The sequence below is a fragment of the Bombyx mandarina genome, chromosome 15, assembly GCF_030267445.1.
Source record: "Bombyx mandarina strain Sakado chromosome 15, ASM3026744v2".
Taxonomy (NCBI): domain Eukaryota; kingdom Metazoa; phylum Arthropoda; class Insecta; order Lepidoptera; family Bombycidae; genus Bombyx; species Bombyx mandarina.
Genome location: NC_143221.1, coordinates 15,448,607 through 15,556,693, shown reverse-complemented (window position 1 = coordinate 15,556,693; position 108,087 = coordinate 15,448,607). Strand labels below are relative to the sequence as shown.

Sequence of the window (108,087 nt, the reverse complement as noted above, 5' to 3'; positions counted from 1 at the left end):
AGTAAATTTTGAGGAATAATTGAAATAAGGTCAAAAGATTGGCACTTTGTTTAACTATTAGGTCAAATACAGTCTAGTTCATGCAGTAGTTGCCGTGTAAAGAGGTGACAATTTGGAAAAGCTGGATATATACCTAGCTATAGCTGGAAGATAGGCAGGAATGGCGCAGGATAATACAGGAGAAAGTTATTAGAGGAGGCCACGAATCTCAGTATTGAGGATTATCGACTCAAGGAGAAGTAAAGATAGGCAGAATTAATCTGATGCCAAAATAATCACAATCTAATACACATTTCGGAAAAAATATTTAACCATACCTCACTCACAACCGTAGCGTAGGGTATATCGTTAAACAAGAACTCCCATCCATCAGAACAGGGTTTCTTCGGAGACCCGGGATCCGGTGGAGTCAGATTCACCAACACAGTAGTCCAGTTGACGTCGTACATTAGACATCTATCCCAATTGCGACCTTGCGCTGCGCCAGGGATGGATAGGTTCCTCCTATAATAAATTTTGGCTTGGCATTCTCACAGGTGAGTGGATGGTTTTATTCATAGCCTATGCTATTATCTTTGTATTTAATTTTCACAGTGGATCATATATTCTTCAACTGCATCCTTAACAATAAGTGTAATCTCCTATATACTTTATTATAAAACATAATCCCCCTCTCCATCAACATGAACTTCCTATTAACTTTCCTCACTAAAAAGGTAGGTCGCTTGGATCTTTCATAGACGCTAATAATATAATATTGTAGTTCCTACTAACTGTTCAATGCAAAAATTGTAAAACTAAATAGGTAACTTTCTTTTCAGTTCATTCCTGTAAATGTAATGTAAATGTCTTAGCATCATTATGTTGATACCTCCACTACCCGACGTTGGCAAAGTTGTACTTAAATCTAAGTAACTAAGTGTTTTTGGACACCTAAATGTGAATCGTTTGTTCGACACTTTCTTTTAGTCAAGACATTGCTAATCAAAAAAGTTTTGTGGTACTAAACAACACATTATGGTTTGGCCAAAGGATCCGCCATGATGATTTATGTGGTAACTTAATCAACCAGACGAATGTTCTTGTAAGCTCTACCTTAGTTCCTGATCTAAGTGCCCCAGCTCCGGAACCCTACACCAGTGCTCCTGTGGAGTGGCTGCCACGAACATCTGCACTGAGTAGACAAACATGAAGATCGCGCCGAAGTATAACAGTATCACGAAGAGAACCCTCTGGTAAAGACCCATCTCTCCAACATGCGTGATGATACGACACAGGATGTCTTCTTGAGGCTTCTCCCCATTGTTGAGGGCTATTGTCTCCTAAAAATGTGCGTTTTTATTGTATTAAATAAGTGAATCGTAGACGCAGACATCACTAAGGGAATGTCGCCACCCATCTCGAGACTATGTCTATGTTTTGGGCGACGTCGACTGCTTTCCATTCTTTCCGCAGGATCAGGAATGTACTTACCGGCGGCCACGATGAGGGGGTTCTCGTGTCGTGCCGCTTTATCGAAGTGGTCCCGTCCAACCAGTGCTAGCCGTTCGTTGGAACGTATAATGCTTAGCGTATTTTATGGTAGTTAATAAATTCTACTAACTACTACTTACAGTACTTCTTTATACGAAGATATTGCAACAAAAAAAGTTTATTTTATTTTTGTGTTTGTTTTGAGTAAATGATAGTCGAAAAACAGTAAAAGTACACTAAAAATACATTCAAGATACACTTGATCGGTGATCTTATCGCTAGAAACTATCAATTCCGCGCAGCATGTAAGTTCTACTGCAGATACGACAAGTCCAACTGGGTATCCCCGAGATGAAGCGACGACCTAGTGAAAATCGCTGGGTCACGTTGGATACAGGTGGAAATCGATTGGAGAGAGAGGCTTATGTTCAACAGATGACAGCTATAGGCTCAGATGATGATGATGATGATAAAAGCGTGTTCTTTGGTTAGTTTTGTTCATGTTCAAAAAATTCATCGCGAGAAACTCGGATTGTTTTATAATACAAATAACAAATAATTATTTGAATATTAAAAAAAAAGAAGAAATACTATGAAATATTAACAAACCTCCTTGGACTCGGACACCTTAATCGACATAATGCTGTTTTTATCACTACGAAAAACAAAAAAACAAGGGCCCCACTTTTGAACCAGCTAATCGAATTCCATTACAAGAGAGCGCAAGCCTTAACGTGGTTTTTTAAAATCACTATTACAAGTTACATTTATCTATATGTCTACCTATTTACGGTCGATATTCAGTGATATATGATAAAACTATGATAAAACGAAGTATACTAGATGAGCCTGCCATTTCGCCCTGCTTGAATTTGGATTGTTTGGCCAAAAAGCCGGAATATCATCACTATTGACCTCTCTCTACCTTTCTCTTGTTTTTAATAAGACATTTGTTGATTTGGCGATTAGAATAAGAATAAGATTGTTTATTACATTGGGGGTCGAAAGGCTTATTATATTAGCATCAAAATTTGAGTTAACTTATTAGCCCAGTCAAAAAAGCATTTCAACTTGCTTAAATTACGAGACAACTGAAAATTGGTTGAGGTCTTCATTTCATTATTACAAATGAGAGTCGAGAACATTAAAAAACTGGCACTAAACACAAAGACGTTTTCGAGATAAGCTCGGAAACATTATTATAGAGACAGGCACTGCTTTTGCATGCTCGTCACATTTTTTTTACCTACCTATGCTAAGAGACTATTTCAGCTACTCCTTGACGTGTAGGTGAGCTCACAGGGCTCTAATCGGGAGTGTTGCTAACACTGGCCCTAGGAAGAGCAGTGCTTCGCAGAATCTACCGACGGGTCGGAAACGCGACCCACTGAGTAGATCTGGCGAGAAACTCAGCAGGCTGTGTCTATGGGTTTGTAGCGTGCAACACTCGGTCGCATTCGGGCGTCATCGGATGCGATCGGAGTTCCCGAACGCGCAGGTGTCCCGTGACGTCATACTGCGAGATTCGCGCGCGTCGATTTAAATTGTAAAACGTATTATAATTTTAGTTTTAATTTGTGTCTTGTAGTGCCTATCGACTTGTTTACTCTTTTTACTTTATAATTGAACATTGTACACATATTATTTTATTGTTATATTGTTGTATTATGTTATATTATTATATTGTTGAATTGGTGTGTTTGACTTTTATGTGTTCGGAGCATAATATCCCGAGAATAACAAACCACAGGTTAATTCACTCGTGGAGCCCTTCGTCGCAAGCGACGGGTTCGCCGAGGACGGTGACCGGTGCTTGTGGTACTTAAAAGCACCGTTAATGAATGGGAAGGTTCCGTAATGACGTGTTTAGGGCGACGTCGACAAGGTGGTCATTTATGGCGGCTACGTCGCAGCACAAATGGGCCGAAAATGACAGGCCAAAAGTACATCAACTACAAGTATGTTAGTCTCTTAACTTTTTGATAATAAAATTAATCTTCAATAAACAAATACACTTCTGTTACATTTTTATAAAAGCGTATAGATTATGGGCAGATAGATTTATAGGAAATCACTTTGATTACGATTAATACGATAGTGACTAGCCTATTCAAACGAGGCCAGAGGATCTTAAATTACAATAATCTGTACGACATAATATCCTACATCACCTGATAATTTTTGATACTTTATCAGAAGAAACGGGTGTTATAACTTATTTATTTATAATATTCAAATATATCTAATTCTATGTACGTGTGTTTCTCACCGAGCTCCTCCTATGTAGGTATGTCTACACTGATGCTTATAAATTTTGTGTATTTTTTTTATTCTCTACCTATTCGCTGGTAGCTTATGAGGCGATTCCGGCTACGCCCAGATGGGTAGGTGAGCTCACGGGCTCAACCTGAAAGAATTTGCTAACACTCCTTTAATCCCATTCTCACGGATCGCTTGGAACCTCTGATTCTGCGGAGGGAATTCAGTTCCCTCTCTATTTTGTACCGTATGTTCCATGGAGAGTGCTCTGAGGAGTTGTTCGAAATGATACCGTCATCTCGTTTTTACCGCCCGCCACCGGAGTAGAGTTCATCCATCCATACTACCTGGAGCCACTGCAGTCATCCACAGCGCATTTCCAAAGGTATTTTTTGCCATCCGGCTAGTTAATGAGCTCCCCTCTATGGTGTTTCCCGAGCGCTATGACATGTCCTTCTTCAAACGAGGCTTGTGGAGAGTATTAGTGGGAGGCAGCGGCTTGGCTCTGCCCCTGCCATTGCTGAAGTTCATGGGCGACGGTAACCACTCACGGTTTCGGTTAGCTTAGCTAACCACGTAACACCACAAGTCAGCATCAACAATCAGTATACGTACTATTACCTAAAATTTATTTGCATTTCGAAGTAATAGATCGTACGAGTTTTTCATTAAAACAATATTCATAATTATAAAATTATCATTTATTAAAAACATTTGTACAATACTTTTAGTATTACTTGAACAATGTTCAGGTTGTCTTATTCAATATAACCTAAAAATATTGATATGCTAAACATGTATTTGTAAAATTAAAAACCTTACAACGTAGTCTTGTATTTTTATTGTTCTCACTATTTTATTCTCGACGTTTATATAATATAAGACCGTCACCACGAAAGTTTTATAATAAGACTAAGCAGTAAAATTAATTTTAAATATATCTTTTAGCATTCAAAAATTAAGGAAACAGAAAATTACCTTAACTCGATTACTTACCAAGATAATCTTGGATGTCCATATAACAGATCGATACATACACATACGTACTTCACAAAATCTCAGTCCTTAAGGCATGCGTACATAAAATATAATTTAAAAGGAATTAAATTCATAATCTTATTTTGATTAATCACGACCCTGTCGATACCTATGAGACAGTTATTTTAAAAGCTTTACGTGCCTATCACCTTTCTTACCGTTTCACTCCTGCCACTGGAATGAACTACGTCTGCGCTAATCATCACATTTCATGGTCCCGATACTATCTGTCTTGACATAGGTTTCTTCAGAAGAGATTTGGAAAGAGTACTTAGAGTTATACAGCGGATTAGCTGGGCCACTAACTTTGAGGATGATAAGCGAAGGCACGAGTATATATCTAATTAAAAAGTATAAATATATATGTACCTACATGTACATATGTATCTAGTGGGCCGTAAGCTTGTATGTCTTCGCAAAACAATAAAATAAATTTGCAAATAATTTACATGGAAAACCAATCGACACATAGCCATATGAATAGCCATATATTATATGATAGTATTTTACAATCAAATGTTTGTGTTAAGAAAACAACCGATTTCCATACCCAAAATAGGCCATTCGCACATACAACCATTTCTTGCTCATAAGGTTTAACAAACTGACGGCCCGTCTAGTGTGAAGTGGTCACCGAAGCCCATAGACATCGGCAACGTAAATGGCGCCACCCACCATCAGACACAAGTTCTAAGTCTCCGTTTTTAAATACAACGGCTGCCCAACCTGTCAAATTGAAACGCATCACTGCTTCACGGCAGAGATAGGCAAGGTGGTGGTACCTACCGATGCGCTCTTACAAAACCTCCTGCCACCAGTAAAAGCTTCATGAAAGTTCTTCCGTATAAAGTAATAACATTAGACCACACTGATTTATTACCTTTATCTCTCTTATCATAGATATTTGAGTGCGTAGCCGGTTGGACCGCATTCGTTATGATAATTATTCGTCATTAATTTAACTTAATCAGTATATTTTATCTTGGTATTTTTTAACGTTGTACATTAATCGTAGGCTCCACTAGATTTTTCTATAAAATATAAGAGAGATAATCTATAAAGAATTATGAGGATAAGAATTTAAGCACATAGTTCTTTATATATATACCTTCCCAAGTACGTTGACCTTTTTAGTGCTGAGCTCATTTTCATATATTTTGGAGAAAGTTCTATAGGATTTATTGAAAAAAGTATTCTATCAAAAACTTTATCTAATTGAAAAAAAAAAAAAATACTAAAATCATAGCTAAATTCACAGAAAAATTTAGTTTTAATGGTTATTTATAAATGTCCGTAAAAATCGATACCTAGTGCCTATAATCAAACTGCGCAATAGTCTGTATTACGACGCTCCGCGCTTTATACGCATTAATAGAGATAACAAATTGCGCAAACCGTCTATAGATTGACTATAGACGGTTTGCGCAATGTGTTAAGAAACCAGTACAATACTTTATCGCCACTTATAAAGTAAACAACACACATTATTTTAAGATTGTATATTTTACTTGAAAGTAGTTTATATCAGGTATGCTTCACTGTTTCTGTTTTTAGAAATATAAAATCTCAACTGTAAATACTAGTAGTAATGTAGTATAGTTTTATTTATCTGTAGATCAAGTAATGAGCTCGCGGTCCTTCTGATGTTAAACTTTTACCAGAGCCCATAGATACCTATCAGCGCAAAAGTCGTCCTTTACGCACCGTTAAATTTTACGATTTTCATTTTTAACGTAGGCACTTCATTAATCCACCATCGTGAAAGAGCTAAAAGGTCAGATATTGAAACCTAACCAGAATGGTAAACGAAAAAACAAAAACAATGACAAATAATATTAGTAATTCCGGTCACTTTAATTAATAACCGACTGAAAATATGCTCACTGATGTATTTGCAGTATGTTGCTACTTTTGCAGTAGTGAGCAGTGTATTCAGAAACTTGGATCCCAGACTTTTAGATTTGTAATTACCGAGTGTGTAATATTAAGTCATAAAAACGTAACAATATCTACCTATTAGGTATTTATTTAAAAAAAACCAAGAAAATTCACTCCGTGGGGACAATTGCACGATTCAGACAAATCGAGCAGCGCCATCTATTGGGGGGAAATCCAAAACTGATAATGTAGATGTGTTTAAGATAATATAGACAGAAATAACTTCACACTGGACGAAACCCTGTCACGCCACAATTCATTTTAATTTATTAGCGCACTATTTATAGCCTATGAGTTTCTCTTTTAAAACATCTTGTTTTAGACACGATGACAATAAGAAAAGAACAATAATGGCTTAATAAAAAAGTATCCTAAATACCTTAAAATTACAATTCCAACAAATTAATTGACGTTATTATTAATACAATTTTATTAATAATGGAAGGCGTGCTTAAAGCTATTGAAGGTTTTCTTTTAAAGATTCAAAGGCAGCGCGCGGAACAATTACCCTCACTCACATCTACGAGATATCTTTATTACTTGATACATAAAAAACGAACATAGAATTCTTATTTTAACGTACAATTTTATTTAATCAAGGACATGAACCATTTTTGCTTTTGTGTGAGTGTGTACTAAAGTAAATTGAATTTTTACTAAAATTATACGGAAGAAGTTAATCTACGCCATCAGTGTGCTTCGCAAGTTCTGTGCAACTTCTCTTCGTTTGCCGCTAGGGGCGCTGTTCCAACTCCATACAATTTCGAGTTAACTTTACGCGACTGAGAAGTTAAAAAACTCACCTTAAGCACACAGTTCTGATGGTATTAACAAAGCCAACACCTTTGAAATACTTTACGTATGATAGATTTGATTTTAGTAAGCATTCGAATTAATAGCTCATAACTCCGGGAGCAATGACCTGACAATAATGCTTTCGAATCTGAAAGGCTCGATGACGGATGTGACAATGTTACTCCGACCTTTATATATTATGTCTCAAACTGGCGACGGCATTCGAGTTAAGTCACGCGCGGTCCCCGGTAATCACTTACCGTCCGGCGACCAGTGACCTAGTCTACCCACTTACGCTAATAAATACAAAAATACAAATTAACAATAAAATACCCGTTATTAAGTTGTATTTGTATTTTTTCTATCAGATGTCATTGACCCACACCCACACAAACGCAAAGTTCTAACTTAGAGTTCGAACATTTTCCCTATAACTGCATAACAAGCTTGCAATTACGTAAAAGTAAATGCACTACAATGATTGTTTATCTATTTTTATTATTAATACGCAATACGTTGAGTAAAAACCTTAATGATCACCTCGGATCATTTGCGTCCGCAAACACGCCCCCTCGGAAGTTCCTTTCCTTCGGGAACTGGAAGGAGTTTCTATACTAAAGGATGAGTTTTTTCCTTTTCGTTTTTCCATTGAGCTGTTTCGGAGCTTTCCGACTTTGGTTTCCTGTGATTCAAAATAGATAAACAGCTATATAGTTAATGCGAACGAATTAATTACAGTTTGATGTTTGAAAGAAGCACTACGTAATGAATGGGGATCCAATAAAAAACAAAAGTCGAATTTGCGCACAGATCGTGTAAAAACGTATCCTTAAGATGATGGAGTTGTTTTTTTAAATATGCAGTCGTGGTAAATTCGACGCCAAGCTAGAATATTTTTATCTGCTACGGGAACCGGAAAGACCCACGTGTCTTATGTCTCATGTACACACATACTTTTAACCCTAAATATCATCATCACCTTGGCTAGATGATATGTGTCTAATATAACTAATAGACTACAGTGCAATACAATGTGTTTGCCCACTGAGTTTCTCGCCGGATCTTGTCGATTCCGATCTGGTAGTAGATTCTGCGAAGAACTGCTCTTGCTGGGGATAGTATTAGCAAATTCTCTCAGGTTGAGCCCGTGAGCTCACCCACCCATCTGGGCTTAGTTGGAATTAGCTCTTAGGCTACCAGCGAAGAGGTAGGTTAGTAAAAAAAAGAATGAGTTTTGGAGCTTTTTTTTTGTATTGCTTTGATGGGTGGACGAGCTCACAGCCCCCCATGTGTAAAGCGATACTGGAGTCGATAGATATCTACAACGTAAACGCGCCACCCACCTTGAGATATAAGTTCTAAAGTCTCACTATAGTTACAACGGCTGCCCCACCCTTCAAACTGAAACGCATTACTGCTTCACGGCAGAAATAGGCAGGGCGGTGGTACCTACCCGCGCGGACTCACAAGATATGCAGATCGTGACGTGTAATGTCATCAACATCACCATCATCTCGGTTCGTGGACAAGAAGAATAATGTTAATGTTACAATAAGTTCATACCAGCATAACGAATAATCTCTGACGAGCCTCTCGCCGTCCGCCATGGTCTGCGGCATGGATCTGCCCATGGTCTCCGGCAGCACGACGCCGACACCGCTGCCGGCCAGAGCTATCACGCTCAGGATAACTAGCGGCAGCAGGGTCCAGACACGTTCCTATCGCAAACACAAATACTATTGATGGCTTGTGAGACCCACTCGGTGCTGTTTTTTTTTGCCTTTTTATTGCTTAGATTGGTGGACGAGCTCACAGTCCACCTGGTGTTAAGTGGTTACTGGAGCCCATAGATATCTACAACGTAAATGCGCCACCCATCTTGAGACATAAGTTTTAAGGTCTCAAGTATAGTTACAACGGCTGCCCTACCCTTCAAACCGAAACGCATTACTGCTTCACGGCAGAGGCGATGGTAGCTACCCGTGCGGACTCACAAGAGGTCCTACCATCAGTACGATAAATTTTCATAATTAATAATAAATTAAATGTTTCTGCAGCAAAGCGGGAGCGGGTCGCTAGTGTTTATATATGTGCAGAGTCAAACTCACCGAATAGACAATAAAAGGTGAAAGCACTATAGCGACGTAGCCGCTCATGTGCAGAACTGAGGACCCTGACGCCCTGACGCCCGTGGGCAGCAGTTCCGTGACCCACTGGACCGCAGCGTTGTACGACATGTTGATGAAGAACCGCGCCATTACCGCCAATGCAGCTTGGGCGATGCCTAAAAGAAAATAGAAAAAAAACACTAACTATTACACATTAATTACAGGATTTTTTTCTGGGGAGGTAGACGAGCAGATGGTTCGATACTGTTCGGGCAAGACCGCGCCACGGATCTCTTTTTTTAGCTAGGCTGGTAGCCTTGAGAGGCCATTTCAGCGTAACCCTAACAAGTAGGTGAGCTCACGGGGCTCAATCCTGACGATGTTGCTAAGACCAACCCTTTTTTAAGGGATTTTATGACCTGGTAACTAAGACCTTTAGGTCAGGTCTTATTTTAATTTATATTCTTATTTTTATGAAAAATGGTAATATGAAGTGAAATGAAATGAAGTTGATCAATATGAAACATGGCATGGCACGAAATGAAATGAGATGAGATGATATGAGATGAAATATAATCTCAGTAAAATGGTGGTCATTTACTGGACTTGGTGACTTTTTCAGTGGACTTTTTGGAAGATTCCGAGAAGCTAGCTCAGCGGTTTTGTTTCATTTTCCCACATTTGTGCACTTTCACAGATTTCACATATATTAAACAGTTAATAAGCCACCGTTATTACACATTTAAACCTGAAGAAACACTAAATAGACAAAATAAATAAAATCGCACAACTTCGCTCCTCGCGTTCCCGCCAAAAAGTCCGACTAACCCTAACAAGAGCAGTGTTTCGCAGAATCTACAACCAGACCGGATACGCGACCCACAGAGAAGATCCGGCGAATAACTCAGTGGGCTGTGTCTGAGGGTAAAACCACGGGTCACCTCTAGTATTAATTGCAAAGAAAAGAACACAAGATGAAAATGTAAAACTAGCTACAAATATTTCTAGCAAAATCAACACCAATCCAAATCCTTTTTCATCTTTTTTTTTATTGCTTAGAAGGGTAGACGATGTCACAGCCCACCTGGTGTTAAGTGGTTACTGGAGCCCATAGACATCTACAACGTAAAGGCGCCACCCACCTCGAGATATAAGTTCTAAGGTCTCAGTATAGTTACAACGGCTACCCTACCCTTCAAACCGAAACGCATTACTGTTTCACGGTAGAAATAGGCGGGGTGGTGGTACCTACGCGTGCGGACTTACAAGTGGTCCTACCACCAGTACATTTTTCATCTTATTGTCGTGTAGCATCTTACCTTTGGGAACAAAAATCGCGATCAGTATCAAGAGCCCGGATATTCCCATAGGACCGCACGTCAGAACTCTACGTCCCCATCTGAAAATTTAAAACAAACAATTTATCATGTTGTGGTAAGTAACAAAAATGAGTCAAGCTTCAATAGCTGATTATGTCTTGATACATTATGGATAATGAGACGAACACAAACAATTTCCCTCATCGTAAACCAGTATGATACGGCTAAAATGGACATAAGACAGAACTAACAATTTAGTTTTATTTTATTTTATTGCCCTTGTAGGCAGATAGGCCCACCTGATGGTGAGTGGTTACCGTCGCCCATGGACTTCAGCAATGCCAGGGGCAGGGCCAAGCCGCTGCCGCTGTCTTATTTTAAATCGAGCTCACGCCTCACATGGTGTTGCGTGGTAAACTGTAGACATATTAAAATGTCGTCACCCAGCTTGAGACATGTCACTTAACACTTGACACCTGCTCAGAGAAACAGCTCACCTGTCAAGTAGAAGTGCTACAAACGTAACTGAAGGGATCTCCGTAGCCGACGTAAATGTGAATGTTATGAAGAAGTCCAGGCCGAATGCGTCGGACAGCCGCACCAGACCATCGAATATCACCGCACACACCATGTAGACGACTACCATCAGAATCATGGTGATGCGGAGCGGGCCGTTCTTGAATAATATTATCAGGGACTCTCTCTCTTGCTTGGTTTGACGCGCCGATACCTAAGAAAAAGGCCGCTTCGTCAATACTTTCTGTTTTGAAGTTGAGGGCATAAAAAGGTGCACAGCTTTTAAGAGTAAAATAAAATATTTATTTAGCGTAGGGTCAGTTCTTCAACCTCCCCTCCCACCACTTAGTTAATTCTAAACACCAGTGTAGGTATAGTAGAATGTACCCCAATAATGTTGCAGTGAAATATCACTAGACAAGCAAACAAACAAGACTAAACTGCACATTTCTTTGACTCTGAAGTCAATTTTTTTACTCTTCAAATTGGAACGCATTACTGCTTTGCAGGGAAAATAAACAGAATTGTAATATCTACCCGTGTTGTATTCACAACCCATTGTTAATATCGAGGATTTTCTTGTAAGTCGTAAGGTTTTGTTTTTTAACCGTTAAAGTCATGATCACGGGCAAGTACGTATTTCCTTAGAAAAGTTATGACGTGATGTCTGTGCACTCCACTACGTAGCTCCAGGTGGTCCGGGAGCTCGTTGACCCATCAGAACAATAACAACCACTGTGTGTATGTACAAAATTCATAACAGAACTCACAACAAAATCGTCCATGACATCGTCAGGTATCTTAGTGCCGTTGACACGTTCGAATGTCTTTAGTATCTCAACAGCTTTGTTCACTCGGCCCCTTGTTAGTAGCCATCTGAAAAGTAACAAGATTGTTGCCTAACTTTGATTTATAATTACAGTTTAGTATCGTCCTGATTGTTTCTGCTATGATCCAGTCCTTGAAGATTGGTGGTTGTGACTTCAATCATACGTATTAATTTCCGCTGGTGGTAAGACCTCTTGTGAGTCCGCACGGGTAGGTACCACCACCCCGCCTATTTATGCCGTGAAGCAGTAATGCGTTTTTCGGTTTGAAGGGTGGGGCAGCTGTTGTAACTATACTGAAATCTTAGAACTTATGTCTCAAGTTTGGTGGCGCATTTACAGTGTAGATGTCTAAGGGCTCCAGTAACCACTTAACACTAGGTGGGCTGTAAGCTCGTCCACCCATCTAAGCAATAAAAAAAGGCTGCGTAATTCACATTAAAACTATTTTAAAGTATTCACCTCGCACTCTCGGGGACGACGAAAGGCACGAAGAGGACTATCAGCATTGGCAGCGACGTCAGCCAGAGCAGCTTCCTCCAGTCACCCATCCATAGAGCCAGCCAGGGTAACGTCAGGCAACCAGTTCCGAAGTACAAGGCTATCGACATATTCGCCACCCAAGTACGATGCCGGGGACCGACGTATTCTAGTACTGGAGTTTGAGGTTTATGTAAAGGTGCGTCCTCCGTCAAAAGATAATTTGGGCACAAGTATATTATTATAGCTCCTTAAGAAAACAAGTTGTTACATTAGCAAAATTCATTGTTTGAAAAAATATATATAATAGTCTTCGGTCTGGAATGTTCGTTAATGAATTCTCGAAGCGAGTTTGCAGCCTAAGATAAATTTGATTATTGGGATTTTCTAAAACAAGTCTAAGAGATTGTAGAAGACATTTGTGTACAAAATAATCATTTTTAATCAAGTAATTGAAATCAAATGATAATGAAACGTAACACGTGTGTTGATGGAAAATTGGGCTAATTAAGTTTTGAGAGGACCTTAAAATCATTAATGGTGTTGATATAAAATTATTCGTCATATACATATAGACGTTATTATTCAAATTAGTGTTTTTTCTCTTTTCACTTTGTTCACGACCGTATATCTTTTATAAAAGATAGTCAACACGTGGACATCATAGAAATAATTATACAATGTATTATACTCATATTGCTTACATATGACGCGCCCATTTAAATTAAATAATCTAATTTCAATAGAACAATTTCCTATTTGGTGTAACATTTTTAGTATTTGACTGAGAGTTTAAGACATAAATTACACTTCGCACAAATGGACCTTTTGCTTATTATATAAAGTTTTAGACTGTTGTAGTTTTTTTGTTTATTTACCTAAAATATATATCATCATGAATGCGTTGTCGAAGGACATTCCGACTAAAAATCTGCACGCTATGAAGTCCCACAATCCACTTGTGAATATCGTTGCTATACCTCCAATGCTGCCGACTAGATTCGAACCTAAAATATAAAAAGTAAAATATTTTCAATATATCTACACCCACTTAAATCTGGCGACTGATTTTTTTAGTATCTCGGCTGATAATTACAATAACGATTACAAATTACAAAATTACAATTACAAAACGAACGCTACACGAACGATACACGAATTACAAAAACTATTAATTATGAATGACAAAGAGCATCAGCCCAGATTATTCTAGAATACACCGGTCATAGTAAGTTTTAAGTTACCTATCAGTGCTGGAACTCTTCCGAAGTTGTCGGCGATCCATCCAAACAAAAGACCCCCGACAAATGAACCAGCAAAAAATATGGCTTGAGCTGTAGGTGCATATCCGGACTTCTCACACACCCATCCTCTCTGGTGAATAAACAAGAATCAAAATATGAGGCAAAGAGAAAACCTTGTCCCCCTCTTTCGGTCAACCGATTTCCTTTTTCTGTTCAGCATCTAGTTTATTATTACTATTAACGAGTTTTGGTGTTGTCAGCATATTATTCAATGGTCAGTTTTCTTTCGTTAAGTCAATGACAAAAGTTAAGAGAAATTCTATTATGTAAAATTAATCTAAATTTTGAGTGATTATTATCGAACTTCGATCATTATATATTTATTTTACATAATATATTTACACCGTCGAATTAGACTTTGAATTGAGGAACATTGACAATAATTTTAGTCAAATTGTGACCCGTACATAAGTTTATTAAGACCCGAATTATGTGATGAGCTCACGGGACAGCATGATGTCCAAGTCTTTGAGACAATGTCGTTCTATAAGCAAACAAAATCGAAATCAAATACCTACTTCGCTAACTACAGTATGATAAGGTATATCAGTCAGCTCAAAATCCCACCCGTTCTCGCAGGGCACCGTCGGTGTCCCAGGGTCAGGTGGCGTGAGGGTCTCCAGTACTCTGGTCCAATTCGTCTTGTACGTGCTGCATCGGTCCCAGTCACCGGTGACCGCGCCCGGAGCCGACAGATTACGTCTGTAATTGGCCACTACCCTTAAAGTCGTATTGTCCAAAGTATCCCTTATTCTTTTCGAAAAAAATAAATTCGAATTGAGGATTTATTGGGTGTGCATTTTTGTCATTCTGTCAGAGCAGCTACATAATAACTAAAGTAAAATTTAGGTAACTAAATAATATTTATTAGATTTTGAGAAATGAGAATATTTAGAATAGTAATTTAGATATGATAATATTTATTATTTATTAGAATATTATTAGAACTTCAGGAAGGAACCTTCGTCAAAAGCACTCGTGAAATATTCATGAGATGCAGTCGAACGTAAGGTATAGCGATTATATTAGTAGGCACATGCTTGCTTGGAGTTTCAATGAAAGATCGAATCCGGAACGAGGTGATCCGACAGAGGACCAAAGTTATAGACATAGGACAGCGAATTAGTAAGCTGAAGTGGCAACGGGCTGGCCATATTAGCCGGACAACCGATAACCGTCGGGGTAAACGCGTTCTTGAGTGGAGACCGCGAATTGGCAACCGCAGTGCAGGACACCCTCAGGCTCGGTGGAGTAATGATCTGTGCAGCGTGGCCGTTAGGAGCTGAGAGAAGCCGAGGATCGTGCTCAGTGATGAGCAATTGGAGAGGCCTATGTCCACCAGTGGACTGCTAAAGGCTAATGATGATTAGTAGGCACGCACATCGCGGTAGAAATAGACAGGGCCTAATAATACTCCTCTCACTAGCCCTTCTAGGTGAATCTACAAAAATTGATGTCTGCCGTGTTTTGAACCCGGAAATATTCGAATCACTGAATCACTGAACACGAATCCAGCGGGCGTCTCATCGTTTAAGGCACGAACGCACCATTGATTCGTGCGAGTTTAAAACCAAATTTCCTATCATATTGTGTAAGATTCTTGATCAGAAGTGTTTGTCGCTGGTTCTCGACTATTACTGATTAGATAGACAGATATAAAGATCGTTGGCGATTAGATTGTCTAGCCGACTATTTCGCAATAAAATCGTCACGGAAACGGCTGCGTTCTTTCCCACATCGTGTTCCTTTAATCGTTTTTCACAGTCTTTTCACAAATAAACGAATCGGGTTTTTGCGCATCTAAATTACCACTAGTCTTCTATCTATCTTCTAGTATATGTGACCACATTCAAACTTCAAAAACGACTATGTTGGGAAAATGACTGATAGCGCAAATCCTGTCATCTTTAGACGTGAGGCTGAAATCTCAATAGCATTGTATACGGATTTGCCCCCTTTTTTTTTAAGGGCGCTATTTCGGCTTCTTCGGACGGATATGCGAGCATGGAGCGGGTTGCGTCTATGGGTTAAGTTGTTCGGGACCGATACTTGGAATGCCTAAAAGTACCGAGAGTCGATCGAGAGGATCCGAAATGACATGCTTAGAGCAACGATGGCTATGCACATCTGGTTTGGGCATGTAGTTAGAGGCGGCCATGAAAAGAAGGTTGATTTGTCGTTTATACCTAAACGATTTATTACGTTGCGACTAAAATGGGGCTTACTTGTGCGGGCTCACTCACGAAAAGGGCTACAAAGGTTCCGTCTTTTTGTATTATTGATGAGTTTAATTTCATTACAGGCATTTCATTACATGTTGTTGACTGATTTGTTAGTGCAGTAGTTATGGCCTGACTATACTGTCCGAAAATCGCGGTTTCGATACTCACATCGGGCATACATTCGTGTGTTGAACAAGTTTTCTTATGCTTTGCCTGGGTTTTAAATATCCAAATGTGTATTATATCAAGTTAAACATATATAAGTATGTAAATCAGTCTTTGATTCCCATGGTACGGGGGAACTTAGTTTGGAGATGATCGTGTTTCATTTGTCCCAAATTCCGGACTATCTTCACTTATTCGTAGTAGAGCGTATTGTTAGTCGAACCTATCTATTTCTGCCACGAAGCAGTCATGCGTTTCGGATTGAAGGGTGGGACAGTCATTCTTCTTCTTCTTCTCGCCCTTATCCCATTATGTGGGGCTGGCGTAGCATGTAGTCTTTTTCTATTCAGGCCTATCATACGTCACCTTTGCACTCACACCCTTCTCACCCATACCCTCTTCCACACAAGCTATCCAATAACGTCCAAGTTTTTTTGGACGCCCTCTCCTCAAATTAAGGACGGGGCAGCCATTGCAGAACACAATTGAAACTTCTTCGCACGTTTAGAGTTGTGTGGGGGCATTCAATATGTGATGTCTATAAGATCCTGTAATCACGCAATAGTAAGACCAAACGAGCCGTGTGCTCATTCGTCTACGAAATAAAATAAATAAAGCATTCGATTAGTGAGAGAGTTTGCTAAAAATGAGGGTTCAATTCGTTCGTCTATAACCGAAGACATACCTCAACTCCATATCCAAGTGCTGGAGCTCGGGAACGCTGCACCAGTGCCTCTGGGGGGTCGCAGCTATGAACATCTGGACGAAGTAGATATACGCGAAAAATAGTCCAAACGGCATCATCGCCAAGAACAGCAGTTTCTGGTAGCGACCCATGTCGCCGACGTGTGACAGAATGTTCTCCAGAGCGTCGGCGTCGCCATTTTGATTCTTGTTTAGCTGTTCCTTCGCGTCCTGAAAAAGTATGATGGTTAGTATTTTCTTAAGAGATCGAGACACGAAAACTGTCAAGTATTCAAATCTTCGTAATTGATCACCTGTTTATGCTAATCCAATAACATTACACATAGACGATGTCGTCAAAATAGAACAAAGGTAAAATCGATTAAGGAAAAATATAATTTTTCACGGCGGGAATGGAACCCTGGAGTCTCCGCTCACTAGTCTTGCTGGCGACCTAGTGAGTTATATGACCGGTTGCAAATTACTCATTGATAATTTTATAATACGCACGAAACATTCCTAGCTCGTTTTTATCGAAAGTTTTTGACTTTGTACAATTACTTCGTATCAAAAGCGAATTATCGTATAATATCAAAATTGTATTTTCAAATTTTTCGCAAGTTTCATACGATTTTAGCGTAGAAGACACAAATTACAAGACGTTTTAAACTCGCCTTTAATTTTTTTATTTTGTAAAGCTTAGCTCAGCCACGCTGTGCTGTTAGGTGTTTTCAAATATCACGACTTCCATATTTTAATCGGATTTTATTCTCAAATTTCATGTGTGTTTTTGCGCAGAACTCTAATTTAATTTGCCAAAATAAAATTATCAAGCTACTCTTTCTAATGTCAAAGTTCCGACAAAATGGGTACCTACAGCCATCACAGAGATCAGTGAGAATAGACAAACAAAAAATTGCGGTTAATACTCTTTTTTTTATATTTTATTATTCATTATTTATGACCAATTGTTTATAGACACGGCATTAAATATTATCCGATTTAAAGAACTGTATCGATTTATTACAATATACAACATTTCAGACACCAAACACAACATCACAAATGTGGTGTTAACTTGAGTAACTGAGCCTAACCGAGGACACTGTATTTAATTTGGCAATTATGATCACTATTCTAATTAGTAATGATGGTTATGTAAATCGTTAACTCAAATAAATTACGTGTAAACGACACTAACCAAATTTTGTTTATTTTGTGTAGAATAAAATTTAATACAGTTATAGAGGTACAGTTTTTCATTATATTTAGTTATAAATCCATATACATATGTGTATCTACAAAATCTAAGGTAAAAAAATTATCTAAACCAGTACTGGCACCGGTAATTAAAATCGAATTTAGATCGATGGGCAAACACGAATTTACTGAATTAAGAAAAAATACTTGTTTTAGCGTTGTAACTCACTTCTTTTTGTTATTGCCCTTGTAGGCAGCCGAGCATACGACCCACCTGATGGTGAGTGGTTACCGTCGCCCATGGACTTCAGCAATGCCAGGGGCAGAGCCAAACCGCTACCTACCGCTTAGTACTCTCCACGAGCCTCGTTTGAAGAAGGACATTTTATAGCGCTCGGAAAACACCGTGGAGGGGAGCTCATTCCATATCCGGATGGTACGTGGCAAAAAAGACCTCTGCAAAACGCACTGTGGATGACCGCTATGGCTCCAGGTAGTATGGATGAACTCTACTCCGGTGGCGGGCGGTGCGATGGTAAATACGAGATGCCGGTATCATCTCGAACAATTCCTCAGAGCACTCCCCATGGAACATACGGTACAAAATACAGAGGTAACCGAAGTCCCTCCGCAGACCCAGAGGTTCCAAGCGATCCGTGAGAATGGGATTATCGACAATCCGAATATTAACAATATATGAAGAGATCTTGTCCAATTCAGACTTCTGCCGAGTCCTGCTTGGATTGCCGATACAAGTCCTACTCCTCTCCATATTCTTTAATACGGCTAGAAGTCAAACAGTCAGGTCAATCGTAAAATTATAAGTTAAACTTAACATGTGTCAGCCCTGTTTGAATGAATAGTAAAGACCCCACGCTTACGTTCGTTATCAAATTAATTGCTTTGAAAAATAGTTTAGTTCTTTTTTACATTGATAATGTAATCACTAGTGTGATACGTCAGGTCTATAGCAAATGTTGCAAGTAATATATTTTATTCAATGAACCGATATTATTAATAAACAATATGACTTTGAAAAATGTTTTTTTTTACATTGATAACGTAATCACTAGTGTGATACGTCAGGTCTACTATAGCACATGTTTTAAATAATATGTTTTATTCAATGAAACCAAGTTATTAAATAAAATTATGAATAGAATGATTTTTTTTATTTAATAAATAAACTAATATTTCTATAAACGGAAGATCTTTTGTATTAGTCATTGTACTTAAAAAAATGTGGGTATCATTTTTTTTATAGCACAAAACGAGTTGAAGACCACAGATCCGTTGAGGAATCCGGTAAGATCTCAGAGACTCCAAAGCGTAAATTCCAAAGCGAGATCTCACACGAAACCCTCGTCTCAATGCTATTTATAATATTACGTCACTCACATTCTTCAAGGAAACACAGGTTCGTCAGTTACTGGACTCTGGTACCTATCCGTGCGGGCTCCAATACGCTTTATTTGTAAACTGAAATTATGCAGCTTTAAACATCAAACATTATAGTTGTTGTTAGGCCGAAAAAGTCCACATCGAGGGTTGAAAGGCTATAATATGATTTGAGCGACATTTTTTACAAAAGTCATATAAGCACAAATCATTTTCTCAGTCCACGCTCATTTATCACAACACAACACTATGGGATTCCGTAACCCGAGCTAAGAGCTCGTTCAAGCCAAGTGGACTGTTCTCCTAAACTCTTTTACGTCAATAAAATATCAGCACTAATATATTTTATTATTACACTAGCTGACCCGGCAGACTTCGTAGTGCCTCAATCGATAAATAAAACACCTAAACTTTTGTATAAAATAAACTTAAAACAAACAAACATTTTCATATTTATTTAAAACCTAATATTTATTTAAAACTTTTAAAACCTTCTCTGGACGTTCGCAAATCATTCAAGACCAAAATTAGCCAAATCGGTCCAGCCAGAGTCTATCGTGGACTTGACGTTCGCGAGCTCGTCCGTCGCACAGCGCATCCTGGGCTGGGGCGTGGTGGTGGGGGCGGAATCGTTGTCGGATCACCGGTATATCCGGTTCGATCTTTCCGCTCCCGCGCCGACGCCGGCCGCAGGCGCTCGCGGGGTTAACCCCCCGCGGAGTGCGTCCCGATCATTCCCTAGGTGGGCATTGAAGCTCCTGAAGAAGGAGCTCCTGGTGGAGGCCTCTATAGTGGCGGCGTGGACGCCCATGCGTCCACACCCTTTTGACGTGGAGGCTGAGGCCGAATGGTTCCGCGGCGCGATGCACCGCATATGCGATGCCTCGATGCCCCGGGTCGGCCCTCGGCGTTGTGGACGGCGGCAGTCGCCCTGGTGGTCGCCCGAAAGGGCGAGCCGCCGGTGCGCTAGACACCGCCGTCGCCGCCACTTGCGGCGCGACGGCCCCGTCGCGTTCGCGGAGGAGGAGACCCGGCTGCACGGCGAATATCGTGCTGCGAAGGACGCCCTGCGGCTGGCCATCAGGCGGGCCAAGGAGCAGAACATGGAGAGACTCTTGGAGGCGCTCGAAGCGGATCCATGGGGGAGCCCGTATAGGCTGGTGCGCGGCAAACTGCGCCCGTGGGCCCCCCCTTTGACTGAGCGACTTCAGCCTCAACAGCTGCGGGACATCGTTTCGGCGTTGTTCCCGCAGGAGCGGGAGGGTTTTGTTCCCCCTGCTATGGGTGAGCCGTCGGACGCCATCGACGGCGAAGCCCCTGCTGAGGTGCCCCGTATCACTGGGGCAGAGCTCCGTGTGGCCGTTGTCAGGTTGACTGCAAAGGACACGGCCCTCGGCCCGGACGGAGTCCATGGCCGGGTGCTGGCCTTGGCCCTCGATGCCCTGGGGGACCGGCTCCTGGAGCTATTTAATGGTTGCCTGGAGTCGGGACGGTTTCCGTTGCTCTGGCGGACGGGCAGACTTGTGTTGTTGAGAAAGGAGGGGCGCCCGGTGGATACAGCCGCCGGGTATCGTCCTATCGTACTGCTGGACGAGGCGGGAAAATTGCTGGAGCGTATTCTGGCTGCCCGCATCGTTCAGCACCTGGTCGGGGTTGGACCTGACCTGTCGGCGGAGCAGTTCGGCTTCCGGGAGGGCCGTTCGACCGTGGATGCGATACTTCGCGTGCGGGCCCTCTCGGACGAGGCTGTCTCACGGGGTGGGGTGGCGCTGGCGGTGTCTCTTGACATCGCCAACGCATTTAACACCCTGCCCTGGTCTGTGATAGGGGGGGCACTGGAGAGGCATGGAGTGCCCCTCTACCTCCGCCGGCTAGTTGGCTCCTATTTGGAGGCCAGGTCGGTCGAATGTACCGGGTACGGTGGGACCCTTCACCGTTTTCCGGTCGTGCGTGGTGTTCCACAGGGGTCGGTTCTCGGACCCCTCTTGTGGAACATCGGGTACGACTGGGTGCTGAGGGGTGCCCTCCTCCCGGGCCTCCGTGTTATTTGTTACGCGGACGACACTTTGGTCGTGGCCCGGGGGGATGATTATAGAGAGTCTGCCCGTCTCGCCACAGCGGGAGTGGCCCTCGTCGTCGGGAGGATAAAGAGACTGGGCCTCGACGTGGCGCTCAGTAAATCCGAGGCCTTGTGGTTTCACGGGCCGCGGAGAGCGCCACCTGTCGACGCCCACATCGTGGTTGGGGGCGTCCGGATAGGGGTCGGGGTGCAGTTAAGGTACCTCGGCCTCGTGTTGGACGGCCGGTGGGCTTTTCGTGCTCACTTTGCGGAGCTGGTCCCCCGGTTAATGAGGACGGCCGGTTCTTTGAACCGACTGCTCCCAAATATCGGGGGGCCGGATCAGGTTGTACGCCGCCTCTACGCTGGGGTGGTGCGATCGATGGCCCTGTACGGTGCGCCTGTATGGACTGAGCCGCGCAATCGGGCTACTATGGCTCGGTTCCTGCGCCGGCCGCAGCGCACCGTTGCTATCAGGGTCATCCGTGGATATCGCACCGTCTCATTCGAGGCGGCGTGTGTGTTGGCGGGGACGCCGCCATGGGAGTTGGAGGCGGAGTCGCTCGCTGCCGACTATCGGTGGCGCAGTGAGCTTCGTGCTCTGGGCGTGGCGCGTCCCTCCAAAAGTGAGCTGCGGGCGCGGAAGGCCCATTCTCGGCGGTCCGTGCTCGAATCGTGGTCGAGGCGGTTGGCCAACCCCACGTGGGGTCTACGGACCGTCGAGGCGGTTTACCCAGTGTTTTATGACTGGGTGAATCGTGGCCGAGGACGCCTCACCTTCCGTCTGGTGCAGGTGCTGACTGGGCACGGATGCTTCGGAAAGTACCTGCACCGGATAGGAGCTGAGCCGACGACGAGGTGCCACCATTGTGGACACGACCTGGACACGGCGGAGCATACGCTCGCTGTCTGCCCCGCATGGGAGGTGCAGCGCCGTGTCCTTGTCGCAAAGATAGGACCAGACTTGTCGCTGCCTGGCGTCGTGGCGTCGATGCTTGGCGGCGACGAGTCTTGGAAGGCTATGCTCGACTTCTGCGAGTACACCATCTCGCAGAAGGAGGCGGCGGGGCGAGTGAGGCAAAGCTCTCCTCACTACGCAGAAACCCGACGCCGCCGAGCAGGGGGTCGGGACCGGGGTCCCGTCCGTAACCCGGCCCCCTGAGGGCTTCGGGCTCCACCCGCTTTGTGCGGGGAGCAACCTAGGCGTGGGGCGGCGTGGTAGGTCGCGTTCCCCCGACCGCTCCGGGGGAAGGTGTAGCGCGGCGCTATCAATCGGGCTCTTGGCCCGTCGACCGAGGGAACCGGCGGTCGTGTTGCTGGCGGCCGCCGGTCCGGCGTCTGGGGGACGGCGGGATGGATGTAATGTGCACTGCGTAAACCCTGTCCCGCCGTCTCAATAGCTCCGACTGGGTTCCCACCCGGTCCGGGGTAGGGCGCCGGCTGTGAGCGGCAGGAGTTTTTAGTGAGGTTCGACTCCCACATACCCCACCTGCTGTGCGGGTGGGGATCCGGCGATTTTCTCCTGTGGAAAAAAAAAAAAAAAAAAAATAATCGGTCCAGCCGTTCTCGAGTTTTAGCGAGACTAACGAACAGCAATTCATTTTATATATATAGACTAGCGACCCGCCCTCGCTTCGCTTCGGAAACATTAAAACACACATGAAACCAAAAAAATAAATAAAAAATAAAATAAAAAAAAAGTAGCCTATGTTCATCAGGGACAATGTCGGCTTCTAATGGAAAAAGAATTTTTCAAATCGGTCCAGTAGTTTCGCTACTGGACCGATTTGCTACTGTTAAAGCTACAAAAATCGCAAGCAATAATCGCAAAAATCTTTACTTAAAGTAAAAAGTTTATTAGAAGATTTCTAATTTTGCCTACGGTCACGTCGTTCGAGTGCACAGCTAAATTTATAGTACGTCTATAGATTATCTTCTTTCATAAAGATGACATGGAATTGTGTGACATTTTCATGTCCATTAAATTCTGTTCACACGGAAACGATAATTCTTAATCGTGAGACGATTGTCGCCGGTCTGGAAGGACGACTATCGCGAATGCTTTCCTGATCTAGCTTTTTCTATTCTTTCACCAATCCTATTATCGAGATAGTAAATTCCTTTCACGCAAATAGTCTTTTGGCGTTTGTCCGGCGAGAACCAGAAAATTAACGGGTGCCGAAACATCATTCCTTAATTTAAAGGCGACATCGCATGCGAAATGCCTCTCTGCCCATTTATATTCTGAGATTTATCTGTGATGACCCTAATATATACTATGTTTTATTATTATCGATGAACCACGCCTAATTCTCAACAACCCAGATTGGCAAAGGTTAAACAAAATATATTATTTTCGAGGCTTCGGATAAATACTTGGCACCTAGCTAATATAGATCATAGTTTAAATGATACTTTGGAATAACAGAAATTAAATAGTCATATTATAACCTAAAAAAATCGGAACCTGCTTTTCGATTAGCCTCATTCTGTTGTTATTAAGCTATTGTTAGATATTTTTGTGAAAATGCTACTGATACCGCATTGAAAAGGATATATGATGTTATAAACCAAGCTATTAGATAGAGCAAAAGGTAAAGTTTACTTGGAATAATTTAGGAATGACATTTTCTAAAATGTTGATAGAAAAAACAAAGTTTGAACAAAGCGAGTTACAACGGGTGTGATACCTAAAATACATACATTAAATAATTTGTAAAAAAAACCTCCGATGACTATCAAACCATACTTTCAAAGCTTATCTTTAGGGTATTCAACTAACAATAATCAAACATCAAATGTATATGTCTATGTGTGTATGTGTGTATATATATATGTTTCAATTGATTGATACACCGCGTGTAATTCGTTTCCAAATGATTATTTTCCACCTGATGGTTGTTTGGAAGAGATCGCTCTTAGGGATAAGACCGCCAATTGTACTTTTTTTTGTATTTAACTAGCGATCTGCCCTCGCTTCGCTTCGGAAATTGTAATTTATTATTGATTTCTCCACTATTTAATGGATGTTATTATACATACAAACCTTCCTTTACAATCACTCTATCCTTTAAAAAAACCGAGTCAAAATCTGTTGCGTAGTTTTAAAGATTTAATAGGGACAGACAGATATAGGGACAGAGAAAGCGACTTTGTTTTAAACTATGTAGTGATGTTTCGCATTGTTTTTTTATGTACAATAAAGAATACTTTCTCTCTCTCTCTACTTTTTAAATATTTGTACTGGTCACTTTTAAAAATCAAATTTGACTTTGGCAAAGAAAAGGATAATATTATGATATATAAACTCATTTCTTTGACCACGACCTTCATAATTAGGCATATCAATATTTCGATTACGTTATTACACAATTACACATTTTACAATAAGACAACCACTCGGGAGCTATCTTTGATATTTTGAAAACATTATCGTCAATTACGATGGTTGTATCTCAGTTATTCAATTAAGCAGACAATAATATAAATTAAAACAAAACCAACCTCATTTAAAATATCCATGCTGGCCATTTTGAAAAAGTAAACTTATTTCACTTTTAAAAAACGAATAATCCAACTGACTATTGATTTGGTTCGCGCCTTTTCTGCGTTTCACAGTAAACTGATTTAACATGAGGTTCGAACGAACTTATATTTAGTTTGTACAAGATACGGTTATCTCGAATTGAGTTTGTACCGCCAAACGTAACATGAACCGACTTGAGTGACACAAGTACAATAAATGCAGGCCTGATGAAAATGGGCTGTTTAAAAATGGTCAGTCGGGTCATTTCTACGGAATCTAATGCTAGTGGCCAAAGTCGTGCGTGACTTACAATCAAGAGAACCCGGGTTTAAATTCGGAGATTATGTTTACATTTTAATGCAGTCCTAAAATTGTGTACGTAAAGTGTTTTCACTGTTTTTAACATGATTATTATATTTATTGTACCTTTATTAGTATGTAATCGAATGCTTAACATCCGAATCCCTTGCAATTATGCGTGTGTATTAAAGATTGATGACTATACAATATCTTTATCGTTTTGGTCTGAAATCCAAACCCATTTAATTACCCAGTTAATTAAGAGGCTCTGTGCAGTCCAACGTTGTTTTTTAGATGCCGCCATTGCTTGGGGACAAGAAAGGGCAATAAAAATGAAAAAAATGATAAAAAAATAGTAAATGGTTTTATTATTATATGTATTTCCTTACAGTCTGAACAGTGCAAGTATGAATAACGCCGTCATCGCGTGGAAGGTGTGATGGTGATACAGACTTACTTCCGCTTTTTAGCTAATTAAATGTAGTATATGAATATTTTCGAAGATGAGTGGAGATGAGTTGTTATAATGTACACTGCTAGTTAAATTTTATTAAAAAAAAACTATTGTTTCCTTGTATGTTTCTTAATGCGATCTTAAACGATTTGTCTGATTGTAAATTAAAAAAATAAGGAGAAAATCTTGTATTATTTATCGCTCCAATGTCGATTGCGGGCGATGACACGTATATGACTGCACAGGTGTTTCTATTTATCAAATCGCAATCTTTATCATTTCCAGATGGATCGCGTCACTGAGGGCTAACATCGACTATTCAACAAGGAGAACTATATTACCATAGAATAACTCGTGAACTAGGAACACGCTGTACCACCAGCAATCGATCTTGGGCAAGCTGTAGCTAGGTGCGTACGATATAAGCCCGCAAGAGTCCGCCACATCCTGCCAATTTCTACTACAAAACACCGATTCGTTCGAAGCTATCTACAGTACAATGCAATAACTATAATTAAAACTATTTTATCAAATACAGTATTCAAATGTCGCCGAATTAAACTTTAGTCATAAAGTACTCGTATAGAAAACCGAGAATCAATATAATGACAATAAAAAAACGTCAAAATTAAACTGTAAAAGTGATTTTATTTATGTAATATATTAAAGTATCCTTCTCTATATGTCTCAGTCTTTATATGTGTATGGGCTACAGGTATGGATGAGCAATTTTTTTTTTTAAGTTTTTTTTTTTTTTTTTAACATTTCAAAATCTCAACGTCATGAGCTTTGCCTCCTTATTACGGTCTGCTGGAAGGGATTTGGTTTTGATATAAACAGTAATACCATTGTATAACTTTTAGCTATTGTATAATGATTCTCAATGTGTGCCAAAATTTATTGAATGGTTGTGGCGGATTATAGGTGTCAGTCTATGCCTACAGTCACTGGCATACTGGCGTACTGTGTATTAATATAGTCTATGGCAGAGAGAAAGAAAGCCCGCCAAAACGAAAAGACGTAAAAAGTCAATTCTTAATTTAATTATAATAAAAATGTAGATGAATAAATTGTTAATTGCATAATGATTGGGTTGTTTAGCCAAGCCTCGGCATGTACGTTGTACGTCGACATACCCAAATAATTATTGTGACAAGGTATTGTAATTCACGTTACCATATTCTGATGATATTTATGTTAAAGTTTCGAGGGTTCCGGTTGAGGCGTCCTATCGACTTAGTTATAGTAATTGTCATTCTAATAAATGAAGCCACTCATGTGTTATTTATAAAATAAAGTATTTATTTAACCAAATATAAATCCCTTAAGCCCGTTCTATTGCGTTTTTTAACAAGACAACAAGGTACACCATAGAAAATCATAATTCGTCACCCAACAGAAAACGAATGTCAAATTAACGAGTTAATTAAGTTTTTGTTTTTAAAAGCTTATTGTTTGGAAACGAATCGACGGAAACGGTTACACGTGAGCGACTGAACTATGAAGCGTGCTAAGGAAACTTCTAGAACAACTTATATTTAGATACAGCTCATATGAGTTTCTAAGATATTTTGCATTCTAAGGCATTTGTTTTCACAAACAACTCCACAGCCTCCGCTACGAAGTAGCAACATTGTGTGATATTTTTTTTATTACTTAAATCGGTGGACGAGCTCACTGCCCACCTGATGTTAAGTGGTTACCGGAGCCCATAGACATCTACGAGGTAAATGCGTCACCCACCTTGAGATATAAGTTCTAAGGTCTCAGTACAGTTACAACGGCTGCCCCACCCTTCAAACCGAAACGCATTACTGTTTCACGGCAGAAATAGGCAGGGTGGTGGTACCTACCCGCTCAGACTCACAAGAGGTCCTACCACCAGTAATTACAAGAGGTCCTACGACCAGTAAAAATTGAAGCAAAATTAATAAATTTCTGGGTGAGGTGGACTGACGCGACACATGTAAATGCAAACATCTCGGGTATTTCTGTTGCGAAGCAGTCATTTGTCCTGTGAATACCGAGACAGCAGTTTTACAGGACAATTGAAGCTATGACTTACAAAACGCTTAAATAGCGACCCGTAATAATTCATTTGTTTTTACTGGAAATTCTAGTTAGGACAATGGGCTATAGCAATAATATTATTGGATGATTTGCGCCCATAATCGGGCATCTTTAAGTTAGTGAAAATTACCTTGAAAGAATCATTTATAGATATCAAGTTAGTTAGGATAGATAAGTCAAGTTAATGGAAGCGTATTAAAAAGAGGCAGTGCAAAAGAATGTGTGTAGAATCAGGTAAATGAAATAAAATTGCATGTTTGAATTGTTTTTTTTTTAATTAGTGAGCCCACATCTCAACTACAGTGTGCTTAGTGCAAGTTTTTTGAACTTGTCGATAGCGTAAAAGTTAACTCAATTTTGTATGGAGTTCGAACGTTTACCTACGTTTGACGTTAGGGGCCCTGTTGCAACTCCATACAAATTTGAGTTAAATTTTACGCTAACGAGAACGTTAAAAAACTTGCACTAAGCACACTGATGTCATTTAGATACCAGAACACATAGATGTTATAAACATGAATGCTGCCAAACATTTTAGCATGTTAGCTCGTCCCGATTCTTTTGTGTTATGGTTGGAGTGAAAGTTCAGGAAATGTGAGTGTGTGTGTGGGTGTTGTCTAATGTAATAGAGCCTAACTAGATCTATGGGACATCCTTTCAAACTATGTCTAAGTAATCTTCCTTTCGTTGCTTTCCTTGCATTTCACAAGATAGGTTTGTTTTCACAGCGTCTGCGTAACATTACGAAACATAATTTTACTTTTGCTACAAATAAAAATAAAAAAGTGTGTACGTAGTCGTCCGTGATCAGTGCAAACTATAAAGTATTCGAAAGATTGGAAATAACAATTAGATAATGACAATAAAAAGGCGATATTTAACCGTAAAACTAATTTTATTAAATGTAGTTAGTCTACGATTCGCGAAAACCGATGAATGTACTACGTATTAAGTATATTGTTAGGCTTAAAAATTAACTTCGTTCATCGCGAACACGGAACTCTTTTGGGCGTGCTTCCTACCACACACCGACTTCTATAATTTACGCATGTGGCCTTAACACGTTGACTGCGAGACCATTTTTGAGGGACTTGCAGCCAGTGCGTATGAGGTCTTGTCAAGGCAAGATTGGACTTCATTACAGTGCGTATACGTATATGCGTACTATAGTTACTGATGGTAGGACCTCTTGTGAGTCCGCGCGGGTAGGTACCTTCACCCTGCCTATTTCTGCCGTGAAGCAGTAATGCGTTTTGAAGGGTGGGGAAGCCGTTGTAACTATACTTGAGACCTTAGAACTTACATCTCAAGGTGGGTGGCGCGTTTACGTTGTAGATGTCTATGGGCTCCAGTAACCACTTAACACCAGGTGGGCTGTGAGCTCGTCCACCCATCTAAGTAATAAAAAAAAAAAAACGATGACTGCGGGACCATTTTTGAGGGACTTACAGCCAGTGCGTATGTGGTCTTTTCAAGGCAAGATTGGACTTCATTACAGTGCGTATGAGACCTGTTAGGCCTCACATAGAACCATTTTTAAATATACCCATACCCATAGAAATGTGTTTTTTTTATTGCTTAGATGGGTGGAAGAACTCACAGCCCACCTGATGTTAAGTGGTTACTGAAGCTCATGGACATCTACAACGTAAATGTGCCACCCACCTTGATATACAAGTTCTAAGATCTCAGTATAGTTACAATGGCTGCCCCACCCTTCTCACCGAAACGCATGTGTACATTTCGCCTCCCGCATTGAGCAAAAGGATACGGTTTTGATTGCCTCACCAGACAGTCGCGCATGGGGCTTTTTAGCTCGCATAACGCAGTCAATGTGTTAAAGCCGCCGACACGAACTCATCAATAACATCAGACTATGCTAATTTGTTTGTAAACGATTCTGCTTGAGAACCGTAACCGCCATTGTCGACAGCCGTGTTGTTCCTCTATTCGATTTTGAAAAGTACTCGTTTGGATTTTAAACTCGTTGAAGCGAGAGCACTTGCGACTTATAGTTAGTTACTTTGCGAGACTTATGATAAAATGGAAGAATTGTTTTTCGTAATCGTTTTGAAATCTAAAGAGATCTGCCAAGCACATAGGTTTGTCTTTGCACTAATATTATAGTTTTTAATGCGTAGACAAGTGAACGATCTCACATCCTACCTGGTATTAAGTAGTTACCGGAGTTTATAGGCATCACAACGTAGATAAATGCCATAACAAGAAGTGCTTTTTTTTCCTTCCTAAGCTGATAGCCTTGAGAGGCTATTTCGGTGTAACCTTAACTAGTAGGTGAGCTTACGGAGCTCAAACCTGACGACGTTGCTAACACGAACCCTAGCAAGAGCCGTGCATCGCAGAATCTACCACCGGATCGGAAACGCGACCCACTGAGAAGATCCGTCGAGAAACTCAGTGGGCTGTGTCTGTGGGTTAATTTACTCGCCGAGCCCTTCGTCGCAAGCGACGGGTTCGACGAGAACGATGACCGGTGTTTGAGGTACCTAGAAGCACCGTTAGTGGATCGGGAGGATCCGAAATGACGTGTTTTGGGTGACATCGACTGCTTTCCGTTCTGTCCACAGGATCATGCGGTCTCCGTATCGATTGTTGAGTAATTTGTAAATACCTACGCATATTACAGTTTTTGCGGGTTTGATTTTTATTACACCAGTTAGTCCTTCATCGTACCAATCATTCGTTTACATAATTCTAGGGGTGAAAGGCTATTTGATTTAAGTTACATTTCGCTTAATACGGGACATTTATTTTTGTAATTAAAGGTCCGTTTTATTTGGTGTTAGCATCAAAAATTCGATAATTTAAAAACTTTTAGAATGGAGTAAACTTAATTGGTTTTTTTGTTACGATATTTTTTCCAAATTATAAACTTTAAATGGCTCTACTGTGATGTTGTAAAAATGTCGCTTAAACCATACAGCGTTTCATCTTCCGATTTCATTTAAAAAAAAAACAGTACCTGGCGTCTGCGGGTTTCAAACACCGGCGCAGTCGCATTACAAATAAACCAGCCGTCTTATCTCTTAAGCCATTACTTCAAATCGTATTCAGTAAAGCATAATTTAGTATTTTCTTCGGGTTTCGCGTGTTATAATTACTAAATGTTTGGTTTGTTTGGTTTTTGTTGTTTAGGCTGTTTGCATGAGTGCACCAGACTCACCACAAACCGGGAGGAGTGGCGATTGCTCGTGAGGCGCATAACATCTGCCCACAGCAATGATACTCAATGACGACCGCAACCGCTCTGACAAGAGTGATACGACAAAGGAAAGAATTTGTTCACATTTTTTTTATTTTTTTTATTGCTTAGATGGATGGACGAGCTCACAGCCCACCTGATTTTAAGTGGTTACTGGAACCCATAGGACATCTACAACGTAAATGCGCCACCCACCTCGAGATATAAGTTCTAAGGTCTCACTATAGTTACAACGGCTGCCCCGCCCTTCAAACCGAAACGCATTACTGCTTCACGGCGGAAATAGGCGGGGCGGTGGTACCTACCCGTGCGGACTCCCAAGAGGTCCTACCACCAGTGATTACGCAAATTATAATTTTGCGGGTTTGATTTTTGCTTTAGTTGACATTTGCTTTAGGCATTTCTTTATTAACTGAAGCAGTCAAGGTGACGACCGGATTTGAAGCTATCGAACTTCAAAGACACTATGACATGAATACGACTGAATACCTCGAATTAATCATACAAATTATTCTTTGGTCTTTGTATCCTTGATACGACATTACATTAGTGCAATGACTGTCCTACTCTCCAAAGTTACGATCGATCGACTTGTTGTTCTATTGTTCGAATCTCAATCGGAGTTTCTTTGGTAAAGATAAAGGTAATTCAAGATGTGTTCTATTATTATCTCTTGTACTCGTTGCTTTTTGGCTTCCATATCATAGGGAAAAAAAATTGAGACTTTTAATTAAGGTAAGGTAAGGCTTGAGCAGGAAAATAAGTAAAATACTATTACTACTGCGGTTAGAAGTAGTAACAGAAAGGTAAGGATGACGTCTTTTATCTCTGATTAACAACCAAACAGACGAATATCTTCAAAATAATTTAACCGAATATGTACTATGAGGATTACGTAAAGTATTTTTTATGACATAAATTATGAAATCGTAAACAGTAATAACTATGGAATATTTCGACTGAATTTTATTACAGCCATTACATTACCTACGTACGACTATTTCAAATTTTAATCTTGAATTCAAAATACAATGTTCTTAACTATAAGCGTCTTTATAGCGTCTTGAACTTGCGATCCAGATGTTTTGTTTTCGCCGAAACCAGAACAACATGGTCTGGTTAGAATTTGAATACTTTACAAAAATCGGCTAACGTAATCAAACAAAAACAAGTTTATCTACTTCCGTGTCGAACGCATGAATGAAGATCCTAGCAATAGATATCTAGATCCATGAACTGGTCATTGACCGATCAGTCGTCCCAGTAATCATGGGAAGGACATTCTAGAATCGGCTACCGTCGTCTCAAAGTCATAATTCAAACGCATATTATTATTGTGTTTACTATTTGCATAATCGTATTGTATCTTCAAATCACTTGTAGCGTGGCCTTGATCCCTGTGATACGTGAATAGAACTTCACTGAAGTTGATACAGGGTCGGATTTGGTCTTAGGTTATGCGGGGGACAGTAATTTAGGAGCACAATAAATAGTTTCCTGACACGACCAAAGATATAGAATTCCCAATCACGACCACGACCGCGAGAGTAGGATAGTTCGAAGTCGTCGTGGCCTAACGGATAAGATGTCCGGTGCATTCGGGTTGAGCGATGCACCGGTGTTCGAATCTCAGGCGGGTATCAATTTTTCTAATGAAATACGTACTTGATAAATGTCCACGATTGATTTCCACGGTGATGGAATAACATCGTGTAATAAAAATCAAATCCGCAAAATTATAATTTGCGTAATTACTGGTGGTAGGACCTCTTATGAGTCCGCGCGGGTGGGTACCACCACCCTACCTATTTCTGCCGTGAAGCAGTAATGCGTTTCGATTTGAAGGGTGGGGCAGCCATTGTAACTATACTTGAGACCTTAGAACTTATATCTCAAGGTGGGTGGCGCATTTATGTTGTGGATGTCTATGGGCTCCACTAACCACTTAACACCAGGTGGGCTCTGAGCTCGTCCACCCATCTAAGCAATAAAAAAAAAAGGATAGCTAACGAATTGACTGAAAGACCTCGCTTCAATGTGATATTAAAATGGCTTGCGGAAACGATACAGCTAAGACGCCAAGTAATCCTTGCATTAACCCTCTATCCGGCTATTAGCAGTCCGAAACTGATAGCTAATTTACTATAATTCATACAGAGAGCATGCGTGACTGACTTTGAGAGTCTTGTCCTCAAGAATTTTCCTCCACGACCAGCAATCCGAAATGGAAACTTCGAGAAATCGGTTCTTAAATAACTACCTTTGATTTGATTTAATTTAATTTATTACAATGAACATACTTAGTATTTCGCTAACTCGAAAATTAAGTATAGCATTTGAGGTTTCAAAGGATATAATTAAATGTAGAATTTTAATGAGATAGAAAATGTATTTTTATTAGAATTTCTTACAATTATTATGGTCTCCAATATACAATGTTACATTGTATTTTGCTAAAGCACGCATTTTGTTGTGAGACGTATTTTTAATTTGGTACCTGTGCACCTTCTTATCTACCTACGCTGGGGTATCCATGGGGGTAACAGAACGGGTTATGTCGCACTTCCGCGCATCCAGAGAAGAAGACGAAGAATTGTATGATATTGTATGATATTTACAAAGAACCTAATATCATATCATATTAAAATTGAACGCCTAATACGAGCAAGACATTTAGTTAGAATGGGAGGAGGCCAGAATACCGAAACAATTACTAAAGTACTACTAGACAACTACTAAAATAGAGGGAGAAAGGCATAAATAGAGGAGTCTGGAGACATACATACTGAAGATATACTGGAACAAGCTAAGACCCACCCCAGCCAGTAAGGCCTAAGATGATTATCCTGCAAGGTTAATTGATCCAGTGGAAAGAAATACAATACACAACGTGCTGAATATATTTTATTGAAGTGCTGTATCCAGTCATAATTATAATAGACGCAGGGCAGCTAATCAGCTTAGTAAAGCCACAAGATACTTTTAGTTTAAAATTATAAGGTAAATAATAAATATTGGACGGCAAGCAGTGTACCTAGAGATACATTTTAATATTTAATTTGAAGAGATTGATTATTTAGATTTTAAACTTTAATAAACTACATAATTAAAGTACCTTAAACCTAAATCTTTTATTATAAATAGACTACAAAAAAATTATTTGAATATCGCAGCGGCCATGTTATTTTTCAGCAGCAATCGTTTTGTTAGAGAAATACATTTACGTCATAAACCTATAAACATGCTTAGCTCTAGTTCCAAGGTAATTTATAATGACAAACATAATATATGTACACTCGACTAACTCGAGTGTAATGAAAACAGAATGTGAAGAGTCATGTTAACGCACTGCACAAGTATCACGAAGCTGACTATAATTTAATACCTTTTTCGTTAAATCAGCATAACAGGTTTATTAGAAGAAAATTTAAACCTGATAAAAATTAGCTTGACGCGTTTAAAGCAAGCGGTATTTTGTTAGTTGCTAAGTCGTCGTGGCCTAAAGGATAAGACGTTCGGTGCATTCGGATCTAGCGATGCAACGGTGTTCGAATCCCGCAGGCGGGTACCAATTTTCCTAATGAAATACGTACTTAACAAATGTTCACGATTGACTTTCTCGGTGACGGAATAACATTGCGTAATAAAAATCAAACCCGCAAAATTATAATTTGCGTAATTGCTGGTGGCAGGACCTCTAGTGCGTCCGCACGGGTAGGTGCCACCGCCCTGCCTATTTCTGCCGTCAAGCAGTAATGCGTTTCGGTTTGAAGGGTGGGGCAGCCGTTATGACTATACTGAAACCATAGAACTTATATCTCAAGGTGGACATAAATTAGTTATAGATAAGCAACTCAAGCACTCAACCAAACTGTTTACGGGCGTCGGCCACTAGATAGCTTCGCTTCGATTAGTTTCTCATTGCTCCTGTAGAGGACAGTAACATATTACGTATATTTTATTTTTAATCAAGGATATTGTAAGTTTTCGGTAACCACACATTGATAAAATTTAATCAATTTATCTACTCGTATATGTAACAAATAAAGACTTGTATGATTTATTAATTATTTTTTTCTGTGTTTAGTTATACCATATTTAAATGCCTTAACTTTAAAAACATATAAGTTTAGGGGCAACCGCTACAGGATGTCGCTAGTTTCCATACAGAAAAAATATTTGTCTTAAAGTATCGCAGTTTCAGGGCTCTGTTATAAACTACCGGAACTTTTCAGTTTATTCACATACATACCACCTTATAAACTGTATTTTTAATTTTATCATATCACACATTTAGATCGTCGGTCTACCGAGCAATTTTGTCCGCTCAGTAATTGATCTTCCCTTTGTAAATCCGAAAATGCTTAATATAACTACTTATAATATGACTTTATTCGATGACCTGTTGAATTAACAGAAATTACCTAATACGACCTCTATTAGCTTAGCTTATTAGAATTATCAGTAGCGTATGATTTTCAATTAAACTTCTTATCAATAATTAGACCTTAATATTTACATTCATCAACGTAATTAAGCCTTAAACGGCTAACGGCCACAATTTAGTTTATATTAATGTATACGAGTAGTATAGCAAGAATATCAGTGTCAATGTTACAATGCAATGGACCAACGTCTATGTATAAAAGTTTTATGTTTGTATGTATATATAAACTATGAAACAGCTAAAGCGCTTTCGATAATCTCAGGAAAACTTCAAATAGGCCTAATCAATGATGAGTTTGGATAAAGATCGAATTAAAGACAGCGAAATGGGCCGGGTTTAACTAGTAAAATTAGTTTGCTAGTTAAGTTAGGTACGTTACTGTTAGATAGTAGCTCAGGTTTCGCGAGTAGTAAATACAATCAAATTACACTTACGGCTATAAATTGACAGCACCACAAAATTATTTCTGTAAATTGGCAGCAAGATATAATTATCATTTCATACTAGCTGACCCGGCAGATTTCGTAATGCCTCAATCAATAAATAAAAGACCTAAGCTTTTGCATAAAATAAACTTAAAACAAACAAAAGGAATCCGTCCGACGGGGGGGGGGACATCAAAGGAAAAACAAATTAATTATTTTTATTTAATTCCGAGCATTTTCATATTTATCTACCTTTTAAACCTTCTCTGGACTTCCACAAATAATTCAAGATCAAAATTAGCCAAATCGGTCCTGCCGTTCTCGAGTTTTAGCGAGACTAAATAACGGCAATTCATTTTTATATATATAAATAAATAAATAGATTCACAGTCTCAAGATCGCGTCGGATGTAAATGGGTTTTTATGGTCGTTGGCGGCTGAGCATTTGGCATCACATTATAGCCCATTTTTATGATTACAATAAATATTACTATAAATACAAAATGCACGGAAATATTTTAAAAAGATTATTCAATGATCATATCACGATGAAACATTTTTATCGTAGAGCGTGGGTAATTTAATTATTAATTTTAACAAGTACACGAAAAATTAACATATTTAGCGTATTTATGAAATAAATGGTGATTTGCATATAAATTGCAAACGTAATATACATACAATAGATAATAAAATGTTATATGTATGTACGTATTAATGTAGACTAGGAGAAGGCATAATCAAACAGATATCAAACACGATAGTCAGACTAAATAAATTCCATAAATTTCGAAATCTCGAATTTCCAAAAAAGAGATCAAAGTAAATTATTTTTTCACGTATGTAGGCAACAAAATATAAAAACAAAAAAAAAAAAAGGAAAAATATCTTCAAGAGATCTAACCCCGGCACCTGTGGAGCAACGTTCACACAGGCACCCAATTAATCAACTGATTATTACAATTTTTTAAATAAAATTAATACAAAAGTAAAGATAAAGATAAAAAAGCCTTTTTAACAACCTTAATTCATATTTAGGTACATACTATTAATGCAATTTTTCTAAACATTTGACATCGGCAAAGATTGTTTTACTTTCGCATAAGCCTCCCCCAAATCCTGCCATAAGTCCCATAATACGTGCAAGAGGAAATACAAAAGTACCTAACCTTAAATCCCGCAATCAACTAAAGGGGAACATGGGTAACTTTCGCCTTTTTTTTTTTCTTTTTTTTATCTACTAATAATAATCTAAATCTGTGTGAAAGGTGAATAAATGATTTTATTATTCTTTTTTATTAAAAATCAATAATCTTATTAATTTATAACGTTTAATAATGATAAATCGAATTGTAACTACATTTTTGAACAGTTGAGCAATATTTTTATGTATCATTCTCAGCTCTGAACAATGAAAGATTCACTATAAACTACGCGCTATGTATAGTTCTAGAGCCGGTTTATCTTGGAAATAAGCGATACCTTACAAAAGATCCAAGGCGCCGCGCTATTAATATTCACAACGAGACATCGAATAAATTGCAGCAAGCGTAAAAACTTGGTTAAAAATAAGCAATACGGTTGTGTTATTTTCATCGATTTTTACGAATCGTATAACTATAGGTATAGTAACCGGCAAACTTCTTGAGCAAATGACCTTGACTGCGCAGAACCGAATTTTAGATCACTTTGGTGGTGAGGGTGAGGCGCGACGGCAGGGGAAATCGTATCGAGCGCGTTATTGGTAGATCAGTCGAGCCTTGCGTCCCGCACCGCGCCCTAGTTCCGCTTGCTCCCAAAAGTACGCTTGCGTATAGTGAAAAGTCTATCGTTATTAATAGTTAAGTTATTTGTTATAATTGCTTGTTGACTTTGTTGCCATTGCTATTTGTCGAGTGTTTGTTGATTTTTTATAAAAAATACACTATGCAGTGACAAACTGGTGTAGTATTCAAAAGAAAGGGTAGAAAAATTGTGTACGACGTATATTGCTTCATTATAAAACAGGGAAAGAATGATATGGAAAAAGTAAAACAGACTTCGGAAGCAACAAAAACATCAGTGAGTACTGTTAGGTGCAATATTAACGAAGCTAAAGGCTCTGGCTTGCTCGCCGTGTTTCGTACTCCGGGTAAGAAAAGATCAGGGAAGAAGAAAGTTACCGGAATTGATAGTTTCATTCAATCTGTAATAAAAATATGTATTCATAACAAGCAGCGAAACTCCGTACCGTAGAAAGGCTTCGAAAAATTTAAAGAAGATATAAATTTTAATGGCTCGAAATGAAGTTACGACGAATTATGAAAGAGCTAGGCTTCAGATGAAAAAAAAACAGAAAATAATCGGAAGCTGGTAATTGAAAAAAGTTACATTCAATTACTACGAATCGAATATCTTCAAAAAATAATTAATTATAGACAAAAAAGAAGACCGAACCGACCGAGTTATAAACTACACCGATGAGCACTATGTCGACTCATCACGATGATAGCTACTCTGGTGATGAAAACAGTGACGATGATGATGGTCAAGATTATGATAACGAAAAAAAAATTACAAATACCAGCTTCGCTTCAACTGAACCAAGACCTGGCAACAGCTCTAGTTTTTACTTAATAGAAGGAATATCTATTTTACCCCAAGATTCAATTATTAAAATTATTAACCTATATTTTTTGTTGATGTTCTAATAAATATATAAATAAATACATATGTTGATTTTAATAATTTAATTGCATTATAACGCAGAGTAAATAATGTTTTTGCACGTGAGTGTACCATGCGCAAACTTACCCCCACTACGTCGACAAATGCTCAAGAAGTTTGCCGGCTATTATACTAGCTGTCCGTCCGACCGCTTCGCTGGGCATTTAAAATTAACATTATTATTTGTCACCCCCACAAAGATTCTCATAATTAACGCCCCCGCAACTGGTGTAGGGAGTCCAACACTTATATAAATATTAATTAGCCTATCCATTAAGTACATGTATTTTCTACATGGATACCAAGTTTCAAGTCAATCGGATGCATGGTTCAGTAGTTATAACGGGACATCCGTAAAAACCACTGTAGATTAATATATTAGTATAGATTAGTATAGATGACTTTTTGGCGGGAATGCGAGGAGTGAAATTGTGTGATTTGTTTTAATTTATCTATTTAGTGTTTCTTCAGATTTAAATGTGTAATAACGGTGGTTTATTAACTGTTTAATATCTGTGAAAGTGCACAAATGTGGGAAAATGAAACAAAGCCGCTGGATGTAACTTCTCGGGATCCTCCAAAAAGTCCACTAAAAAAACCTCAGCAAATGATCACCTTTGATGTTACTGAGATTATATATTATGTCATCCCATATCACCTCATCCCATTAAATTTAATTTAATTTCATCTCAGTTGATTATGGTCTCAAATTAATCATCTTCATTTCATTTCATTTCACTTCATATTATCATTTTTCATAAAAATAGGAATATCAATTAAAATAAGACGTCATGACCTTAAAGGTCTTAGTTACCAGGTCATAAAACCCCTTAAAAAATATAACATAATTAAAACTAATTTTACGGTTTAAGCACGCCCGTGTTACTACTGTCTTTATACCTAATATTACACATTTCTGACGTTCGGAACACTGCAGTTTTCTTGGTCACTGGTGACTGAGCTGTTTTGTATTGACATTTGAATATTGTGCCGACTACCGTCCATATTTCTGTGAAGAAAATATTTTAGTTTTGTTATTCCTGTCGGAGGTAAACGGATCGACAGCCCACCGAACGATACTCACCGCTGCTCACGCGTTAATTATACCAACGCCACAGCACAACTAACCTCTAGTACTTTAACCCTTTCACTACCGTGTAGGTCACCGGTGCCCTACGCGGCGCACTGAAGTAATTATAAAGAGTTTTGTCACTAAGCGCTTGGTTTGTCTAACGTTGCCTTCCTTTGTTTGTTAATGTATGTTTTAATCTTTTAGGCCTCTTAGAAATAGATTCGTTCTCTATATCTTTAGATTCGTCATACCCAGAGTATACTAGATTTTCCGGCGCTTTAGTAATAGAAATCGACATAATTAATTATCCCAGTAGCAGTCAAAGTACTAAAATTCGTATAAATAATAAATATGTGTTTTAGACTATCAATAAGGTGGGAGTGAAGTAAAGAGAGCGTTAAATATGAATGAGGATTAGGATATAGAGGAAGAGGTAGACCTAAGAAGTAATGGATGGATAGCGTGAAAGACGATATGGGTAAGAGGGGAGTGAGCGAAGAAATGGTATATGATAGAGGAGTATGGAAAGAGAAAACATGTAGCGCAGACCCCAGGTGACTGGGAGAAGGGCAGGAGGATAATGAGGCTGAGATGAGGTTCTAGTGTGAAACTGGATATATCGTTGGCGTGTCGCTCATCATTGCCAAAAACAAAAAAAGATCTAATAAAACATCCGATAAAACTACACGACTGTGCCTAGAGTCTTTCTTACCAGTTACATATAGGTATAATGATATTGGGTGCTTCAAAATCAATAAACAATAAAAGGCTTAATTGGGTTTTCTGTTCGGTATATGTATAATAATAAACAACACTTAAAGCCTTTAATCTAATAAAATTAAGTAGTGGCCCCGCAGTAGTCGAAATTCGACTATAATTAATTGAAATTAAAAGTTTAAACATTATTATGGTTATATTTTCAAGCACTATTATACTTCTATAATAATACAGATTTCGCCAAAACTACACTATAAATAAATAATATTAAAGACAAACAATATTAATCTATTCTCAATTTGACCACAGACTAAAGAATAACAAAAGTTTCACAATTGACAATACACTAAGAGCATATTTATACGTATGTGTTGTCTCAAATATATGGTAGTGTGTGTAATGTTTTCTTTATTGATTTAATGTATTCTTAATGCACAATTTAAAAAAAAAATTAGAGTTCTGCACTTCTTCTCTATGTTCTCTATAAGTGTGAGAAATTTCATACTACTCCGTCCGCGCAATCTTCGTAAAAAGGGGTACAAAGTTTTTGCTTCACGTATTAATATATAGATATTTAAACCAACTGAACTTTCTTTTTACTGAATGTCAACTTCACTTAATGAAATTTAAGAAAATATCTTTTTAGGAAACTATGAAGTTACTAACTACTACATAGGTCTATGATTTTCGGCCTCATTAGGTTTTTACGTATATTCACGTTTCATTTTGTGTACGCACTGAAATACTGTTATATTGTTTTCCTGCGAGTTACAGTGCTGAGTAAGAACGAGATAGATATATGTTTATGTGTGTGCCTTCAAAATGGATGCTATTTATTTAAGCAATTGTACGTATAGAACTATATGTCGCCTTCCTACTTTAAAGGTCTATGAGATTTTTAGACAATGAGGTTTTTCTTTACACATACTTTTGACAATGATAAATAATGTAAAAAACCTTCAAACGATAAACACATATAAATCTTCAGTTAAAATCAGTCGTTGTACGATTTACATCCATTACGTGATAAACACAAAAAAAATTATAGTTGAAAACATATTTCCGAAATCCACTTACAAAAGATTATGCTAATTACGATCCGCTAATATTGACGGTTTATTTGTTAAAGCCACGATTGAAAAATAGCAGTGATCACAATGATATTTTATATGTAAAAAGAAGCAGATATGTTTCAAGCGCACGTCAAGTGAAGACTCGAAAACAGGCCAATTGGGACGTTTCGTCTTTAGTCGCGTCTAAACAAATGCAATAATAATATTACAAGTTAAATCGTTCCAATTATAGCTATCTTTTTTACTCACGCGCTTATCCCATCTTTTGTACTTTTCATTAATGCTACTTGTCAACATGTGTCAACATATAGGTATGGCGCGATCAGATTTGAAGAGTCAGTTACTATGAAGATAAGATATCTGTTGTATAAAAAATCATTAAGTGATCATTATAGTTCCATTGGTTGAAAATATATTTTGCAATCTAAGCTATGGTGATTGGGTTGATTATTGCTTTCTGGATCAGTGGAAGTACGCGGTATACTACTATACTTCAATAGATATATAGAGAAAATCTTCATCCACTTCATTCTACCTTAGTCTCAGAATGGGATTTAAGTTGTAATATCTTTAAGCTCTAGTAATTATTATAAAAACAAGTCGACGGTCGGCTTATTCACCTAACTGATGCAGTAAATAAAAAAGACGAGAAACAAGCAAAATTCGATACAAAGATTTTATGATTAAAAATGAATACCTTGTTGTGAATACGGAAACATAAAAAAATATATCCGTAAAAACATTTAAATTCTTTGAAAACGTAATTAACCGAAGATATATTAAGCATAACGGATATACGGCGCATTTTTTGTAAGAAGCGATGCCATGATGCCGGCGGTCAAATCATACACGAAGATCATCCTTTAGGAAAATACGTTAACTAACTTGGATCTTATTTTTTTCCTACCTATGCTGATAGCCTTGAGAGGTTATTTCAGCTTCACCCTAACGTGTAGGTGAGCTCACGGGGCTCAAACCGGAGTGTTGCTAACACCGGCCCTAGCAAGAGCAGTGCTTCGCAGAATCTACCACCGGATCGGAAACGCGACCCACTGAGAAGATCCGCCGAGAAACTCAGTGGGCTGAAACTCGGATCACGAACGACTTCAAAATATCAAGGAACTAGCGACCCGCCCTCGCTTCGCTTCGGAAACATTAAAACACACATGAAACCAAAAAAAAAAAAAAAGTATCCTATGTTCATCAGGGACAATGTCGGCTTCTAATGGAAAAAGAATTTTTCAAATCGGTCCAGTAGTTTCGGAGCCTATTAGAAACAAACAAACAAACAAATCTTTCCTCTTTATAATATTATTAGTATTAGTATTAGTATATTAGTATTAGTATAGATAACGTCAAGCATAGATTTATACACTCAATATTTGACGACTTAGGATTAGACGTCAAGTTAAAAATAATCAAACCTTATTGGAAGGTATTGGGAGCTGTGAGAGAACTTGTCTATTTCGACCGGGAATATTTTTTTATTGCCCTTGCAGGCAGACGATCATACGGCCCACCTGATGGTGAGTGATTACCGTCGCTCATGTACCTCAGAAATGCCAGGGACAGAGCCAAGACGCTGCCAACGGATAAGTACTTAACTCTTCATAAGCCTCGTTTGAAGAAGAACATGTTATGGCGCTCACATACTAGAGGGGAGCTCAAGCAGGCATTCCTTCCGGGAAGAAGGGATAATTTGTTGCGCAATAAACTTATGAGATAAACATTATGTCGCATGGCGACAATCACGTCGTGATTTTTATGGGCCCCGGCGAGCAGGTAACCGAGTAAAAAGTCATGTAAGCTCGTTGATACAGCCCTTAATATCAACAATAGTTTAGTTAAATGTTATGACGGTACGCAAAGTACAAAATATATAACCTAATATCATCGAAGATGGAAGCACCCCCCCAAACTGTGCACAGATTTTGGAATAATCATGTGTGAAAGGTTACTAATATATTTAGCTACATTTTAATTGTGCATGAATTTGGAAAAAGTAATGTATGACCGTTTACTTATATTTAGCTAAATTCGAATCAAATCAAATCAAATCAAAAAAAAATTTATTCAACATAAATGAAAGTACATACTTGTTGAACGTCAAAAGAACTACCGCCAATTCACAAGAACTAGCCTCCGTCCTGAGAAGAATTGGCAAGAAACTCAGCGGGCATGTTTTTTTTTTTTAAATATTAGATATTTTTTTTAATATTAGATTTTTTTAAATATTCATTTTTACATGAGTATAATAACATAACAATTATTACAATATTGAAATGCCCGGAGCGGGCAACTCATTCCCACTTTGTGCAATCTTCTAGGCAATCAAAGGCAGTACCCGATCTCCGGTTGTCGAGTCCCACATACCCCCGGGGCTCTAACCTCATAGGATGTTCGGACCACAGCCCGAAGAAAAAGTACCCACCGTTGAAATTACGTTATTTCAATATACATTAAAAATCAGAAAGAATGAAACTCGTCTTTTCTCGGGATATGAGTTGCTTATGTCATTCTCTGGTTCAAAAGCCACCAATCGATTTGTAGGTCCACTCACAAACCGGAAAATACACTTTAACATTATGATAGCAGATACACCCGACATTTCCCGGGTCATGCTATTTACCAGGGTAAAAGGGTCCTAAAAAGGATGTATGTGCTCATTTGGAACATAGACTATTTTGTCCATTTCAACTAAATCTTGTCATTTTTGGAAGATTGAGCTACGATGAACATACAATTTTTCACATTTATGAAATTAGGATAGCTAAGATTTATTGGAATACATATAGAATTATGCTTTTGTAATTTTACACGGCTTTAGAGTATGGTAAGCGCTAATAATTAGATTTGTATCGCTTTTGAAATGTCAAGGACATGTCGTTGCCGTGGTAACGCGATAACACGATTAAAAATCTTGATGCAAACAGAGGTATTATTATTATGAACCAATACACTCGGCCTATAAGTTCGCCATACATGTGAAGTATACATATATGATGTGCAATCATTGGTTAAAAGTAATGGCATGGTACAAAAAAGTATGCGCTTTTATGGTAATTGTGTCAAACACATCCAATATTTCAATAAATTACTTTACATGTGAAATGAAAAGCAATCATTGGTTGAAAGGAATGACATGGTACAAAAAAGTATGCGCTTATATGGTAATTGTGTCAAACACATCCAATATTTCAATAAATTACTTTACATGTGAAATGAAATGCAATCATTGGTTGAAAGGAATGACATGGTACAAAAAAGTATGCGCTTTTATGGTAATTGTGTCAAATACATCAAATATTTAAATAAATAACTTTACATGTGAAGTATACACATATGAAATGCAATCATTGGTTGAAAGGAATGGCGTGGTACGAAAACTTATGCGCTTTTATAGGAATCGTCTTAAACACATCATAAATTTCAATACATTGCTTTTGAATTGAGCGAATGAACATCCACAGGTTAGAGCCCCGTGAGCTCACCTACTCGCCCGGTGAATATAGTATGACCCCTCGAGGTCACTAGAACAGGAAGGAAAAAAAGCGAATTAACGCTGCGTTGACGCCATCAGTAACAACTATGTGGGGTATGGTTATAATATGGGGGTTATTAACACCTGGCACACCCGTATCTTATTACTGCATTCATCAACGTTAAATCCACTAACATCAGGAACATCGCCCACACAATTTTCTATTTTGTTAAGCTTAAGATTTTATTTTTAGGCTAGACAGCAGACGACCAGACATAACATGAATAAAGCCGCCCACATAATTTCCAGCAAAATGTAAATATCGTTGCTTGACCTAACAGCATAATATGTTACATCAACGCACAACTGACAATTTTATTCCATACTAGCGACCCGCCCTCGCTTCGCTTCGGAAACTGTAATTTACTATTTATTTCTCTCCACTATTTAATGGATGTTATTATACATATAAACCTTCTTCTATATCTATACTAATATTATAAAGAGGAAAGATTTGTTTGTTTGTTTGTTTCGAATAGGCTCCGAAACAACTGGACCGATTTGAAAAATTCTTTTTCCATTAGAAGCCGACATTGTCCCTGATGAACATAGGCTACTTTTTTTTATTTTATTTTTTTGTTTCATGTGTATTTTAATGTTGGGCGGGTCGCTAGTCTTCAATAACTCTATCTATTTAAAAAAAAACGCATCAAAATCCGTTGCGTAGTTTAAAGATTTAAGCATACATGTCGCTGTATATATATAGGGATATAGGGACAGAGAAAGCGTCTTTGTTTTATACTATGTAGTGATGATGTGGGTATTTGACGTCTTTAAGTTATTCTTCGGATGCAGTCTGCTTTTGTGGCCGGTGAATATCAACCACGTCTAGCTTAGACCACAACAAAACAACAAAAGTATTGAGAGATTCATGATGACAGAGCATTTCAATTCGTTCCTGGATAACTCTTGCGATGAGTAAAAATTCTAAAAGTAAAATATGAACGATACTAATTGCCGCTTTCTCGATCTGCTGACGATGTCTTAATTGTATTGCATGATGGCCATTCCGCCCTTGGAATCGGATTGTAAGCTTTCTGCGGGATAAAAATAAGCTGGCTGGTGATGTCTACTCATGCGTGCTCGTGAAAGAACATTGAATTAAGATTTAAAATTGGTTTCATGTCCTAATAGACCTCAGAGATGACATCAGCCCTAACATTTAGCTTTTTTCTTTTTTTTTTTTATAGCTTAGGTGGGTGGACGAGTTCACAGCCCACCTGGCGTTAAGTGGTTACTGGAGCCCATAGACATCTACAACGTAAATGCGCCACCCACCTTGAGGTATAAGTTCTAAGGTCTCAGTATATGTAGTACAACGACTGCCCCATCCTTCAAACCGAAACGCATTACTGCTTCACGGCAGAAATAGACAGGGTGGTGGTACCTACCCGTGCGGACTCACAAGAGGTCCTACCACCAGTAATTACGCAAATTATAATTTTGCGGGTTTCATTTTTATTACACGATGTTATTCCTTCACCGTGGAAGTCAATCGTGAACAATTGTTAAGTACGTATTTCATTAGAAAAATTGGTACCCGCCTGCGGGATTCGAACACCGTTGCATCGCTATACACGAATGCACCAGACGTCTTATCCTTTAGGCCACGACGACTTCTATTCTAGGCTTCAGAGATCGCATCAATCCTAACACTTAGCTACGCATATTAGTGTTTTTAATACGCACATATGTACTAAAATTGTATTATTTATGAAACGAAACAGTTTTTTCGTTCGATTACTAGGATCTGCGATTCAAATTTTTTTGCGCACACAAACACTGGGTAAATCTTATTCAGTTTTTTTAAGACCACGAGCATTAAGTATTCATTACTGATAATTTAGCGTCAATTAAATACAAAACATGAGGAAATACCCGCGTTAGCAAAGCACAGAGGTGAGTTTCTATGAGATTTCGAGAAGATGAGTTTCAAAGAATGAGGTCGTCAATACCTACAAGGAAAATGATCGATAGAGGTTTTCGGATATCCGGTATTGTGTACGTTTTTTTTTTGTTTCTTTGAATAAGTAATTTGATTTGAAAAGCAAAGGATTTTCTTTTTTAAAAATAACTTTACGGACGTCTGGTGTAGTGGTAAGTGACATGGTCACTACACAAGGGGGTCGCGGGTTCGAATCCCGCCAAGGGAAGATATTTGTATGGTAAATATAAATGTCTTTTCCAGGGTTATGGATGTTTATTAAAAAAATATATGTATATGTATAATAAAAAATCTTACATTTATTTCCGTTATCTGGTACCTGTAACACAAGTTCTTTACGAACTTATCACGGGACCAGTTAACGTGGCGTGATTGTTAGTAAATATTTATTTATTATTTATTTATTTAAAGCAATCTCGACTGTATTGTCGAACTGTTTTATGTGTAAACGGAACGTTTCAACCTCGTAGTAAGTGGACAGTGGCTGGTTGTGCTCTTAGTATTGCCAAGCTATCCATGAGCGACGGTGACATCTCACCATCAGGTGGGCCGTATGCTCATCTTAAGCGGACAAGCGTAATAATAAATAAGAGAAATAAACTTAATTTCCACCAATCAATGTCCGATTAACTTCAAAATATGCTTACGCATCAAGTACCATTGTCAATACAATATTTTTATTACTCTAAGCCTAACATCTCAGCGAGATCAGATATATTTTTAATTGTATTATAATTCTAGTTCGGCTTGCTATCAGTCTTATTTGTCAAATATCTGTGATGTCCTACGATTAAAATAAATTATTTAAATCAATTACTTAAATAAATAAATAAATTACCGGAAAAAGATAAAAGGATAAAACGTATGCATCATCCTTGTCGTTAACGCTGTCTATACTAAATTACTAATAGTTAACCGTGAGCGCTCATGAGCACACGTCTACAATTAAAAACTTATTGTTACGTGCACTACTTTTAGCCCGTGACTTTATTCACTGGTCAGTATCAAGACAAAGATAAGTAGCAATAAAACAAAACATGTTACTAGTAATCTCCTTCTACCCAGTGCAAAAATTATGCTGGGTTATTCAAATAGAAGACCGCCGATGAAGTATTTTATAAAGTTTTTTTTAAGGCAGAGCAGCATACGACCCCCCTAATGCCGAGTGGCTACTGGATAGACATTATCAATGTCAGGGACACAGTCAAGCCACCGCCTATTAAAGCTTGGACTGACTAAATAGTAGTTGGTAGCACAGAATCTTGACTTGTTTTCGACCACTTAAGATCAAGTTAAACGATTTTTTTTTTTTTTTTTATTGCTTAGTTGGATGGACGAGCTCACAGCCCACCTGGTGTTAAGTGGTTACTGGAGCCCATAGACATCTACAACGTAAATGCGCCACCCACCTCGAGATATAAGTTCTAAGGTCTCAGTACAGTAGTCTCAGTATAGTTACAACGGCTGCCCCACCCTTCGAACCGAAACGCATTACTGCTTCACGGCGGAAATAGGCGGGGTGGTGGTACCTACCCGTGCGGACTCCCAAGAGGTCCTACCACCAGTGAGACGAATGCCCGTCTGACGCCAACGCCAAACAAACAATACAGCATGGAATTAATATTGTTTTTGAACAATTTTTTTTATCAACTACTTAAAAGATAAATGTGCTTATCAATTTACGATTACGAAAATTGATAAAAAATAAACTATGAATACAACCTATGGATACATTTCCTTATCAGTGATGAGAATGACCTGAAATAAATTCCAGTTCAAAAAGATACTATCATAATTTTAACATTTTTTTATCTGTTTGAACGTTTTTGTAAGCTGATGAAACAAATTTGCTTTATGTAAACAGCTGTGTGGTTGTATCTTTGGCAATATCGGTGCTATACTGAACTCCAGGAATTTTCTTCTTCAATCAAGGTTAGCTGGTCGGTAGGCGACGGCTTAGCTGTGTTCCTGATTATTTCATTTTCTTTTTTTTCCTATTCTAGTGACCTCGAGGGGTCATGCTAGATTCACTGAGCGAGGAGTTTCTGATATTGCTACGTCCATAAGTGACTATGACGATCTACCAATTAGGCAAGCCGTATTCTCGTTGGCCAAAGCCAGCTAAAGCCAAAAGAAACATGTGACGGAAATCAAATATGACAACGTTGAGCTACCCCGAAGTCTGTTTTCGACGACAATAAATTAAATTGTGATAACTACAATTGACTGTGACAACTTTAAAGTTAATACTTTGAATACACATGCGTGGCGCACTCAAATAACAGCTGTGGCTTTAAATTGCGACTATGGTATTATTTTTCCCACCATAAGTTTGTTTTTTCTTTCGCATATGTTTTAACACTTGCAAATACATTCGGCTTATTATGAACATGTACATATGGATCATTTAATGAAGTAATGTATGGACATTAATGGAAGTAATGTATGGAAACGGCCCTCTGGTGTAGTGGTAAGTGACATGGTCACTACACAAGGGGGTCGCGGGTTCAAATCCCGCCAAGGAAAGATATTTGTATGATAAATATAAATGTCTTCCAGGGTTATGGATGTATATTAAATATATGTATGTGTATAATAAAAATCTTACATTTACATATTTCCGTTATCTGGTACCTGTAACACAAGTTCTTTACGAACTTATCACGGGACCTGTTAACGTGGCGTGATTGTTAGTAAAAATTTATTATTATTATTATTATTTAAAATTTATTTATGTTTCCAGGTCGTTAGAAAACCGCTACTGCAGCTGAAATGGCCACAAACTAAATACTAATTTTATATTTCGTGAACCGCATTGTAAAGCGTACAAAATTTGAAAAGGCACTCAACCTCAATAGGCGCTCCCGCCACGAAAGCTATGATAGGGTTTCCAAAAGTATTGTCATCATACTTCTTCAAAATTAAAACTGCTTTTACGTTTCGAAAAGTTACATAATGACCGTAAAAACCGCGAAGTTAAACCGTAAAAGTAGCTTTAATGAGGTCAATGACTCGCGGAAACTAAACAAATCTTCTTCTTCATGTTCAAAATCATACTTTTTTTTAGGTGACACAGATTAATCACTGCAAATATCGCTGAAACAAGCCATTAAATTTTGCTTACGCCTTAAACTAAAAACAAACCAGAACAAGCGCCAACTTACCATTCCGATTTGCACGCGCGCAAACACTTTTATTTAATTCAGTTATAGATTGAATTTTTTTTAATTCACCAAAACATATATTGTGTTAACGATTAAAATAACACATAAACGGTAAAAAAATTATTTATCGAACTGTGTATTATTTATTTTAAGAAAGCGTTAAATACCTTTCGCGATTCGCAATTTATTTAAAACCGGTTCGTGCGCGCGTCTGCTTGATGCGTTACCAACCTGCAGACATACGCTGCGTGTACTGGCGGCCAGCGACGAGACCGAAGCACGAACAAAATATACATGAATGACTCTGCAGTATAATTGTTGTAACACATCAAAATACACCTTATGAAAAACAGATTAAAGTCTAAGTTTATACCAACGACTACTATCACATGGCTGGCAGCTTTTGTTTTCCCAAACACCAAAGTCGGGAAACGGAGAGCGCAGTGCGGTAGTATCGGCGCTTGTTAGACCAATAAGATTGAAGTTCGAAGTACTCATTTTCATTTTGTTCACGAACATAAATAATACAATGTCAGGGGCACGTGAAAATTTTACTAATCGCTTATTTTGAATTATTTTAGGATCAAGATAGATTATGATAATCGAGGATTATTACAACCAAGTACGTTTTGAAATGTATTACTTTAACACTTGTATATGAGCTCACGACCCGACTGGGGTTAAGTGGTTACCTGAGCCCATGGACATCAACACGGTAATACCGCGGCCTATCTTGAAACATGAGCTCTAAGTCTCAGTTTTATAGTACAACGCATTACTGTTTCACGGCAGAAATAGGCCCGGTATAACGGTAATAACACCAATATAATAACGCATAGCATAATAATAGTAATGCAAATTATAATATCTGCTAGTTTCAATATTACTATGCGATGTTATTTTTCACCGTAATTCGTGAATGTACTCTATTTGATTAGAAAAAAAATTGGTACTTTCCTCCGGGATTCGAACACGGACACAATCATCTTGCTCAATACGAATGCACCGGGCGTCGTATCCTTTAGGCCACGACGACTTAATTCTTATGCGCACTATCCTGTGACCCATCTGTTCATAGGTCGCTTAAAAGTACAAAATCGTCACTGCAGTTAATAATCCCAATTAAGGCTTCTTTGAAAATGATAGTATATTATGTGAAAAAGGAATATAATGAAAATACTGAACTGGAATATGATACGATAAAGGAATATAATGCAATGTTCTCTGGAAATGCACGAGGAACATTTTGATTAGAGATAATTACAGTGAATTAAGGTCACGTCCGCTGTGACGATGGGTTACAATGGTAAAACGATTATAACGAAAACGCCTAACACTTATTTCTTAAACTGTCCCACTGGGCGACGTAATGCTAGTGAAAACTTTTTTTTTGCCCTTGTAGGCAGACGAGCATACGGCCCACCTGATGGCGAGTGGTTACCGTCGCCCATGGACTTCAGCAATGCCAGGGGCAGAGCCAAACCGCTGCCTACTGTTTAATACTCTCCACAAGCCTCGTTTGAAGAAGGACATGTCATAGCGCTCGGGAAACACCGTGGAGGGGAGCTCATTCCATAGCCGGATGGTACGTGGCAAAAAATACCTCTGGAAACGCACTGTGGATGACCGCAGCGGCTCCAGGTAGTACGGATGAACTCTACTCCGGTGGCGGGCGGTGCGATGGTAAAAACGAGATGCCGGTATCATCTCGAACAATCCCTCAGAGTACTCCCCATTTCAGAGGGAACGATTTCCCTGAATCGCGAATGTCATTTTCGCCATCAAACGCTGAGAGTTTTAGGTGAACGCAGACGCTTATCTTGAAATTACAGATTTACTGCCGCGTGCAATCATAAAGAACATCAAAATCAATGAAAATATAATAACATATTGTATTAGCTTCGACGCGATTCTAGTTGATTTATATTAGGTAAGTGTGCAATCAAGGAATTAAAAGTACTTTATTTATATATAGTATATGATAACTAGCCGTACTCGCTCGCTACGCTGGGCTTTTAAAATTAACATTATTATTTAATGTCATTATTATTAGGGAGTCCAACACTCATATAAAGATTAGCCTATCCATTAAGTATTTTCTACATGGATACTAAGTTTCAAGTCAATCGGATGCATGGCTCAGTAGTTATAACGGAACATCCGTAAAAACCATTTTATATTTATATATTAGTATAGATGTGCACGTTGGATTGAATATCAAACAAGCGCAAGCACGAATCATCGATACATTATTTCATGCTTAAATAATATTTTCGATCTTTTTTCCTACCTATTCGCTGGTAGCTTGTGAGGCTATTTCAGCTAGATCCGGACAGGTAGGTAAGCTCGCAGCTCAACCTGAGAGAATTTGCTAACATTAGCCATAGCAAGAGCGGTGCTTCGCAGAATCGCTTTAACGGTAGGCAGCGGCTTGGCTCTGCCCCTGGCATTGCTGAAGTCCATGGGCGACGGTAGTCACTCACCATCAGGTGGGCCGTATGCTCGTCTGCCTACAGGGGCAATAAAAAAAAAACTACCACCGGATCGGAATCGCGACCCACTGAGAAGATCCAGCGAGAAACGCAATGAGCAAAATTTCGTGTCTACATGTATAATCAAAGTCGGATTGTTTGAAAGCGAGTCGCGTATGGAAACAAAATTTCGGAGCTGAGTACAAACACTTTCACAGATTGAATCGTTTCCCTTTTTCGTTAGTATGAGGTAACAATTCAATATCGCATTTATTGGTGTCAATTACCTTTCATAATCGACTTTAATTTTCACGTGGCCTACGGCCAATAAGGAATAAGACAGAGAATAATCGATCGTATTAAAACGGAGTTAAGTATTCAACTTAAATAGTAATACAAAGATATGTAAATACCAATACGAACGTAGCAAATAGGTTAAAAGGACAATGAACTTTTCTACATCAGCAGTCGTTTTTGGAACAAGATACCGAAGCGATCTCATTGATCTAGCATCAGCTGATTAAGTAATTATAAACCGGTATTATATGGTTGTTTTTTTTTTCTTCAATCGAGCCTTGTAAAGAGTGTTAGACAGTAGGCAGCGGCTTGGCTCTGCCCCTGGCATTGCTGACGTCCATGAGCGACGGTAACCACTCACTATCAGGTGGGCCGTATGCTCGTCTGCCTATAGGGCAATAAAAAAAAAACAAAAAAAAGCAACCTTTACGAATAAGTATGTTTTTTTAACAAGTAATCCTACGGTAAGCTTGATGGTGGGTGGACGCTAACCACGCTTATCGACATTCTAGAAGAACAGTCTCGCCCATGAAGGGTACAGAAGACTCTTCTCCAGCCTCGTTTGAAAAAAACATGTCATAACTCGGGAAATCTTTCACTCCATAAAATTTGCGTAATTACTGGTGGTTGGGCGTCTTGTGAGCCCCGTGCGAGTGGTATCTACCACCGCCCTACCTATTTGGGCTGTGAAATACTAATGTATATCGGTTTCGAGGGTGGGGCAGCTGTTGTGCTATAAAATTGAGAATTAGAACTCATCTCTCACGGTGGGTTGCGGTATTGCGTTCTTTATTTGAGGGGGAGGGTGATGGATAATAATATGTGTTCGGGCACTAAACGCTTCACTTTTCCCCCTTTGCCTCTTCATGAGTTCTGTCTCATGTGAGGTTCGAAGGTGGGTTGTTGAGCGACAGGAGGGTTTTAGTCGGTTCGACACCGATATGCGCCGCCCGCCATCTCTAATGGAGGGCGGAAGTTCGGCGATTTCCTCCTGACCAGAAAAAAAAATCGGTTGTCTGTAAAGTCGGTTTACTGACGATAGTTGAACGTGCCAACGTCATAAGAAAATACTTTCATTTTTTTTAAATTAATTTTAGTTTTGAAATCGTTGTGGCCTAAAGGGTAAATAAGACGCCCGGTGTATTCATATCGAGCGATGCAACTGTGCAAGTACTATTATTTTTCTAATGAAATAGGAACTAAGCAAATGTTTACCAATGAAGTCATACGGTTAAAGAATACCATCGTGTTACAGTACATACAAGTACATAATACAAGTTCCGAGGATATTACATAAATTATAATAAATTCTGCTGTCGTGTAGACTTAGTTGCTAGGCATATCCGATGACGTGGTCGATTGTATTATAATATGTAAAGTATTTGACTAAATAGCGCATATGTGTAAAACTAATCTAATTATTCCTTGAAATAGATAATAGTACCTCAAATATAATTAAATGAATTTATTTTAATAATAATTTTAAATAACTATTCAATTGATTCGGTTGGCGCCACCCATCTAGTGATGTTGTCGATCGCACCACCAGCACCATTCCGTTGTGGTGGGACGATCAGGCAATATATTCGAGCGCATCGGGGTAGCATTCATTCCCTCGCCCACCTGTCCTGGTGAAACTGGAAAGGCCTCCGGGCCACCGGTAGTCCTTCAATCATAAAAAAAGGGTGCGTGTACTTATGTACGCGCGTAAGAAGTTATACTTTATTTTTATTAAATTTATTTCTTTTTTTTTATTTAAATTTTAATCAATTTGAAAAAGTCGATTAACCAACATCCTCAACATCCTCCCTAAAGAAGTTTAACTTCAAAAAAAAGCATTCATTCTCGGCAGAGGGTTGAAAGTGTAAACACGATCACTGTAAATTACTCCGTAAGTGAAAAGTGGTGGCAATGAATACAAGTTAGGGTAAAGTGACGTATTATTTAATTCCTACCTAAGCTCTTTAATCGTATAATAAAAATGAAACTCGCAAATATGGTAATTTGCCTAATTACTGGTGGTAAGGCGTCTTGAGTCCGCTCGGGTAGGTACCACCACCCTGCCTATTTCTGGCGTGAAACAGTAATGCGTTTCAGTTAGAAGGGTGGGCCTGCCGTTATACTGTAAAAACTGAAAAAGAGACCTTAGTACTCATGTCTTAAGGTGAGTGGCGGCATTTACGTTGTTGATGACTATGAGCTCTAGTAACCACTTAACACCAAGCCGTGAGTGAGCTTGTCCAAGCCATATTAAAAAAAAAGTTTCAATTTGAAATACCATATTATAAAATTTAAACTAGGACAAATTACGGTCCATTAGTTCAAGCTTTCGTTTTATTGTTTACACAATTCGTGTTATTTATACAATACCAATAATATACATTTTCGAAAAGTTGCCGAGCGAGTCGGTATCCTACTTAATAACACGCTTTCATTAGCTCAACCTGTATTATTATCATTAACTTCGCAATGTCCGATTCACGAGACGCATTATAAACCGAAGGCAATTACAATAATTTCGTTACTTTGGCTTAAAATTCTGAAATTTACTTAAAAAAAAATATTGGAGAAAAATAAATCGTGTAGATATCGCTTGGTATTAAATTATTTACTCATCATTTACGATAATATTGTTAGCGTTTACTGTATTAACTTGTTTTTTTCTCTATCTATCGGCCAGTAAGTAGCCTTGAGGGGCTTTGCCGACTTTTGACTGGCGTTGAGCTCACAGGGTCTGAGAGAATTTACTAACATCTACTTACAAGGGCTGTGCTTCGCTGAATCTACCACCGGATCGGAATCTCGGGTCGGGACAAGATCCGGCAGAAACTCAGAGGATTTGTAGAGATTCATATTTAAAACAGTTTATACTGCATTAGAATATATTTTTTTGTTGCTTATGTACGTCGACGAGCTTACGGTCCACCTGGTGCTAAGCGGTTACCGGAACCCATAGACATCTACAACGTAAATGCCGCCACCTGCCTTGAGATATAAGTTCTAAGGTCTCAGTATAGTTACAACGGCTACCCCACCCTTCAAACTGAAACGCATTACTGCTTCACGGCAGAAATAGGCAGGGTGGTGGTACCTACCCGTGCGGACTCACAAGAAGTCCTACCGCACGTTCAACTGCTGTAATCTCTCTGGCCTCGTGAAGATAATGGAGACATTTCCATAAGCAATTACGAGCATGTCACGAACGAAATAACAAACTGTATTATTTATGAACCATCTGAATCGTAAATTACTTTTATTTCACCATTGAATAAAATTTTATCGTAATTTGAAGAAGCTATTTGTATTAACTTTGTGTTTTATTTTTATTGTGGGTGATAGAACCTTCTTGGTGCTGTGCTACTGGAGAATTTCTTGGTGCCGTATTACTTAAGGAATTCTTCGCGGCAACGGCAGATGTGATGGTGGTACCAGCTGGACTTATACTCTGATATCGTGACTCGACATGAATAAACTGGGGGTCTTATTCTTTAAGACAAACGACTTCAGAACTTAGAACTAGAAGCTATCCATCTAGACATATCTATGTCTATTCTTATTCGTAAACGAATTTTACAACCCAGCTCTAGGCCTATTTGATGTTAAGCGGCGACCGGTGTTCTTCGTGGAGTGTGCTATTTTAAAACGAATTAAATTTAAATTTATTTCAGTACATATATATGTAAATATAATCATTGAGGTACGTGTACATTGGTGACAGGACGTCTTGTGAGCCCGCACGAGTAGGTACTACCACCCTGCCTATTTCTGTCGTGAAGCATTAATGCGTATAGGTTTGAATGGTTGGGGGAGCCATTGTAACTATACTGAGACCTTAGAACTCGTATCTCAAGGTGGGTGGCGGCATCTGCGTTGTGAATGTCTATGGGCTCCGGTAACCACCTAACACGAGGTGGGCTGGGAGATCGTCCATCCATCTATGCAACAAAAAAAAATTTAAAAAAATCATAGAACGATTGAAATCTCATTAAAATTACCATTTAAATTTTATAAATTATTACAAATAAAAAATATATGTGACTAAAAATAACTCTAAACACAAAGACAAAAATAAAAATAAATTTTCGTCAATATCGTAGCCTAAAGTTCGGTTTGGATCCGAAGTACTGTAAAACTAAGACTTAGGATTCATATCTAAAGGTAGATAGCGGCATTACGTTGTCGATGTCCATGGGCTCTAGTAACCACTTAATAGCAGGTGGGCCGTGAGCTCGTTCACCCATCTGAGAAATAATTAAAATATAAAAAAGTTTTATCTAAGTTTCATCTAAGTTAAGTTTAAGAAATAACGGAATGACAATAGAAAACGCGAGCTTAAGCCGCAAAAGCAGTTTTAATTAAAATACAAATATCAATTTGAGCCCTCGTTCACAACCTGTTATCCTAACTGATGTTACCGGTTTAGTCAGAGATAGTTTTCTGAAGGAAAACCCATTAACTAGTCAACCTCGCCTTGTATATGTATGTAAGCTTGAGGGTAGATATTATCTTGTTGAACACCAAGTAAAACGAAGTCACTTTTTGATTCCTGATTTAATCAACAATATGTTATCTTAACAATTCACTTTAACACTTGTCCAACTTTAACCAGTACGTACAACAGTCACTGAATCACACAACGTAACAAGGATATAGTAAGTGCACCAGGCAAACGCAGTCCAACGAATGTTCATTTCAAGGCACGTTCCGCCTTTTTATACTAGCCGGCGCAGCTGGCTTATGAGTCACTTCTGTTGCAGCTGTTGTTTACGAGTGGAACGACACGGCCGGCGCACCTGGCTTGTGTGAGTCACTCCTATTGCACGTGCTATATAACATAAATATCGTTAACGCCGTCACGGCCATACTGACGTGCGCTCGTCCTCGTGCGCGCATTCTTATGGTATGTCTGTGAACAACAAACGTGTTCGTTCATCCTGACATTAACGGATGCAACTTAAAACGTGGTCTATGATATTAACAATCTAGTACGGTTCGGTTCGCATAATTCTTCAGAAAATCCTATTCTGGCTATAAATAACCTTCAGACTGCTTACATACCTGGGCCAGTTTATTTAAAACTCTTCAGGTATGTAAGTATGTCCCTTTTAACTTAGACCGGAATTGTTATCCCTTCAGTTTTTCGAACTGGACCGGATAATGCTAGACCGAATCGCAATCCCTGTAGCTAATTGTTGTGGCTAATCTGGATGAAAATCCCTATAGCCAAGCCATTGGACCGGACAGACCCTTCAATGACTTCACACTTTTTTTTTTTTCTTTGCTAGTCCGGATCAACATCCCTTTAGCCAAGTCGTTGGACCGGATACACCCTTCAACGACCTACATTTTTTTTTTCTTTTTTTTTTTTTTGCTAGTCCGGATTAACATCCCTTTAGCCAAGTCATTGGACCGGATACACCCTTCAATGACTTACAATTCTTTTTTTTTTTTTTCTTTTTTTTTTTCTCTTTTTTTTTTTTGCTAGTCCGGATTAACATCTCTCTAGCCACATACAATTCTCTTTTTTTTTTTTTCTTTTTTTTTTTTTAATCTGCGTGTACGGTAGCGTTTGTTAAAACATTTCTTAAACCAGAACATTTATACGGAATTTCTTCAGAAATAGTGCGAGACCGACCATCGTTTTCTACATTTCCAACACCTGCACCTGAGGTGCCTGAGCTTACAGACATTGTATCACTACCCACAGACTATGTTTGCTGTATCGCTATTTGCGGACAAATGTCGCTTCTATTGTCAGTGATAGAGTCGTCATCATTAAGATCAGTTTCATGAACAAGATTAATTAACCCATCTGTGTACGCCGTCACGTCATCGTCACTATAATTTTCAGAAATTTCTAGTAGGCCTGACGGGCCTCGAGGTATTTCACGTAAGTTTTCATGGGGAAATTTGTACACTCTATTAGAACTATTTACATGTCTCAATTTATACCTATCGTTTTCCAAAACTGCAGTAATGTTGAAGGGACCTTTACATTTTCGGTCAACTTACGAAAACAAAATCCCCAGCGGAAAAGAGTTTGACTTTAGCTTTGCCTCGACTAAACCAAGCTTCTGTTTGTGCCCTTTTTTTATGTTTTCGCCGGTCTTCGACCGTGCTAAATCAAGATCTAATCTAGAGGGATTATCACTCTGTTGAAACTTTAGATATTTCAAGTGAACTACCCTGAATGGCAAACGTCTATTCTATTGGAGTAAACCCTGTTACTCGACAACGTGCACTATTAAGGGAGAGTTGAATATCCCCTAAGTGCTCTTGCCATCATGATTGGTCTAAGTTACTTTCAGATCAAAGAGTGACTTGTTCATGAAACCGCTTACCATTGAATAAATTACTATGACTTTGTTTTATAAGACTACATTCTGACCCTGAATGGAACATAAAGGGGAAGCCAAAACCACTTATCTGTAACACACTGAAGCTCTGGAACACATGTTGACGTCTCTGGTTGCACCTGCCACAGCACCTGGAGCAGTGTCGTTTTTCTTCTTGTAGCGCATGGAACACCCAGAAGTAACATGACTCGCATCACCGCACACGTAACAGCTGACTTGCAGGCGAGAGCCGGGCGCCCACGGATGAGGAGGTTGTTCAGGTTTTGCAGGCTGTATTTTTGTGAGGCAAGTAGTAGCTCGAGCCTTAAGCGAATGTGTGAGAGTCAAAATTAAATCGACACCATCCAATACTTCAACTACTTTAAACGGCCCTTTAAACTTCGTATCTAATTTCGTTTGATTATGCTCTTCGTATTAATGTGTGGACGAGCTCATAGCCCACCTTGTGTTAAGTGGTTACTGGAACCCATAGACATCCACAGCGCAAACGCACCACACACCTTGAGATAGAAGTTCTAAGGTCTCAGTATAGTTACAACCGCTGCCCCACCCTTCAAACCGAAATACACCACTGCTTCACGGCAGAAATAGGCAGGGTGATGGTACCCGTGCAGTCGATGGCACTATACGGAGCACCCGTCTGGTGCCACGTCCTTACCCACGAGAACGTCGCCGCGCTGCGACGCCGGCAGCGCGCGATCGCAGTTATTCAATGATACCTCACAGTCTCCTACGAGGCGGCGCGCCCTAGCGCAAGTGCAGCCGGAGCGCGGGGGCTCCAATATCGGCAGTCCGTGCTGGAGGCGTGGTCTCGTCGTTTGGCGGACCCGTCAGCCGGCCTCCGTACCGTCGAGGCGATCTGCCCGGTTCTCGCGGACTGGGTGGGCCGCGTCCGCGGAAGTCTCACCTCCGGCTACCTGTGCAGACTCACAAGACATTTTACCACCATGCAAACTTCTTACCGCAACAAATCTTACCAGCCACCACGCAAACTACAATTTTACGGGTTCCACCTCTCTTACACGATGTTACTCCCACACTGAGGAAGCCAACCGCGAACACTTGTCAAGCACGCACAAGCACGCACTTCACCGGAAAAACCTGCATCCGCCAGCGGAACCCGAACACCGCCGCATCGCCAGACACGAACGCACCGGACGTCTTATCTTACAGGTCACGACGACTTCAGATGTGTCAATTTTTCTTCCCCACGGAAACTTGCTTGCTTTCTTGTTTGCTTGCTTGCTGGAGCCCGAAGTCATCGAACGTGTAGTGTTATTGGTATTGAATCGAGTAGATTCTAAAATTTCAGCGACAATTCACAGTCTCATGTCCTGGTTTACTGTACTAGTGCCATGTAACTCTAGCAGTAGTCATTGGCTTAAAAACGATTCGTGTCGGAACTACCCACTCGTCATGACAGATCCATTATTGCGATCGAAGTCTCACTTGAGATTTGCACTTGCCTTAATTTCTTGCAATAGCTTGTTACGTGTTGTATTTCCGTTAGTAAATGCCATGTGATGAAGTCGACAGTCAAACTGGGCAACATGAGCCAGAACGTAAGGTGTGACGATTTCTTCGTGGCTCAGATCTTCCATCGAGGTAACAGAGACGTTATTACACGACTTACGTATGCTGCATTCACGCTCTTGTGGCGTACCACTACTAGTATTCTGATCTGCATCATGTTTTTTTTGCTGTACTTCGAACATGTTCAAACACGTCACGCCAGTGAGAGTAGAGTCCTGATCTCACTTCTGATGTAAGCTTGAGGGTAGATATTATCTTGTTGAACACCAAGTAAAACGAAGTCACTTTTTGATTCCTGATTTAATCAACAATATGTTATCTTAACAATTCACTTTAACACTTGTCCAACTTTAACCAGTACGTACAACAGTCACTGAATCACACAACGTAACAAGGATATAGTAAGTGCACCAGGCAAACGCAGTCCAACGAATGTTCATTTCAAGGCACGTTCCGCCTTTTTATACTAGCCGGCGCAGCTGGCTTATGAGTCACTTCTGTTGCAGCTGTTGTTTACGAGTGGAACGACACGGCCGGCGCACCTGGCTTGTGTGAGTCACTCCTATTGCACGTGCTATATAACATAAATATCGTTAACGCCGTCATGTATAATATTTTTTTTATTTGGAAATATTTATTTATCCCCTCTTCACAATACAATAAAGTCTATATTCATTTATTCATTCATTCATTCCTGAGCTCAATCGAAACCATAGTCAAATCTAAATTCAAACTATCAAAGCTATTTATGAAAAACAAAATACCTACTATGTTAAAAAAAAAATTATTATCTGTGGATCTTTCAAAGAAAACATTTCGAATTCTAGAAAATGTTTACTACTATTTTGTTCTAATATATCTAATATATATAAATTCTACTTTAAGAAATATAAATTTAACTTTTGTATTTGTACCAAAATATTAAGTCTACGTAAGAAAAATAAAATAAAAAATGAAATTAAAAAAAAGCATTAGAGACTACACATCTCTGCTCCGTCCACTTTGAACGAATGCAAGCCACTACTCCACCACAATGCTCCGCGTAGAGTACTCGATAGGCGTTTTCCGTCACCCCCGCACCAAAAATAAAGTCAGGTATACGGGAGTCAACAAACTCTACAAAGGAATTTTGAACTGTCTCTCGGGTATTGAATTTATTCACTTTCAAGACGTCGTAAATGGAAGGATTTGATTCGAGCCCTACGCCCCAGCAGAGGGTGATAGGAAAGAAAGAAAAAGAAGAAGACGTTGTCCAAACTTTCGAAAAAGTAGAGGTCTTTTAGCGTAAGATCTGGTCTTGTAGCTTACAGACCGTCTGTTGTACCGTATGAGGTCGAAGATTCTCATGTGAGCAGCGAGGACGAGCGATTAACTATGGCCGGAAATTCGCGAGTTTCTGCATCATTGTGTTCAGCTACTCACTGTATGCATCCACAGTAATATTAGCGCAATTTGGTAAGAAGCTGTGAAGAAATTATACCGGCACTATGACAGTTTAACACAGTGACCATGTGATCGTGTGTACCACTGTACATCACTTTTTAGGGATTCATTATTTTAATTACTTGGATGGTTATCAAAACAAACAAGATGGTTTATCTGGGATTGCCACTGCGGTTGAGCTCACATTTCCTAATCACTCGTACATATGTTTATCGAATCCATTTTGATAAAAAAGATACAAATGCAGTAAAAACAAAACACTAACCAATAAAGAAATGATCGAATAAAAAATAAAATTCAATATTTTTCAAATCAAACTCTTTGAATTTAGAATTTAATGTCAATCATAAATCATATTTCAAATGGCCAGTACTGTAAAACAGCAACAACCTATTATTTGAATAGGCTTTTACTTCGGTTTCTAGACGAAAATATATTGACATTACATTGCACGTGACACTTGACAGCTGACAAGTGACATTTCGTTAAATTTTTGCACCAAGCGAGTAAATGAGTGAAGTGATTCATTTCAGTCGTAGTTTAATTATCGAAATTAGGCTTTCATATCAACAATAAGCCTATTCTTGTTGTTAAGCTAGTTATAAAGCTGTAATTCTTAATACCGAGTTTTTGTAATATTCCGCAAATGCAATTCTAAATTTACATTTTGCGACGGGATTATAAAGTATTTTTAGTTTCTGTTTGTATGTAATATTTTCATCTTGTGCTTTGTGCGAACGACTATATTATTGTTGTCGTTACACACGTGATTCGAGGACGAGGCTTGTTTATACAAATCAAATTAATTTAAATAAGTTAATTTAAAATGAACATTTGTGAAATGATAGTTTATTGAATACTAACAGTGTGCTTTTGATTACGAAACATTTTATCAACACACTTCCTTTTGTGCGTAAGTACATCTATATTTCTATTTCCATAGTTGCTTACATTATCACTACGTACTAATTAAATCTCTGATTCAGAGCTGAAGAAAAACATAATCTTATTACTTTAGTAAACAATTTTACGTCAAACCAAAGATATGATTTTTTCCTGAAACCGTTTAACCTGTCTTTAAATGTGTAATATGAAAATGACATGTATATAGACAATGGAAATGTAATCATGTTACATTACATACTGTGAATTCTGTATAATTGAACTCAATTGATGTAGATTGATACCATAATCAAGCGTGAAAAGTTTTAAATTTAGGCAGTGGCTCTGAAACAACACAAAGCATCAGATGGGCTGTTTGCTTGAAAAGGAAAACAATAATTTGTAGTGAGTAAACTTAAAAACAGTTTGAGGATCACATGTTTCTTAATGATGTCTATAATTAGTTTCATTGAATATAAGACAGCAATTTCTAAATCCATAACAGGTACATCACTTAGCATGGACATAATGTAGTAATTGGCAATTAGTACAAAAAATACCAATAAACAATCTATCAACTGTGATTTTTGACATATTCATGTAAAAAATTAATTATGAAAGAGTATATACCTATTTCCTTTGTGTTAAAATTCCATATATTTATTGTTCTCATTTGTGATAAACCTAAGTCTGTGGCAAAATTACGACTAGTTTAAAAAATCACATACTATATACTTTTATTATGATAATTACTTTGTAATAAGTGTTGATTGTATTTGCATTCATTCAATAATAGTTTTATTATGTCCTTTAAAGAGTTCACGACTGACTCATGGATTAGGCCTCTTGAGTAAGAAATCCTTGGTAATACGGAGGTTGAGTTTCAAAGAGTAAAAATTCAACATGAAGTATCTTAAAAAGAATTAAAGATCAATTATGGCATTCATTTTTTTGAGCTCTGGGAACTAACCTTTTGCTAGGTCCTTAGTTGACACTACTGAGTTATTACTTGGAGTTTGTGGTATTGCCTCTTTCTAAATATTTTTTCTTTAACAATATACCAACCGAACTTGAAACAAAAGAAAAATTGTCTGTGAAACATGGTGATATAGAAATGGATGAATGAAACAGACTATATGAACTTAATATCCAAGCTTCTTATTGTTACTTTAAATGTTACCAATTCTGTCATACTGGAAACACCACTGGTGTACCACCGGTAAAAAACAATTTAATGGACACAATATAAAAACAAATATTATTTTACAAATTGATGTTACAGTAATAAACCTAATATTATTTTTATACTGGGTTTTGATAGATTTATAATTTTACATTCAAATGTGTTTTTGGTCTTAAATTTTTTTTTAAACCACAAACTCTTCAAGTTTTTCAGAAATATAATAATCTGAACTAAAATTGCCTGGTGCCATTTAAACATGAATCTGTAGTCTTCATTTTGGTGTTAGGACATCTTGTGAGTCCACACGGGTAGGTACCACCACCTTGCCTATTTCTGCCATGAAGCAGTATTGCATTTCAGTTTGAAGGGCAGCCATTGTACTCTAAACTGAGATTTAGAACTCTTGTCTCAAGCTGGGCCTTGAGTTCTTAGTTAAAAAAAATTCCACTTACGGCTGCTAAAGCATCACCTTATAAATGTAAAGCAATCTTGTACTATACATAAAAATTATTTTACATGTACTCAAAACAATTTCATATTCGATGAAGCCGTAACTTAAAATGAAGAGAGCTCTCCAACATCACACGAGGGCACAGACTCGCGAATCAGCTGATTTTAATTGTACCCAATTTGAACAGCAAAACGCTGCTTTTAATTTTGTGTTAAACAATAAATAAATAACTAGGAACAAATTTTTTTTTTTTTTTATTGCTTAGATGTGTGGACGAGCTCACAGCCCACCTGGTGTTAAGTGGTTACTGGAGCCCATAGACATCTACAACGTAAATGCGCCACACACCTTGAGATATAGTTCTATGGTCTCAGTATAGTCACAACGGCTGCCCCACCCTTCAAACCGAAACGCATTACTGCTTCACGGCAGAAATAGGCGGGGCGGTGGTGCCTACCCGTGCGGACTCACAAGAGGTCCTACCACCAGTAATTACGCAAATTATAATTTTGCGGGTTTGATTTTTATTGCACGGTGTTATTCCTTCATCGTGGAAGTCAATCGTGAACATTTGTTGAGTACGTATTTCATGAAAAATTGGTACCCGCCTGCGGGATTCGAACACCGGTGCATCGCTACATACGAATGCACCGGACGTCTTATCCTTTAGGCCACGACGACTTAATCACGCACGCTCATCCGACCCCAATTTAGCTGTGTGTGTTATATTCCCCGTGTCACCAGACGGTACCAGAGGCTGTCATAGATATTTTGCGTTTCGGTTTAAAGGATGGGGCAGCCGTTGTAACTATACTGAGACCTTAGAACTCATATTTCAAGGTGGGTGGCGGCATTTACGTTGTAGATGTCTATGGGCTCCGGTAACCACTTAACACAAGATGGGCTGTGAGCTCGTCCACCTAAATATGCATTAAAAATATTAAAATAAAAAACTGTTTTTGTTTAAGTATATGTTTTTTTAATAATAAATACGTTTTTTTTTGTTTTTGTGGTTATTGGACCCCAGAGACATCTACATCGTAAATGCGCCACCCACCTTGAGATATAAGTTCTAAGGTCTCAAGTATAGTTATAACGGCTGCCCCATCCTTCAAACCGAAACGCATTACTGCTTCACGGCAGAAATAAGCAGAGTGGTGGTACCTACCCGCGCGGACTCACAAGAGGTCCTACCACCAGTAACAATATATAGACAATAAACACCGAGACAAAGAACAAAGAAACAAACGTATTCATCGTCGTCATGAGTCAATATTATTATAACTTCTTTTTAGCGAAGTCGCGGGCACTTTTTCGTTTGAATTAAGTCTTTCTAGTGCATCAGATTGCAAAAACGATTAAAGCGTAGGTATTTTAGATTGTCTGTAGATCTCTGTGAAATTAGTTAAACTAAAAATAAAATAGTGTAGGTCAAGAATAAAATGAATATTAATATGAAATGAACAGAATTTCGCAATAAAATCAATTCGAGATTCAAAAGAAAACTACAAAAAAATACAAATTTAAATACGTCGTGAATTTGAACACTTAACGATTTTCAACTTTTAGTAAGTGCATTAAGATCGATGTTATTATATAAGACTCGTTTCAAAACGCAGCGCCACAAGGAACCTCGTGAAATATGTTTTATAGCTCGCCAGTGTTAAAGAGACGTTTATACTGGACGAATCGATGTTTATATCAATCGATAAATTTAGTAGCGTTTCTAAAAGTAGTCGTACCTAAATCCTTGCTACGTAAGTTGAATGTATTAATAAGAAAGTCCTCGTCTTGTGAGCACCTAACGTGATACAGACTCGTTTTTCCCACTGAGTTTCTCGGCGGATCTTGTCACTGGGTCGCGATTCCGACCCGGTGCTAGATTCTGCGAAGCACGGCTCTTACTAGGGTAGCGTAATCCAACAAGTAGGTGAGCTCACCGGGCTCAAACCTGACGACGTTGCTAACAGTAACCCTATCAAGAGCAGTGCTTCGCAGAATCTACCACCGGATCGGAAACGCGACCCACTGAGAAGATCCGCCGAGAAACTCAGTGGGCTGTGTCTGTGGGTTATTTTACTCGCCGAGCCCTTCGTCGCAAGCGACGGGTTCGACGAGAACGATGACCGGTGTTTGAGGTGCCTGAAAGCACCGTTAGTGGATCGGGAGGATCCGAAATGACGTGTGATTAAGCCACCAGCGAATAGGTAGGTAAAAAAAACCGAATCTACATCTGCTTTGTTACTCATACCGGTGACACAGTTCACGTACTGTTTGTATTTCATTCGTGTGGAATACACGATAAAATTGATCGTCAAAATTCAATTTTAGTTTGAGTGCAACTAAATTTTCGGATACTTAGCATACCTACTTTAAAACCTACAGTTTTTATATACTGTTATATATATATTGATGGTTGAACGAGCCAGTGTTGGTGAATATCAGAATCCATTAACAATATTACCTCACTAATCTTATGACTTGAGATCAAAGGCTCGAATATTGTATTAGACGAGTATAAGAGCTTTCAAATCTGAACGTATGACATGCTGGTCGGCAGGTAACATCCAATACTAGACTGGACACTCTTGTCTATGCTTCTATACTAATATTATAAAGAGGAAAGATTTGTTTGTTTGTTTGTATTGAATAGGCTCCGAAACTACTGAACCGATTTATAAAATTCTTTCACTGTTTGGAAACTACACTATTCTCGAGTGACATAGGCTACAATCTTTTTTGAAAAAAATTTGGGATCCTTACTAAAACTCCAATAATGTAAACCAAGGTGTAAAAAAATTACCTAAAATATTCTTTAAATCGCGTGCCCTGCAAAAACTATTGATGATAGAATAAAATAATGTACTACGACTTTGTAGAATACATTGTTTACAAAAAGTGTCACGACAGTATATGTCTAACTATTATAGTTATGCCGCAATAAGTGTACTTTTATTTTTAAAAATAAAACTACGTCGAATATCGTTGAAATTTTTGTTAAAGACCCGCACGGAGCCGGAGCGGGCCGCTAGTATTAAATAAAGAGAGAAAAATCCACTATTTTTGTTTACAGCTAGAACAATGTCCTCTCGTCGTCCGAAGACTTCAATAAGAGTATGATCGACGAATTCGGGGTGCAAGAATAACATGAACTGAACTAAAATGCTGTCCAGAGTCATAATAGTACTATGCGGCCTCTTCACGGCGGTCTGCTGCAACATCATTGTTTACACGCAGACGATACCACATGCGGTGAGTCGCTGTTCAATCACATTTTGCCGGCTTAAAGTCGTCGTGGCCTAAAGGATAAAACGTCCAGTGCATTCGTATGTAACGACGCACCGGTGTTCGCATCCCGCAGGCGGGTATCAATTTTTCTAATGAAATACGTACTCAACAAATGCTCACGATTGACTTCCACGGTGAAGGAATAACATCGTGTAATAAAAATCAAACCTGCAAAATTATAATTTGCGTAATCACTGGTGGTAGGACCTCTTGGGAGTCCGCACGAGTAGTACCACCACCCCGCCTATTTCCGCCGTGAAGCGGTAATGCGTTTCGGTTCGAAGGGCGGGGCAGCCGTTGTAACTATACTTGAGACCGTAGAACTTATGTCTCGAGGTGGGTGGCGCATTTGCGTTGTAGATGTCTTTGGGTTCTAGTAACCACTTAACATCAGGTGGGCTGTGAGCTCGTCCATCCAACTAAGCAATAAAAAAATAAAAGAAAAAGAAAAAAAATCCGAAGCCTAATGACGAAAACAAATTTGGAAGGTACATATGTGAATATGTATATCGGAGAAGAGGTAGTCGGCTCAACATCATCATTAGTGATGGACAGGGCGTCCTAGTTTGTGGCCGTCCGTTTTTTGCGCGTCTCACAAATGATCGAAAAAATCCTAGATCAGTGTTATAGACCTCGCTTGAGTTTTTTTTTAATGCCCTTGTATGCAGACGAGCATACGGTCCACCTGATGGTGAGTGGTTACCGTCGCCCATGTACTTCAGCAATGCCAGGGGCACAGCCAAGCCGCTGCCTACCGTTAAGCCTCGTTTGAAGAAGGACATGTCATAGCGCTCTGGAAACACCGTGGAAGGGAGCCTATTCCAAAGCCGGATGGTACGATGGTAGGTACATGTCAAACAGCTAACTTAAAAGGTTTTAATTCAGTCATAAATGAAGTTTTTGGCAGGAAAGCGCTAGATTGTGGGAATTGTTTTACTGTCCTAATTTAGTGTTTCTGTGGGCTTAAACATTTCATAATTTTGGTTTGTTTACTGTTTAGCATCTGTGGAAGTGCATAAATGTAGGAAAATGAAACGGTCGCTGGACGTGGCTTCTCGAGATCTTCCATAAAATCTTTGTATATAATCACCACTTTACTGAGACGTTATTTCAGCCGTTCTCATCTTATTTTAATTAATTTCATCCTAATTGATTTCAGTCTCAAATAAACCAACTCCACCTCATTTCGTCCATATATATTTTTTATATAACAGAATATGTATATAAAAGATTAGGCTCAATCGCATGATATCTTCGCTTTTCCTGTTGGAAAATGGAACAAAAATATGCATTCAAAATTAAAATGTCAGGATGAAGATTTTGACATGTAATTGACATTTTGCGTAATGCTTATTAGATTGAATGATTTCGGTCGAATTACAATATCGAGAGAGAACTGATTTAAATAAATAGTGGATAAAATTTGCTTTTAAAACCATAAATTGTATCATGATACACTTGAAACTCAGAACTAACGTCTCAAGATACTTATCTTCACAAGACAGCGAGCGCACTTTGAACTTCAATAACTCATTACCACTAATTATAATCATATTTTTACCTATTTAAAGAAATTTGGTTTGCGCAGGTGCGTACAGTATCTGTTTAAACATGCACTTGTATTAATAAAATATGACACGCAATTACTTCCGATAGGTTGGAATTGTAAAAAGAAAATACCTTTTTACTTCTGACGCTAAGACTCAATGGGGATTAACATGCCTCTCAATTGCATCATTCCCGATCCTGCGGACAGAATGGAAAGAAGTCGACGTCGCCCCAAACACGTCATTTCGGATCCTCCCGATCCACTAACGGTGCTTATAGGTATCTCAAGCACCGGTCATCGTTCTAGTCGAACCCGTCGCTTGCGACGATTGGCTCGACGTGTAAATTAACCCTCGGACGCAGCCCACTGAGTTTCTCGCCGGATCTTCTCAGTGGGTCGCGTTTCCGATCCGTAGGTAGATTCTGCGAAGCACGTCTTTTGCTAAGGTTCGTGTTAGCAACGTCGTCAGGTTTGAGCCCCGTGAGCTCACCTACTAGTTAAGGTTACGCTGATATAGCCTCTCAAGGCTCTCAGCTTAGGTAGGAAAAAAAAATCAATTGCATTGACTTGATCGGTTAGGTTGTTTACGGTCACTGGGTTTTATATCCTCGGATAACCGGCAATTTTTCACCTGTTCACTATTAACTGGTAGCCTAAGAGGCTATTCCAGCCACGCCAGAACGGGTAGGTGAGCTCACGGGCTCAACCTGGAAGATTTGTCCAAAACTAACCCTAGCATGAGACGTGCTCTACCACTGGCTCGGAATCGCGACCCTCCGGCGAGAAACTCAATGGGCTGTATCTATGGCTCAGTTCGCTCGACGAACTCTTCGTCCTAATCGACAGTTCGATGAGGACGGTGACCGGTGCTTGAAAGGCCTAAAAGCACCGAGAGTGAATCCGGGCGATCCGACAAAACATGTTTTGGGCGACGGCGGCTTTGTGTTACTCCGTCGTGGTCGGACGGCGTCCATTTAGGCGAAACTTAAGTACTTCTATAACGTGTCTGTGTCTGAGGGTGTCCCTGGTATGCTGATGTTACATGAGGCCCAGTCGCGTCAGTCCCCAAAAGGTGGTATATGGGTCGAGAGACACGGGGCCGAGCCGCAACACTTCTAGACACGTCACCACCGGTAGACAACCGGTGAACAGGAGACTCTGTGAGGAGGATCTCAGGGCGCCACCACTTACCGCTCTGGGAGATTCACACCAATAAATTAAAAACAATTACAATATAACACTTGTGTTTATTCAATACAAATAACACAGATACAATGGTTATAATAGTTCACAAATATTAATTTAGTGGTAAGGTACTATGTTACATGTGTGTCGGTAGGTATACCGAGCACACGAGAAAGTAATCAATGAAAATTAGATTAAAATTAAAATACTAGAAACAATGACGGTTTCACCAATTTAGTTAACCAACGGACGATGAAAGCTCACCGGATTGCTTCCACGCAACTGGGGTTGCTGGATCCGAGCTAGGTTGTGTATGCAGGTGTGTTCTTGGTCTACCGTAGTCAAGTACTCTTTCTTGGATCGCCTAGCCAGAGCACCTCGCTTCCGGCAGCGTCCACGCAGAAAGGTACTGCGGGATCTCGAAGGTGAACTAAAGGTCACACTCCGCACCCTAACTGATTGTACAGATAATGTACCAGTTATTAGGACCAATACAAGACACCAAGGAACTATTTAATTGACTGGTAAATACGTAAGAAAACTTTCACTGCAGCTCGAGAGATGTTGATCGAAAAAGGACTGACAAAGTGACTTGTCCTTTTATATGAATAGTCTGACGGTTCTCGAAGATTCTGTTTGATAGTGCTGTGCTAATCTCACCTTCGAACCACAGACAAGATCGCACAGTCACGCCATGCAGTGTCGAGTGAGAGAACTAAGCAGTGTTTCATAATTATTTTATTTCCCCACACTGCGCTACGTATACGCTAAATGGCGTTAATTTCTAAAAAAAATTAAATTCAATTTTTCTAGCGTTCTACTTCGACCACGTACTAAACAGCAGATAGACCTTCCTTGTCCATGTTAAGAAATTTCCTTCAGTATCTATCTTAAATTTAAAGGCTGATGATGATAGCGCTAGCTTGTTACGCGGCTAGTTGATTGCACTTTATAGAATTCCCAAAGGTCTTTTTTTTTTGTTTTTTCGGGCCGGTGGCCGAACCTCCTACGATGTCCCCGCGCCTAGGGGGCGCGCGGGTATGTGGGACTCAACGATCTGCATAGTGTTGGGAGCAGACCGCGGGCCCAAGGAATTTTAGGGCCCACCCACTAAACGACTCCCCTGCACTCTCCGCCCAAGCGTCCAATCCCCTCCGAGGTCAGAACCCGGACGAGTTAGGAGGTTAGGTTTACCGCGGTCAACACTGCAACCAGACAGCGCGGCACCCCAAAGACGCCCAGCCGACGAAGCCTTCGAGGCGATTCGAAGGCTCTGAAACCTCGGCCGTCTCGGTACGGCAACCCGTCAGGCCGCCCAGACGGTGCCGCTGGTGTCCCGGAATACCCCGCTGGACCAGAACCAGCCTTCCGGGTCGGGACGCGATACACCGCCAACCGGTCGCTCTTTCGAATCTCCTTGGCAGCGCGCTAGAGTGCTGGTAGCGCGCCGCGGCCTCATAGAGGCCTAACTGAAAACTGCAGGCGGAAATCAAGTCCCCATTGATTTTCAGTACATTCAGGGCAGGCCGCGTCCCGGACCTAGCCTGTGATGATTAGCAGAAGTTCGAGATTCATAGGACCGTGTTGAAATCGTGATCCAGGCGACAAACCCATCGCTTGACCAATCTGCTCTATGATAACCACGCGTTCTCGTTACAATAACGTGCTATCGTGGTTCCCTACTTATGGTATTCTTGGGACGCATGTGGGCCCCAACAGAAAAGTATAATATTTATATATTTTAAATTTATATTAAAAATTATGTCATAATTTTACATTCGGATCCGTGGTCCATGTAAAAATCATGAGGAAGTTTATTAGTGTACATGCTAAGAAATGCCTACTATTGGTTTTCTTTAATAGTCTTTAAATAGTTTTCGTGTCATTATTATAGTTGTATTATGATTTATGACTAAAGTAAGTACTTACAAGAATTTATAAACGAACTAGCCGTACTCGCCCGCTTCGCTGTGCATTTAAAATTAACATTATTATTTATTGTCATTATTATTACGGGGGGCCAACACTGATATAAACATTAGCCTATCCATTAGGTACATGTATTTTCTAGTTGGATACCAAGTATCAAGTCAATCGGATGCATAGTTCAACAGTTATAACGGAACATCCATAAAAACCACTATAGATTTATATAATAGTATAAATGAACGTTTTTCACTACAAACAGGTGGATTTTTATTTTTATTTTCCTTGCACTAACGGCTTAAGTGTGCAGGTTGAAAACTACTGTAAGTAATAAATAAGATATAAGAAAGTTTATAAAAAATAATATTTGCCCATTTAATCGTGTATTTAATAAAATTTTGAGACATGCTTATATAAATAACATCTGTGTGTGACCCCAAAAGAACGATAAAGATATAGATATAGTTTTTGTTTTTAACACCTCACTGTTTGCAACCCGCTGTCAGTTTATGAACTACCTACCTACTTTTCTGACGTTATTATCATTACTAAAAGGATTTTAAACTTTGTTTTTCTTTTATTTTTCATTTTATTTATTTACGCGCCGACGGACGTACAGAAAGACAGGCCGATATTATATTGAGGTGATATTAATAAAATCGAATTCGAATACAAAGTTTTAATCAAATTCGTTCACTTTTATGTAAAAAAAATGGTATAATAACAATAAAAAAAATTGTATACAATAATGATGTAGAATATATTTATAGTATGTAAGTATGTGTTCTTGTGTATATGTATGAGTTTGTGTGTTCAATTTAATTTTTAATCCAAAATACCTACCATTCATTTCTCTTCATTATGATTAGAAGAAGACTATTGGAGATTGAGATATTGGCGTAATGACGCCCTGCGCCATGGCCATGCCAATGTATACAAATATGTACATAGTTTAATAAAAAAAAATTAAAAATACTTCATAATGTCAAATTTTGTGTCATAATTAATAGTCTAGTCGACAAGTTGAAACTGGTACAAAATAGAGATACTGCTCTTAAAAGTATGTGCGATAGCTCATTGAATCCGGAGTGACGCCTTGAAAAATGTGCTAAAAGCGTGTATTAGCGCATAAAAAATTGCAAAAGTTATAAATAATTAAAGATGAAAAAAAAATGGCATTTCGTTTTTTGCCAATATTTCATAAACTATTAATATTTAAGAAATTAAAAAAAAGTTCTGAAAGAGGAGGAAATTTACAATAAAAAACTACAAACTCCCGGAACTCTATTTCCATTATTTATAATTTTCATTTAACGCTGAAAATAGGTCTGCGGGCAACATTTTTAGGTTGCGCGCGTGGCGTCAAAAGCGAGTACGGCACATTAATTAATTTATTTAAGGTATTGAATTATTTTTTTAATACATATTTGAAAAAATTATGGTGTGTTCTGAACACTATAAATAATTTATTCCCGTTGGAAATTTAACTTAAAGTTAATTTTTCAACAACTTAAACAATTGTTAACTAACAAAATTTTCTCTTAATGGCAAAAAACGAAATGCCATTTTTTTTTTCATCTTTAATTGTTTATAACTTTTGAAATTTTTATGCGCTAATACACGCTTTTAGCACATTTTTCTAGGCGTCACTCCGGATCCAATGAGCTATCGCACATAATTTTAAGAGCAGTATCTATATTTTGTACAATTTTCAACTTGTCGACTAGACTATAATTTCAACATGAGAAGGTTTTCGACTTTTTGCTAAAGTTATTTTTATACGGAACCACGTGGCTATTTTATATTGAGTTACATTTAGGTTATAATTTTGAGCTCAATTATTTAAAGAAGAAACGAGTCTTTGATGAGTGTCTGTTGTGTATGTAAATTTCAAACGGTACTAATACGTTGTCGCTCTCAATGCACTTTATTCGAAGGTCGCATAAGAGCGATAATCGTGGCGTACCTCTGAGAAGGCTTTTGTCCTGATGAAATCATACACGGTCATCTGGCTCCAAACTCGAATTCTCTTCTTTTTCTCCACCTTATCCCACTATGTGGGGTCGACATAGCTAATTTGTCTCTTCCATTCTCTTCTATCAGCCATCATCTCAGCACTCACTCCGCTCTCTCTCTCGTATCGTTATTGACACATTCCATCCATGTCTTCTTCGGTCGACCTCTTCCCCCTCTACCTTGCACTACCATTTCCATACAAACACGAATTCTCTGTACTGTAGAAACCAGAGATATAATATAATTATTTTTCTTCCTTGTCTCTAACTTATCACATTAGATGGGGTCAGTACACCGAATTTTTCTATTCCATTCTCTTCTATCAGCCGTCATCTGACGCCGTCAACAGTCACTCCTCATTGTAGTGACCTCGAGGGGTCATGTTAGACTCACCGAGCGAGTAGGTGAGCTCACGGGGCTCTCACCTGGTGAAGTTGCTAACACTAGCCCTAGTAAGAGCAGACCTTCGCTGAATCTACCACCGGAACGGAAACGTGACCCACTGAGAAGATCCGGCAAGAAACTCAGGGGAGTCTACGCGCTCCGCTACTATCGGCGTGTCGCATTGACAATAAATATGTCAATCGATAATATGATCGCGTGACGCAAATCTTTAAGGTTCGTTACGTAGCCGCTTAACACTGCGTGTACCGCTACCTCGTTCACTTAAGTAGGTACGTCAATGAAAAGAGATGAAAATTCAAAATCTTAATGTTAAAACGAAACTCGTTTTTTTGTTCGTAAATAATTATTAATAGCAATGTTCTTTATAATTTAATTCGATTAATTATTAATGATTTAATTAATAAATCAGGAAATGCTAAAATAACCTATAATGTGTATGTATAGGTACAAATTACAAAATTATTTATCGTTTAAATATTTATCTATGGATGTGTGTACATAATGTATTATCGATAAGTATAATAAAATCGGAGACGTGCTGTGTTTGTATATTTAATATTTTTTGCAAACAAACAACTTGAAAGATATAATACTGAAACTTAGAGCTAAAGGTGTATAGAGGCATTCTCTTCGTGATGTCTGTGGACTACAATAAGTTCTTAACAGCCGAAGGTCTGTGGCTACTTGACACAAATACGTTATATAAAAAACAACCCCCAACACATCAGGAAGCATGACTGATTCGCGACGAAACTCAAAAAAATGATGATACGTATCCTTTACAGGCTAACTACCCTCTCCTATACTAAATAACGAAATGTAAAATCAATCACCAGTGATGACGCAAATTCGTATGTTTTTTTAACGAAATATAATTTATTTTAGTCACCTCGTATTGGATCCTTTTTTTTAAACTAAAATTCCACGATTCCAATCTACAGATTTCTCATGGGTTTTGGATTCCGGAAACACACACAAGAAACAGCTTACCTATCGAATTTAACTTATCCAACCATTTGAACCTTAAATAAGTTTCAAAGTGGCAGATGTCGATTGCGAAACAAACTGGGTCTCCGTTTTTTCCCCCCTTCCTATTCTCTGTTAGGGTAGCCTGGGGGGTATACCAGCTACGTCCGGCCGGGTAGGTGAGCTCACGGGCTCATCCTGAGAGAATTTGCTAACATTAGCCCTAGCATGTACAGTGCTCTACCACCGGATCGGAATCGCGATCCACTAAGAAGATCCGGCGAGAAACGCAGTGGGCTGTGTCTATTTAGGGTTAGTTTGCTCCTCGAACTCTTCGAAGATGACGACTTCGACGGTAACCGGTGCTTGAAGAACCTAAAGCAAGAGTGGTGAGGACGGTGGTTTTGCGTTGCCTCATCATTTGTTTGGATAAGCAACCTTTATTATATTAGTCGGGGTCTATAACCACCAGACCGAGGAAGCCCTATGGGAAGAAATGACAAATTGACTTTATTTTCCATAGCTGTCTTCCCACTGGCTCGCCACTCGGAAACATCATTAATAAAATTAAAATGTCAATAAGTATATTATTGTTTAATCAATAATGATTACACAGCTGATCGAAATGTTATCAGACCTCGAGACTTCGCGTCTTATCACAATAAAACTTGTAAGAATAAAATTGCAGTCGACAAACCCAATTAACAGCTATGAAACGGGTATGTACTATATATGTATGTATACGAATAATCACTCGGTGACCGATATTTTTTGCTATTTTGATAATTCATCAATCTATGTATTAACTATACTAATCCTATTTGTATATTTTTAATTAAATAATCATTTAATTCTTCGTTTATATGTTTGGAGATTTTTATCTCCCCTTGGCATGGTGCCACAAGAATAGATATTTCTTTTTATTTAGGATTGTATTTGACAAGATTGTTTTAAATATAATTTAGTCTACAGCAGCTATGCTCTGCCTAATTAAATATCTTTGAAGAGATAATGTCTTTTGGGAATCTGTTCTGCCTACAATGCCTTTTGTTAGAGATTGAAAACGCCCACCCCCTTGACCGACTAATGCCTCGATAATATGAGACTTGGTACTTATGCCCGTATCTTAAGACGTTTTGTAAAAGAGTCCTCCACTCTTAACTCATCCGATGATGCGCGAGCATTCCTCCCAAACTTACTCGAGTTTGGTATTTTTAGTCGACCATTACAATATTCCTCAACTGTCCTCGAGTGAGGTAGAGAGGTGTTATTGCGTCACCACAACAACATCAGTTTGAGGAAAATTTGATCAAGCTAGCATCAAACCCATAGAGTTCTGTAGTCTATGGTCATTGTTTAATGTTAAAGTCAAGCTGCCGCTGTCTGTTTGACACTAGATGAACTTGTTTGATGTTTTGGTTGCTGAGTTATTCGTAAATATGTGTGCGTGCGATAAATCTGTAAGTGTATTATTTATTTTCTAACCTATTATTATTTTAGATTTCGGATCCGGCTTTGTATTTTTATTCGCCGCTTTTGGGTGATTTTGATTGCATCGTGTTGTTGAAGTGCTTTTCCACAATCACCAGCTTATTATTATATAAATAAAACTTATAATCGCATTGACTTTATTTATTAGGTAGTAAGCAAAATATGACTCTTATGTAGGTAAATGAAATAAGGAGTTTCAAATGTCTAACCACGAGTCTAACCTCGAACTATTTACTTTATTAATAAAAATTATCAAAATTAAATTATCAAAATATGCGCGAATCATGCACAGATCCAGGCCATTGCACAACAATAATAATATCATATATTTTCATTTGCGGTCCACATACTATTTGGACATTGATAGAAAACCAGCCTTGAGGAACGTTCAAGGTACGTCGCGACGTACCTTGACTTGACAGTTCGCTTACTTCACTCCGGTTAGGAAAAGGACAAACCCGAAATCCATACAAACTTGGGCCTGGCGTTACAGTGCTAGAATTTGGGCATAAGTTACAATACCTAAGAAGGTTTCATGAGCCCAATTTTCAGGTCTCCCAGCAATGGCCAAATTGGTAAAATCAGACAATGTTTACATTTTAGGTTATGTTTATTGTTCGAGATATTTTAATAAAAACGATATTTTTGAGGCTGTTTCCTACTAAAGATGAGTAATTTTTTACGAAACCTGTTGCAGCAACAGGTTGGTTTGAAAATAAAAATGTAACCTGTTACGAGAAATCGCGCATTAGGTTGTTTACGAAAACGAACGAAAGCCAAAAATTAAAAACAACGTAATGCGCAACGCGCTGCGCACGAAATGATTTTTTAAGGGATTTTATGACCTGGTAACTAAGACCTTTAGGTCAGTCTTATTTTAATTTTAATGAAAACTTTTTATATGAAAAACTATATTAATTATATGATAACTTTTTTATATAAAATATAAATAATTACGTGCTCCCTTATTATCTCATCACATTTCATTTCATTTTATTTCATGCCTTTTATATTTTTATTTTTTATTGCTTAGATGGGTGGACGAGCTCACAGCCCACCTGATGTTAAGTGGTTACTGGAGTCCATAGACATCTACGACGTAAATGCGCCACCCACCTTGAGATATAAGTTCTAAGGTCTCAGTATAGTTACAACGGCTGCCCCGCCCTTCAAACCGAAACGCATTACTGCTTTACGGCAGAAATAGGCGGGCGGGAGGCGCGGACTCACAAGAGATTCTACCACCAGTAAAATTATTAATGTAACTACACCATAGAAAAACTCAAAGTACCAAATCGACTTTTTCATGTTATATTTAAGATTGCCAGTTGAAAATATTTTGAATTGCCGCCGTTGCCGACATGATTTCGTGTCATAACTAAATGGCACAGTTATTTATTTCTTTTAATGATTTTTGTTAGTAGATTTTAGTGCTTTACGTTACGTTATTCAATGAGATTAAGTTTATAGTCTGGCCAGCGAATCATGGCACAACTAGATAGCGGCAATCCAAAATATCTTCAGTTGGCAACATTAAAGATAACATAACACGAATGCTATAAGGTCTTGTACCATTAGCCGTAAAGAAATAAAAAAAAAAAAACTTAACACGATTTAATACATTTGTGTTTTTCTATGGCTTATTCACATTAATATAAAAATTCAAAACTATCCTTTCATGCTATATTTAATGTTGTCAGTTGTAGATATTTTGAATTGTCGCCATTGTAAGTAGTTGTGTCACGATTCGATGGCTATACTCTATTTCCATTGATTAAAATACCTATAAAAACAGTCATTTATCCTAAAGCAAAAGAGTATAAATTATTTTTTACACTCGATTTCCACTAAATCGATCCTATTTTATGGATGCTCTAATTCTAATCCGCACGTTTGTGGAGCTAGTTAGGTATATTGAAATAAGTGTTGCAGATGTTTACAAAGATTGTTTAAAACAAAAAATTGAATTCAACTTATTTTCTACACTTGGCCATTGGCAATGAAGCTAAGATTTCAACAGGTTAATTAAGCAAAATAGACGAATTTTTTGGTACATATCCCATTCGTGTAACGCTTAGGCCCAGAATGGGGTTTCTCCTTTTCCAAGGACGCTTGAGTGGAGTTTATTTTTACGACTAAGCATACCAAAACGCGCGTTGGAGGTTGAGTCGAGTCGAGTTAGGCTCGTGTGAACGACTAAAGATACGGAGGTTAAACTTAAAACCTTTATCTTATAGACTTTTAATTAATTATTCGAAAAAATTAATTGCCTACCCGAGAGATTAACCCTTTATATTGCGATTTCCTGTGTATACATATATGCATATTCACACTTCTCCTCTTCTTCTTTTTCTTCACCTTATCCCACTAAGTGGGGTCGGCAAAGCAAAATTTTCGCTTACATTCTCTTCTATCAGCCGTCAGCTCAACACTCACTCCTCTCTGTGTCATATCGTCATTCACACACTCCATCCATGTCTTCATCGGTCGACCTCTTCCCTCTCTACTTTGCACTACCATTTCCATACATCTCCTAGTCGCATACATCTCTCTACGCATCACATATCCGTACCACGCTAACTGTCTCCTATCTATTGGCATTTCGATACCGTTTTTAGACAAATACGTTAGAAAATTGAATCAATCCACGAACACTATGGACTTTATCGGTCTGTCAAAAGTTCAGTGACATGGCGATGATCGCCATGAGTCAGTTATTTATATCAGCTTTCCGAGTGTTGTGTGAACCAGTTTTGAAAAAATAAACACAAAAATTCACTGTCGTATAATTGATCTATACTTATATACTTATTATTATTAATAATATTATAAAGAGGAAAGATTTGTTTGTTTGTTTGTTTCGAATAGGCTCCGAAACTACTGGACCGATTTGAAAAATTCTTTTTCCATTAGAAGCCGACATTGTCCCTGATGAACATAGGCTACTTTTTTAATTTTTTTTTTTTGTTTCATGTGTGTTTTAATGTTTCCAAAGCGAAGCGAGGGCGGGTCGCTATCTCCTATAAAATTAAAATCAAACGAAATACTGATAGCTTTACTATCTAGAAAAGTTCCTAGAATACACAATCGGACAACGATATTATGTCATCAGTGGGCTGAAAGCCAGCCTATTTTTTTTTCCAGGGTAAAAACGATTTAATATAATCAATTTATTAAACTTATATAAACTGATTTCGATAAAATCGAATTGTTGATACTAATACCAAATAAAACGGTCCTTTAATTACAAAGATAAATGTAGTGTATTAAGCGAAATGTAACAAACAGACACAGCAATTGTCATAATAACTCTTCGTAGTTCCTCAAATGTACACGAATACTGGTGGTAGGACCTATTATGAGTCCGCGCGGGTAGGTACCACCACTCTGCCTATTTCTGCCGTGAAGCAGTAATGCGTTTTGGTTTGAGGGGGGGGGAAGCCGTTGTAATTATACTTGAGACCTTAGAACTTATGTCTCAGGGTGGGTGGCGCATTACGTTGTAGATTTCTATGGGCTCCAGTAAAGCTTGGTATTAATCTTCTGTAGGTATCTACCACCATTTCTATTTTCATTTAGTTTCTTTAATTTACCGACACCACTGTATTCCGTTGTTTTATATTTACACTTAAATCTGTAACTGCAATATAATTCTAAGCTTATTTCACGTTATATTAAACACCAAACACAACGTATGATTCATATGTGACTAATCATTGGAGTGATAGGTTAGTATACCGTAAAATAAGATATGCCCGATGTATTTCTCAATTTTATGCGAGTAGATACAGCTTAACAGGTAGGTACTGAGGCGAATTAGGTACACGTCAAGAAAATAGTCGTCGTGGCCTAAATGATAAGGCGCCCGGTGTACCTACTCGTATCGAGTGATGCGCCTATGCTTGTGTTCAAATCCCGCGTGGAGTACCAATTTTTCAAAGGAAATATGAACTTAAATCATGTCCACAAACAACTTTTACGATAATGAATACTATCGCTCATTGAGTAAGGAGTTATCCAGGAACTCAGGCTGACCAATACGGTACGTAGCAAAAATGATTTCGGGTAATAAGATTGAATACGGTCCCATTTACTCCGTTATAGTGGTCTTAATCAAACGTTTTTTGCAAAATCAATAAAAAAACACCATATCGTCGCTGTCAAACCATAATCTGCTGTGTGCAAAAACTCTATTTTGAATTAACGAGTAAAAACATTTTCGTATAAAATCTTATATGAAGGTGAATTTTTAAGAACTATATCAAATGAAAGCTATAGATAAATATTAAAGCAATAGGCACGTTTTTTAAATACGGTAGATAAGGCTGTGAACTATACGAATAAGTCAAAAAGTAAAAATCTCAAAAAGTGCAGATAGCAGATTTTAGTTTGACAACGACGATATACAAACGGATCATTATATTAATACTTATAATCTCTTTGGATATTTGAAACCCTTAACGCCTTCATATTAATTACTCTAGTAATTCCAGTGAAGCAACATCTGTAAATAAATGATTATTATCTTATCAGCACTACGGATTGGTGTACATTTCCATTCGATAAACGATGTCCAGTCTTTTATCTGCCATCGTTAACTGACGTTCTTTAACCGAGACCAAGCTACACCTTAATGTTGTTTGAAATAACGTCTAATTGCCATTAGGAGTTTCTCCGTTGTAATATGTTTGGCAGCAGTCAATGTCTCGTTTAGCGATCGTCGACACCAATAAAATGTTTTAGTGGCATCCCATTTGTTTTGTTGTAGAAATACTAGTTGTCAGTTTTAATATCGAACTGTGCGAAAAGAATCGTTCAATATTAATGTGCAAAGTGATTGTGCTCTCAAGAAATAAAAGCGGTATTGGATGAAATCGAACATTTAAAATACACGATGTAATTAAACTTATGTTGATTCTGGGACGTAAGCCCAAGAACATTGACGCAATTGCCAAGTAAATTGCTATGATAAATAGTATTTATCCTATCGACGCTGAACACCATACCAAATAAGAAGTTATCGTTAATGGTGCACGCATTACTAGTGAACGAAGTTTGTGTGTGTAAAAACGTACGTGAAACATCTATGAGAATCGGTGTTCTCGTTAAAACAGAACGATTTCGTATCAGGAGGAACAAAAATGAAGCCACGTTTGCCTATAAACGCTGTGAAAATCCTGTACATGTATGGCTTTCAATATTTCGTTAGTATTTTTTAATGGATATGACTTGGTTTAGATATCTGTCTAGAATATCATCGCGCTATCTTTACGCGTGAGTATCGTAAAATGTGACTACGAGCTCCCATGTAGAGTGGGCAGTAGCGTACTTCTGATACATACATACTGCAATTACCAATTGGAATGTCACGGAATTAGTCACGCAGCCACGGAATTAGTCGGCTTATTGCGCGCCCTAACGGGTCGGTATCGACATGCTACCGCGAAATAATCAAGCCGCTGTGTAATATAACTGAATTAGACATCATAACTCTTTTTGATGAACTCCTAACTTGTTAGACATCATAACTCGCTATTTTTGTAAAAATCTTCATTAGGTTCGCTTTACTCAAGATAAAACATATAATGACAAATATTGCTATAGCAAATATGTAGTCTTAATTAAATCTTATACTACACAGGTTAGTTATTTTAATTTGGCTCCCTAACTCATAGTAAATTGCCTGATACAATACCAGATATAACGCTGTTGAAAATATAATCCAAAAAATTGCCAACATTTCCAAACCAGCCGATGCGGAAATTAAAAACATCAGTCATAAATTTAACCAACCACCAAACGTAAGCAGCAAAAGATCACGGATTTTCTTAAATGTCAAAATTACAATACAAAACTCCATCCACACCAACTGATATTGTAGGTATGTTCCAAACGATACCCGCACGGATATTAAGAACATATATGTACATGCTATCTATTATGGTGTTCACAATCCCAATCTTTTGGCCATAGGACCTCATTTTGAAAAGTCTTATCTGTCCAGCCGTCGATCGGAGCTTAGACGATCTCGGTCAATTAAAACAACAAGAACACATTACCAAATTAAGTAGATGTAAATAGAACTTGTTTGTTTTAATTCGACATAAAGCTTGAGTGCCTACTTTTCGTCGGTATGAAGACACAGAACAGGTTGCTGCGATGCGTGTACGTGCGACCCGATACAGGTTGCGGAAACTCAACGATTTCATATTATAATATCTGTTTTAATACTAACTATTCTCAATGTCGAATCTCATAATATGACATGTGAGAGGTTGCGCCCAAGAAATACTTGGATGAACTGCATGAAACAAGGAAGAGTGTCAGTGCAGAGATGATGTATGGAATGGAAGAAGATAACATGCTGCACCAGCGTAGTGGAATAAAGGTGTGGCGGTAGGCATCATTCATCACAAGATATTTGACAAATGCCTGAATCTTGCTTACGACATTTTCAAGATAAGCTTTGATAAAGTTCCAAACAATAACATAAGGATCGTCGGTCTACAGAGCAAAACACTCGCTCGGTAGAAGATCTTCCCTTTGTCTTAAACCTACCTTCCGCCTGTACTAAGAAGATTGCATGAGCCACGTTGCCTGCCCAATGAAAGAATAAAAACAAAAACAAAAAAGAGGGGAGATGTCATTTGACGTGCGTGCGCGCGCTCAACGCAGAATGATAAATCTACGCCAACATACTTGCGAGGATAGGCAAGAACATAATATATTCATTCGCTTAAATATTGATATATGTGAAACGATAACAATAATTGTTTAACAGGCATACGATTTAAAAACAAATTAAGCAACGTATTCAATATTTTATCTGCTTGAGTAACCTAGAGTAAGTTTGAATAATTTGAAACGGCTACCAATATCTATATATTAATACGTGAAGCAAAAACTTTGTATCCCTTTTTACGAAAATTGCGCGGACGGAGGAGTATGAAATTTTCCACACTTATAGAGAATATAGAGAAGAAGCGCACAATGCTAATATTTCTTTTAAATAATGCATAAAAGATTCATTAAATCAATAAAGAAAACATTACACACACTACATACTATATATTTGACGCACACACGCATACATACTATTTATTGTCAAACTTTTGTTCTTGACGTCTGTTGTCAAATTGAGAATAGATTAAATATTGTTTGTCTTTGTTAATACTTTTATAGTGCAGTGTAGTCTTGGCGAAAGTTATTAGAGAAGTATAAAATACAATCATAATAGTGTACAAACTTACAATTCCAATTAATTATAGCCGAATTTCGACTACTGCGGGGCCAATAGTATGTATAAGTTATTGAGTAATAGTAGTAGCAGTAGTATTTTATCTTGATTTTCGCTAGTCGTAGATATATCATAATTAAAATTACTTTTACGGTTTAATTATTGGGTGGTTTTTAACCTACGTACGGACAATTAGGTACGTAAGCTTAAATAAATGGTTGTAGGGTTTTTGACGTATTCTTTTTCCTCTATTATCTCATTTCTGTTTTATTTGTTAAGATTTGACGGCCTCACTAGACACCTGATGATGATTTAATTTCCCATACATAATACAAAAAGGGACACTTAGGTATACTTAATTGGGTACTGCTAATCCTGAAATAAATAATATTCCCGAGGGATATAGCTTTTTTTTTTTAAATGAACCCGAGCGAAACCTCTTAAAAATCCAAGTATCTTAAAGAAACCAATTATTATTATAAAATCTCCACACCTTTTACAGATACTAAAGTCGAACATCGGTTAGTACAACGGAGGGTAGAGGTAAGGGGCACACTTTGTGGATGAAAAATTGCCCATCGAAAAGGGACCAATTAGGATGGCGCTATCATAGCAAGTGTCAGATATAGCGCCAAAAGTTTGGTTAAAATTGTCAGTTCAGCACGGCTCCCTCCACTGAGCTTTTCGTCGGATCTTCCTAGTGGGTCGCATTTCCGATCCGGTAGTAGATTCTGCGAAGCACTGCTCTTGCTAGGGTCAGTGTTAGCATCACTCCAGTTTGAGCCCCGTGTGCTCACCTATTAGTTAAGGTTACGCTGAAATAGCTTCTCAAGGCTATCAGCTTCGGTAGGAAAAAAAAATATGGCTCCCTTCGTTTACCACTGCCACATTAATATCCTCTACTACTACTCTCGTGTTTTTTTTTTTTTTTTTATTGCTTATGTGGGTGGACGAGCTCACAGCCCACCTGGTGTTAAGTGGTTACTGGAGCACATAGACATCCACAACGTAAATGCGCCACCCACCTTGATACAAGTTCTAAGGTCTCAAGTAAGTTACAACGGCTGCCCCACCCTTCAAACCGAAACGCATTACTGCTTCACGGCAGAAATAGGCAGGGTGGTGGTACCCACCCGCGCGGACTTACAAGAGGTCCTACCACCAGTAATTACGCAAATTATAATTTTGCGGGTTTCATATTTATTACACGATGTTATTCCTTCACCGTGGAAGTCAATCGTTAACATTTGTTGAGTACGTATTTCATTAGAAAAATTGGTACCCGCCTGCGGGATTCGAACACCGGTGCATCGCTTCATCACGAATGCACCGGACGTCTTATCCGTTAGGCTACGACGACTACAAACTGTTGTTTTAGTGGTTTTTTTTTTATTGCTTAGATGGGTGGACGAGCTCACAGCCCACCTGGTGTTAAGTGGTTACTGGAGCCCATAGACATCCACAACGTAAATGCGCCACCCACCTTGAGATATAAGTTCTAATGTCTCAAGTATAGTTACAACGACTGCCCCACCCTTCAAACCGAAACGCATTACTGCTTCACGGCAGAAATAGGCAGGGTGGTGGTACCCACCCGCGCGGACTCACAAGAGGTCCTACCACCAGTAATTACGCAAATTATAATTTTGCGGGTTTCATTTTTATTACACGATGTTATTCCTTCACCGTGGAAGTCAATCGTGAACATTTGTCGAGTACGTATTTCATTAGAAAAATTGGTACCCGCCTGCGGGATTCGAACACCGGTGCATCGCTTCAACACGTATGCACCGGACGTCTTATCCGTTAGGCCACGACGACTACAAATGTGGGTGTTTGAGTTGAAATTTTCTGCTTACAGCTGCAAACTTTTTCAACATGTTTCCCATATATTGTTCTCCTTGTTCTCTACTGTACCCTCCATAGTACAGAGAGCGCACTATCTTTAATCAATGACTGACTGTTTATAATAAGGTACACTTTATGTCGCTACCGCAATGTTATCTCGTTTTTAAATGTACAATACTCGTATAAACGGGGTCAACATGTAAATATTACGCTTGTGTTACAAATTTTACATTTGACCTTGAGATTCGCTACGCGTTTAAAGGATTTTTTAGTCGTCCGTGTCACGAAAAAATGTTAAATAGTCAATAATAATTAATGTAAATAAAGTAATGCGTTTTATCTTGTGCAAAATGTTAACTAGAATGAGTTGTTTGTTAATCAAATCTTTTTATTACCTTATTCAGCAGGACATACGGCCTATCTGATCACCCTCAGACACAACCCATTGAGTTTCTCGCTGGATCTTCTCAGTGGTTCGCGGTTCCGATCCGGTGGTAGATTCTTCGATTCTGCTCTTGCTAGGGCCAGTGTTAGCAACGTCGTCAGGTTAGAGCCCCGTGTCAGCTCACCTACTCGCCCGGTGAATATAGTATGACTCCTAGAGGTCACTAGAAAAGGTAGAGAAAAAAGATCTAAAACTAATTTAAAAATAGAATAAAGTAAAAACAAGAGTAAATCTAAGTCAGTATAAAAATATATATTTTCTCGGATCATCTAGTTTATGATAATCAAAAATGATGAAAGTTTAGAATATTTAAAACACTACGGTTCAATCTTGTATTTATTTTCATATTCTCTTACAGTTTTAAACAAGGGCTGATGGTCGTTTTTGATTTTTTGTAAGAATTTGATATATTGTTGTTCTTAGTCTAGTGAAAAGCTGGGTCGGTGGTCTGGATACGGACCGCGGTCTGCAATTTGCGACCCCTGTTCTAATGTCCGACCTGGTCGGAGTCAACATCTTTCGTAAAGATTATGATTCATGTAATCTTTCGCATCCTAAATCTCCATATCCATCGTATTATTTAGCAGGTTGTTACCTCGGATACGCCTAAACCAGAGGTCGCCAAAGTGCGGCTCTATGAACTCTTGTGACTCTGGCACAAATGTCCTACGGGCTTGCCCGGCCTCTTAATATTATCCGGCTGTGGACAAAATAGCCGGTTAATAGTATGTACGGTCATTTAATATCAGCACCCCTGACTATATAATTAATTATATAATAATCGACGATCGAATCGATATATAATTATTATATATTATATTAATCGAAGCAGTATACAATATAGCATTTATATTATGATTTGATATGACTCTATTCGAATTTTCATTCAGTAGAAGTTAATTTCATACAATAATAGATATTTTATAACGTTTTTTTTTTTTTTTATTGCTTAGATGGGTGGACGAGCTCACAGCCCACCTGGTGTTAAGTGGTTACTGGAGCCCATAGACATCTACAACGTAAATGCGCCACCCACCTTGAGATATAAGTTCTAAAGTCTCAGTATAGTTACAACGGCTACCCTACCCTTCGAACCGAAACGCATTACTGCTTCACGGCGGAAATAGGCGGAGTGGTGGTACCTACCCGTGCGGACTCCCAAGAGGTCCTACCACCAGTGATTACGCAAATTATAATTTTGCGGGATTCGAACACCAGTGCATCGCTACACACGAATGCACCGGACGTCTTATCCTTTAGGCCACGACGACTTTTGTTTTGTTGTTCCGTAACGCCGTCTAGTGTAGTTTTGAGGGACCAGTACGCTAACGTGTAGCCCCGTGAACTCACCTACACGTCAAGGAGAAGCTGAAATAGCCTCTCAAGGCTATCAGCATAAGTCGAAGAAAAAGAACATTGCCATTGAGACAGACTTAAACAGATTTTAAAATACCTAACAGAAGTGATATCCTTGGGATTTAATCGCGGACTAGGTGACCCGTGATCGGAAGACGTCTTCAGGTTGTTGATCATGGGCCTTTTACTTTAAATAGAAATGTAAGAAAGCAAGACCTGATTCTCTTTTTCGATCCTTCTCGTCAATTTAAATGAATATCTAATCGGTGGTACAACCATAATGTCTTTGAAGTGCCTGTGAAGGCCTGCTCTAATAAAAAACTATTGATTTTAAACCAACCTGTAAGTTTCTCAGCCTGCCCTCGTCAAACCGTACATTTTTTTCATCGACTAGACAAACTAGTGTTTATAGATTAAAGAAACCTTAATTAGTATCTACTTGTTTTTCAAGTTTCTCAATAAAATTGGTAATTTATAAGTTTAATATCGGCTATTTACACTTAAAAGCCATAAATACGAACTAGAAATCGTTGAAATGGGTAAGGGACTGTGCACACCACGTTTTATAAACTTTTTAAAGCTTTTATCCTACAGAGCAGTTTGTTGTCGTTTGCGCGTGACATACGCGTTAGTATAGTGTCGATAGAAAGGCGCGACACCGATGCGACCGCTAGCGCGCGCCTTCCCTACGGGCGGGGCTTCCCCCGCAACGAGGGAAGTGAAGAATCTACGCTAGTAGCAATCGACCAAGTTAATGCACCGCGCGTCTTTCGACGCAAATAACTTGACAAAATGTCTCTCTTACCTTATTGGCCCACTGAGTTTCTCGCCGGATCTTCTCAGTGGGTCGCGTTTCCGATCCGGTGGTAGATTCTGCGAAGCACTGCTCTTGCTAGGGTCAGTGTTAGCAACACTCCGGTTGAGCCCCGCGAGCTCACCTACAAACGTTAGGGCGAAGCTGAAATAGCCTCTCAAGGCTATCAGCATAGGTAGGAAAAAAAAAAAAAAATTCCTTATTGTTATAAGTAAACGTTCTTCCGCCGATATAAATGATCTTAGCACTGTATTTTGACGAGTTAATTCCGGTTTAAGAATCTCAAGAAGTTCTTGAGATGATGAATACGACATTCGATAACAATTTGCAAATTTATTTTTTCGTGTCCTATTAATTTTCTAGACGTTGTTGTATAATGTCCACACAATATTCTCTCGCTTGTAAATGGGTGTACCCAAAACCGTCGGTAATTTTTCTTTTTTAAATTAAAAAAATCATATGCAATCAATGCTGTCTCGTTCGACGCCATCTTGTTACTGTTGACAAGAATCTGCTTAAAAACCGATCGCTACAAACGCGCGTCGACGGCGCTTTTAAAAAACGTAGTGAGCACAGGCCCTAAGACTGTTAAATTTTTCATGATTCTTGTTTGTAAGGCGTAAGATGCAAACTTGTTTTTTTACTACGAAGCCGCAGCTGTTAAAAAGGTTTTTGTCTAAAAAAGTTATTGAGTAACGTCATAATCTGACACAAGCTGTCAGTACTGAATCTATACGTTAATACGCGAAACAAAAACTTTGTAACCCTTTTTATGAAAACTGCGCGGACGCAGGAGTATTAAATTTTCCACACTTATAAAGAATATAGAGGAGTGCAGAATGTTAATATTTTTTTTAATTATGCATAAAAATCCAATAAATCAATTAAAAAAAACATTACACACACTACCATGTATTTGACATGTATTTGTTTTGTCTAAAGTGTAGTCTTGACGAAATTTGTGAAGAAAGATGTATATTATCTTTGACAATAGAACCATAATAGTGTACAAACTTATAATTTAAATTAATTATAGTCGAATTTCGACCACCGGGAGACAACTAGTAATTATTATTATTCTAAGAAATCGATTTCATTAGAAATTATCTGTCGATAGATAATGGAGGAATTCCGCGACATCCCGGCTAGTTTCGGCGAGGAACTGCCGCCGGAGGGTCTGCGCGGACTCCTGGTCGAGGGCGTCCCGGCTGACGGATGCACGGCCTTGGATAAACCGCCCGTTGTCGACAGCTTTACCGGGAAATGGATCGTGCTCGTAGCCAGGTGAGTTCCAATGATACTTAGCGCGCGTCAGAACGCTAAAGGGTTCGTCAAACAGAACGCGTACTTAACGCTGCGTTTTAACGTCGCGCTCTTTTCATGTCACACAAATTGACTAAATGAGCCTAACGCCACTTGACGCAACGTAACATCCGCCAAATCACAGCGCCTTTCTATAGCAGTCTGAAAATCTAAAAGTATTCAGATATCGAGTGATTCAGATGTGGCATTGTATAAGCATGAGTATTTTCTAACTAATTCTATCAATTTGTCGGGCATTACCCAGTATTTTAAAACACATTCACTCGGATGCTAAAATAAAATTTGTAAAAAATTACGTCTGACGTCAAAGCGTCCTAACGCCGCGACACAGCGTTGCGTACTTATAGCGCTGGCGCTCTGTTTGACAGTTTATTACCATAGTAGTACAACATATCTCGGCGTCAGAGCGCGCCATCAGTTTAGCGTTCTGACGCGCGCTAAGTACGCGTTCTGTTTGACGAAGCCTTTAGACTTAAGACGTATCTATTAAAGGATTTCTTGACTGAAAAATGATGTTCATACTATTGATTAAGCACAGTAAGTTTGCAGTCTACCTTTTACTCCTGAGACATGTAGTTATCCGATCGATGTAAACCTTGAAACCAGAATACATAGATCGATCAGTAATTAATATTTATATTCTCTTTTCATTCTCTAACAGTAGGATTATTAAGGAAAGGCTTACAAGGATACTCCAAGCTTCCTTTATTTGTTTAAAAAATATATATTGCACTAGAAGCCGATCGTATTAAAGTATTTGCTCTAAACGAGGCCTGTGTTCGAAAAATTGAGGGTAGAACTAAGGAAGACGATCTGAGTGTATTAAAAAGTGTCCGCTGAAAGAGAGCCAATAGAGGTGGCGCCACAGTAGCAAGTGGAAAACTTTGAAAAAAAGCGAATTAAACTATTTTTTTTTTTTATTGCTTTGATGGATGGACGAGCTCACAGCCCACCTGATGTTAAGTGGTTACTGGAGCCCATAGACATCTCCAACGTAAATGCGCCATCCACCTCGAGATATAAGTTCTAAGGTCTCAATATAGTTACAACGGCTACCCCACCCTTCGAACCGAAACGCATTACTGCTTCACGGCGGAAATAGGTGGAGTGGTGGTACCTACCCGTGCGGACTCACAAGAGGTCCTACCACCAGTAATTACGCAAATTATAATTTTGCGGGTTTGATTTTTATTACACGATGTTATTCCTTCACCGTGGAAGTAAATCGCGAACATTTGTTGAGTACGTATTTCATTAGAAAAATTGATACCCGCCTGCGGGATTCGAACACCGGTGCATCGCTTCATACGAATGCACCGGACGTCTTATCCTTTAGGCCACGACGACTACATAGATTAGATTGTGATATTTAATTAAGAAGGAAAGAAACGCTTCCTACGTAAATGTAATAAAAAAAACACGTGTGGCACTCGGGGACTGCCGCGGTAAAGCTATTGCATAGCATTTTTAATCAAGTTATGCAATTATAATTAGACAATAATAATTTAATATTTAAACAATAATAAAATAAGATATAACACGCTATATTTATAAACATGAACAAAAGAAAAACATAAACTTTCCCTTTCACACTCATAAGCTAGACCGCGCGAGAGAGAGATGGGCAAACTTTTCATGATGCGCATGCAGTGCAACGTCACGCGCGCTTATTCACAAACACTACATAAGAGCCGCAACATGTGAATGTGTCGAACGCGAGCTACATGGTAGGCGGAGTAGTGGGTGTTAGGTTTTATTTTCGTTACAAAATTTATTGATTCGGTCGCCGCGCTCAAAGCCCGCGATAAAAGCTATGCAATAGCTTAACAAATTCTTGAGATTTAAATACTGAATATATTTAACAACACAAGTCACGAAAAATATTTAATTGTTCAACCCACCACACTTCGCTCTGTTTAAAACTGTTATATTCATATCATTTCCACTTCCTACACTAACGCTATTTCAGTGAGTCTTCCAACAACAATAACTTGGTGGACACTTTTTCAACTCGTCCCCTATACAAGCTAGTCCTCCTTACATCTACCCTCCATAGTTCGAGATAACGCTAATGTGCTAACGTCTTTTACAAACGACTTAAAGACCAGTCGTTATAATTACCCGATTATCTGTTTAAAATAAATACCATTTTATTGATTTCAATAGGCAAAGGTCGCGTCTTTATCGGCGTATTTGTTCGACAGATACAATTGCAGCTTCGAAATGAAGATACGCAACGCGCAGGCGGCCGGCTTCGATTGCGCGATCGTGCACAACGTGAACTCGAGCGATTTGGGTACGTTGCTGGCAGCTCTCGTCCATATTTTTTCCCCTACCTATGCTGATCGCTTTGAGAGGCTATTTCAGCTTCTTCTTGACGTGTAGGTGAGCTCACGGGGCTCAAACCAGAGTGTTGCTAACACTGGCCTTAGCAAGAGCAGTGCTTCGCAGTATCTACCACCGCAACGGAAACGCGATCCACTGAGAAGATCCGACGAGAAACTCAGTGAGCTGTGTCTATGTGTTAATTTACTCGTCGAGCAAGGACAGTGCTTCACAGAATCTACCACCGAATCGGAAACGCGACCCACTGAGAAGATCCAGCGAGAAACTCAGTGAACTGTGCCTATGGGTCAATTTACTCATCGAGTCCTTCGCTCGACGAGGACGGTGACCGATGCTTGAGGTACCTAAAAGCACCGTTAATGGAGCGGGAGCGCACTGTGGATGACCGCGGTGGCTCCAGGTTGTATGGATGAACTCTACTCCGGTGGCGGGCGGTGCGATTATAAAAACGAGATGACGGTGTCATCTCGAACAAGTTCTACGACCCGATGAAGTGAGACCAACTGTAGCAACGGCAAGGCCACCGGCAACCCATCAACGATTCGTTTGCAATGCGATTCCCTATTGTTAGGTCACAAGGTGCCTTTGTCGGTAGTGGAACCGTTATAAGGTCTATTGAATCAAATGATTGTTCTTAATGATATCTAATCTCAAATCAAAGTGAAAAAAACATAACGCTTTTGAATTTAAAAAAAAGGAAAGTATTTTCTCCGATAGAATAAGAGTTAACAGACCTTTTGTCTCGTGTGCATTATCTAGTTTGAAAAATAAATCTCCAGAACATTATTAGTACGTTGTCAACAAATGTGATTCCGTAAACCATACAGAGTTATCTCTGTTGTGACGCGCAGGGTTGCCTGTATAGGGTAATTGTTCGAACAAAATGCTTCTATTATTATTTATTCGCTTTATATACGACGAGGCTCCTTGGTGTTATGATCCATTTCGATAAAGCGGCACGAAACGAGAGCCCTCTCATCGTGGCTGCCAGTAACTACATCGCCGATCCTGCGGACCAAATGGTAAACATTCGTCGTCGCCCAAAACATGTCATCTCGGATCCTCCCGATCCACTAACGATGCTTTTAGGTACCCCAATCACCGGTCATCGTGCTCGTCGAACCCGTCGCTTGAGACGAAGAGCTCGACGAGTAAATTAACACACAGATACAGCCCACTGAATTTCTCGCCGGATCTTCTCAGTGGGTCGCGTTTCCGATCTGGTGGTAGATTCAGCGAAGCACGGGTCTTGCTATGGTTCGTGTTAGCAACATCGTCGGGTTTGAGCCCCGTGACAAAAAAAATTGAGGCACAGTTTTCTATGCGAATTTCCCCTTTTGCGGGATATCTCAGTTCTTCGTGTTAATTTTCGCGCCCTTGTCTTAAGTATCCGGCTTAAGCACTAGTCAACACTATCAGACAAGTTGCTGACAAAATATTATTACCAAATCTGTGTTTGTTCGCCAATCGATTGATTGTCTTAACTTTTATATAGAGTTAGCAGAACTAAATATGACTGTAACATATATTATTATATTATAGTATTTCCAGCGGTCAAAAGCTATTTGGTTTTACCCCATTCAAATAGCTGAAGAACTTTTGTCACGATATTTTTTCCAAAGTTTAATCTTTAAATGGCTCTCGTGTAATGTTTCAAAAATATCACTTAACCGAAATAGCCAATCACCCCTCGATATTATAAACGGTCTTAATGTCTCCTTTTATTTGATTGTAGTAAATAAAGAGATAATTTTAATTTTTTTCTGACGTGTAGCAACCCTAAAATATATATGTATCGATACAGCACATTATAACAATCAGAAAATTCAGTGTTAAACTGTTCTCAGCACGATGGAGGGTGTCGGACCACAGATTTAATATTTAACTGGAAGTGCATAAATGAATACCGACATTAATTTATTTACATTTAAGATTTATTTTTTGTTTTCTTAAATAGAAAGTTAAGTGTAAACATCGTTGTGAATTGTGTTTTCGTTACAGTACTGATCTAAAAATGATGATTCACTATTTTTGTGTGGGTGTCTTCGGTTAACATTTTTTACAAAATAAACACTTGTATAGTGCTGTTAATGATTAGTGCATTTAATTTTATCATCGGTATCGGCATATATAATATGTCGGCTACAGTTTTAACTTAAAAGAGTTATGACAGTTGATTGAATGAAAAGGACCAATTTTATTTATCGGTTAAAATTGTTCATTTTTTACCGTACGTATTTACATATAATTATGGTTTCGATTTTTAGTCTCGAATATTTCGTAATTGCTTCTAATGTATTCTGGAAAAGTACGCGACCGTTTTTATGATAAAATATTAAATTTTAGATGAAATAGACGACGACATAGAGGTCGAAAATCTTATAAAATATATAAAAAAAAACAAACACGATTTTTTTCTGTTATGTTTGATACATGTATATTATATGGATATATCGTATCGAATATTGATGTATGCCCGACATCAATATGGATACAGCTGAGGTACGTTTATTAATGGTGCTCTTCAATAATTTTATTATATTCTAGGGATTATTTTGTGTTAAATCTCGATATTGTCGACAGCAAATGTGACCCCGGTATGTGGAAGTGATTTTCTGAAATTATCCTGTTTTTTATTTTTAAATATAGGTGCGCGCTGTTAGTCCTAATAGCCACAGAGTTCCTAGCCGGATCTTTTCAGTAGGTCGCGGTTCCGATCCGGCTATAGATTTAGCGAAGCACTACTCTTGCCAGTGCTAGCAAAGTTTCTGAGGTTCTGACCTCACCTACCAGCGAATAGGTAGAAGGAAAAGCATGAAAGAAAACCAACAAAGTCAAGGTGAAACCCACTCTCAGGTTAATAATAACTAGTCTTCGTCCAACGATCGAAATTCTACCATACCACTGACACCTCAAAACTTATATTCATTCATTTTCTCGCTTCTCGCAGCGAATAGATAAGAGGAGAAGTTCTAACGGGTACACATCACCGCCTTGCGTATTTTTAAACGCAGAGAAGTCACGCGTTGCCATGTGGGGAAGGTGGGGGAGAGAGAGAGTGAGAAAGGGGGAGAGAATGCATTTTATTGCGCACCAAAACACAATTTACGATCAAAAACAATCAAAAAGCAGATAGATTTGTACAGTTGGCGGTATTACCGCTAAAAGAGATCTCTTCCAGACAACCATTTAATTTAGAGATAATCTGGAAAATATAAAAATATAGGTGGGTCTGTTGCGGTGTATCATTGACAATACATTATTGGGCAGGAGGCTGATAGTATAAGTAATTACAATGTCCACATCTCAATTCGAAATAAACGTGAATTTATAGTTTTGTAACAAAAAGGCGACTTCACGTGCCCTTTCTAACATGAAAATATACTGTGCGTTAACAGAGAAGATGTCAGCTAAGAATCCGGAGGGCATCGTGATACCTTCAGTGTTCGTCAGTGACGTGGCCGGCGACATACTGGCAGCGGAATATCAATATAATGCCGGGTAAGCGTTTGTTCTGATGAATTTCAATCAAAAATGATTCTTTAATCAAAGACCACAAAGTATAAAGAGCTTTAAAGCTTTTATTGGTTGGTAGGGCGTTTTGTGAGCCCGCAAGGGTAGGTACCACCGCCCTGCCTATTCCTGCCGCTAAATAATGAGTTTTGTGTGTACCACCATTTTTTTCATAATTTTTTCATCATCATCATTTTCGTGATTTTAATCATTTTTTCAGTTCTGTTTAGCGCCTCTACTATGGTCCTGGCAATGACCATGACCGACATTGATCGCGTCTGCCTTTCAAGGCAATAAAAAAAGTTGTAAATAACAGTGCCTTCAATCTATAATTGCTTAATCTTTTTTTATTTATTGCTTAGGTGGGTTGACGAGCTCACAGCCCACCTGGTGTTAAGTGATTACTGGAGCCCATGGACATCTACAACGTAAATGCGCCACCCACCTTGAGATATAAGTTCTAAGATCTCAGTATAGTTACAACGGCTGCCCCACCCTTGTAACTTCACGGCAGAAATAGGCAGGGTGGTGGTACCTACCCGCGCGGACTCACAAGGGATCCTACCACTAGTAAATGCCGACTGCACTATCTTTAATAACATTCGAGACATATTTAAATATATAAAAGATGTGTCCATACATGTATTTGTTTTCTGATGATTATTAATGCAATCCGATTTTTTTGTTTTTTATTTCATATAATAATTTAGTTGGTTTTACATTTTTCATTAGCATATTGATAGTATATCTCTGAAGAACTTGAGGCTATAAAGCGTGCTAAAGAATTAATATATTAAAGAATAAAAACACAAGACTAGCTAGATTTCATGCATACAATATTTATTGACATAAAGAATGTATGGGTTAATTCAATTATAAAAAAAAAACATTAATATCCCCATTGCGCACCATGATAAATGTTTTATTCTTCTTCATGCTCACTTACATACCAGAAGTAATTTCTTATTTAGTACGCTTAGGTAGAAAGAGCTTTTTAAGTATAAGCAGAGTGCTCGGCTTTGTCCGCGATATTGCCCGTGTACGTTGGCGACGATGTTGCAACGAAATAGTTATCCGACTATCAAATTAAATGTAACGAGGCTATATGAAAATTTTCAGTTTCTTTATAATGGTGAACGGCGACCTACCGTTCAACATCAACACGCACCTGCTGTTGCCCTTCGCAATAGTGGTCGTGCTCTGTCTACTCGTCATATTTATATTTATGGTGAGATACGTTTTTTTTTTGCTACCCTTAAGACAAGGGTTATAAGATCACATATCATTGGTATTCATATCACGCTCTGAGTTCTGGTCTTTTAAGCCAAATTTTTATTTAAAGTTTTTGTTGAGAACGAAACCCTGATCTAGGGCTGTCAAACGCGCTCTCAAATTCTCTCTCGATCTTATTTGAAAATTAAATCATTTAACTTATAATGGATTTACCGTCTATTTCATGTAGATCTTAGGTAGAACGCGTAATTATGTTCAGGAGTACTCGTGGCTAGAAACTCATTAACACTGTCAAATAAAAAATAAAATAAAAAATACTGTTTTACAGATAGTGAAATGTATAAAAGACAGGCGCAGAGCCAGAAGGCACCGCTTACCGCATCGTGCGCTTTCAAAGATACCGACGTGCAAGTTCAGCAAGGGCGACCCGTACGACACGTGCGCCATCTGCCTCGACGACTACCAGGAGGGGGACCGCCTGCGCGTGCTGCCCTGCGCCCACGGTACCAGACCACCGCCCGTGCTCTAGCGTGGGACTAGAGGGATTAGCCCTAAACACGTCATTGCGGATCCTCCCGATCCATTAACGGTGCTTTTAGGTACCTCAAGCACCGGTCACCGTCCTCGTCGAACCCGTCGCTTGCGACGAAGAGCTCGACGAGTAGATTAACCCACAAACACAGTCCAATGAGTTTCTCGCCGGATCTTCTCAGTGGGTCGCGTTTCCGATCCGGTGGTAGATTCTGCGAAGTACTGCTTTTGATAGGGCCAGTGCTAGCAACACTCCGGTTGGAACCCCGTGAGCTCACCTACACGTCAAAGCTGAAATAGCCTCTCAAGGCTATCAGCATAAGTGGAAAAAAAAGAGATTAACTTTGTTGAACTGAAAATGATTTTTATTTAGTGTTTAAGAATATTGAATAGTTTAATTTAGTCATCGAAGTTTTGTAACTCATTAAAGATGTTAAAAAGTTAATTACCTAAAGTTAGGTACCTACCTAAAAACTAAATAGTGCCAGCCCTATCGAAAAACTTTATTGTCCCCATACGTAACCTGATTCACTCCAAACCCAAAGTTAATGAGGTCAAGCTAGTTTTTTCAGTTTTTGTGTATATTTTGTAATGAACTATTTATAATAACGCATCGTATATAATAATTTAAGCCCCCGGAACCATTTTAATCTCAATTTTATTAGTATTACCCTAAGAAAAACCATTGAAAATTTGTGTTGGGATTTGGAAAGGGTCCCGATTTGCCCCATTTTACGTTATAAAAGTATCAATTTCGTGTACACTAGTGGATGTATGCACGTATTGCAGCGACTTTAACGGGAACGCAAGGAGTGAAGTTGTGTTATTTGTTTTATTTTGTCTATTTAGTCTTTCTTCAGGTTTAAATGTGTAATAATGGTGGTTTATTAACTGTTTAATATCTGTGTGAAAGTGGACAAATGTGGGAAAATGAAACAAAGCCGCTGGACGTAACTTCTCGGAATCCTCCAAAAAGTCCACTGAAAAAATCTCAGTAAATGACCACCATTTTACTGAGATTATATTTCATCCCATATCATCTCATTTCATTTCACTCCATATTATTATTTTTCATAAAAATAAGACTTGACTTAAAGATCTTAGTTACCGGGTCATAAAATCCCTTTAAAAAAGAAATCGTGTTGCAGCGTACCACAGCGCATGCATCGACCCGTGGCTGACGCAGAACAAGCGCGTGTGTCCGGTGTGCAAGCGCCGCGTGGTGTCCGCCGGCGAGCCCCGCCCCCGCCGCTCCTCCTCCTCCTCCGACTCCGACACCGAGCCGCTCCTGCCGCAGCCGCGGGACCAGGTGCGCGCGCCGACACTACCAACCACTACTGCCCCTGTCATTGCTGATCGTGGCCTAAAGGATAAGGCGTCCGGTGCATTCGTATGTAGCGATGCGACCGGTGTTCGAATCCCGCAGGCGGGTACCAATTTTTCTAATTAAATACGTACTCAACAAATGTTCACGATTGACTTCCACGGTGAAGCGATAACATCGTGTTATAAAAATCAAACCCGCAAAATTATAATTTGCGTAATTACTGATGGTAGGACCTATTGTGAGTTCGCGCGGGTAGGTACCACCGCCCTGCTTATTTCTGCCGTGAAGCAGTAATGCGTTTCGGTTTGAAGGGTGGGGCAATAGTTGTCACTATACTGAGACCTTCAGGGCATTTATTTTGTAAATGTCTATGGGCTCCGACCTAAGCAATAAAAGATAAATAAAAAATCACCACCGGTTGGTGATTTTTTATACGCTCATCTGCCTACAAGAGCAATAAAAAAAAAACTAGTATAAACTAGAATTTATTCACGACACAAATAAGTCCTAATATTTTTTGTTTGTATAACTGTTTCAGGGAGGTGGAACATTTGAAGAGCAACGCGAGAATCCTTTCGTGCGAGCGGCGAGATTCATGTCGAGGTTACGGGCTCGAAATAACCAGAATACTGCTGATACAGAGGTAACTGTCATTTAAATATCATATGTCAACAAAATGCTAAGGAAACGAAGCCCATACAGCCAAACGAAATGTAAGTGTGTCGAATGTCGTTAAGAAAAAAAAAAAACAAAGTGAAACTCCTTCTCGGTCAAATGCAGGAAATTCAACAATCCGCATACCAACATACCTCGCGTTCCCGTCGAGAAAACAAAATGATTAACAAATATATTTTGATCAATGCTATTACGAGTTTTCATTGAAACGAAATACGAAATTTTATTCCACAGGTCCCACCTGAACTAGAAGATAGTCAAGAAACGTCTGATCAGGACGAATTGAAGTAAGTTGGATTTTTGTCTTTGCCAACCGCTAAATACGATTCAAAATAATTTTGTATGGAATCGTTCATATAGTATATGTGTAAAGAAAAACCTTTGTTATGTAATTTTTCTATAAAATCTTTTTTTTTAAGTATTTCTCTTACGTACTGTACTCTCTGTCATTGAGAAAAAAGACGAGTTCAGTTTTATTTGATTCAAGAATACTGTGGAAAATAAAGGCTTTACATGTTTTTTTCTACGCAATTAAGTCTTTTATTATTGTTTAATCACTTTTAGAATATTCCATATCATTATAAAGTGCTATCTGTGACTGTTTCTTTACATATATAGTTGTATGGAGTTTTTGGCGGGAACGCGAGGAGTGAAGTTGTGTGATTTGTTTTATTTTGTCTATTTATTGTTTCTTCAGATTTAAATGTGTAATAACGGTTGTTTATTAACTGTTTGATATATGTGAAAGTGCACAAATGTGAGAAAATGAAACAACGCCGCTGGACGTAACTTCTCGGGATCCTCCAAAAAGTCCACTAAAAAAATGTCAGTAAATGACCACCATTTTACTGAGATTATACTTCATCCCATCTCATCTCATTTCATTTCACTCATCTTTCATAAAAATAAGAATATAAATTGAAATAAGGTATGACTTAAAGGTCTTAGTTACCAGGTCATAAAATCCCTTAAAAATATAGATATATAGTTGTATTATACAGTACAGTGTAAGTGTAAGATAATAATTAATTTGGCATCGGTAGGACACCCCTATACCCTCTCTCCCCGTGGTGAAATGTCAGAGCGATAACAATAAACATTGTAGGGGAATCATACCCCGCCCCGCGTAGCTACTTACTATGCAGTTGTAGTAATGAGCAATAGACGTTAGTCAGTCAGTGGTTAACGTACAGCGATCCACCGCGGTCGCTGACACGAATAAACATGTGATTATACGTAGTGTTTTATAGACCGCCCCGATGAGGTTTCCGGAGGACAACACGCAACGGACAATCAACATAACTCACACACTCCATAAAAGTCTCACAACATAAATAAATAAATGTTGTTTCTGTGCAGCGGCAGTACCGAGGCGCAGCCCCTGCTGGAGGAGCGCGCGCCCCACTCCATCAACGGCTCCTCGCGCGGGGAGATCGGTACGTACCGCGCGCCGCCGCCGGCTTGAGGCGTGACACTTGAGGTCGCTCATTGTATCACGTCCGAACCGGACCAGAATAACGACTATAGTATTCGATTCGGAGTCATAGGTAGCTTAAACTTGCCTTTTTTATTGTCGTTTTATTACTTCCGAAGCTTCGAATACTCCACCGTCATAATGGCCACGGACGACTAAGGACACATGGATATTAAAGAACACAAAATTCATATAGAAAACGCGGAAATAAACGATAAAATGTAGTTTTTTTTTTTATAACTTAGATGTGTGGACGAGCTCACAGCCCACCTGGTGTTAAGTGGATGCTAGAGCCCATAGACATCCACAACGTAAATGCGCCACCCACCTTGAGATACAAGTTCTAAGGTCTCAAGCATAGTTACAACGGCTGCCCCATCCTTCAAACCGAAACGCATTACTGCTTCACGGCAGAAATAGGCAGGGTGGTGGTACCTACCCGCGCGGACTACCACCAGTAATTACGCAAATTATAATTTTGCGGGTTTCATTTTTATTACACGATATTATTCCTTCACCGTGGAAGTCAATCGTGAACAATTGTTGAGTACGTATTTCATTAGAAAAATTGGTACCCGCCTGCGGGATTCGAACACCGGTGCATCGCTTCAACACGAATGCACCGGACGTCTTATCCGTTAGGCCACGACGACTATCAAAGGTTTAAATAATACATACCTAATAGACAAATAGTGGTACCTTGTCGTGCAGATGAGTCCGCGCGGGAGGGTAACAGCACTCTGCCTATTTCTGCTGTGAAGCAGTAATGCGTTTCGGTTTGAAGGGTGGGGCAGCTGTTGGAACTATACTTAAGACCTTAGAACTTATCTCAAGGTGGTTGGTGCATTTACGTCGTAAATGTCTATGGGCTCAGTAACCACTTAACACCAGGTGGGCTGTGAGCTCGTCCACCCATCTAAGCAATAAAAAAATAATACAGAAATTGTTTAATAGTTGAAATGTGTTAAGTGTTATTCGTCTGTCTGTGTGTCCGCAGGGGTGGCGGCGCTGCCGGCTCCCGCCTACCACTCGCTGCCGCGGTACATCGACTTATGAGCCAGTACCCCTGCGCCGCACGACTCCCGCCCCCCGCACCACCCAGCCGCGCCCCAACCATCACCAAAACGTCACAAGGAGTTTACGTTGCTTTTAATTCATGAACTACATGTAAAATTATCCACCATTTTGAATACAGATTATACGCAAAGCGAAGCTGTGCGCCAAATCTATTGTATTTTTTTTTTTGTAAAAACATTTTTGTAGTTTCTCATGAAAAAGTCAGATTATTATTTAATGGTAAAATGTTACAGAAACAAATATTGTTAATACAGTTTTTTGTATACTAAAACTTTGAAAGTATAAGTTTAATGGAAAAAAAATTGTTATTAAAATTCTAATGGTGAACGGATTTAAAGTATCTTTATATAACATCTGGTTGTTGCGATTGAAATCAACTAAAACCCGGACGAGCTGAGGATGGGTGCGGAACATTATCTATGTAAAAACATTTCGAATAAAAAGCCGAGAATAATGTTTTAAATTATTCACTATTGAAAGCCACGGACTTTTGTTATTTTCAATTAATTTGGTCTCATTTTTTTATTAATAAAAACTCTTTTAGAAACAGACTAATATGATATCGAGAGGCGAAAAGCTATTTGGTTTAAACGACATTTTTGCAAAATTACAAGAAACCATTTAAAGTTTAAATATTTCTTTAAAAAAAATTCTTAACAAAAAAAAACCATCTATTTGAATGATGTAAACTCAATTGAAGTTCAATTAAAAATATCGATTTTTTTTATACTAATACCAAGTAAAAATGAACTTTGATTACTAAGAGAAATGTCGCTTAGACTAAATGACCTTTCACCTCTCGATTAAAACTTAGCTCAGTGGACTCACTGGGCAGCGAGGAGTGTGTTTAGTGACATTTCTAAAAGCTCAAATAGTCAAATAACAATCCACGGCGCTTTGTATGCAAAATTACAATATTCCCAAAATATTAACACTTAGATGCACTGTGTTAAGTTAAAACAAATTTTAAAAAAAGCTACTCGGAAGACAAAGTCATATGTGTGGTAGATTTCACTTGGCCCTTAGTTTTGGTTTCGAGATTAATATTTATTATTTTAAGACTTTATAAATCAATAAATGATCTTAAAATGCGATAACACTACTTATATTGTTTTTTTTTTTGTCAGAATTACAGTTTCTTTTTTTTTGTTTATGGCTAAAAGTTTTTTTTTTTTGTCATTCAGAACCAAATCTAAAGATTTGTCAGAGAACTGTTTCACTAAATATATAAACCAGGGAAGCTTACGAAAACAATCTTCGAGTGATTTTAGTCACAATTGTGTTGTTGGTTATTTTTAGGATAGCAGCAGTACAGATGTAGCCACGATAATAACATTAAATACGGCGATTAAACTTTATATAAATATATGCAAGCTTGAAGTTTAAAAAGATACCCCGCTATTTATCTCGTCTAATACAACATAAAATACATACAATCATAATCCTGACACGATATTCTAAAGTCTGCAAAAAGAAATAAGCGAACAAACAGATGGATAGCTTTATGCAGAAAAGTCTTAAGAAGTTAATTGTTTGAGTAATGGAACCGATGCGGCGACCAGAGTCGCTCTCTGGTCACGTGGATGCTTTCTTAAGCTCCCGATAACTGGTAGCTCGCTAGACGCGGATTGGTATTGCTAATGGCATTGACAACGACTCCGTCTGAACCGCTAGCTCGCTGCCAGCGTTGTCAGCTAATGAAAAAGCTAACTAGAAGGTCAGTTTTATATTTGTGAATAGAATAAAATATTCGGCATCCTTGTCGGATGGACTTCATTGAAATATTTGGAACGACCTTCACCGCTCGGCAAGGTCGAACAACAATATGTATTATATAATAATAACTTATAATTTAGTACGTAAGTGTATAAATTTTATTAATAAGGGTTTAATTTCACGGTTTTAATTCGTTCACATATAGCAAGCGCACGTTATATTTTTGTATCATACTGCCTATTTGTAGTTAATTGTTTTAGTTCGTTTTATCATATTGACTGTACGCGTGACATATTATTATGTTGGCAGCTTATTAGAAACGTTATGGCCGCCCCAACTAGAGACTTAACCCTGAGTAATTATGTCGATTTCTCTCTTCGATTTTCGTACTAAGACGTCGGAATATCTAGTAGACTTTGGGAAAGACAAATCCGAAGATACGATGAATAAATCTTATTTCTAAGAGACTTGAAGGCTTCCACGCGTACCTTCGTACGCGGGCAAAAGCTAGTAATAAATAATGGTACGAACCCATGAAATAACATTATTAAAAATTTAGATGCTCACAAGAATTTAAAACAATTGGTAGTAGTATAAGTATATGATTATGTAAATTAGTATCACATTACTGCCTGATGGTTTTTCTTTTCAATATATTTCCAGCATACATTAACAAAGAAAAGAAGGCAAAGTTAGGCAATTCAGGCGCTTAGTAACAGAAATCGACGTAATTACTTGAGGGCACCGGCGACCTACACGGCAGTCTAAGGGTTAAGATGGCCACTGTTAGTACTGAGATTTGTAAACTAAATTTATGTTATAATTTCGAGGCCCCGCCAACCGCCGTCCCCTGTCGACTCCAATGAACCACGGCATCTAGTAAGCAAGACTGCGAGAACGCCATCTTCGAATGCAATTAATAAATAATAATTAATGTTTTGTACGAAGAGAATTAAAGTTATAATGTTTGATGTTTTTCCTTTTCAATTATTTTATATTACACAATTTAAGTGGTAACAGAACTTAATACAAGTGCGTAGTCATAACTCGTCACACTGAATTCCATGCCTTCTGACGTCACTTGTCAGTATTGTAAAGTACCAGTTTCCCTTAACATTTATACCAAATTTGTTTTTTTTTAAACGCCACGTTAACTGGTCCCTTGATAAGTTCGTAAAGAACTTGTGTTACAGGTACCAGATAACGGATATAAATGTAAGATTTTTATTATACACATACATATATTTTAATATAAATCCATAACCCTGGAAAAGACATTTATATTTATCATACAAATATCTTCCCTTGGCGGGATTCGAACTCGCGACCCCCTTGTGTAGTGACCATGTCACTTACCACTACACCAGACGGCCGTTGATTATATAAGGGCTTCTACAATCACATAAGTGGCGCAACGAGTAATGCTCTAAACTTATGAACAAACAGCTCATACATAGCAACAAGTAATCTAGTTTGTCGTAGCCAGCCTCACCTCCCCTCTGATACAACTGTGATCATTAAATAAAATCAAATGAAACTATTGAATGGGAACTGAGTGCTTAGTGCGAGTTTTTTAACGTTCTCGATAACGTAAACTTAACTCGGATTTGTATGCAGTCGGAACAGCGCCCCTAGCGGCAAACGTTCCAACTCCATACAAATTTGAATTAACTGTTACGCTATCGAGAGCGTTAAAAAACTCGCACTAAGCACTCAGTTAGTTTTCCAATGACAACACAAGAGCGCATTATGCGGTATAATGCTCAACGTTGAATGTTCCAACTACAGCAACGCTTCGCACAATCGAGCACTCAGAAGTACTGCTCTCGCGTGATACTCGCAATCGATACCGACTCGGTGACAGAAAATTGACAAGTGTTTTTTCTTTAACATTGATCGAAATTTTGTTTATATTATCGTTAGTAATATTATTTAATGTTGAAAAAAATTGTAAGGCTTTCGTTTCGTCGTAATTTCTTAGAAATAATCAATGTTAATTAAAACTGTGCTAACTTAGCGCACTCTGCTGATGCATTTGAAAACAAATCACGTTCCAATTAAGCTTCAGCATAATTCGGCATTGTGCGTCACTGAGTCGCATTATGCTCTGTAATTGGAAAACTACCACAGCTAACAACACTTAAATTTAAACCAAGGAAGAGCAACAAGCGGCCCGCCAAACATTTCTAAAATTGAATTTATCTTATCTACTTTCTCCCATCAAGTCGTCTATTCTTTTCTTGTCTGTTTTTAATAAAGAAATAAATTTTCGTAAATTATTAATAAGGGATAATCAATGTGTAGCCCCCCAAAAAAAATAAAAAATTTCAATTGGCCCATTGATTAAAAAGGCTGCTCACCCCTGATTTAAACGATTATTTTTCTGTTGAATCTACTATGACTGTGTACCTACATCACAGTCGTAAGAAATGTGTGATGTTGGGTAGTTAAGTTGTAAGGCAGAGGCTACACCAGGCCACTGCTAAATGCGGCTACATCCGCAACATCGCATCAGCTGTTCAAGTGAAGTTGCTTAAAATAGTTAAAGATTTTCAGAAAGACGAAATATACATTTCACTGATTAATGATTTCTAAATTACGTATGTCATTAATTTTTCTTTTGTTGCAAAACTTGAAATTAATATTGATTAATGAGTAATTAAGAGTTTTCACGGATAGTCTTTTGCTAAGTCAAGCAGACTTTTCGCTTTTGTGAGTTACCATGTGTTTTGGGATACGGTGATAATAAGTGAAGAAAGCTCTACACGCCACATGAAGCCGGGATGCATCAGCCAATCAAATTGGTATACGTTGCTGTCTATAAACAGTAGTAAATTATATTAGTAAACATTTCAATATTTGTCAATTGTTGCTCACTGTGTGGGCGTGGTGTTCAATCTACCGTCCTTCGGACAACCCTCCTCCCTCTCTCCAACAACTAACTACATCACGTGTACATATAGAGCACTTTTGTACTAACGTTTTAATATAATGTGACTTAAATTTGGGTTATGTCAAATTGTAAAGTGGTTGCACTGAAGTGTGAAACCTATAGCTGGCTCTCGGTTCTTAGTACAATTTAGACCGTCTGCTACTATCATTTTACGATCAAGGAGTGAAAGGCTATTTGGTTTAAGCGACATTTCGCTTATTACGCGACATTTATCTTTATAATAATTATATAGGAGCGTTTTATTTGGTATTAGCATCAATAATTCAATGTAAAAACAATTGAAGTTCAATTTTTTAATTGAATTTTTTAATTGAACTTCAATTAAGTAC

At 38.7% G+C, this 108,087-nt stretch overlaps 3 protein-coding genes and 1 long non-coding RNA gene across 7 annotated transcripts in view; 1 reads left to right on the top strand and 3 right to left on the bottom strand.

The window, feature by feature from the left end:
• Nucleotides 1–2,112, bottom strand: part of LOC114250284 (solute carrier family 22 member 3) — a 15,016-nt gene extending 12,904 nt beyond the window's left edge. The window contains exons 1-3 of the mRNA XM_089732849.1: nucleotides 2,083–2,112; nucleotides 1,096–1,322; nucleotides 318–504 (exon numbers count right to left, since the gene is read on the bottom strand). Coding sequence (XP_089588975.1) covers nucleotides 318–504; nucleotides 1,096–1,322; nucleotides 2,083–2,112 — 444 coding nt within the window. The remainder of the gene's footprint in view (nucleotides 1–317; nucleotides 505–1,095; nucleotides 1,323–2,082) is intronic.
• A 2,299-nt stretch (nucleotides 2,113–4,411) lies between these two features.
• LOC114250307 (carcinine transporter) lies at nucleotides 4,412–50,698 on the bottom strand. Of its 2 annotated transcripts, none has more exons than XM_089732789.1 (12): nucleotides 50,449–50,698; nucleotides 17,130–17,359; nucleotides 14,576–14,759; nucleotides 13,998–14,127; nucleotides 13,632–13,760; nucleotides 12,736–12,928; nucleotides 12,217–12,322; nucleotides 11,428–11,660; nucleotides 10,931–11,010; nucleotides 9,612–9,787; nucleotides 9,067–9,221; nucleotides 4,412–8,185 (listed from the first exon to the last, which is right to left on the bottom strand). In XM_089732789.1, the coding sequence occupies exons 1-12, from the start codon at nucleotides 50,449–50,451 to the stop codon at nucleotides 8,113–8,115; spliced, it is 1,692 nt and encodes a 563-aa protein (XP_089588915.1). In that variant the 5' UTR covers nucleotides 50,452–50,698; the 3' UTR covers nucleotides 4,412–8,112. The 2 variants fall into 2 exon arrangements, with proteins under 2 accessions (XP_089588915.1, XP_089588914.1); XM_089732788.1 differs by lacking the exon at nucleotides 50,449–50,698 and adding an exon at nucleotides 25,290–25,421.
• Nucleotides 50,699–58,771: 8,073 nt separating this feature from the next.
• On the bottom strand, nucleotides 58,772–61,712 carry LOC149501544 (uncharacterized). Its single transcript, XR_016324303.1, has 2 exons — nucleotides 60,292–61,712; nucleotides 58,772–59,875 (listed from the first exon to the last, which is right to left on the bottom strand). It is a non-coding gene; the product is annotated as an uncharacterized LOC149501544 (long non-coding RNA).
• A 1,300-nt stretch (nucleotides 61,713–63,012) lies between these two features.
• gzl (godzilla E3 ubiquitin protein ligase) lies at nucleotides 63,013–105,776 on the top strand. 3 transcript variants are annotated; one of them, XM_028186127.2, is made up of 12 exons: nucleotides 63,013–63,461; nucleotides 68,138–68,316; nucleotides 90,708–90,874; nucleotides 93,118–93,209; nucleotides 96,658–96,760; nucleotides 97,892–98,000; nucleotides 98,334–98,508; nucleotides 99,685–99,845; nucleotides 100,402–100,506; nucleotides 100,773–100,825; nucleotides 101,898–101,974; nucleotides 103,010–105,776. In XM_028186127.2, the coding sequence occupies exons 2-12, from the start codon at nucleotides 68,227–68,229 to the stop codon at nucleotides 103,066–103,068; spliced, it is 1,191 nt and encodes a 396-aa protein (XP_028041928.2). In that variant the 5' UTR covers nucleotides 63,013–63,461; nucleotides 68,138–68,226; the 3' UTR covers nucleotides 103,069–105,776. The 3 variants fall into 3 exon arrangements, with proteins under 3 accessions (XP_028041928.2, XP_089588912.1, XP_089588911.1); XM_089732786.1 differs by having other exon boundaries at nucleotides 63,055–63,461; nucleotides 93,080–93,209; XM_089732785.1 differs by lacking the exon at nucleotides 63,013–63,461 and adding an exon at nucleotides 63,733–63,835.
• Nucleotides 105,777–108,087: the final 2,311 nt, after the last annotated feature.

What these genes read in the sequence shown, in the direction of transcription:
- gzl (XM_028186127.2), top strand. Translation starts at nt 68,227, where the DNA reads ATGCTGTCCAGAGTCATAATAGTACTATGCGGCCTCTTCACGGCGGTC. An exon ending in CGCAGACGATACCACATGCG is followed by an intron (nt 68,317 to 90,707) that starts GTGAGTCGCTGT and finishes ATCTGTCGATAG; the next exon opens with ATAATGGAGGAATTCCGCGA. An exon ending in CGTGAACTCGAGCGATTTGG is followed by an intron (nt 93,210 to 96,657) that starts GTACGTTGCTGG and finishes GTGCGTTAACAG; the next exon opens with AGAAGATGTCAGCTAAGAAT.
- LOC114250307 (XM_089732788.1), bottom strand. Translation starts at nt 25,316, where the DNA reads ATGGCCAGCATGGATATTTTAAATGAG. An exon ending in ATGTCATGGACGATTTTGTT is followed by an intron (nt 11,661 to 12,216) that starts GTGAGTTCTGTT and finishes CCTTTTTCTTAG; the next exon opens with GTATCGGCGCGTCAAACCAA. An exon ending in CGCGATTTTTGTTCCCAAAG is followed by an intron (nt 9,788 to 10,930) that starts GTAAGATGCTAC and finishes ATTTTCTTTTAG; the next exon opens with GCATCGCCCAAGCTGCATTG.